Source organism: Sphaerodactylus townsendi, linkage group LG03 (genome assembly GCF_021028975.2).
Source record: "Sphaerodactylus townsendi isolate TG3544 linkage group LG03, MPM_Stown_v2.3, whole genome shotgun sequence".
NCBI classification, from domain to species: Eukaryota; Metazoa; Chordata; class Lepidosauria; order Squamata; family Sphaerodactylidae; genus Sphaerodactylus; species Sphaerodactylus townsendi.
Window position 1 is genome coordinate 58,493,271 of NC_059427.1, and position 144,179 is coordinate 58,637,449.

The 144,179-nt window shown below is 42.0% G+C and overlaps 2 protein-coding genes across 2 annotated transcripts; one reads left to right on the top strand and one right to left on the bottom strand.

Moving 5' to 3' along the window:
- Positions 1-15,129: 15,129 nt before the first annotated feature.
- FBXW12 (F-box and WD repeat domain containing 12) lies at positions 15,130-30,073 on the bottom strand. Its single transcript, XM_048487976.1, has 10 exons — positions 29,926-30,073; positions 28,399-28,436; positions 25,870-26,030; positions 24,526-24,647; positions 22,713-22,922; positions 19,920-20,081; positions 18,411-18,618; positions 17,519-17,703; positions 17,308-17,435; positions 15,130-15,434 (listed from the first exon to the last, which is right to left on the bottom strand). Exons 1-10 carry the CDS (start codon positions 30,016-30,018, stop codon positions 15,335-15,337), a joined length of 1,407 nt encoding a protein of 468 aa, XP_048343933.1. The 5' UTR covers positions 30,019-30,073; the 3' UTR covers positions 15,130-15,334.
- Positions 30,074-45,993: 15,920 nt separating this feature from the next.
- On the top strand, positions 45,994-96,148 carry WNT7A (Wnt family member 7A). Its single transcript, XM_048491362.1, has 4 exons — positions 45,994-47,120; positions 49,074-49,300; positions 73,433-73,704; positions 94,079-96,148. Exons 1-4 carry the CDS (start codon positions 47,050-47,052, stop codon positions 94,556-94,558), a joined length of 1,050 nt encoding a protein of 349 aa, XP_048347319.1. The 5' UTR covers positions 45,994-47,049; the 3' UTR covers positions 94,559-96,148.
- Positions 96,149-144,179: the final 48,031 nt, after the last annotated feature.

Below are 144,179 nucleotides of genomic sequence, written 5' to 3' on the forward strand. Positions count from 1 at the left end.
CCTAACTAAGGAGAACAAAGTCTAATGAGAAGAGAATGGGAAAGGAGTGGGAAGAGTAATGTACCTCCTTATCTCTAGGAATCTACTGATTGTAGGGCAAATTGGTTTATCTGCTTCAGACTAATACCTAGCCATTCTATATTGTTATGTTGGAAGTCCTTACACATCTTCTAGACATGTATATTGAGTGAAATCCAAAGCTAAATGGAACCCTAAAACAATCCATCTCTGCTGTAGCTGCTACTTCTTTGGAATACCTCCAAATCACTCTGTCAATAGCCCCTTATTGGCTAAAGAGGTTCTGGTTTACCACACTGTTCTGAATCTTTTAAGGGAATTTCAGGGCCCTTCCAGAAGAGGACAGCCTCCTCATGATACTGTGTTTCCCCGAAAATAAGACAGTGTCTTATATTAATTTTTGCCCCCAAAGAAAAAGAAGAAGAAGAGTTTGGATTTATATCCCCCCTTTCTCTCCTGCAGGAGACTCAAAGGGGCTTACAATCTCCTTGCCCTTCCCCCCTCACAACAAACACCCTGTGAGGTAGGTGGGGCTGGAGAGAGTTCTCGGAGAAGTTGTAGACCCTCAGCCCAAGGCCACCCAGCTGGCATGTGTGGGAGTGTACAGGCTAATCTGAATTCCCCAGATAAGCCTCCACAGCTCAGGCGGCAGAGCTGGGAATCAAACCCGGTTCCTCCAGATTAGATACACGAGCTCTTAACCTCCTACGCCACTGCTGCTTATTTTCAGGGGATGACTTATTTTTCCTGGTGTTCTGTTCGCCGGGCATGCTTCCAAACAAAAACTTTGCTATGTCTTACTTTCAGGGGAGGCCTTATATTTAGCACTTCAGCAAAACCTCTACTGTGTCTTATTTTCAGGGTATGTCTTATTTTCAGGGAAACAGGGTAGGGACTGTTCACCATTATGTCTCTTCCATGCATCTGGGGGCTTAGCTAATCCTGCCCAAATGCTACATTTAGGTAGGGTTGGGGATGTATTACTAGCATCATGCAAACTCTCCTCACAAAGGTTTTTTTAACTCCAAGTGAATGTTTTGTGTCCATTGGGCACAATCCCAAGCTCTATGCCCTGATACCTGTTCATTATCTGACATTTTCCAGTATTTGTTGTACTTTAAAAATACTGGTTTAGCCACTTCTTCTATCAAGGTCCACCTTACTACAATGTCTGTGTTCCACATTATTGTCAGCCCTTACTTTGTATTCTCAGCACCTGACTCCAAGAGATTTTTGAGAGGCCAAATTCATCTTTTCTTTGTGTTTAAATTGCTCCTACTTTAGAGTTTGTCTTTGATGTTATCACAGATTATTCATAATCGTTTGAGCCACTGGCAACATATGACCTGTCATTTTTGTCTATAAGGTTGCCTTTTTGTTCACTGTCACCTTGATCAGTAGAGTGCGAGACTTGCCAGCTCTCCAGGTTGACGCCATATGTCTACTTTATCAGGAGGGAAGAGCACTGAAGATCCTGCCTCCTTCAATTTTACTATGTTCATAGCCATTATGATTTAGTTTTACTTCTAATTGTAAGGTTGTTGTGTCCATCATGTTTGTTACCTTGATTTTTTCTGTTTGAAGCCATTTCACATTTGTTGCCAAGCCACAAGGTTGCTGTCATTTATTTGTTTGAATGCCCTCCACCATTATAATCTCCAGTGTAGCCAAGGTTCTGCTGGGTTATGCATGCATGCTTGCCCTGAGCTGCTTAAAAGAACAACATGATTACACCAAGGCTGTAATCCAAACAATACTTTCCTGAGACAAAGCTTCCTTGAATAAAATGGGACTTACATCTGAATAGACCTATGTCTGTTTCTTAACTAAATATTTTTTCTTGTAGATATTACTGTGAATTCCTTTCCTTGAAGGGCAAGACATGTAGTCTGATGATAGTTACCAATACCCAAAGCTGGAATAGACCAAATAATCATTATACATGTCTTTGGTACATAAACTCTTCTTTGCATGCACCCACGCATGCACTCACAACAAACACATTTCTGTAATATGGGATTCATGCTCCCTCTTGTGACAGAAAACAGAGTTGAAGTTGCAGCCTTTTGTCTGCCAATAAATGTTCTAAGCACTCTTATTATGCCGATACAACATGTAGGATCACATGGGTGGTCCTGACTGTGCCATAACTGAATGGTTTATCCGTTTGTATCAGAGTGTCTGTCTGTGTCCAGTCCCTGCACTGGCTGACATCATTACTCACCATGAGTATGCCTACATCAACTATGCGTAGCCCCAGCTCAGTTGTAGCACAGGCCAAAGTGTTTTTGTTATATTTCCTCAAAGAATGATGAAATGAAGATTATGTAGATCAAGAAAGGTCAGGAATGACAAAACAACAGTTTACAGTAAACAGTCTGACCTATTTGGAGCTCATGAATGTTTGGGCACTCAAACATTTTCCCTTGGTTTACTGGAGTAGAATGTTACTTTACTGCTTAATTTCTGCTTGACACTATCCATACAAGTTTCTTTGCAGTAATTTACAAAACAAGGACAGAACAATGCAAGAACAGAGTATAGGAGCATAAACTAGAGACCAATGAATTAAAAAATCTAGCGGTTAAAAATTATTAAAATAGCATCAGGTTAAAAAGTTATCTTAGAGAAAAACCTCCTTAATTTTATTTATTTACTTTTATATCACCTTTTCTGACTAAAGCTGGGCTTATGGTGGCTATCAGTATAAATTTTTTGCTGTTAAAACCATAAATAACATAATTAAAACATTAAATTATTAATAAACAATAATGGCACCCTGATCATAGGTCCCAGATGATGTTATGATTTCTGATGTGCACCCACTATGGGGAGCCACAAGGTGTTAATGGTTGAGAAAAGAGTAAAGAGGGGGAAGGGATGGAGAGGGGAGGAGACAGGAAGGAAGTGGGGAGGGGAGGCCAACTAAAAGAACAAACTGTGCTCAACTGTAAACCTGGCAGAACATTTCTGTCTTGCAGAAACTGTGCTAGGTCCCTCAGACCATGTTTAATTATAATTTCTACATTATTAAAGATTTCAGTGTTTTCAGTGTTTCAGAGCCCTGATCTCATTTGATAGAGACTACACCCTGAAAAAGCCCAAACCCTGGTCAAGAATAGCTGGATAAGTTTTGGGCCAGGGACCTCCAGGAGACTATTATTTGTGGAACAAAGTGTTCTTTGGAGGGCATAATGGGAGAGGTGGCCCCAGAGATACAATGGTACCGAACCATTTAGGGCTTTAAAGGTCAATACCAACATCTTGAACCTGATCCGGTGCTTGACCCAGAGCCAGTTCAGCTGGTAAAGAACAGGTGTTATGTCAGTGGTGGGACTGAAATAATTTAACAACCGATTCTGGTGGTGGGATTCAAATAATTTAACAACTGGTTGTTTACAAGCACCATTTTAACAACTGGTTCTGCCGAAGTGGTGCGAACCTGCTGAATCCCACCACTGTGTTATGTGTGCCTTCCATACAGTCTCCATAAGGACTAGGCCAGCCACATTTTGTATCAGCTCGAGTTTCCAGATCAGGTTCAAGGGCAGCCCTACATAAAGTGAGTTACAGTAATCCAGCCTGGAATTGATCATTGCATGGATAACTATGGCGAGGTTGGTATGAGACAGGTAGGGAGCCAGTTGGCAGAGATTGTAAAATGCTGCAAAAACAGCATAAAAACAAGGCCATTTGATTTTTAAAGGAAAATAAAAGCTTGGACAAATTTTTTAAAAGTTGCCTGGCACTGAAAAGATTGGGAATTTGTTTCTGACAAGCTTCTGTGGAGAGCTCTACAATCTAAGTACCACCTTAGAGAAGGTTCTAGAAATGTGAAGGCTTGGGGTGAGGAATGGAAAAAATTGGTTTAGAAATGGTAGTATGTTTAATTATAATTTCTACATTATTAAAGATTTCAGTGTTTTCAGTGTTATCAAGTTTTATCATAATACCCAACATGCTGGTAATCCCACCTAGTGTGACTCTATGGGAGTTTCTGTTCAAATAATATACTTTCTTTTGTTTACCACATAAGTTGTTTGTGACAAAACATGATAAAGATACATGTGATATGGCACTTAGGTGAAACAATTTACTGCACTTTCTCATGTATTCAGTATATGATATTTTTCTTGTAGAAAATGAAGATGTTTATACTTTTCAATCCATATGTCAATTAGTATTTTATTCCTTTTATGCTAAGTTATAAATGATAAATTCTATGTTGTTAAATTAGCAAGTTTGATTGGAAAATAATTATTGCATGTATTTTAATTTACACTCACAACTTCTACCATCATTACCCAAATTTTATATTTTATTTATTTATGATATTTATACCCTGCCTCATGCTAGCATCTCTAGAAAGCTTACAAAGGTTAAAAAAACCCCAATAAAACAGCAATAAGAGAAGAGTTTGGATTTATACCCCACCTTTCTCTCCTGTAAGGAAACTCAAGGTGGCTTACAAGCTCCTTTCCCCTCCTCTTCCCCACAACAGACACCTTGTGTGGTAGGAGGGCTGAGAGAGTTCTGAAGAACTGTGACTAGCCCAAGGTCACCCCTGCAGGAACATAGGAGTGGGGAAACAAGGAGGGCAGCAACAAGCGGCTTGTGCAGCCACACAGAGGTCGTCCCGGGCCACGCCCCCAGCCTCGTCGGAGGCCTAAAGAGCCCCCTGCTGAGGGGGTTTCCCCTTTGCCCTCCGGGGAGGGCAGCAACAAGCGGTTTATGATTGCTGGTAAGTGGTGGCTCGCGTATAGTATAAGCCAAGGGGGGATTTTTCAACCTTAAAACAGGGCTGGAAAACTCGGCTTATACGCGAGTATATACGGTATATTGACATATTATACGACCTTGGTCCTAGAAAGCCTATTCATCACTAATCTTCACAACGCTCTTTTTTGTTCCCAGATACCAACTGGAGACAGGCGGCCTCACATCCAAGCATTAACTCCTTACCAGTATCATCCTTTGTAACTCTTTATCACAGGTGGAAGGAAAATGGCCTGGAAGAGCTTAAAGATGGTTAGAGCAAAGGCGCAGGAAATCTCAGGACAAAGGCATAGGCTGTAGCTCATTTGAAAGCCTGTTCTGTGGCGGTGATGGTTGTACAGTTCATCCTCACATATATTCTGGGTGGTCAGAGGCCTAATGGGTTCTTTCCCAAGTGAGAAGGCGGACTAATCTGCAGACCACTGCGATTACTTTGCTAAGCACTTTGCAGATAAACTCTCACATCTGTTCCCGCTTAGACTCTACATTATCACCATGATCAGAGGGTCCCAGGGTGCCAATTTGCCCAGTTGTGTGGGATACCTTTCAGCTTGTGCAGTCTGAGGATGTGAACTAGATTCTTGGAAGTCTGAGCCCTACCACTTGTTTGTATGATGTTTGCCCTTCGTGACTACTTACATTTGCTGGGTGGAGGGCTGGCAGACTGGGATTCGGAGACAGTAAATGACTCCCTGAGGGATGGGGTAATTGTTCTTGCCTTGAAGCAGACAATGGTTCCTCCATTCGTAAAGAAACCTAAACTGGACCCAGGATAGTTGAATAACTACTGCCCAATCTCCAGCATACCATTCTTGAGGAAGGTGATTGAACGAGTGGAGGTTAGTCAACTTCAGAGATGCCTAAAGGAAGCAGTCTGGTTTCAGGCCTGGGTATGGGACTGCGGGGAGAGTCTACAAGTTTTGTTGCCATGGCAGAGAACGGTCCATTGGCACTTACCGTGAAGAGCCTTTCTCCTGGTAGGCTGGAGGACATCTCGAATGGGATGTTCTTTTCTTCTGTATTTAGGAGGCAGGAACTAGAATTTCGTTGTTTCCCCTTTCAGCACACACTCCCCCTTTCAGCCAGTATCGAACTGACCACGTAGTCACACACTCATACACTTAAGGTAGAACATAACAACCTGGACAACCTACCCAGGGTTACTAACTAGGTTAAAGATAAGGTATAATTATGCAATTTCAAACCTGAACCATAACAACAGTGCTAACAGATTTTTTCCCTTTTAAACCATCAAGGTACCACATGCCAATAGTCCATGCTGGCAGGGTTTGACAGGATTTGTAGTCCATGAACATCTGGAGAGCCGCAAATTGCAGACCCCTAGATTAGTCTGTTTTCCTTTACCATTGTCTTTTCCTTTAGAATTGTCTTTCACCAGCAAGTGTTTTTTGTTTGTTTCATCTAGTATACCCCCAATAACAGTTATTGGCCCTCCTTCTAATGTTATTTATGTGTTTTAATTGAATGTTACAATTTTAACTGTATTAACTGATCAAATGTTTAAATGTTCGCCATCTTGTGAACCTGGATTGGACAGAAAGGCAGCTTGAAACTTGTATAAATAAATAAATGTAAGAATTCTGCCTTTTGAAAAAGATGATTTGATAAGAAAATGCCAGGAAGAAATAGAAGTTTTGGCCTAACTGAAATGAAATAACTTAATGGATCTTATAGAGAGCCAGAACAAAGGGATGAAGCAGAAATCTAGTCATTTTAAGATTGTTCTATTTACTTAATTATCTGGTATAGAAAATTAAACTTTAGACATGGGTAGAAAAAAACACTACATTTATTTTATTTTTTCCTTCATTATGTTTTCAGAATAGTTTCTGTTCAAGTATAGCTTTTCCTTTTTGCTACTAATTACTTTGACTACAAGTACACTTATTTTTTCTTGTTATTTTTTTTACTGCCATATAAGCATGGCCTATGCACAGGAAAACATAAAAAGATAATGGGAAGGTTTATGCTTCGATTTGAATTATTACAAGTGAGTTGTTTGAGGACTCCCAGATTAATTTGAGGCAGGTGGCTGGGAAAGCCTAAGAGTCTACAATTCAAAAACATCTTTAAAGAGACAGCAAAAAGATGGCTTTGTTCCAGACAGTTTTTACCTACAAATTTGTGATTGTCATAGTGAGAAAATAATCTTTTTTCTGTTGGGCTGAGTGGAAAGTTGGGAAAATGAACTTCTCAATTAGGTCTAGTTGTTTGGTATATGTGCCAGTTGGTTAAATTCCACATCCTCCTCTAGCAAAACAAGAGTGCATGCATGGCCTATTCTGCCACTCCTTGATGCCAGCCCCTGCATAGTAAAAAGGCATTTCTGAAGAGGCAAGCTTCATACTCAACTGATGTGCATCAAAAGTTCCTTATCATAATTCTGCCCTTTTATTCAATATCTAAACTGCACTTGGAACTATACTTCATGGATAATTTAAATGTCTCCACATTATGCCTTCTGAAATTTGTCTACTGAGTCAATCCTTGAGAGTTCTACCTGAGAAGTGTGTGCCAAGAGGCCTTATCATAGTGTCATATCCTTAGTCCAAATCCATTTCTGGATTGTGGATTTTGATATTTATCCAAAATCTGCTTTCGAGGCCTACTTTTGGGGTCCTGTCCAATCCTGAATGGTTCTGCAGCAGTGATGCCATTAACTCTGAATTAAACCCTACAGAAGTATTAGCAAGATCAACAATGTCCTTGATTGGTCTTCCAAGGGAAATTATCATCCATGAGTACACTCACCGTATCAGTCATCATGTAAAAAAAGCCAAACTAATAATGACACTTTTATCCGGAATGAAAGTCACAATGCAGGTGGAGGAGGGAGAGAAAGAATGTGAAGGTAAGAAATGCCTTTTACAAGCAAGTAGAATAGGGAAGGGGAAAAACTACATTTCTCGTGGAGTTTGGATTCTCCCTTGTGAACTTCTGCTTCCTCCCTAAAAAGCCCTGGGATTGCCTAAGTTAAAAAGGCAACAGCCACGGACAGCAGCCTCATGTCACATTAGGCCTCAAACTATGTAAAACAGAATGGTTCAGCTGGGCATTTCTATAAAGGTAGGGGTCACACGATAGCAAAATGGTTCAATAAAGCACTTTATAAACGGAATGTGACTATAGACTACGCCCATTCTGTGTAGGAGTTAGCAGTATACATTACCCTGTTGTCACTGCATTATTTTTCACTTATGTAAACCCATTTTATTTTGGTGTATCTGCCCTCCATATCACATCTAATATGCTTTGTTCATCTTTCTGTAATCCTAGTTCTACAACATTGCTTATTAGATGTCTCAAATTGATTAATCAATTTACAATGTGTAACTCACTGTGAGTCTCAGTGAGAAAAGCAGACTATATAGTAAATAAATAAGTTTTTTTAAAAAGACCATCATTTTGGCATAATCACCACCTCTGAACAGATCTCGAACAGTCAATATTTATTTGCTTATGATATTTCTATGCCACCTATACACACATACCTCCTGCCTGTACATGTAATATCAATGTGGTGCTGGGTAGCTTTTGGAGATCTGCTGCACATTGAAGAAGAGTTTGGATTTATATCCCCCCCTTTCTCTCCTGCAAGGAGACTCAAAGGGGCTTACAATCTCCTTTCCCTGCCCCCCCCCCCCAACAAACACCCTGTGAGGTGAGTGTGAGGCTGAGAGAGCTCTGAAGAACTGTGACTAGCCCAAGGTCACACAGCTGGCATGTGTTGGAGTGCACAAGCTAATCTAGTTACCCAGATAAGCCTCCACAGCTCAAATGGCAGAGCAGGGAATCAAACCCTGTTCTTCAGATTAGAGTGCACCTGCTCTTAATCACTACACCACACTGGTTGCACACACTTCAAAACATAATGCACTAAAGGAGAAGCGTCCTCATAGAATTACTCACTTCCACCCTGTCTGGTGGAGTGGTTAACAGCAGTTTCCTGAACTTCCTCTTCTCACAGACTGAACACCCACAGTAACCTCTAAGAACCCTTTTCCTCCCCATACACAGCCCTGTGACCCTCGCCTTTCTCTGATTGTGTATACTTTCAGGCCTGCTGTGGCAGCTTCCTCTCCCCTTCTTCAAACTTCTGGCCATTTTCCTGCGAGGCAGACACTAATGTCTTTCCCTGAATTTCGCTTCTTCGGCATGTTTCCTCCAACATAACTTTACAGGGGCCTCACGTTTAACCCAATTTTTTCCTCAGATTCCAGGATTATTCTGCGGTGAAGAACAACAGTCTGGTTACATCTCAAAAACTGACTGTGGTATAAATTTCTGAAAGGTGATGCCACGATAAACCTGTTAAATGTTTTTCAAAAGATGCTCAAGGTTTCGTTATTCTTCGACGAAAACGTTTTTGTGAAATTTTCAAAAGCTCGGACAGATTTAGGGCAGCGTAGGATATAAATCCTTGAAATACGTACAAACTCGTCCTAGCCTTGAGCTCGAGAATGAGACTCGCTGGCCGGCAGAATTAACTTTGGAGCGAGTCCAACCGAAAGGATAACGGCAGTTTGGCGACGCAGCAGCCACTCGAGTGGTTGAGGGCGGGGTGAAAACATTTTCCCGCCTAGAAGGGGGGGAGGGGGAGTAGAGGCGGTCGAACGCCTCTTTCAACCGGCTAAGAAGCAGCAGAGAGACCCGGGAAGGCTCTTTCAGCACTTGACCAATTAGGCAAAAGGATGCAGCACTGGGGTGTAGCCCCTCGTCTCTAGGCCAATAGTTGTGAGGAACCATGGATGATGGACAGGTCACATTGTTCCCTCTCCCGCTTAGCCTACCAGATGTCTAAGGCGGAGCTTTCCCTTGTCTTTTTTCCCAATGAGATTGGGAAGCGTCATCCGTTTTTCCCGTGATCCAGTGCGGCGAAAGGCGGTAGCGGTGCTGCAGGAGGAGCAGCCGCAAAGACTTCATCCGGGTCCTGGATGGTGGTGGTGCTGTTGCTTGGAACGGCTGGGTGACCCTTCGGCAGGTAACGGACCTTAAACTTTGGAAGGGCTGGTCAGGACAGGTAGGGGGAGGGAAGAGAGGAAGGCGGTTTCTTTCATTGTGCGACGGAAAAGTGCTGCTATAGGAATGCTGATGGTCTTCCCCTTGTCGCTTAGGCGACTTACAGCCGGGACGGAAAGTCACGTGCTCCTGATTTTCCCGCCCCCTCCCTGGTGATCCTCCTCTCGCTCCCTGGTCCTCCCCTGCACCTCTCGCTTCTGCCTTCCTTTCTCTGACCCTCCGAGAAAGGCCGCCCGCTAACCTGCTTCTCATTGGTTGTCCTGGTGGCACACTCTGTTGTGATTGGGTAAGGCTGCTGCCTGTACAAATGGCGTCAGTTCCCGTAGCAAGTTTGTGCTGGGCGAGGGACAGACCTTGCCGAGTGAGAGAAGGATTGAGGGGCGGGCGTTCCAAAGCGTGATACGATCTTAGCCACGCGCGAACCGCCCGCTGCCGGAAGCGAACCGGCGCTGCTTCCTGTTGGAGTTCATCCTCTCTCCCCCTCCCACAATCTCCCCGCCAGTGTCCTGGGCGTGGGGCCTGAAGACCCCCGGCGGGGTGAAGGGCCTACTGCCACTCATGTCCTGGGATGCCCCGTGGCCTGAGCATTGACGGGCGGACGGAGAATGAGAAGAGAGAGGGTGGGCTTTCCTTGGCAGGATACGCTGTTAACCACGAGGAGCACCGCCTCTCCTTCCCGCGCCTTCTCTCCTGTAGTCTGAGATCGCAAGCCACGAAGGAGATCTGGAGGGGTGCGGGCGTTTGCATTGAAGAAGCGGCGGCACTCGCTGTTTGAGCGCGAAAATCAAGCTGTGACTTGTAGGCTTAGAGCAACCTTGTGAATCTTATCACGCCCAACTTATTCCAGCCACCTCTTCCTTTGTCTCTGCCCCCCCCCCCAAAGCCTGTGCCATTCTAGTCCCCGCATCCACTTTCGAACTAAGTCTCCTTCAGATGTTTTTCTAATGATGTGTAGCCCCTCCCCAAATCTCAATAGCTCACTGTTTCTGAGCTGTGCTTTTTGTTGTAACCCATTATATTCTTGGTGGCAGATGTAAGACTTCCAAAGTAATTAGCAGGCTAGGGATGGGGACAGGCATGCGCTGACACAAGGTAGGAAAATATGACTTCCTTGAAGACTGACAGGTTGTCTTTTTTCATTATAGCATCTGGAAAAGGAGAAACCAGGCCCTTAGATGTGATAGTCAGACAGCACTGAAAAAGGACAGCACAGATGAAGGAAAGTAGTTGGAAATTCTTTTTACATTGTTGCTTATGTTGGCTTTTGAGAGCGGGAATTTTGTTAAGAAGCTTGTTAAATCTTCTGAACTATTTCTGTTTCAAGGAAAGTGGGATCTCAGTTTGGAGTGGTATGGTTGCAAGAAAAGTAGAATCTTTCTGGAAAGTGAAAAGGAAATACAGGAAAGTAGTTTAATCTTGCACAGTGTCAGGTCTGTCAAAAGCAGCTGACATCTGAATCTGGTGAACATTTATCTGCTAAAGTGATCTAATTAGTATCAATTTCATTTAGGCCACTTCTACCTAAACATTTTCCCAGGTTATCTTTTGTAGATGACCAGTATGATCAAAGGGCATTTATGTATAGTTTTAGTTTAAAAACAGGAATTGCTGCTGGATTTTTTAATGTAGCAATTATATATTTTGATACTTCTGCACATTGCTGGAAAACATTAGTTGTTCACAAAAATATTGATCTATATACAGTTATACAAAAGATGGCATCTGAAGCTTTTTGACCAACTTGACAGATAAGCTCACATAGCAATATGAAATTTCCAAAAAAGAATATCTTGTATATAAACAATTTGTAATGATTTCAATGCAAGAGTCACAGCTAGTATTTTAGATACAATTGTGTTAGCCAAAACAGGCTCTTTTCCTTTCCTATCTGAAAATGCATATGCAGTTTCTTCATTCAGCATAATCAGGTAGAAGTGATTTGCTTCTAATGGTATGACTAAGCATGTATTTCTTTGATGTAAAGGAATTTTTGCTAAAATAATTGCATAGTTCTGCTCATTACTTCAGTCTAGCAATCACTGCACAAATATGAAAGCAAGCTTCCTTGTACAGCTATTTTCATGATGCATGGATCCAACTGCTGCTGAGGTCAGAAAAACTTGAATATGGGGAAACACAACAAACACAACAGTCCATGATTAAACTTAACTTGTAAACTTGTATTACTTTAGTTGTTGCTATAGAATTTACTTCCTCTCTCATTCCTGCAGATAAAGTTAGTTCTTGTGACTAGATATTTCTTTTCATGTTAAATCAGTGGATTGGAACCAGTTACTTCTAAACTGTTCAGCATTAGCTTCCTCAACTTCTGTTTTGTTGCTTCTTTATAGATTGTTTTTAATTAATCCATATTCTTCCTTTCAGCAATGAACATGAAAAAGTAAGTAGGATACTATGGTGTTTTCCTGAGCATTTGCTATCAACTGAATTTTGCCATCAGGAGAAGTGTGGAAAGTTTTACAAGTATTGAGGAAGCTAACATTTCTCCATTTTCATATGATCTCCATCTCTCAAGAGAAGATGTCTGCACTGTGGGTTGAGGTAGTAGGTTGTATAGTTTTAGGGTCATACCCACCACTGGGAGATAACTATACAGTCTACTGTCTTTCCTAAAGAGGCAGAGAATCACCAGTGACAACTTAATTATGGTTCCACTACTGTGTTTTGAGTCTGAATCTGAATTTGCTTGTTCTTGAATATAGCCATACGTTGCCAAACACTATTGATCTTCATGAATAAAATGTAATTTTGACATAGTAAGGAAGCACTCGTTATAGCCTGTCCTGTTGGTTTCATATGCAAAAATTCCAAATTAATTAGAAAGACCTTACTGTCTTAAATTTCTCTTGTCAGGTTGAGGTAGTAGATTGTATAGTTGTAGGGCAGTTATTTTGCCCTCTTCAGGAGATAACTATACAATCTATTGCCTTCCCTGAGGAGTAACATTTCTGCTGTACTGTTTTTTTGTTTTTTTACTGTTTCAGTTGACCTGGACTAGGTGTCTTTTCTCCAACACTTTTTTTTACAGACGTATTAACTGAAAAGTGCTAATTTTTCAGCAAGAGTTCATGTCCTCTTAAGTACTTCTAGACGGGTAACTACAATTTGTGGGTGAAATCTCTAGTCTTTGGGTAGCTCCAGAGCAGTGGACTTATTATACTAGGTTCTGTGGAACACAGGTAATGCTGCTGCAATTGTCTTGTGGGCTTCCTTCGTTGGCCACTATGTGAACAGATTGCTGGACTTGATGGGTCTTGTTCTGATCCAGCATGGCTTTTCTTATGACTTCTGCCTGTGATGCAAAACAACCAGACTGACACAGGAATATAGAGCTGAGAGATGGCCCCTGAAATCCTCTTCCTGAGGGAAAAGGAATAGAATATCGGGGGGGGGGGGGGTAACCTGGAAAAGTGTTGCTGTACTAGGTCTAACCCCTGCCTTCAATAAGATACCCACTTTGAGAAGAAATTTTAGTTTTATGCAAAAAAATTCCGTACTGATGTAATCTGTTAATCCTGTGGTTGTGTGAGATTATAAATAAGGGTGCGTTTGAGAATATTACGGTAGTATATCAACTTCATTTTAATGTTTCACATCCCCAAGAATTGAGTTAGTGTGACAGACCGGTATATGTGCCTTATGGTATTCCTAGCTGTCTGTATGTTGAACATTTTTGCCACTTAGATTGAGCTTTAAAAAGACATTATTGATTTGTTGCTAGCTTGAATGGAGAATTAGAGTTGGTGAGCTGGATTCAGACCAAATTTTCTGTGAATCGAAGGAATTTTTCAGCAAAACCTTATTCCATTGTGGCTTACTGATCTCCCCACAGTGCTGTTCCTGGGGGAAAGGGCACACTCAGGGACAGTCAAAAGGTCATGCTTAATGGAAGATTTAATTGGTATCCAACCAGTTGTATACGGTGATAACAATTTAACATTTTGTGTTCACCAAAATGGTGTCTGTAACATTGCCTTTGTACTTAAGTAATCTCTAGGAGTGCAACACCTGCTATCCATAATAAACATGTACATTTCTGATCATTGTTTTTTCCTGCATAAAGTTGATCTTTTACTGCAGCTGTTTTTGAAGAATTGCAGAAGAAATGGTGGGTTCCTAGGAAGAGGTAGTAGGTTGCATAGTTTTAGGGCAGTGGTTTTGCCCACAAGGAGTTAACTATACAATCTGCTGCCTTTCTTAGGGCTTTAAAATTACAACCGGATCATATTAGCTCAATCTAACCCTTCACTGGGGTATGGTATGCAGAACTTAATACTACTGTGTCCACGGTTCTGAGTAAGCCAGATAAGTTATTTCTATATTAACTCTCTTATGAGCTTCACAAGGTATACCCACAGTGCATTCCTAAGAACATTTTTCTGGGAGTAAGCCTCATTGAATAGACCCAGTAAGATCTTCCGCAGTAGATCTATTTAGGATTGCGCTCTTTAATGAGCAAAGAGAGTCTTTTAAATTGTGTTGAACTGTGCCTCTACTGAGTAGAAAAGGGAGCTGCTAATTGATTTAAAATGTGCTTCAAGGGAAAACAGCATATAAAAGGAAAAATACTGAATTTTTCTATGTTGGTCCCATGTGGTTTCCTGAGGGGGAGTTTTTGAAAATGTGAGCTGTTATGAGATGATCGCAACCAATTCCTCTGTACAGTGCTATTTCAAAAAGAAACGCAGACAAATACACAAGTAACAACAATTAAAATGAACAGTTATTGCAGTTGGTAGGAATCCTTGCCTTTTCATTGTACCTATAAGAGGCTGGAGAGAAGACTGCAGACATACATGATTCTCATGCTTTTTTCGGAATAAAGTAGGATACAGTGCAGACCTAAACACATTTTTCCAAGCCCACCAACGTCAGTGCAGTAAGAAGGAGGAAACTCCTCTTAGGATGGAACTGATAGTAATGTAGTTGCTGTGCAGTGGCTCCATTTGCATCTCATGCAGTACTCTTTGTATTCAAGGTCAAAATTTCCACCATATGTAGTTGTGGACTTTGTTGTGACTCTTTTAATCTACTATCTCATCCTGCCCCCAGATGTGGAAATTTGTAAGTATGCGTTGTCAACTCTGATGAGTGTTACTTTGCCCCCCCAAAAAAGTGTGTCATAATTTGGCCTGGTTTTCCAAACCTTGGAAAAAAATAGTTTTTTCTCATACATGGTAGTAATAAAAACAAAAACTGTATTTCGAGAGAAGGTTTTTTTCTGACACCGAAGGTAAAAAATTGGGAACTCAGGAATTCAAAGAATACACAAAATACAAGCAGATGACCAAGTGATTTATTTCTGGTATAAATAAATATTAATCTTTGTCTCATCCTATGCTAGTTAAATTGCGTAAATTTTTCTGTATAGTACTTAGTGACTTTTTAAAGCTAGTTGTGTCTCCTCTGCACACAATTATATACTTGTGAGACTGATTTATGTGAAGTCTCTTAGATGAATGTTAAATGGAATTAAATCTTACAAATCAAAGCAGTATACCCTTAAAATGTCTTTCTGATCCACTTGAGCCACTACACCAACAATGGTCACATCATCACAGGCCACGTTTGTAAAGCCTCTGGTGAAAAGGGAGAAACATAAAATGATCAGCAAGAGTTAGTATTTACAAGTAAATAATTCATATCACAACTCACCATTCACACTATTGCAAATCAAATTACATTGTTTCTTGTCTGCAAGAAACTTGGAACCCCAGTCCTAGTTTTAACGATTCTTGTTAATTCACAACTTAATACCCAGCTTAAACTATAATGGTGACTTCAGTGCAATCTAGAATGCAGCATGGACAAGGACTTAATGCGTTGTAAGAGAAATAGACAACCATTTTTCTACATTCATAGAATCAGTTTCTTGCATCTTCAGATCCGAGCAGAAATCTTACTGTAGAGTTGGAGATTAAATTTTTAGCATCTGTATGTGTATTACTTGCTTATGTGCTTATTTTAAAATTAATTGTTCTTAAATCACTCAACTTGTGTTGTTGTCAGATATTTTGACTGTACCAGCGATAAGCTGAAATGATAGCTATTCTGGTCTAATTGCATTTTCATGCAATTTACTCATGCAATTTACTGTATATACTTGTGTATAAGTCAAGTTTTTCAGCACATTTTTTGTGCTGAAAAAGCCCCCCTCGACTTATACACAAGTCAGCTGTATTTTAAAAATATTTTAGGGTTTTTATTTTGTTGGCTGCCAGGGGGCGCAGTTTTTAGGCTAGGGGCACCAAAATTTCAGGGTATCATCAGGTGACACTCCTAATGATACCAGCCAAATTTGGTAAAGTTTGGTTCAGGGGGTCCAAAGTTATGGACCCCTAAAGGGGGTGCCCCATCCCCCATTGTTTCCAATGGGAGCTAATAGTAGATGTGGCTACATTTTGAGGGTCCATAACTTTGGACCCCTTGAACCAAACTTCAGTAAACTTGGGTGGTATCATCAGGAGGGTCTCCTAAAGATACTCTGAAATGTTGGTACTACTAACATAAACATTCCTCCCCTGACAGGTTGTGTGAATGTCCCTTCTAAAATGACACCTGCCATGTACAATTTTTAAAATATGTACGCTAAAAATAATGAACTATTCTTTTAAAAAGCAGGGTAGTTTTGAGTCACAGTGAACAGGCATGTTCATTCCAGTTTTTATTGTAAGATCCATTGTTTAAACCCCTTCCTTACAAAAACGCTAAGGTTTTTGTACTTTTAAAGTTATTGTTGATGCCATATTGTTCTTGTTGACCTTCTTTTCCACTTACAGAGCCAGTTTACTGTTTATCTTTGAAATAAATATTCAAAATATATTCAAAAATATTTAACCTACTGATGCTTCAATTAATGTAATTTTATTGGTACCTATTTTTATTTTTGAAATTTACTAGTAGCTGCTGCATTTCCTACCCTCGACTTATACGCAAAACATGATCACCCAAAAGCCCTCTATAGGGCTGCATGGGATTATGCTCTAAAGGCTGGGTAGAAGCTGACTAGTCAACTGCACTCTCAGGAATACCTCTGGCCTGCCCCCACTGTGTCCCAGAGTGGCACAGCATCCATTCACTGGCGTTTTTGTTCCTGTACTGGGTAAGTGCCTGGGGAGGGCAAATCCACTAGCATGGGCCCACATCACATCCAGCAGTCCATCGCATTACCCCCCCCCCCCCCCCCCCGGGGTTAGGCCACTAATTTCATAGAATTCTCCTAAGTAGTAAAAGTAATCAGTAAGCTATGAATGAATGATTGCTATTTAGATTTGCAATCTGATAAACTAAAGTGGCAGCATTTATTGGTAGTTTCAGAGTAGGCCAGCAGACATGTATTAGTTATGCTGCTATTTGAAAAAGTTTTAGTGTTTTTTTCCCCATTAGAAGTATTCAAAACTAGAGATTGTAAAGCAGGTAACTAAAAACTAGGTTTAAAAAGGTAAAGTTTACCTTGACCATCTATGAGATCCTCCTATTAAATGATAGCGACTAATGAGGGAAGGCATTTTGTTTTCATTTTTCCAGGTGTACACACAGAGTGAGAGATCTAAGGATGATGTGACAACACGAAAAGGATCCTGCAAAAAGACCCACAACTTTTAATTAGGTATTCTTTATAGTACAGTACAAGCTGGGAAATAGTAGTAGTAACTGTATGTACCACCCATATTGATGTAATCGTCTTCTTGTGATCTTGGAAAGTGCATAATTCAGTCCCATTCAGAGAGTATAATTTCAACTCCATATCCAATGCTATAACAAGAGTTTGTTTCCCAAATCCTGCAATGGTCCTGTGATGAATAGATGTATGTTTCTTTGGTAATCTGAAGGTTGCAACCTGTTGAGCTTTTATTGAAAGGAACAATTAGATGTTTTAAAGAGTTTTAGCTCTAAAGCTGCATTTATAGCCTTTTTCAGGAGTTGATAGTCTGCTACTCTGCAACCCCTAAATGGTTCTACAACACTGCTCTACAACACATATCCTGACTTGTCTCATGATTTGGATGTTCATGGTGGTTCAAGTGTAGTGATACTTTGGAAAAATAGTGGCAGCAGAGAAAGAACATCCCATCTACATAGTGTATTGTTTAAGGGCTTCAGAAAAATCTGCTTGATCAAAGGGATTACCTTCATAAGATCAAAATACATTATCTATTTTGCATTCAGCACAATAGTGTATTAAGAAATCCAGAAAATAAAAGAGAATAGTCCTTGTGTTCATTCCACAAGATAAAGTCTCTGAAAACATGCTGTTCTTAAGATGGATAAGTCAACATATACAAGAAAGGCAGTACTTTATACTACTAAAACTATTACTTTGATTTGCCCAGTCAATTTTGTGAGTAGTTTGGGGAAAGACTCAGTGACGCTGAATAGGTAACACTTGAGTAGATTTTCCCTCCTGAGTGTTATCTGGAACTGGAAGTAATGCATGTTACTTGGGAACTTTTAGAAAAAGTGTATTCATTTGAATGGTAAAGTTATGCCTTCTACATCTTTTGGACTGCTAATAAATAAAATAAGTAAAACTCTACTGCTTTAAAGAAACTTACCGACAATATTCATTTTATACTTTGATTTCTGTACGGTTATATCAAAGGTTGTGATGTTATAGGGTTGATCTGCATCATGCATTAAGGCTATCCTTGCTGGTTCTGCTGGTAACCAGCAGGTGACAAAAACACATGTATTGATTGGCAGAGGACTAGAGAACATCAGTCGATCGTCTTCTGGATTAGTTGCATAATGTGTATAAAGTACCTGGTATACAAAAATGAGACCTATATACATATTTGCTTTACTTCTGCAAACTATTTTATTTGTATCCAAGGGTTGGGCCATACCCAGTGAGACTTTTGTTTCTGTAAATAGCAGAACTCTGTACCGTATCATAAATGCATCTTGGAACTTCAGTTTTCAAAGGCATTTGCACGTCATTTGGGGCAGCTGTCATTACAGAAACACAGTATAGTTGTGCAACATTCTTCGCTTCAAAGTCATTACTGGTATCTACAAAAGTTCCCAGCTATATATCAGCCTAGTTAAACTTTTCTGTTAAGTCACAGTTGATTTGGGGTAACCCTGTAGGGATTTCAAGGCAACAAACATTCAGAGGTGATTTGCCACTGCTTGGCTTTGAGTCATCCATAGCTATTCCTTGCTGGTATCTCATCCAAATGCTAACCAGGATCAACCTTGCGTAGCTTCCAAGATCTGACAAGATCCAGATAGCCCGAGCTATCCTATTCAGAGGAAAGGTCTACAGCTGTTACTAAAAGGTATCTCAACTACAGGGAAGCTTCAGACCCAGAAGCCTGTCACAGGCATGGATACTAGGAATTTTGTTTGGAAAACAGTATGTGCCTCAATCTTCCCTAAATACTGCCTTGGCTACAAAGTAATTCCTCTGATCACAGCAGATGAAATAACTACTGCTTAGACGACACACATTCATTGCATGTTTTTCAAACTAATATGGGAATACCCATGAAAAAAGATTGCAAACCAACTCTTGAATTACTACTACAATATAATCAAAGAACTCACGAATTTTCATTAAACATCTTTAAGAGATCCATGCAATATATTTCAGACCCTCTTGGTTCTTAAATGTGGTTATAGTAGAAATCTTGATTCCTGACACACTTGTTGCCTTCCTGCTACTTTTTAGTTCTTTACTCTTTTAAAAGCAATTTGGCATGTCCACTTAGAAAATTAAGTAAACATGAAAACTGCTGAATATAAGAAATTTTGGTTGTTTAAAACACTGTATTAATCCTGGAATTGCTCACCAGATTCTCAAGCTGCTTGAAATTATGGGAAATTTCAAATTCAGTTTATGATAATAGCATGGATGTCCTCTTGGTAAATTGGGAAGGTTTGAACCCAAAACCTTGAGTATGGCTGAAATAATACATTGGAGGAACTCCTTATTGAGATGATCAGTTAAGGTGAACAAGCCTTCTGAAACATAGCTGCAAGTACTATGTGTTTACTTCAACTGTTCTTAATACAGGAGTACCCAGAAATATGTAGAAAAGGGAGCAATAGCATAACAATACCTTTGGAGCGTCGTTGCCATCTAGAGGAAGGACAACTATTGATTGCCCATCTGGTGAACACTGAGACAGATTTACACCACAATTTGGGAATGGTCTTATACAAGAAATCTGACTTAGAGTAGGAGCTGCCAACGTATAGATTTTTTCACTTGAAGAGGCTATCTAAATCAAAGGAGAAATATGGTTAACTTTAAGGGCGAGCCAAAACAGCACTACAGTTTCGCTGTGCTATTCATGGGTTTAAAAAGGGAGGGCCTATTTTTAGCAGTTTGTTGAGAGAATTTGAAAACTGGCTGAAATGTTTTCTTCCCCTTTGGTTGCATGACACCACAATGAGACACAAACAGACATTTGCTATGGTTTGGGTCTATGGCTAGTGAGTCAAACTGAGGACAGAACATCCATGTCCTTACTCTACTGCAGTTATGGAGGGGTGGGGGAATCATGCCAAGCCATTTCCACCAGGCCTATAGTCAGGGAGTGAATAAAATGGGTGGGGGGAGGCTTTCAAGATACTTTTCATTAGACTTCAGCATTCTTTTTATGCTCCCAAAATTTTGAGAAGAAAGTTATGGCACTGAAAAATGCATGTATTTAATTTAATTTTCTATCTCACCCCATCTGTAGGCTAATGTATGTAACTACTTCAAAAGTATATAATGAAAAAGAATTATTTTGATAAACTGGCAGAACATTATGTACCCGTAGTACAATCTTGAACTGAATCCTACCCTTCTCAGCTCAATAACTGCAGTGGATGTAGAAGGGTGTACATCTGTTTATAATGAACTTGCTAGTCATACAAATAGGAGGTTATAACATACACCTAATTTTAAGTGGGGCGGGGGATCTAAAATCAATGTAAATATTGAATATAATTACAAGTACAGTAAAAATTTTCTTAACCAGCATGTATTCAACTGGCATACTGAATGAGTGACTTAGCAGCAGGCTGGGTAAAAATTTTGTCAACTAGCAAACCCCTGACAGGTAAACTAGCCACTCAGTTGTATTGACAGCTGGGCCTGCAGGAGTGCTGGGCAATTTAAATAAATATAGAGTAGGTGTCATCATATTGACAACAGTCTACTCCAAATCCATTATTCTCCTCAGGACTTCATATAGAAACTGAATACCTTGAAACATGATTGAATGCCGAGGAATTCCACAACACAACAACCCTAATGTTTGTCTCCAATTGCAACCTATGGGGAATCCAATCTAAGGCAGAACCTCCCTGCTTCTACTTCTAGATAATCCCTGCTTCTACTTCTAGATAACTTAGAACAATGGCATGGTCCACAATGTCAAATGCTGATGTATGTAGACTAGTTTTAATTACAGAGCATGCATATGCTTGGGGGGTGGGGGCTCTTCCTTTGTTCTTGGACTAAAAATAGGTTACATGGTCTGAACCCTAGCAATTTTGCCTCAAAATAAGTTTACAAGAAAAGAGATGTCTACGTTCAACTACAATTGCAAGCCAATGAAAATTCGTTGTTGCTTAATGTATCACAAGTGTTTTTATTCTTCAGCCAGCCAACTGAAGAACAGTCCTTTCAAGATTATCTCAAGGTAAAAATAAGCCACCTCCATTCCATAAATCCTAGAACAGCCCCCACCCCGTGCCCTCTTCCCTTACATTTTTCACGAGTTTAACTTTTCTCCTTAGGTTTTTGTGTATGGAGAACCAAGGTTAGGTTTTTGTGTATGGAGAACCAAGGTAGTTTTTTAAAAGATTACAAGCCAAGTAACATGAATGTACGTCGCATCTATAAAAGACCAAATCCAAGTGAGTTAACGCTGTTTCCAGAAAGTTTCTGGGTTTTGGCAAATTCCTGAGGGAACAAGGTTTATAGATGTCATAGAAATGTGTTTATTGCTATTCAAACTTGGGCTACAGATGACAAGAAGGTGCTTTTAACTGATCTTTGAAATTCCATTGGTAAACATGAGGCTTCTAGTGTGTCTAGGGAGGCAAGGTATCTTAATAATTTGTCTGAATCCCTACCTGAGAGATCATTAATCTCGGCACAATCTGAAATGAGATAGTTCCAGCAGATTTTGGGATACAAATAGGCATCTCTGAAAACCTCCAATAAAAATTTTCATGGTTTGCATTACAGTAATCTTAATCCATTACTTCTAGTAATGATTAAAACAGCGAGTATGCAACACAAATATTTCCTGTTAGCATGTTTGAAATCCCCCTTGCCTCCTCCTTGTTATATTTAAAAAAAATGCTTTCCTGCTCCTGGACTCCTATCAATCCACTCATTACATATAACTAGTAACCATCTCATATTTATAAAACTAGATACTGTAGCAGAACTCCAATACAAAATAAATTTTGTTTTAAAAAAGTATGAAGCCATAGATAATAAAAAAGCATATGCTTCATTCTGAAATTTAAAAACATCTTCAAGAGCTACTCTACTGTAGCAGGACAGGATTAACCAACTGAAAGGAAATTTGATTTCTAAGATGGGCATGATCTCCAAAGCCAGGATAGGGAAGCAGAAAAAATGATCCAGAATCAAGACATGGAAACTGTGGACACATGTATAATTTATACACTGAAATTCAACTCTTTGCAGTACAATGTTTGAGTTGAGTGGACCTCTGGTAGACCACTTGACACCAATTGGTTTGGGCTCCTCCAGATGACTGGACAAGATTGACCTTAGTCTGATCCAGTTCATATGATTTCTGTTTCTCAGATTTTAAAATGCACTATCCCACATTCTTAACAAACATTGATCAAGGTAATGGAGCTTATTAGACTGTACTCACCGATAGAAATAGCTTATTGTTTATTGTGTAGGCAACTGCAGGGCAGAATGTGGAGTCTGCTGAAAAAGCTCCAAGCTCTTCCCCTGTGTCCCCATGCCAAAGTTTGATTGTCCCAGACAAATCTCCTGTGACAACCAGATTATGCTGAGGGAGTGTGATAACTTGTACTAGTTTTGTTTCCTGTTTGGGACTCGACCAAATCTGTGTACCCTGATCAAAACAATAGAAAATGCCAGCTGATGAGCACACTTTAAAAATACGACCTTGTTGTTAGTGCAGCCAGTATTATACGCTTGACTACTACACATTTTTAAAGTATTACATATTTCCATGACAATATATCTCTTATCACTTATATTGTTATTTGTATGCTATTGCTGTATAGGAGGTCACTTGCTCATTTTTTCTTTCTGTATTTTCCTGCCACTTCGTTGGAACTTGTTTTCTTAATTCTATTGCTCTGTTGGATCACTGTGATGATTCAGCCTTATTCATTGTGTTTCCGAGTCTTGATCTGCAGCCAAGAGGCTTTTTACAAAATTTACATAATTTCAAATAAAATGTGATCCAAAGGAAGCTCAATCTTCTTTGTCCCCAAGTCACATCCAAACTCTGAACAGAAATAGGGAGACTGGAAAATTCCTTTCTCATGCAATCTGCCTTAAAACCTTCAACTTCCATTGATTTTTCCCCTCACTTGCATCTTTACCAGCAAGGAAAAATTCAGATAGATTTGCACCCCTCCCCCCCTCATTCCACATCCCTGATGACATGTAATAAAGTTTGCAGGATAGTAGCATGTGCTTGACATCTGACTATATACCTTTTTCAACATAAAGAGCCAAGTGCAGTTGTGTGTTCTGTGACAAATGTTAGAGCAGCCCCCCCCCGCACAACTGTAGAAAAAAGAAAGTCTTGCTGATAGCCATCTGAGACAATCTTTTATCAAAGTTCTTTGTTTAACAATGCAGAAAATGATGGTTGACAAAGGCAGAGCGTAAATAAAATTCTTAAATACTAAAAGAATTGGAAGAGAGTGGGAACAGAACCAGGCAGGCACTAGGACCCTGGCAGAGAATTCCACCAAAAGAAGGTCCAGGAAGATGTGGCAGATTAATTCACACATCTCCTGAAATCTTTCTGTGGACAAAGGTATAGATCAGGCCTAGTTTGAATAGGGGTATTTGTTTGGATGTATATGGTGTAATGCAGCAGACTCCTTCCCTACTGTTCTTCAGTAGCAGTACAAGATGGCTAGCTTACTTCCTGTTCAAACTCACCAGAGCTGAAAAAACTAACCTTCCATAAGAGCATTTCATGAAGATCAGCAGATTGCAGGGGGAGGAAAGTTCTCTACACTAGAAATACAAAAAAAACACAAACGGAGCGGAGCTTCGTAATGAGGGGGTTGAACCCGGGGGAACCCCCCCCCCCCCTTACCTACGTCCTTGCTCAGTTTTCAATTTAGTCAGACGGTGTTTGTGTGTGTGTTTGTGCAAAGGCAAGAAAGGCTATTATTGGGGTCTAACCATGTTTGCATACAGTGTTTGGTTAGTTTTTCTCTCACTGTTTGTACAATCTCAAGCCAACTGCATTGTTTTGTCTTAGGAGGAATCTTTGCTGTTAGATTCAAGTGTTGTTATATTTTGTAATCTGTTCACTGGTTAACGGAAAGCTTTTATCTTAATGTTCCTTGGGTCCCAGTGAGAAAGGTGGACTATAAATAATAATTTGTTAATGTAATGGGTATGTGGAGGGTGCAGTCAGAAGAGAAGAAAGGTTTCCCCTTTTCCCATTTTGAAGTCCAACTTACCTCTTGGGCATCCCATGCCTTGACAGTGCCATCACTAGATACAGTGCACACCTTCGATTTCACCTCTCTCGTGGCAAATGTGTGCTCCTTAGGGGACAGGTAAGCCATATCTTCTATCTCTCCTAGAACATAGCAAGGGATTTCATTTGGAAATAAAATCTGTTGTTTTGAGGTTCATTAAAAGAATAAGCATTGATTCAAAATAAAACCTGAGCAACAACTCAAATGGGCATTTGTTTGCTAGTATCAGGGTTGCCTTGTTCATCATCTCATATGCTTACAATTAAACATTCAGAATAACTGAATAGATTTGGCTATGTCAATGTTTTGAGTCAGGCTGAGCCAAAAAGGACTTAATCACACTTTGTACACAGGCTGCAAAGAGAGGCCCTCCATTTTAGAAAGGAGGGCTATAAGAAGGCAGGGGAAGGTTCTGCCTACTTTAGTCAACAGGAGAAGTACCCTGAATTATCTGGGTGGTGGGACAGCTGCTGAGGTGGCAGTAATGACTACAAAATTCTGGCTACCATTTCTCTTAAATGGTCTGTGGGTGGACAGGCAGTGAAGTCACATTCCCTTTCCTGCCCTTTCCTTCCCATCCAGAATGAGTCACTGCAATACACAGATCATTTTGCTTTGCCTTCAATAATAGCATAAAACCAAATCCAACTGGCTCTATGGGATTCTGATATCACTTCCATAACACAATCTCTTCTCAGGATCAGTGAGAGGTGGGAGTAGGCCCAGTGGTTAAAGCTATATACCGCCAAACAGCTTGCCAGCAGTAGTAGCAAACAAGTGGAGAAAGGATGGCACAGAAAAACACTTAGGCCCTTTCCGCACACGCAAAATAATGTGTTTTCCAACCACTTTCACAACTGTTTGCAAGTGGCTTTTGCCATTCCGCACAGCTTCAAAGAGCACTGAAAGTTTGAAAGTGCATTATTCTGCATGCACGGAATGAGCCAGAGTATATCTTCTGCTTTTCCTCAGAAGCAGCTCCACAATAAGCCTCTGAAGTATAAGCTTAAAAATATTCCTCAGCTGAAAAAAACCTAAATAACAGGATATTTGCGCCAAACTCACTTCCAGACTTGCAGTAGTCATACCAAACAACTCGTTAGACAATCAGTTTAAAATTACACTTCAGAAAGGTGCATGCTTCTTGGGAAATGCTTAAGATGGCTCACACAATTATGTGCACACGTTTGTAACAAAGCAAATTTTGCACCTGGAATCTTATAAGCACAACGTAATGCATAAAGAGTGTTGTATACAGTAGGTTTTTGTTGCTATTCTTTAATTCTCTGTTCTAGGAGATAGCGGATGTTTCACACCTCATACCTTCATGTCCTCTCATGGCTTTACATGTGTAGTCAACCGAAGGCCGTCCTGACATCATTTTATGCTCAATATTAGAACGCTGGAGATAGTATTTTTTCCACGTCTGCATTCCTGGGATCACTGAGATATTGCAGAATGCCCACTGATTTAGGCACATATTTCTGTAAACATAAACTATGACAGCATTACCTTGAAAGGTGTCTTGCTTCCTGAACAACTGTTTCATTGAATTACGAGTTGGCACTAGAGGCTGGTAAGTAATTTTTCACAACTTTCATATACTCTAGATGCATTTTGGGAGGGGGAAATTATTCCTTATTTCCCAGCACTGCTGCTCCAATTAAATCTGGACCTATCCACCTCTGCTCTGAAGAATTATTAGGAATATCAGGAACCTCTTCTGCAGTTTTTCCTGTAGAGCATATGTCTTGGCAAGTAACAAATATGCCACCTCTGTGGTATTATTGAGCCAAATCTGACAATTGGTTGATGTTGAAACAATTGCATAGAAGGGAGTCCAAACAGCATGGACTTGCAGATAGCAGTAAAAAAAAAACTACATGAGGACATAGCTGATTTTTCCAGCTTATGGTCCTCTTGCTAAATGTGTTTTGAAATTGGTTGTGGGCTTTCCGGGCAGTGTGTCCATGGTCTGGTAGATCTACCAGACCTTGGCCACATAGCCCAGAAAGCCCACAACAACCAGCTGCATTACACATTGTTTTGAAATTGTTTACTGCAACCCATGTCAACCAAGCTAAAGTAAGTATTCGAGATGTGTCACTGTACTAACATCCTGAACTTCCAATGCCTACAGTCTCTTAGTGCCTCTAAAGCAGGGGTAGGGAACCTGCGGCTCTCCAGATGTTCAGGAACTACAATTCCCATCAGCCTCTGTCAGCATGGCCAATTGGCCATGCTGGTAGGGGCTGATGGGAATTGTAGTTCCTGAACATCTGGAGAGCCGCAGGTTCCCTACCCCTGCTCTAAAGAATCTGATTCAATGGAAATGGCCTGTTGGAATATGTCAAAACAGTACAACACAGCCAATTTCAAACAATGACTAGTGACCAAGAAGAGCCCATGTTTTCTAAAAGCTGGCAGAGGGAAAAGAGAGCTGTGGAAAATGAATTCTCTGTTTAGTACAGGTCTTAAGATATTTCTGCACTTGACACCTTCTGTTGTCCTGCCTTTCCTTCTCCCTCATATGCCTTCTATGGGGCAATAATGACTGACTGACACAGGCTATAGTACTGTGTTTCACATAAAGATAATCAGTTGAGATGCATCAGCTGAGAAAATTGTATACTTCCGCATTAAAATACAGTCCTGAATGAATATGAGAACTATCATTTGTCAAAACCATTATTTTGTGTATTATTGAACATCATACTTGTGCTACAAGAGCATTTACAGTTCATTGAATGAAATACTGTGCTTTCCAAACAGATGCGGGCTTGGTGGGGAGCAGAGCTAGGTAAACACTAGGACCTAGGCAGAACATTCTACTACAAAGAAGGTCTGGCATGTTTTGTTCTGTGGCAGAGGAATATACTATCTACTAACATTTCTGTGTGGAACAGAGTATAGACTGCACTACCTGCTTTTTGCAACTGCGTGACATGTATGTGAGAACTAATTTCAAGATTAATTAGATCAGGAGTCCCCAACATGATAACAACCAACACCTTACCTGACATCTGCCAAAGTCCAGCAGGGCTTCAAACTGGCCTTTAGAGATATGATTGGCTGTGCAGGTTTTAAAAAATATTGCTTCAGCAGCCATTGCTACCAAACCACAAAGATCTTCGCTGTGTAACTGAAGGTAAGCTATGAGTATGCATTTTAAAATATGTGTATGTGTTCATTTTAAAAAGCACCCATAGAGTTTATTGATTTTTTTAAATGTAAATTATTTATTGTCAGCCTTTCTCACTTGGACTCAAGGTGAATCTCAGTCTTACATTTTGTGGTTGGTGTCACCTCTTTTGGCAACCATTTTGTGACTGTTCACCATCCTTTCCACAGGTTCAAAAAAAATGGAAATCTCTGAACTGTTCAGGGACAGACACTGAACGCCATACAATAAAATCTGAATTTTTAAAAAACAGTTGTTTTTTTAACTATGTGTACTACTTTGAAAATTCAGGGGGTGGCAGCAAGTAGCTCATTTCTTTTGGGGGATGGGGGGGAGAAATATTAACTCCTGAGCATGAGATATCAGTCATACTTCTTCTTTTGGACACATTTGAATTGCTTATCATATAACCAGGCTCCTGCTAGTCAATGGCGAGCAAGCAGTGAGCCCAGCTGATGGATGTTCAAGCACAACTCAAAAACCACATCTGGTTTCTCCAGCCTGGAACTCTGTTATCTTTCCTGTTGTTGGCTTTATGTTTAGATTTCACTTATTATATAAACATACACGTTGAGTAAAAAAAACACCCCTAAAAACACTATGATTATCATATATATTAATTGAATTCTCCAGATGCCATTCTAAGTTAACAATTACAAAAATGTACTCGCCTCCAAAGAGAAGTAGTCTCTGTTGCTTCGAGCCATGTCTAATAAGAGAAATAATCATAGATGTTAAGAAGTAGCACCTCAGGATGGCATAACACACACACACATACCTGAGGACATCTAATGCTTGATAAAGGTGGAGGAAATTCCTTAGAGGTCTAAGCATAGTTCTAGAAACCCCTCCCTTGTGCAAACACTGAAGTACTATTCCATTATTTGTTGCTACAAAGTACTTCATCCTTCAGCATTTGCACAAAAGGGAGAGGTTCGGGCCATGCGTGCATCTGTGCCAATAAGTAGCATGATTTAGCAGAAATTCAGAAGGGTTTTTTTTCTTGGCACTTGGCTAGCATACTGAGAAAAATAGTTCTAGTTGAATTATTGTTGGTCATAGTTGTAAAACACGCGAGGATTTTCCCAGGAAAAAAGTCACAATCTTACAAACCTCCCTCCCATTCCTCCAGCTTCAGCACAGGCAGGGTATGCCATGGTCCTCTGTTTGCAAGGCCTGAGCAAAGGCTGTTAAGGATGATAGGACACTTTGGAGGATGTTGCATCATAGGGTCATTGTAAGTCAAAAGAAACTTGATGACATTTAACATGCACATACATTTTGTCTTTGGTTTTAGTCAATATGTTATAACCACTAACTGAAACTTTGAGCCAAGAGGATAGCTGGAATATAAACGTTTGAATAATTAAAATAAACAAGCATAAGCAGTGATATAAACAATGTTACACAAGCCGCTCATGCACCAGATACTTTGCCCCAATGCAGAAGCTTCCAAGGTTGGACCAGAATAAAAACAGCCATTATGATGTAATTCCAAATCTTTGGGAAACTACTAAAATACACTCAGGGAGTAACCCTGATCCAGTCTGTTCAGAAGCAAATCCTATTTTATTTACTGGACTTTATCGCCAGGAAAGAGTTTTTCTAATTGCAGTCATTCTTGCTTCCTTTCTCACAGACCTCTTAGATTTGGATCGAATACCTAAATTGCCAAGACAGGTAACCTAGGAAATCCTTCACTACGGAATCCTGACAACTGGTGTTCTGATGTCAGTGTCATGATGGCCCACCGGCCCGTGTAGGAATAAATGCCCGTGTAGGAACAAATGCCTCCGGGATCAAAGATTTAGGGCTGGTTTTACTGTAATGCGATGTCACTGTATGTCCAGAGACGAACTTCTTAAGACAAACATCTTTTTTCGATTTTATGTTAGACAGTGTTTAACCCTATGAAAATTTCTTCTTCATCTCCCCTTACAAATACCAGGATCAACAGTTATAAAAGGTAATAAAGGAACTTAATTTTATAAATCTACTCAGCAACTAAAGACCAATATGAACGTTAACCTGAAGATCCGGACAGTAGCCTCTGCAGAGTTCTGCAGCTGCCATTTCCGTATTTGACTAAAGGGTGACAGGACACCACGAGAAGGCTTATTTTCTAGTTTCCCTGCCCAGCAGCCACGACACTCAGTCCGTTGGAGCGGATTTGTTGCCAGACCACAGGCCCCAGTTACCTTATTCACTTGGGCTATTCTGAGTAAATCCGGAGCTTCCAGGTACGAGAAAATATGGACCAGGCAATCTAATGTAAGCGACTCGCCACTCATCTTCCCTCCAAGATCGCCCCACCCGAAATCTTAGAGCACGTGGCTCCATTTCCTATCCCCCACCCTCCCCTGTTTTGTTAGAGCCTCTTCCAGACTCGCTTTCCGACAAGGACAAATATTTCCGGCATTGCTGAGCACCCCGGGAACTGTAGTTTTTCCTACGCTGAGCCCAGCATGCTATTCGCCCAGCTGTCTGCGGTTCACACATGATGCATGTTGCTGCGGGAAGTAAAGAACTCTGGCTTCCCAAGTGACGGTTCTGTGCCTAGAGATGCGATTGATACAGCAGAGATAGTACTATCTGGCGGTGATTAGTAGGTGATTAGTAGTTGGTTTTGGCTACAACGCCATGGGAGGGTCGAAAAACAACAGTGCAGCACATGCCCGCCTTGAGTAGACTGCAGCTTGCAATGTTCCGGCACATCTCCCCCCCCCCCCCCCCCCCCCCCCCCCCCCGCAGGTGGAAAGTAAGCTGCGGGAAAAAGGTCCCCTCCCTCTGCCTTTCGTTTGCTGTGCTGGTGGCTGCTTGCAGGGAGTTTTTAAACATAGCATGGTAGTCCAAAGTGTGATTTTTTCCACCTGCAGTTTGAAGTGGTGCCACATATTTCTTTTGTTTGTTTACAAAATGCATATTCTGCATTTTGCCCTCATAAGGACCCCCAAGGTGGCTAACAATTTAAATCATACATGATCAAATGAAAACGACTAAATTAGACCCCTCTTTCAAATACAGGTAATTAAGACAACTTTAAAAAGAGCATTAATATGTACAAAACATAAAATTTTCCCCTGCCGCTTTACTGTTGTACAACCACTGTTGTAAAATACATAGAACATGAAAACAGGTTTGACCCAGTTAAGTAGTTTTCAGGGTGAGCTGCTAATGAGTTTGTTTTAAATGTTGTTCTTGACAATGACCAAGGAGCCTCTTAGAAACAAAGGGCAGTTTAACTGCAAATGTAACCTCTGCAACTGCATACACACAATCCTAATTTCAACTGGACACATCTGTCACTTCCAATTGTTTGCTGTCATTTTCTCTGGCAGTCTGCAACCTCAGCCTTCAAATTGTTCAGATCATGAGGGGTGTTTTCAATTCAGTCTAAACTGTAGACAAGGCAGCTGGAATATATGTGTGATCCGCATAACAGGAAATTATGCAAGAATCTCTAATTCTGGTATACTTTTGGGCTGTTTCCACGGTTCCACCACTCTCAAATTGGGGATGGGGGGCTCAGAGCATTCACATAATGTCATCTTCCATCTGTGCTCCTTCTCTTGCCTTCTGCAGTGTCCCCTGCTTTGCTTCAATTTTCTAGAGCCTGCACTTCTCCAGTCTTTCCAGAAATATCAATCAACATCTTTTTTATTCTGAGAGCTTTGCTTGACATCTCATTATTGAGAACCAACATGGTGTAGTGGTTATTACTGGATTTGTATCTGGGAGACCCAGGACCGAACCCCCACTTTGCCATGGAACCTAAGGCCAATCACACACTTTTCAGCATAATTTACACATCAGGGTTATTGTGAGGATAACATGGAATAGGGGAGGAATGTTGTAAGCCACTGTGAGTCCCCATTGGGAAGAAAATTGGGCATAAACAAAGTAAATAAATAAAAATTATTTTTCCACTGTTTGTTCAGAAAAGAGGAGATTTCTGAACTGCTCTGCTCACATCTCAGTACCCTTTCCCATCAGAATTCATTTTGTCTTTGCAAAAAAAAATCAGTACTATAGGTTTTTAGAAAGCCGTTCTGGTGTTTGTGGGGGTGGAGCGGGAGGGGACAGACAGGAGGCATAAAGAATAGGGAGGAAGGAACTGAAAGTTTTCCACTGTGGCTTTTCCGCTGCCACTGTGAATTGCTGCACATTTGTGGAATCAAAGTCCTAACCTCTTTCTGCTCTCTCCCATACTTGATCAAGAGAAGAAGAGTTGGGATTTATATCCCCCCTTTCTTTCCTGTAGGAAACTCAAAGGGGCTTACAATAAGGTGACCAGATGGTCACCTTTGTGAACTGGGACGGGTGGCCATGCGCATGCGCACACAGCCGCAGGAGCGCACTGCCTTGCACCCCAGAAGGCAGTGTGGCAGCCTTCCAAAGATCAGGGCACTTGAAAAAACCCGCGGGACGTGGGACAAATTGTTTTAAGGCAGGACTGTCCCGCCAAAAGTGGGACGTCTGATCAGCCTAGTTTACAATCTCCTTGCCCTTCCCCCTCACAACAAACACCCTGTGAGGCAGGTGGGGCTGAGAGAGCTCTGAAAAGCTGTGACTAGCCCAAGGCCACTGAGCTGGCATGTGTGGGAGAGCAGAGACTAATCTGAATTCCCCAGATAAGCCTCCACAGCTCAGGCGGCAGAGTGGGGAATCAAACCCAGTTCCTCCAGATTAGAATGCACCTACTCTTAACCACTACGCCACTGCTGCTCCAAATGTTGATGACCCTCAAAGAGTCACACTACCTGTTTGGCTTCTAAATACGCTACCACAGATATTTAGGGTTGCACAAACATTTTGGTTAACCAAAAGTTCAGGGGAGTTGACATCATCCAGCTACCTTATAAGGAAACTTATCACTGTTAGCCCATATAGTCCATATAACTATAGGTTCGTCCCTAACTAACTATAAGAGAGGCAATTTTAAATATGTTCGTAGGTTATGCATACTTTCCTGGGAACAAGCTCCACTGAACACAGTATGGCTTAATTCTGAGTAGAAATCTATAGAATCATGCTGTCAAATTTTTATTTTGGTTTTCAGCACCATTTAATATATTATAGTTAAAACATTAAAGCTTTTGTTATTTTCCTCTTTTATAGGGACCTGTGATGGAAACAGGAATGTTCCAGTCCACTTTTTTTAACTGCATTCAGTTATTATTCTGCATTGGTCATTCTTTTACTCAGCTCTCAGGCTTGCTTGAACTATATATTTCATAGTCCTGAATATGTCTCAGACTGAGAGAAAAAATCCTGAAAGTTCTTGGCATCTGTGAATTATGTTTCCTTCAAGAACTGCATCTCTATGTAAGTGCTTATTGTGCATTTCTAAGCGAGTGCTAGACAATAATAAATGAGGCAAATTACAGGCCAGGATGTGTTAGTGATAACTGTTTTCCACTAGAGACAGAACGGTGAAAGTTTCCAGCACAACAGCAGGGCAATTTCCCCCTTGCTCAGTGAGACAACCATCAACTCTGACTCACCCAGACAATCTGCTGTACCCCAGAAAAAATATTCAGTGGTCTGATAACATCCTATTGGTAGCACTTGAAATGATCTAGTAGTTGAAGTGTGGTAGGCTGACCTATGCAGGTCTAACCTTTAACTTGATCTTTTCTTGTCTCCATGTTCAAAAGGAAATCACATGTATGGCATCAGCCTGACCCAGAAATTATTGCAGGGTGTAGGATATTTTGTGCAAATAAGGAAGGGCAGAGCCTGTAAGATGAATCACCAAAACAGCCATTATCCTGAGGAAAAACCTTGGTGGGTGGACTAACAGTGATAAGTTTCCTTATAAAATAGCTGGATGATGTCAACTCCCCTGAACTTTTGGTTAACCAAAATGTTTGTGCAGCCCTAACTATCTGTGGTAGAGTATTTAAAAGCCAGACAGGTAGGGTAACTCTTTGAGAGTCTTCAACATTTATTGTAAAGTTTGAAGATTATATAGCTTAATGCTACACTGTATGCTGATAACAAGTGAAAATGCTCCTATTTTTAGTACCCTGCACAGCATGGAAATAAATAGAGAAGCAGTTGCTATAACGGCAGGAAGTAAGCTATTACAACTATTTAATTTTTGGCAAAGGCAGGCAGTTGAGAATTCCTGGATGTTCACGATGGTCTTAGATAAGATGAAAATCCCAAGAATGATTACTTTCCCTCCTGCCCCCGCTGATGGCATGTGTAGGGTAGTCCAAGTAGTGAAGTAATTTAACAGCTAATACTTGGGTTTGTTTCAGTGTCCTTTCAACTACACCAGGGTTCCTAACCTGATATTATTCAAGAATCATGCAAAACAATCAGCAGCATTTACAGCGTATTTACCTTTGACACTTTTTTAAAGCAAGGTATGCTTTTAAAAATGGGCTGGGCAACCTACTTTAGCCTCTCTAGTACAACTAGTTTGCAGCCCTACAGTCATGGTAGTATGTTATGACAAGACAAGCACTTCTTAAAATCCCTTTTCCTTAAAACACAAAATGTTCGGGAGGCCATATTTTTTATTTTATTAAATGTAATACCCCGCCTTTTCCCAGCCAAAGCCAGACTCAGGGTGGCTTACAAACATAACTTAATCACATCAATTTATCATATATTAAAACTTTAAAACACAATACAAATTTCTATCCTTGATGGTGAATAATGGGTATCCATAATGGACCCTGGTACAGCCTAAAATTCTATCCCTCCCCATCCCATCATAAATCCATTTGCTGTTCGGGCAGGAGAGGAGGGGGGACAAGACATAGATGCATGCCTGGTTTTTAGTTCCTTAATTCGTCCCCAAATTGCTAGGAGGATACGTTACTCTGTGCTGCAGGAAAACTGGTAGTGTAATCCCCATGCTCAGAATGGCTTGACCCAGAAAGGGGTGGAGACTCAAAGCAGCAAGAGGCTGCAGAGCTCCTGTAGTTTGGAGGAGACAAGGCTACCAGACTCGGACCATGATTGGTATAAGCCCTTAACACCTTGTTAAGCGTTTTTAAATGTTTGTAATGGGTGAGAGTTCTCCTGGAAACCTTCATCATGTTGAATCTTGTTCATCAAGCCCTTGGAGTCTTCAGGAGCCAACCCACTTGCAAAGAAGAATTGGACTTGGCAGTATCAGTGGACTGTAAATATAAGGACTTGAAAATGCAACCTGAACAGGACCTTGAAGTGTGATGTTAAATGTTGATGTTGTATGTTAAGAAAGTAAACCATTTTGTTTTTAAAAATTGTTGTTGCAAACTCATTCCAAGTTCTGCCCCACAGAACCCACAGATAGAGGTTACAGTAGCATGTCATGAGAAATATGCCTCCACACGCACCCGCCCGCACATGCGTGCACACACACACACACAAGTTACATTCAGACGACTCTTGGTTGAAACTTGGAGCTTATTTGCATGTGTCTCATAAAGTGAACACCTCCTAGCAGGGCTCGTTCCAAGTGTTAGGGGATCTTGGGAACTCGCTGCCTCCTTCCCTCCCACCCACTCTCATGCAGCTCACCTGTCTGTGTGTCTTTTTTCTGCCTGCTTGCAAGACTTCCCACTGTCATGCTCACAGCTGCCTGAACTGTCTGGGAGTGGCTCCAACCTGGATTTTGCAAAAGGATTGCTGGTGTAGCAATTTTCAAAAATCCCAGATTGAGGGAAATAAAACAGGGCAGACTTGCTTGGGGAACGGGACCTGTGTTAAGTCCTGTCCCCCATGGGTTGTATTGTGCCCTACACGTGTTATATTTGCTCCATGCGGAATCCACCATTGTGAAGGATAGTGGGTTGGACAAAGCTAGCACTTCAATATGATTCTCTAGCTCTAAAAGAGAATCAGGACTTCTTTAAAATGTGGATGCATGCTCATTCGGCTTCTGCCAAAGAACGCACAGCCACTCTTGTCTTTTTTTACCTGAGCAATAGATGAGAGTAGAATATTCAAAAACAAGCAACTTGTGTGGTCACCCTGAGCAGCAGAATGAAGTATGTGATAGTCTTTAACAGAACTTGAGAGCAACACAAAATAATTTTAATGGATACGTGTATACAGTTTGAGAAGGTGCTTTCCACCTTTTGGTTTATGAGGTATCAATGTAAAGACAATTCTGATTAAAAGTGAAGAGTTTTACTCCAATTTCATGATGAATAAAAGCTACCACTGTTTCCTTTGCTGTTCTTTCCCACATCTTTCCTATCCTTTCTTTCTAACATTCCATTTTCCCTCTGATTTTTCTTGAACATGCTATAACTCCTGTGACTGTGAATTGGTATGTGTATAAATTAGTTACAAGCTGTTGTGTGTGGGTAGCAGAGGACTGGCATGAACATTCTTGAATTCTTTTTTTAAAAAGCAAAACAAATCTTGATGCTATGCTCACTGGTTAATGTTCTGTCATTATTACAGTTAATAAACAAATATTTTTAAATTCTGTGTACCTCCTGTCTTCTGTTCATGGGATTGATCGAGAAAAATAACAACATAGAGATGAACAATTCTAACATAATGTTTAAATTTTAGTTAATTTTTTTATTGAAATTGAAAATTAAAAAAAATCTAATGTAATGTTTTCAGTTACATTTCCACAGGAATTGTTGCCATGGAAGAAAATGTTATATATAAGAAACTCTCCATTACTAAAACCAGAAGATTTTGCTATTTAGCACTCTTGGTCAAAAAATGTCATCTCTGAACTCTGTCATCTGGTTTACCTTCATTCATTTCCCCAGACCTGACATTTCTCTGAACTACAGTAGGAACATGTTAGTACTTGATCTTTTTTTCTAAATATGGCATTAAGTTGACAGTGCTCACAATGATAGGTGTGAGACGTTCCTTTCATTTACTCCTAAATTATTGTTTGGAAAAATGCTTGCAAACTGATGCAAACAGTGTCTAACAGAAGTAAAACTTGGCATAAACAAAAATTAGCTTCATGGTTTTAGTCCAGAATTTTCAAGACATGTATGCTTTCATGACTCAGCAAGCCTTGCCGTCATGTAAACAAGGGCCTCATTTATTTTGCCTCATTGCACAGTTGTTCAATTATACAAACATACCACATACCTTCTTAGAACAGACATGTGATGTACACTTTACTCCTGTCTGATGGATGGTTATATGTAGACCCACTGGATCAGAGCTTTGTGAACATGTCCCTATACCATCCATATGCCTAAATATTTTGCAGATGTGTTTCCAGAAAGCTGTTTGTTTGACTTTGCATGGACAATTTTTGACAGATGAATATCAGCATAGTGTGAAAACAGACCTTGAGTAAATCTTCAATTATTGGGGCTGTAAGTAGGTTGAGGTGTTCTTAACTTTGTATTTTGCCCACAAAAATTTTGCTTGTATGTTAAATGCATAACTTCTCCCCTCTTTCTAGGGGCATATGGAAACTCAGTTTCTATTTCTATCAATCACATTTTTTCTTTCCCAAATAGCTTGGGGTGGCGATTATGGATTTCCCTCCAATTTTTCCTTTCAGTAACCCTGTGAAACAGAGCAGGCTGAGAAAGAGACTTACTGGCCCAAGATGAAGTTTTGGTTGAGGATTAGAACAGGGGTTATCCAGGCTTTATCTGATGTTTTCACTACCACACCACACCAACCCTTTTTATATCTCCTATTGGTAGGCCACTGGAGATAAATTTTGAACCCAACGAAGGGCAATGATATAGGCTCCTTTTCTCAGGTCCTGGCCTTCATCTAAACTTCAGCTTGACCAAGGCTTGACCAACAATCTCCTTTCCATTTTCTGACCCTTCTTACATGTGTTGCATGTTACAATGCCACATTATAGAGGTGTGGTTATTCTTACCCTTGTCCTGGCGAACAGCCTTAACTAGGCCATCTTCTTAGTAAATCTCAAGAATTGCATCCTTCTCAGCCCAATGATTTCAGTGAACTCTACTTAGAATCAAAGTGTTGGTCCTGGAAAGATTTTCTCATTTCCCAGACCTCTCAAGGCTGTGATCATCATGCGCTCCTGTGCTTCTTATGCTCTATATGCCTTCCTTCTATTGCCTGTTCTGCTTTTATATCCCATTCCTGTTTCAACCTTCCCATTCAGATAAGCCTCTCTGTTCTTTTTGAACCTTGGTTAACTGGTTGCTCTTCCATGGCAAGAGCATTTTTTAAAAATCATAATTTATTATTTTTTAACAGAACAACTATGTAGCAACAGAGAGTAGAAAAAAAGAACACAAGAAAGAACATACTAATATACCAGCATAGAAGATGGGTCTGCATTAATTATCAAAAATACTGAAGGAATGAAAAAAAAAGATTTAGGATAAGAAGTAATGTTTTGATATTAAAAGTTGATTTTTTTCTACAATTTCATTATAGCTTGCTTAAGAATTGCTTCTCAATATTAGTAACGGTTAAAAATATTCCTTCATTTATACACGTATATATTGAAATCATACCAGCTGCACTTGGAATTAATTAACACTTTACATTTTATAATACTTAGAATAAAATTCCCATTTTTATTTAAATTCATGTATAGGTATTCTCTTTACAAAATTGGTTAATTTTGCCATACAGCAATACTCCCTTGTTTTGTCTTCCCAATTTTTTTGGGAGGGGATATTTTCCATTTTCCAGGTAGACGCATAAGTAATTCTTGCTACTGTCATTAAGTACAAGAATAGTTCTTAATGCTTTTTTTTTTGCTTTTTTTGGTATTTTGGTAATTTTTTTGAAATTTAATCTTTAGTGGGTTTTTTTTGCATTTCTGGGTGAATTAATATTCAGAATTTTTGTCTTGTTGCAAATCCACCACATATAAAAAAAGAACCAGATTTTTTTTGGCATTTCCAGCATGTACCCTTATTTTTTTTGTCTGTTTTAAAAATATCTCCTGGAGTTATATACCATCTGTAAAACATTTTATACCAATTTTCTCTCAGTTGTTGACTAGTAGTAAATTTAATATTTTTTCTCCACCACTGTTGAAAGTCAATCTCCTCTTGAAGATTTTGCATCCATTTTATCATGCAATTCCTTATTTGTTCAGTTTCTGGGTCATACATAAGTAATAATTTATAGGTTCTCCCTGTTAAAAATTGTTTTGTTGATCAATTTATCTTTCAAATTCTGACAATTGTCTTAGGACACCTTCTGTTGTTTTTAAATTTCTCCTTAATCTTGAAGCAGTTTGGAAGTATCTGTTGAATATTTTTCCCTTTTTTAACTTGCCATGATTTGATTTTCCCTTGGTTGTTAATCATAACTTTGTATAATATAAGATCCTTGTTCTTTTAGATATTCACATCATAATAGGCCTCTACAGGAGATACTGAAGGTGAAGTTGGCATGCTGAGATGTTTGTGTGTCTTTATCTATATTCCAAATAAACCTTTCCCAGCAAGAGATTTTGTGATTCACACTTCCAGCAAAGCATATCATACCTAGCTCAAGCATTCTTACCCACACTTGTTTTGAACACTAAAGAAGAAAGCAATATTTTCTTTTTAAATATCCAAAAAGGTGTATGCCAACATCTGGTCTCAGATTGAGGGCAGAAAATTTTTCTTTTGATTTTCATGCTTTCCTTGGACTACAGGTTTTTCAGGATTAGAACCATGGTTGAAAACTGGAATGACATTTCAACTGAATTACACTTGTAGATACATTTAAAGAAATAGAAATGACAAAACTGAGGTCTCAACAGCAGGGTAACCAGATTGTCAGACTGGAAATACAAGCACTACCTTCCAGGATTAATTAAAACAACACAGACTTGGGTAGTGTCTAAGGATGCATTCCTTTAAGACAGGTTTGTGAGAAACCTTAAAAGTGAAAGCCGGCGCTGGTATCCAGACTTCCTCCCTTGGCTCTTGGTCAGCATAACTTCCTGTCTCTCTCTCCTGGAGTAACCTAATTTCTCCAAGTCTCAGAGCCAGCAGTAGTCTGAGCAGTACATACCTTGGAGCTCAAAGTACCTACCTGAGATGACTCTGGCAAGGAACTGTTTCGGGATCTACAGGCCGATGTCTTTCTATGGGCCTTTCCTCCTGGTCTTTGGATGAGTACAAGCAGATCTACTGAGTTTGAACCAATGAGGAATGGAAGTATCACAGAAGTACTGTCACTGCAGATCTTGAGATTCTGGACAGATGCATAATAAAAGGTTGGTAAGATTTGTTCATCTACTTTTAATCACAACATTAGACAAGGATTCTTTGAAAAGTTTGCACACCTCGTAGCAACCCCGTGAAACAGTTTCTCTCACCTTGGTTGTTATTGTTTTGTAAAATAATATTTTTGATTTTATGGGTCCTAGCATGGAAAAGAACAGTGTTTATGGTTGGTGTTTATTTGTTGTATTTAGGTTAGAAAAGAGGACAGTTCAAACATTCTGCAACTTTTGTGATTTTGTCCTGTCCTACCATTGGAAAGATTTTCCAGGCTGGCTGTTGAGGGGGTGTTTTGACAACAAACCAGAACAGTTTGATAAAAAGGTAGGACTGTAGAGGCATGTGTGTTTAGGGTCTAGCTACCAAATTGGCTTTTAACAACATTATCTCTTGAATTCAAACAGAGAGAGGCCAAGTTTGGGGGAGGGGGTTGGTTGATGGTGTTGCTATTGCTTGAGCAACTCTTTATACATATGAAAAATGAGACATTAATAACCCTGACCAAAGCCAATCATTGTGTATGGTCATTGTGCAAGCTTCCTTGCTTAGCGCAGTCAGTGGATTTGAATCTTGACACTGAAAAGCAAAATTGTATCTATGCAAAAAGCAGAGTGATGTTCAGTTCCAAGATGGAGTTTACTGAGACTCAGAAGGCCTCCTTTTGTGTCTCTTGAAAGAATTCATCTTTGAATTCTAAGCATTGGATGCTGTCCTGAAAGTGTATTAAACTGTTGCACAGTCTCACCCCCAAGGCAACCCGGACAGACAATTAACAATAGGAATACAAATGTGGAAACACATGATGAATGGTTTTTGGGTGGAGCTTTGACCTGCTATCTTTGTTCAGGGGAAGGTTGCTGCTGCTAAATAAAGAGGTGGAAAGGCAGCCTCCTGGTAAGCATCTGGCAAACAAGAATATATCATATTGGAAAGAAACCACTTTTGTCCATGTAGCACATCTGCTTTTGCAGCATTGTAAATACCTTATGGGACAAAAGATGAAATGCTTTGGTGTTTAATTACCCTGGCTGTTCAGATTAGTTCTTTCTGATACTGCATATCCTCTTTATCAACCAGTACCTCAAAGCCAACCAATGTTTGACTTCATTAAATGAGCTCTAGCTATTTTAAATCCCATTTTTAAGGCAAGTTAAGCATTTCTCCCTCTTGTAGGGTTTTAAAAACAATTTACTTTGTCTGATCACCCAGGTTATGATTTGCATCAGTATAACAGTTACAAGACTGCGAATCTTCTTCAACATCTATTTGTCCTTGTTTGTGATACAATTTATGGTATCAGGGTACCAGATTTGGATTTCTCCTGTACCAACATCCTTAAAGTTTAAGGGAATCTTGAGCAATTTAATTTGGATTTTCTGTTTCCAGCACCTCACTGTCTTCCTAACTTCCCTCCAAATTTTTCTCAACTTCTTGGAGTGTGGTACCCAAAAATGAGAAAGCAGAGCTTCAGGTGGCCAATTCATTAGCCTTTTGGGCTGCAACATGGTAGGGTGACAGTTCAATTTATCTTTCTCAAGGGCGATGCTGCCTATACCTTTTTCAACAAAAAGAACTAAGAGGAAGTGTAACTTCATCCACCTCATGCTGGACAGACTTTGTTTTAGAATGCTTCCCTTGGGTCCTAGTGCCTACCTAGTTCTGTTAGGTAGGCATTAGGACCCAAATGGGGCATTCCAAAACAAAGAAGGTCCAGCAGGTGGCAGATGAAGTTACAATTCTACTAAGTTATTTTTTGTTGAAAAGGGTATAGCTAGTGGTCTCCATCTTATAACAATATATTTTATCCTTGGCAATTTCCCTGCATTTTCTGCTTTTTGTGGGATGGCCTGTTTCCTCTTAAATTATTCCATTCTGGCTGTTTTTGCACTTTCTAAATGCTCCGTGGCTTAGCCAGGGAGCGTACCTGCTGCGGGGCTTCTCACCCTGCTTGTATTTCCCCTTCTGCTCGACTCTGTCCTTCACTCGTGTCAGGACCAGTGAGGGAAGCCCCGAATGGTTTCCCACAAGCTCGGGGCTTTCCCATAAGCACCGCTTAAGCACAGTGAGCTCTTCCGCAGCCTCTTTCACGCATGTGCAGGCAGCCTCCATTTCCTGCTTTTAGATATGCTGAAGCTGGCCCCATTCCCCTCACTCACTTTCACTATTTTAGTGAAATAAAAGTATTCCCCTTTTAAATCCTTGTGTGTGTGATGGGATTGCTGTCCTCCACCCCCTCCATCTAAAATGTAAATCTAAAATCCTTGCATGTGCAAGTGAATCGCCGCCCTCCCATTTGTGGCGCCGGCCGATGCCACTTTTCTGTCCAAGGTTTCTCCCTCCTTTATAAAAACCTGCTTATGCCACGGAGAAGTTTTCAACTCCTGTGGAAGCCTCCAGAGCAACAAAGGGGTATTTCAAAAGGACCCCAACCTTTGCAGTTCAGGAAATTCACGGGGCAAAGCCATTGCTGTGGGACGGCACTGGGACAGAAATATGGCAGTCATGCTGCAGCACAGAGGGCTGTGGGGAACTCCCAATTGTATCGGGGCATTCCCTGTGTCAACAGAAAGACAATTTCAGCTTGCAAAAACAGCCTTTACATTCTCCATTGGGGGAGAGAGAGACATCTATTACTCAAATTCTGGGGGAAACTGATTGTTTATACTTGTATCATTACAAGCTAGTATACTTGTATTATTACAAGCTGATCTGTTACAACTGCCCCTCCACCAGAGGCATAGCTACCAAGGGGACATCCGGGGACAAATGTCCCGGGCTCCCACCATTGGGGCACAGAAAAAATTTGAGCTCATTTCTGATTTTTTTTGTATTTTTAGTTTTTTAAGTTGTCAGCCAGCAGGGGGCGCAGTTTTTAGGTTAGTGGTACCAAAATTTCAGGCTATTGTCAGGTGACAATCCTTATGATACCAGCCAGGTTTGGTGAAGTTTGGTTCAGTGGTTCCATAGTTATGGACCCCCAAAGGGGGTGCCCCCATTCCCCCATAGTTTCGAATGGGAAACTTTTGAGGGTCCATAACTTTGGACCACCTGAACCAAACTTCACCAAACCTGGGTGATATCAACAGGAGAGTCTCCTGAAGATAGCCTAAAATTTTGATACTGTTAGCTTAAACATTGCTCCCTGACAGGCACCCTCAAATTTTCCTCAGGTTCTGTCTTTAAATCCTCCCCCTTTGGAGTGGATTTAAAGGGAGAATCTGGGCTCCCTAGATTAAAAAAAACATTGAAAGTATTGTTGAAGGCTTTCATGACCAGATTCAACTGGTTGTTGTGGATTTTACAGACTGTGTAGCCCTGGTCTGGTAGATCTTGTTCCTAACATTTCACCTGCATCTGCATCACAGAGAGAAGCCTGTTATAAGAGAAGTCTGGACACAGTGTATAACAGGCTTTTCTCTGTGATACACCTCTGAAGATGCCAGCCACAGAGGCAGGCGAAACATTAGGAACAAGATCTACCAGACCAGGGCCATGCAGTCTGGAAAACCCACAACAACCAACTTTGAAAGTGATGCTGTTTGCGTGGGAGGGGGAGATCTACCCTGAAACAGCATCACTTTCAATGTTGTTTAAACTAGGGAACCCAGATTCTCCCTTTAAGATGGATTTAAAAGGAGAATCTGCGCTTTCTTGGAGAATCTGGGCTCTCTAGTCTAAACAACATTGAAATGTTTTGGGGTGGATTCTCACTTTAAGGGGGATTTAAAAGGAGAATCTGGGCTCTCTAGTCTAAACAGCATTGAAAGTGATGCTGTTTCAGGGTGGATTCCCCCACCTCACCCCAAAACAGAATCACTTTCAATGTTGTTTAAACTAGGGAGCCCAGAGTCTCCCTTTAAGGAGAATCTGGGCTCCCTAGTTTAAATAATATTGAAAGTGATGCTGTTTTGGGGTAGATTTCCCCTTTAAGGAGAATGTAAAAGGAGAATCTTGGCTCCCTAGTTTAAACAACATTGAAAAGTATACTGCTCCAGGGTGGATTCTCCCCTCCTTTCAAAAAATAGCATCACTTTCAATGTTGTTTAAACTAGGGAACCCTGGATGTGTTCAGATTTGTGTGTTGGGGCATGTTCTATAATGTGATGGTGACTTTGAGATTACCTGGTGCAAAAAACCCTTTGTTTGGTTGTGGTGGGGGAGGGTGGCTGCCCATATGGGAGGAGGGCGCAAAACTCAGATTTTGCCGCAGGCTCCATTTTCCCTAGCTACGCCTACGCCTCTGCCCTCCACCCAATCACCTACCTACACACAACCTTCTGAGTTAGAAAAATAAAATAATATATAAAGAGACATTATCACAATTGACTTGCAGCTGGGGCTTTCCCCAACCTCCATTCCCGGCAAAACCCTAATCCCCCTCCCCAGTACCTGACATTGCTTAAAGTAGTGTAAAATGACCTTTCGATGAAAGCATTTTACTTGAACGGTCACTTTATTAGCAATTGCTCAATTCCTGCTGAGCCTCTTTAATTCCACTAGATGGCGCGTTTACAAAGAAAACTAATGCCTTTCTGAGTCCAGGGGGGGAAAAAACTTCAGGTGATCTACTCTTGTTCTTTTACTTACCTGGAGCGATGGGGGGGGGGGTATTCCATGTTAGCTGGGTGCAGGAACGCTGTTCTATGCAATGCAAAATATGATGTTTAGTTATATATATAACAGCTGCCGCCTGGAATAGGCTTGTGCCGGCTCAAAAACGGAGGGGTGGGGTATGGGGGGGGGGACCAGTAAATCAATAAACCTCCCTGGCATCATTCCGTCCAAATGACTATTTCCTGACATAAGCGGCTTCCCCCTCCCCGTCGGCCGCTTTGACTGGCGAAGACAGAAGGGCCCTTCGTGTTTGGAATGTGGATCTCTGCTGTGGTAAATAGCTCCCATTGCCCTCGAGGGATGCAGATCCTTGCTCTGGCGTTTTGTCAGATCAGTGGAATTAAAACTATTTGCAAATTGCTCGTCTACTCATAACTCTGTCAAACGTGCTAAGTTATATTCTGGATCACCTGTTTCTGTGGGGACATATCAGACAACAGTACATTTTTTAAAAAAACAAGGCCAAATTTGCGCAGTTTCCAACAATACCACACCCCTGTTATCACTGTAGGAATCCTCCCTTTGTATATGTGATAAGGGGATATTAATACACTCATAGCCATCACAGCCTGCAAAAGTCCCGCTAGCCACACAAAAGCCCTCCGGTCTGTGGAGTGGGGTGGGGGTGGGGATAAGTGGTGTAAACATTTGCCTTTTGAAAATAACCTCGGGAGGCAGGTGATCGAGCAGGTCACTACGGTGTGCGGGACCATAGATCAAGCAGGGTGGGGCCAACCCGAGTAGAACGTGGAGAACCAACGCGTGTCTAGAGGCGCTCTCGCGGGAAAGCCTTTTTCTTTGAAATCCTCGCTGGGCACTTTCTCCCGGCTGGGACGAGAAGAAGAGGCGGGAGGTAGGTGGGTGGTTTGGAAAAAAAAATCCTCCGTGATACCCGATCCATCGCAGTCCCCTGAGCCCTGCCACAAAGAAGCTCCTCGCAGGACACCTGACTGCGAACTGGAAGAGCGGCAAGATCTCCCCCCTCCCTTCCCGACCCATCGCATCCTCTTTTGTCCTGAAATAAATCAATCACAAGAAGTGGAAAAAAAGGCAAGCCGAGCACAGAGGCAAAAGTGGCGAGGCAACAATGGGCTTTTTCTTCGGGGGCTGCTGTCTGAGAGTCTGGCCTCGCCGCCAATAGCCGCCGATAGGATCTAAATGGTCCTGAGCTCGAGGCTTTTCGCCAGTGGGGCTGAACAAAACAGAGACCTGATTCCTCAGCAGCTCCCCCAGCCGCGGCGGCCGAGGCTGCTCTTGGTCGCCCCGGTGGGTGCCTTTGCACTCTTCGGCCGGCTGAGGCGGGGCTGCTCTCGAGCAGGTGCTAAAACAGGGGGGGGGGGACCCCAAATGGACAAGAAATCGCACACGCACACGCAGGATAATAATGATGAGGGGGGAGGGAAGAGGGGCGCTTGGGCAATCCCGTGAAGTCAAACACACACACACACACACACACACACACACACACACACACACACACGTGCACGTGCACGTGTGGATGGCACCGGGATAACACATACTAGCGCACGCTCTCTCACACACCCCCTCCGAAAGTTCAGTTCCTTTCCCTCCCTGGCAGGGCGCGAAACAATCGATCAGCTTGTGGGACAGTTTGAAAAAAAACAAAACACAACCCGGCGAGAAAAGGCGCGCCATCCTGAACGGGGAGAGAGGAAAAACAGGATAAAGGGAAGCGGACGGTCAGGATTAGGAGATTAAGCAGAGCATCGCCCAGAGACCAGCAGGAGGGCCAGGAATGCCCGGGCGGCTCTCTGCGCATCTCTCCTTCCGAGCCCGCCAAGTGGGCATTGATCAGACACTGGTCGTGGGCCTGGGACTGCCGTTCACACAGCTGGAGTTCGCCTGCCGCAAATCCTCCTTTTCATCAGATCCGTAGAGCCAAAACCCACTTCCCGCTGCTGCTCCCAGAGGACTTGTGTTGTTGTTGTGTGGGTTTTTTTTTGCCCAAGCAGGTGATCCTTTACTGCGCTTCCACCGTCGTCCCCCATCTCTCACTTTTTTCCCTTCCCACCCCCACCCCACCCTGACTGGACGACTCCCTCCCTTGGAGAACACGCCCAAGTAAGCCGAAGAAGAAAGGAAAAGATAGTAACATTGAACCTGAGGGGAAATCCTCCCGAGCTGGCTGCGTGCTGCTGCGAGAGGCAGAGATTATTAAAGCCCATCGCATTCCCCAGCGCGCTTCCGAGGGTTACGTGTGACAGGCATACAAATCCGGAATAGCGAGGGCGAGAGGGAGTGAAGAGAGAGAGAGAGAGAGAGAGAGAGAGACCCGGGGAAGGGCTATGGTGATCGTCTCTTGGGATTTACAAACTCGCACCGCTCGCGTCGGGTGGCTCCGATCGCAGGAGGGCTGGTCTGTTTTGTCTGCACCGCTTTGACCCGGCGTTGCACTGTCTGAGAAATTAACCAGCGCGCAAAGAGTGCGAAGGAGGGGAGGGGGGGAAACCTACTGTTAAAAAAAGGTATATATATATATATATATATATAATTTTGCATGTTGGTCTGAAAGCCAAGAGCAACAAGAGGAATATGAACAGAAAAACCAGGCGCTGGATATTCCACATCGTTCTGAGTCTAGGGATTGTCTATATCAAAATTGGGTAAGTCGCCTCCTCTCTCTCTCTCTCCTCTCTCTCTCCTCCCTCCACTCTCCAAACGCAAACATACTGTGCCTACCTAACCTGTCCAGACCTGTTAGTATTCAACTTGAGGAAAGTCTGGAAGAGGTTTTCTTTTTAAAGCTCGGGCAACAATATTATTTTCTTTGCTGTTGTTCTCAGTGAGGGTCTAAGTGTGCGGCTCCGGGGGAAAGCCACAGGGAAGCTCTCGTGCGAGGCATGCCTAGAATGGCAAATGTGGCCACTGACGGCTGGGAAAAAAAATCCTCCGAGCTCTACTGGCCAGTGCCCCGCACCGAGTCCTTGAATGGGTCAAGCGAGACAGGTTGGGATGTCCTCTTGGGGAAACTGGCCTTCTCCGCGCAGGTGATGTCTGCTAACAAAAGCACTCTGCATGTGTCCCAGAGACATCACGTCTTCACCAGTTCTGCCTTCGCGTTCCGCCTGCTCGGCGAATTCCAGGGCTGAACTGGTGAACTGCGAGGCGTTTTGACGAGGCGCAACCCAAACTTCTCGGGGGTTGAGCCGTTCGCACGGCACCTGCGCCCGCTCACATGGCAGCCACCCACTGGTTAATGTAGAACTCCTCTCGCATCCCCAAGTGACTTGTGGATCGCAGCTCAAGCCCCAACGCCGCCTGTGGCTGCGCCTCTGTCCCCACCGGCAGGACAAAGTGGGCGCTGCAACAAACTCGATCCCATACACGCGCGTCCAGAGGACCGCGTAGACAGCGGTAGGGGACGCGCCATCCTCAGCGTGTCCATCCTAAGTAAGTCCCATTGATTCTATGGGAACTCGTCTCCAGGTGCGCTCAGGATATCTATTTCTGAGACTGTTTATGCGAGCTTTGTGCCTAAGGTGTCCTAAAAGCACCGGGGGATTAAGCCCCAGATCTGCCTTTTTGAAACTGTAGACAGTCCTCCGGTCCTTGGATTCTCAGGTAGACGTGGTGCTCTTTGAAATTGATCCGGCCTTGTGTGAAACTGCTGTCTTTGTAACTCTCTGAGTGCACTCACCCAGGTACAAAACACAGGCTCCCTTGCATCCCCCTGACACGGCAAACCCAGTGACTTGGTGATAGAGTGCAGCAAAGAAGAAGGCGACAGTCCACATTTTTTTTTGAAGAGAGACTATTTTAATTCCTATCAGCCAGGAGTTTCAAACGCGCGCCCCCCTCTTTTGTGTGGGAGGGAGCTTTTTGTTCCAGGCGTCAATACTGCGCGTTTTAATTTATGTATCGGGAAGCTGGGCCACGCTTTGGCAAAAGCCCCTGTGCCCCCTTATCACGCTTTTAATTATAGACCAACAAAACTATGTATAAAGAGCCTGAGGGGAGGGGCGGGATAAACCGAGGCTCTGATAGCCATTAAATCGACCTCCTGGTTCCTTCCATTATCCTTTGGCTGATCGTCACCCTCCGGGCGGGCGGGCGAGCAGACAGGCGGAGCAGAGCCGGGCTTGTCTTGACCACCACGGGCTGGCTGAGGAAACGGCTGCTTTTGGTCCGGCTCGAGTATGTGCCGCAACCTGCCAGTTGACAGTAGCAAAAAGCACCCGGGAGGGATGTTGCAAGTGCTTCAGAGGGGAAGCTGCAGGCAGGCACCCTCTCCCTGGTTCAGCACCCCTTGCTCCGGGACTGCTGGGGGAAGGTCACCAGAGTAACATTTGCAAACCTTTTTGCCTTGCTGAAAGCTTCTGCTGTCCGTAATGATAAGCTACCGTCACGTCTCGACGGGCAGATCAGAGGGTTAACGGGACTTAAAAGGCACAGGGATTCACTTTGAAGCGCAAAGCCTGGTACTTCCCGCCTTTTCCGAAGGGCTCTTAAGTAAGAACCTTCCGGGATAATCGATTGACCCCAAAGTGGCGGGGGCGTTTCCAATGATGATCCTCACCGCTCCAATCAATCTCTCCCCACCCTCCTACTCCTTCCAGGGGTTTTTCCTCCGTGGTGGCTCTGGGGGCCAGCATCATCTGTAACAAGATCCCCGGCTTAGCTCCAAGACAGAGGGAGATCTGTCAGAGCAGACCCGATGCCATCATCGTGATCGGAGAAGGCTCCCAAATGGGAATCAACGAGTGTCAATTTCAGTTCCGCAACGGACGGTGGAATTGCTCCGCCTTGGGAGAGAGGACGGTCTTTGGAAAAGAGCTGAAAGTGGGTATGTTATCTCTTTACCGCAGAGCTGTTGCCAGGTGGAACCTGAAGTCCCCCGAAAAGTTGCCAAAAGAAGAGAGAATGATAGGCTAAGAGTATAATTTCATCAGCTTGACAGGGGTTAGGAGACAGTGCCTCAGTGGAAGTTCATGACCTTTCCTGGTTTGCCTTGCCTGTGAGAGAATTGGAAGTAACAGAGGCCTGGGCACTGTAGGTGTATAGCTGTTATCTCCACTGATATCCTTACTATCGAGTATATCTATGTCTTCATATTTCTTATTCTAGGCACCAACATTTCTTTTCAGTAAAAACACTTCCTAAGTGGGAAGAATCCTCATTGAAATCAGTGGGGCTTCTGAGCTAACAGGTACTGAACTGCAAGACTGCAATTGTAAATGGACTGGCCAGGGAGAAACTCAATAGGGTTCAGTTCTGAGCAAACAGGCTTGTTATTTTGACATTTCACCCCTCACTGAAAATGCTTGTGAGCCCTTTTTACATCACTATGTTGTATGAACATGATGGATGCTCAGTTTTTTTTAAAAAAATTTATACATACACCTGAGTAGAGATTCTGGCCAGTGTCATTTTTCCAATTTCATTATACACCAGTTGGGGGGCAAGAGGTAGGGTGTGCAATCCTAAACACCCTTCTAATTCCACTTAGCTCAATGGACTATGTTTACAGTTACACTGTTAAAATTCACAGTGTGAAATCATCGTAACAGCATATTAAAGTAGTAAAAGAATGTCCCCTTCCCCCCCAAACACTTCAGAATAAGTTTATGGGTACAGTGGGGGAATCTGATCCTACAGTTGATTTTGAGGGTGATAATGGGGCAGTTTTCTTGGTTAGTACTTGGATGGGAGACCACCAAGGAATACCAGAGTTGCTAGGCAGAGGAGAGCAATGACAGACCACCTCTGTTCCTTATTTGCCTTGAAAACCCTCCTGGATCACCATATTTTGGCTGTGACTTGATGGCACTTTTCACCACCAAGGGGTCAGTTTTAATTCTGGATTAATCAGCATACTGTACCATGGTGTAATCGTCAATGCATGATTCAAGAAATAATTACATTTCTGACAAGTTCTCATTGGCTGCAATATTAAGGTCACTTTCCTGGGACTAAGCTTCATTGAGCTACATAGGACTTAGGTCTGAGTAGACCCACCTTCCCTTAGCTTAATTGTTTCACAGTTATGAGATTAGAAATGCATTTTTCATTCATCCAAACAGGGCACTGTTTATTCAACTGAGATGTCTTTGAAGTTGTCATCTGATGCACTGGGTGTAAGGCACTTCCAGTTCCATTGCAGTGATATCTAAACCATGAGTCAGCATGCAAGGCTGACTAATGGATTATGGGATATTTGTGGTGTGAGAAGGATATAGTGTGCGTTTCCAAGGTGCAAGAAGTACAACTGAAGATCAATGCTGCACAAGATGTTAAGGAAACTTCACTTTTGTGGGTTAAAATAAAGAGAAACATCCCAAAATTGACATACAATCTCAATTACCATCTTTGATTCTGTGAAGTAAATGTCAGTATTAGTTATATTTTCCCAAAATGATGGTCATTTTATTTAGTGCTCTTAGCTAGGGATTATGCTGATGCTTACATATATTTATATTTGGATTTAATCAATGCTTAAGAAAATTCCATGTTGAACTTCCAAATGTGACTTATGTCTGTTTAATTTTTTTTATTGATCATATAAATGAAAGTTTTGAAGATATTTCCTGTAAAGTTGATGGCTCCAATCCAACAATTCATTGTTCTAAAGACGGTTACTAGTACTGGGTGTAAACATGACTATTATTGGATGTAGTAATGGATGCTGGACTGTTGCCAATTTTGGTATACATTTGAATGCAACTGCTTTATTTATACCTAATTAGTTTACACAAAGAAAATATCAGTAAGTTATCAATTATAAGTCTAGGATACTTTCTTGGAGGCACTATGCTTAGAGCAATGTGGGATCAACGTGCAATGATGAAATAATACAGATCTGGCATCTTTCATAGCCCTTACATTATAACTGATTTTAAAAAGTTAACATTATTAATATTGTATCCTTTTTTGTGCTTGTATAACAAAGCTCCCTTGGGAGTACATCTGAGGTAAGGTGCCACTTGTCAATAGCCATGTTTTTCCCCAGAGGGACAATGTGCTAATTTTGCTTTCCCTGGTTTCAGTCATCTTTTCCACATATCAAAATAACAGACGGCATGTCCAATGTACTGGTTGGGAACCTGTGTAACATTCATGACACGTGGATCTTTTATTTCCATACAGAGTAACTTGGCCATCTTTCACATAACTTTTAATTTGAGGCAAAATGGTGATTTCACCTGGCTGTTCTTCCTTTACATGATTTGTAGAACACTCCCCCCCCCCCCGCCATCCCCGATCATCCTTTGCTCTGACAATATTTGAACACAACGAGACATGTCAAGGGCAGAGTTCCAGGCATGTGATCATATGGTATTTTTAATCCACAGTCAAAATTGTTATATGTGTAATGGCATGAATTCCACTTTCAGAGGTGGAATGCATGCGTCTATGACTCCAGACCTGAGGATTGTTGGAAGGGAGCCAGTCAAAGTTCAAAGAATCTTTGGAAGAAGGAGCACTCATAGATTCTTGTGGTAGCCTTAAGGGCATGCAGAGGGAGAAGCCAGCTCAAAGAGGCAGCAGCACCTGAGGCACTTCTGGGCAGGGCTCTTTGATAGGCTAGGAGTGGTTATCCAGGCCCATTTAGACTTAATCCACCAATGCTTAGTTTTGCATCAAAGTCAGCAAAGGGTCTAAATTATGGATTGAATGTAGCAAAGAGCAGCCGTGAAAAGAGAAGTAATGCTAGAATCTTGATGCTTCTGATTGTTTGTGAGTCTGTATTAAGGAGATAGTTTGGGATAAATATGCAGTCCTAAATAGGCTCGCATTCTTCTAAATCAATTAAGAGTCAATGGGCTTAGAAAGGTATAATTTAGGATTGTAGTGTAAATTAATTTTGCTCATGCTACAGGAAAGATAATTTCTCAAGCATTTTCCCTTCTAATGTATCCAAGACAGAATAATGTATCTCATTGTCACCACTGTTTCTGTGGTGTTAGTCCAGAATATTGAAGGCATGATTATTGTCCCTCTGTATTTCAAGCCATATGTGTTTGTTCCTCAGGAGTACCTCTGGGTTAGCTTACTGGGTCTAAACACAGATTTATGGTTGAAAACACGAAAGTTAGTGCTACATAAGTCAGTCAAAGGCACAGATTTCTTCAAAGTGGTTTTCCTAAAGTAAAAGGCTAGCCTAATCTCATAGGAAACCTATAGATGTGGTGTACAAAAACAATAAGCACAACAAATGATCTTCATGTGCATTGTTTTTTTCCAACCTGGAATATGAGCACAGCTAAGCCGTTGGATCTTGTTGAACATTGGCTCCCCAATCTCTCTCTCCTCCCTGAAATCTAAAAGAGTGAACTGGTTGGATGGGTTGCTTTGTGATATTATTTTGTCCAAGCAAGCAGATTGGTGTAAATGGGCATACCATAGCATATTGTGTCATACCTTTCATGTTGCTTTTAAATTAGGCCATAGGTGCTGCTTATAGTGCAATCCTGAGGGAGGGATAGTTGCACTGAGGCCAGGGACACAGCAATGGTGCCTCTAAAAAGGCTTGCTGCACCACATCCAGCAAACTGACAGGAATGCCCCCCGCCAACCACTGTGGAACTGCTCTATGCAACACCATGGGCTGCGCCTGCCTTTTTGTCAGTGTAAGGGAAAGTGTGGTGTGGTAGTTCAGAGTAGATGGACTTTAATCTGGAGAACTGGGTTTGATTCCCCACTCATCCTCATGAGCGGTGGACTCTAATTTGGTGAACCAGGTTTGTTCTCTCACTCATCCGCATGAGACCTGCTGGGTGATTTTGGGCTAGTTTCAGTTCTCTCAGAACTCTCTCCGCCTCACCTACCTAACAAGGTGTCTGTGAGGGGAAGGGAAGGAGTTTGTAAGTCACTTTTTGAGATGCCTTACTGTTGAGAAAAGTGGGCTATAAATCCAAACTCTTGTTAAGCTGGCAAATGGAGGCATTACCCGGCTGAAATGGCTCAGGAAGCTGACTGAAATTGGCTGCACTCAGGAAAGCTCTGTTTAGTGCCAGTGCTGTGGCAGCACTGGAGCCCAAGTGTTGCACTGCCATGTACATATGGCTTCCCAGCACTGCCGTAAGGGCCCTGTGCCAGGGTAAATGCCCCTAATGCAGTGCAGGTGACCAGCGCAGGGGCATGCCTCCTCCTGAGGGGTTCCCTCCCCCTTAGGATTGTGCTGTGAATTAGCTTTCTCATTTTGACCTTTCCTCTGTCTTATTATCTCAGTAATTTTATTTAAGGGCTCCTAGAAGAGGTAAAGAGTAAACAGGCTTTCATTGATCTCTGAGAATGAGCCTTATTGACTGCTGTCTATATCAGCATTCATGGTCCAATGAAATGACTTTTATACCAGCAAACATGAGTATCTCCATTTCTAGGTATTTCTAATTGCTCCCCTTTAAGTTGTTTTATGTGCTGAAGTATAACACACTTTTAAAATCCAGATGAATTTCCAAAGTGAATTTAGAATTAAGAAAAGTAGGGGGTGGGGAATCAGGCCAGCATGTTGGGGATATCAGCCTCCAGGTGGAATCTTGGCATCCTCTAAAATTTTGGCTCATTTCCCTCTTGTAGAGATCAGTTTCCCTTGAGAAAATGTCTGCTTTGGAGAGTGGAGACTATGGGATTGTACCCCATGAGGTCCCTGTCCTTTCCAGGCCCCATTCCCAACCCCTTAGGAGCTTCCCAACCTAGATCTGGCAACCTTACCCCTCCCCCCATCCCCTGCCAGTGGCCAAGGGAGATCTGGCAACCCAACTGTACTGTAATCTGGTGATAGGGGTTTGATTGCCCATTCCTCCACACAAAGCCTGCTGGGTGATCTTGGACCAATCAAAATTCTGTCAAAACTCTCTCAGCTCCACCTACTGTACAAGGTGTCTGTTGTGGGGAAGGAAAGGGAAAGGGGCATCACTATTGGGGATGTCAACACGTCTAATACACCATATTTGAGCAGGTTAAGCAGATTTAGCAGCTCGCAGAGACAGCTGGGCGTTGTACTTGTTTTCCAGAGGCAAAAGTGGGTAGCACACCAACAAACAGAGTTCTCTCTTTCAAACCACATTTAACTACTTGGGAAAAACCCTCTATAATCTATCTCCAGTATTGTGAAATGGAGCAGTGTAAAACTATATAACAGTATATTGTCGAAGGCTTTCGCGGCCGGATTCAACGGGTTGTGGTGGATTTTCTGGGCTGTGTGGCCATGGTCTGGTGGATTCCCCAGACCACAGCCACACAGCCTGGAAAACCCACCACCACCAGTATATAACAGTGATTTCTGTGAACATTTCTGTAACAGTGATTTCTGTATACATTGATTTACACTGATCAAAGTCAAATCAATAGTGACTTATGGCCACATCCAAGGGGGCCGCATGTGGCCACTCTGGTGGATTTGCCTTCCCTGGGGTATTTACCTTAGCAGAAGGGTGATTTTGCCGGCATGCAGTCGCCTTGGCCCTCCCCAGCGCTGGGACACAGAGCTAGCATCCCAATTCCCCTGCCACCACTGCCACTGTAGTGGTGGTGGGCCAGGGTCATAGCTGCGGGAGGGATTGACTAGTCAGCTTCGCTGCCTTATGCTGATGACCAGTAAGTTAGTCTTAAGCCACCAAAAAGTTGCGTAAGTCTATTGAGGCCCATAGGGACTTCTCAGCAGCAGGAAGGCTTTTTCACTTCACCTCCCTGTACCACTCTCTACAGGAGCCGCGCAGTGTGGTAGCTGGCTGCCTAACAGGGGCTGCCCATCTTTGAAAGTTCAGTACATATTAATATCTGCATTCCAGTTCAATTTCCCAGTAAAGATTTAGTGCAATGAGAAGACTTCTATGAAACAAATTACTAGGAGAGGAAATAGGAACACACTGAGAATATCCAAAGTTATATCCACTGGGAACTTCTCTTGAAGAACTCTTTTGAAATGAATGAGAGTTGAACATGAACATGGAAGAACATGGTTGTTGTGAAGGCCCCAGAGGTGGAGCTACCAGGGGACCGGGGTGTGTGCATTGCACTAGGCGCGTGCCTGGGACGGATGGCTGGAAAATCACCCCCCATGGTGCCCCCACACACTTACCTTAGTGAAACAGTGCAGGATGGAGAAGTGGCCTTTCCCCTTCAGGCTGAAAATAGCCTGCTGGGAACTATACTTTCCAGGAGACCTTGCGAGCCTCAAGGTCTCATGGGAAGTGGATTACAGACCAGCCCATTTAAAGCCTGAAGGGAACAGGCTGGAAACCTCCAGCCTACACTATTTCACTAAAATGAATATTAGTAATAGTGCAACAGCTGGGGTAGGGGTGCTGCTTGTGTGAGGGGTGGGGAGAAAACACCAGGCGCAGTATGGCCCAGCTATGCCTCTGGAAGGCCCTATTCATTTCAGAGAGGCTTGTAGAAGAGAACCTCCCTGTGGAGAAATGTTAATTAATATAAATAACAGGGGGCTAATTTATATTGAGATATAAAATAAAACATTTTGTGATTGCCATTTTCCCTTTTGTTATTCCTTAATTTCTCTTTTTTGACCTTATGATTGGTACAGAATGACATAGATAACCAAAATAGGGGAAAGCTATGAACATTACAGAATGTGGGTAGATCAATTTTTTTAAAGGCTTGCTGTCTCACAAGACAACAGGAAACAAGTGGTCTATCACTCCAATTTGCACTAAAACCATTAGGCCACAAATCAGAGAAGCACACTGTTCAACTACTTCAGTGTGACTCTACAGTGTTTGTGATAATTACCGGAATGCTAAAATCAGGATTTAATATCAAACGACCTTACTGCAATGGATCCTTCTAATATTATTATGTCGCTACATGACCACATAGTTAGATGATAGGTGCATGTTTTTTTCTAGCCTTGGTCTGTGATCATAAGTGTATGTTTTGCTCTAAGTGTGTGAAAATTCACCTGCATATTTTATGTGTTGGTGGGAGTTATGTGTGAATATGCTCAAGGTTGGCATGTCTTGAATTATGTTGTTTTTGGAAACATTTTTCTTTGAAAGCAAGTCCCATTGTTTTCAATGAAATCTTCTTTATAAAATGGTCTTAAACACAGTGGAAAGGTGAAAGAAGGGAGATAAAAGAAGAAAGAGATATATGCCCCCTTTCTGATTTTTTAATTGCTGGTAGCCAAGTTTTGTTAATTCTCAGAGTCTCTTCCTTTTTGTTGAAGTTTTCTTGGTGTTTATGGATTTCAGTGGCCTCCCTATGTAGTCTGTTATAGTAACCTTCTGAATAGCCAGAATCTCAGTATTTTCAAATAAAATGTAATGTCCAGTTTTGTGTAGAGCATGTTCTGCAACTGCAGATTTTTCAGGATGGTTAAGCCGACAGTGTATTTTGTGCTCCTTAATATGAGTCTGAATGCTGTGTTCCAGTGTAGTTCCAATGTAGACAGTTCCACAGCTCAGAGTATGTGATAGACCCCACAGAAGTGAGGAGGTCTCTCTTGTCCTTTTCTGATTGTAGCATCTGCTGTATTTTTCTGGTAGGTTTGAAGATTTTTTGTAGGTTATGTTTTTTCATCAGTTTCCTGATTTGATCTTATTAGATCTGTGATTCCCTTGAGGTATGGTAGAAATATTTTTTCGGGGGGGGGGGGGCTGTTTCTCCTCAGTCCTCTGGGTTTCTCTTGGTCTTAAAGCTCTTCTGATTTCTGTTGTGGAGTAGCCATTAGCCTACAGATGACTGATTTCATCAGGGAGGAGGTGAGGTTCACAAATTCATTTTGAATGATCTGTCAAAGTTTTGATTATACCCCTTTTTTGTTGTGGGTGGTGGTTGGAGTTATTATGTAGATACTGGTCTGTGTGTGTAGGTTTTCTGTATACTGTGTGGCCCAATTGATGGTTGGGTTTGTGAAAGACAAAGACATCTAAAAAAGGCAGTTTTCCTTATTTTTCAGTTTCCATAGCAAATTGGATGTTTGGGTAAATGATATTAAGGTGGTCCAGAAAATTCAGTAGTTCTTCCTCGCCATGGCTCCAGATTGTAAAAGTGTCACCCACAAATTGGAACCAAATTGTGGGTTTTCTGCATTCTGTTTCGAAGGCTTGTTTTTCAAAACGTTCCATGTAAAAATTGGCTATTACTGGGCTGAGGGGACTTCCCATGGCTATCCCATCTGTCTGCTCATAGTAATCATTGTTCCATTTAAAGTAGCTGGTTGTTAGGCAGTGTTGAAATAAAGCTGTGATGTCATTTGGAAAAATCCATCCGATAAGTGCGAGTGTGGAACTTTGGTGAACAACGAGACAACATCAAAGCTGATAAGTCTGTCATTAGGGTTGAGATGGAGATTGCTAATTTTTTCGATGAAGTGGGCTGAGTCTTTAACATAATGTGTTGTGTGTCTGATTTGGCTTTGTAACTGGGAAGTCAGTCACACAACACATTATGTTAAGTCAGATACTTGCTCAAGGGAGCTATTTATAATTTTCAACAGGTGGCTCCGAAGCTCCTCCCTGCCAGATTTTACCAGAAAGGGCTCAGGTCAAAAGGACAAGTGGTAGATCATACAGCTGCCAGTGTCCTGTCCACATCTGTCAGGTCGAGCAGGCTGAAGTGGTCCAAACAAGGGCCTGAAGACAGCCAAGGGGCTTCTAGTTCACGTATTGTATCAAATATTGCAGGCAGGGTTTGGCGGAGGGTCAGGACTTTGTCTGTGAAATAGCTCACAGCTTAACACCAATTCCCTCAATTTAGGACCCATAGCAGGGGTCGTTAGTAAATGAATTATACTGAACAATTGTGCCAGGCGTGAGCTAGCTGCCGCGATAGAGGAAGCAAAAGACGATCTCTTTGCAGCCTTCACATCTCCCTCATAGGATCTCATAAATGGCCAATATGAGTGTCTTGACCCCTCATCAAGGGCCCGCCGCCACACTCACTCTAGCTGTCTCAGCTCTTGCTTCATCAGTTGCAGCACCATCAAGGCCATCAACACTTGGGCCATTCCTGTCATCAGGTACACTGCGGGAATCATCAACTGGACACAGGCTGAGTTGGATGCATTGGATAGAAAAACTCGGAAGCTTATGACAACGCACCATGCGTTACACCCATGCAGTGATACTGATGGATTATATAGAGATCTGGTGGCAGAGGCTTACTGCAAATACAGCAAACAGTGGAAGAGGAGAAGCATATACTGACCGTTTATGTGAATAAAAGTCAAGAACAGGTATTGATTGAGGTGAAGAACAGAAATTTGCTGAAGACCCAGAAAACCAAACAAGAATACAGAAAAAAATGATTAAAATGAGGACCAAAAGCTGGCACAACAAAGCTCTGCACAGCCATTTTCTGGAGAAGATCAAGGACAAGATGGACAAAGAAAAGACCTGGCTGTGGTTAACAACTGGAAGCCTGAAAAAGGAAACTGATTCCCTGATTTTAGCCACTTAAGAGCAAGCCATTAGAACAAATTTGATCAAGGCCAGAATTGAAAAATCCTTGAATGATGCAAAGTGCAGATTGTGCACAGAAGCTGATGAAACTGTAGATCATGTCCTCAGCTGCTGCAAAAAGATTGCCCAGACTGAGTACAAATAGAGGCACAACTCAGTGGCCAAGATGATCCACTGGAATTTATGCAAGAATTACAACATGAGAACATTGTCCAGAGAAAGTAATGGAAAATGAGAAGGTCAAGATCCCGTGGGACTTTCAAATCCAAACAGACAAAGTGTTGAAACACAATACACCAGACTTCACCGTGATCGAGGACAAGAAGGTGATCATCATTGACATAACAGTCCTTGGTGACAGCAGGGTCATTGAAAAAGAACATGAGAAGGTCACTAGATACCACGATTTGAAAATCGAGCTTCAGCTTCTATGGCACAAACCAGCTGAGGTCGTCCCAGTGGTAATCGGCATGCTGGGCGCTATCCCAAAAACACTAGGGCAGCACTTGAAACATCTTCGAATTGACAAAATTAACATTGGTAAAATTCAGAAGGCAGCCCTGCTGGGATCCGCACGAATACTACACCGATACATTACAACTTCCTAGACCTCTGGGTGAGGCTCGAATTGTAATGAAGGCCAGCAACCAGCTAAAGATCTGGCAGCTGTGAAATCTACAATAAAAAATAATAAACCAGACATTATTGTTCTTGACGATGGTAATGTCTGGTGTGTTGTACTAGCACACAACACACCAGAACAATAAAGTGTGGATTATTGACATTGCAATACCCAATGACATCCGGGTCGAAGAAAAACAACTAGAAAAAATTACAAAATATCAAGATTTAAAAATTGAACTGCAGCATCTATGGCACAAACCAGCAGCAGTGATCCCAGTGGTGATGGGCGCACTGGGTGCTGTCCCAAAATCCCTGGGACAGTACTTGCAACAACTTAACATCAATAAAATCACTGTCTGCCAAAGCTGCTCTACTCAGCTCTGCAAACATTTTATGCCGATACATCACGTCTTCCTAAGTTCCAGGGTGGAACTCGAAGCGGATAGAAGGCCAACCCCAACCAGTAATCTGGTGGTTGTGATACAATGTGTTTGTTGTTTTTGTCAACAACAACAACAACAACAACAACAACAACAACAACAACAACAACAACAACAACTGTGTGTGCTCTTGGTTTCCTATTCTGTCCTCCAATTGTCCTACAATGAGTAAGGCTCTGCTTTATCTGTCTGAAGAAGTGGGCTGTGACTCATGAAACCTCATATCAAAATTAACAATTAACATGTCACTAGATTAATAAGGCTACCCTTTTGTAATAATCACAGAAGTCCCTGTTTTAGGGCTTTTGTTATATTTGACTGTTGCTTTGCAGTGAACGTTCAGGTGTGACTGGGTCACAAATGGTTTGCTGACTATTTATCAGCCCTACCATCATTTCTCTGAGGAAGACAAACAATTAATATTACTAGCTATAGAAAGGCAAAGGAAGGCAGAAAATATAGGAAGGCAGAAAATATCTTGGAATCATGACAAGATTGAGATTCATCTAGATTCTAACCACTGACTGTAAGGTGACCACAGAATGTCACCTCATGAGTAAGAAACTGAGTGAATGATTCTTCTCCAGTGGGGCAGTTTGTACCATTAGTATTGTATATTCCAGACAGATGAGTCAGAGACAATAGGGAAAAAGGGCAATTGTGACTTCTTGGTTCATGAAAGAGAAAGGGCAACCCTTGTCTGAATAGACACATTTGATGTTATTCTGATCATGCAAGTAGATCACTCATGTGAGCAATAATTCACAAGAGTTCATTAATGTCTACACTCGCTCTGAGTCATTGAAGGTCTAAGTCCTTGAGAAACAAATGAGGACTTTGCTGTTTTCAGCTGGATCAATGCACACTTGTAAATAATTTGTGTTTGTGACATTCCATAACTATAAAAACAGAAGCAACGCAATGGTTTTATTTGTTTTTATTTCTGCAGCCAAAAAGTGTTCTTGCAAAAACAGGAGCCAGGTTGGAAATCTGGCACCAAAAATCTAAAAACCAGCATGATGCTTTATGCCAAAGAGTCAATCTTTCTAGGCAGTGACTGTCATGGTAAGATAAAAACATTGCCCCAAGGTCACTTATGCAGGAATTCGCATCACGAGGCTTTCATACCTGCCTTCAAATGTATCTTGTGAGTACATGTTTTAGAGAAACGAAAAGATTACATTACAGTACGTTGGAGTAGAACAGCTAATGCCTACTGAAAGTTAACTGTATGGGTTTCTCGAAAAGAAAATTAAATCACATAAAACATATCTGACAGTGCCATAGACAAGATAAATGATATAAAAAGGAAGCCATGTTCTTGAAAGTGATAAATATGTATGATAATGAAAATTAAAAAAATATATATTTGGGCCACAATCCAGTGAGCATACAAGACTTTCAGCCTGATCTTATGCATTAAGTAAACCCTATGGGTTTATTCTGAACAAATAAACCTCATTCTATTTCATAGGGCTTATTATTCCCAGGTACGCATGTACAGGACTGCAGCCTTAAGCTCAATGAAAGGAGTGGACTGAAGTGTATATTTGCCAAATTGTCGCTGTTACCTTGGAAATTGCCTTGAATTTCTTTCAGATTTTCTTTGTTCCTGAGACACAACAAAATGGGCAAAATTAACTCAGACATCCATAAAGCTAAGAAGTGTTGCATTGCTCACATTTTTAAAAGGCAGCATTTTTTTTGCGTGTGGAGTTATTTGAACAACAGTTATTCAGCTTGATTCCACAAGCTGCAGAATAGCTTTCTCTGCCTCTGATGACATCAGTGAAATGTGGTGGGTACTCTGCTGCACCTAACAGGTTCAGAGTGTTTATCTGAACAATTGACATGTTCCGTAACTCCCAAGGCCTCCATTTTTCATTGCTTAGGCCTTGTTTTATGATTACATCTGTACTAGACGATGGAATAGAAGCAGGCAAATCCAGATAATCAGGGAGGAGATAGGTTCTTTTCTCCAATTTGCTGTCTATGAATTATGGCTGCTATAGAGATGTGAAGTAATGTAGCCTATGGCACATAATTGGCAAGCTCTGCTGCATTTTCCATCTTTATATTTTCAGAGTCAACATATTATTCAGCAGATGCCTCTTCAGATAACTCTCCCCCTGACCTCTTGGCTTTAAATAACAGAAAATACAACATATGTTTTCCAGCAAGATAGATACAAATTTGTCTATTTTATTTTCCCAAATAACCAATTTATGATACTGCTGGTAGGTCAAAATATTTTTTAAATGTCCACCCTGATAGGACATTTAATACACTCTTACCACCTGCCCCCCGCAATTTGTCTTTGTTTTTGAGTAGGATTAACAATGGTTCCAATGACTGAATTCTAAAATACATTTACCTCCAAATATGCAACATCTCACTGAAATCACTGGGTTTGATTTCCAAGAAAAGATGCATAGGATTGGACTGAAAGTCTCTAGTCCATCCTGGCACCAAACATGTTTATTGCAGTACTTAGAAATCTCCTCTAAATAGTTTAACCTTCATTTATTAACAATAATGAGCCAGTTGAACACAGTGAATGTTAGAACAATAAGAGCCCTGCTGGATCATCTTAGTAGCAGGTATGTATCTACTAAAATAGTTCTTAGGACAGGGACTGCCCAGCATTGAACTGTATGCTCTGCCCCCAAAACTCTACATGAATTTCACATGGAGTTTGGGTTTGGGGCATGCAGTGCATGACTGGGCTTGGCTGGGCCCAATTTTAAACTGTGGGCTTTGTTATGTAGACTTCAGAGGCTGAGTTGGCAATATAAAGCTGGACCCAGCCAGCCAACCAACCAACCTTGCACTTCAAAGTTGGCCTCTGCCTGGCTGAGTCCAGGTTTAAACTGGGGCTTCAAGACAGAGAATAAAGCTGGACTGAGCCAAGCCCATCATTGAACTGTGTGCTCCGCCCGCAAACTCTACATGGAGTTTGGAAGTGGGGTGCACAGTTGAACTCTGGATCCAGCCAGGCCAGCCTCGAACAGCGCACTCCATCCCCAAACTCCGCATGGAATTTAGGGGCAGGTGTGCAGTTCAGTAGTGGACCCTTTTCTCCCTCTCTGTCTCTCACACCCAACCTGCCATCTTTGTTCTGCCTTTCATCCTCAGAGGCTGCAGGGTGAGGGCAGACACCTCCTTCAAGGGGCAGTGCCTTGGACACATGCCCTGTCTGCCCACCCTAGATACACCTCTGCCCAGTAGTTCATCCACTTCTCCGCACACTTTTTTACACAGAGGAACCAGTTACCCTGGAGGAACAACAAGCAAAACAGAGGGGCCAAAAACTTCCCCTGATGCTGCTTCCTAGGCCCGTTACGCACATGTAGAATAATGCACTTTCAATCCACTTTCAAGGCACTTTGCATGATTTTATTGTGTGGAATCGCAAAAGCCACTTGCAAACAATTGTGAAAGTGGATTGGAAGTGCATTATTCTGCATGTGTGGAAAGGGCCCTAGCACTGATATTCAGAAGTTTACAACCTCTGAACATAGTGGTTCCCTCAGCTCACCATGACTAGTAGCCATTGTTGGACCTATCCTGCATGAACCTTCTAATTTCCTCTTAAAGCCGTTCATGCTTGCATCCAGTGGCAGTGAATTCCACAATTTAATTACTTATAAGGTAAAGAAACAGTTCTCCTTGTTGATTGAGGACATATTGTCTATCTTCATTTGATGTTTCTGATGTTTCTGAGGGAGAAGAAGCTCTGTACGTTCACTTGATCCAGTGTTTGTCCTCCCCCTCTAAGTTTTTAGGCTGTTTCTGTAATCACTTCTAGCAAAATTGGGCATAAAGTATTTCAGCAATAGAATCAGAAAAAAAATCCCATACGGTACATAGCTCCCAACCAGAATAAACGCTGTTACTTTTCTTAATTCTATCAGTGACAGCCAAACTTGTATAAAGGATTTCCCTATTTTCTTTTACATACAAGTAGATCTTTATAGAAATCTCTTTTGATTTGTCTGAAACAACTTTGCTCATCTAACATGTCATGAAATTTTAGCTGTCTATAAAAGGGACATAGGAAGCAGCTGCCTTTGCATTAGCCATTTGTGGCACTACCTTTCCTACATTATTTTTCTTTTTCTCCTCTTCCTCTCCTCCTCCTCAATGTCTCTTAGTATTTGTTCATTTTTATCCCACCTTTCCCCCAAGGAACATAGGGTGAAATACATGGATTTGTCAAGGGGCATGGGAAAAAATTTCCTGAACCTTTAATAATGGCTTGATGTGTAGAAACAGGCAGCTGAATTTTTCATGGCAGCCAAGTAAATAATATACACTGGTAATTTTTTTTCTTCAGGCAGCTGGCAACCCTAAGTATTCTAAATCTCTATTTCATCCTCACAACAATTCTGGCTGAGATAGTGACTGAATCAAGGTCCCTTAGCAAACTTCATGGGTGATTGTGGAAATGATGTTGGTTCTGTTAAGCCCTTGTGTGATTACCATACCACACCAGGTCTTACAAATCTGTTAGTTTGCCTGTCCTAACCTAGTCTTAGTTCACCTGGTTTCTACATCAACTTTTCAGTCTCCTATGGTGGTTTGGAATTGTGAAACATAAGTACAAGGACACCCACGATAAAGTTCTTTCCTGCCTTTCCTCATTCCCCAGTAGTTCCCTGAGACCTCCGAAGCACTGATGCTGAAGTTTGTGCGACATACGGGGTGGCTTACAAACAAATTAAAACATTAGATAGTACATCAAAACTTTACAATAAAACATAGACAAAAGACCACATAGCCTAAAGAGCTGCACTGAGGAGGAAGAACAAGGCAAAATTACCTACCCACTCCTTTTCTATCAGCAATACTTCCATTGGTTTCTTCTGCTTCACCTTTGTTCAGTCAGGTGCTGTGTTCTTTAGTTGAAATTTTCCTTGTTGATATAATGATTTATGTTTGTGCACAGAGACCTAAATAGACAAGAGGTGAGAGATCTGTGATCAGGTCTCCCAATGATTTTAGGGCTAAAGATGGGCAGGGAATAACTATTTCCCTTTGTGCTGTTTTCAAGATATAGCCCCCACTCCATCCAGGAGCATTTTTCCCAGAAGGGAAAAATACAAGCCAGTTCCAGGGGAATGTCAGGTCATTTCAGATTTCCCTTCCAAATAGCTATGTTGACAGCTTTAATGTTGAGCTCATTTCTGAAATTTCTTGCTGATTTATTTTATTCAGTGGTTTGTGAAGGTTGGCAGAGACTGATTATGGGGGAAATTCCTGTGAAGGAACAGAGTTGCAAGCCAGCCATGTTCCTTAAAGTTGGTCCCTAGGAGGTCAAAAGGCATTGCTGTCATCCCAAGTCTGCCCGGTGACACTTTCTCTTCCCCTTACTCCTCAGCGGACAGTGACTCTGAGAGAATCTCCTGCTAACTGGAGTTGCTCATCTAGAATTCTGTACCTGCATTGCCAGGGGACATCTCTGAGTGGCTCTGGGAGTCACTGTTCTTCAGTGGTCCTTTCTCTGGGGCAGGCTCCAGAGAGTGGCATAGGAGGGTTCATGCTCTCAGTCCTGGTAGCTTCATTGTGGTGTGCCTCAGGCCTCAGTTCTATTCCCCCTGCTATTTAATATCTATATAAAACTGCTGGGTGAGGTCATCAGGGGGCTTGTAGTTTGGTGCCAACAGTATGTTGATGACACCTAGCTTCATTTCTCTATTCAATTTGAGTCCCCCTTCAGGTGCTGGACTCTTGCTTGGAAAGGGTACTCAATACTGGATGGAGAGATGTTGCTCCTGAAGGACCAAATGTGAGATCTGGGGGTGCTCTTGGACTCAGCCCTGTCCTTGGAATCATAGGTGGCAGCGGTGGCTAAGAGCGCCTACCAGTAGCTCCGACTGGTTTATCTGCTTTGCCTGTTTTTTGACAGAGTGGGCCTGACCACAGTGCTTCATGCTCTGGTAATCTCCCACCAGGGCTTCTGCAGTACCCTCGAAATGGGGCTCTCCTTAAAGATGGTCCAGAAGCTGGAGCTGGTACAGAATGCAGCAGCCAGACTGCTGATGGATCAACCTGGCTGAGCACACAACCTGGTTTTGAAAAATCTGCACAGGCTCCCTATTCTCTACCAGGCCCAACTCAGGGTCTTGACATTGATGTTTAAAGCCCATATGGCCTGGGTCCCACCTTTCTGAAGGAGCTCCTGCACCCATATGAACCTTCTTGAGCACTGAAGTCAAGCAGGGGGTTCTAGGAGGAGGCCTTTCTCCATGGCTAACATCAGACTATGGAACAGTTTCTCCAAGGAAATTCACCAGGCACAAACCCTTTATGGGTTTTGGCATCTGGCGAAGACCCAGGCCTTCAGCCTTTGGCCCTCTCAGTGGTCCCTCTGGAGGCTGCTGGTCTGGATAGGGGAGAGTATATAGTTAATACTATGGTTTTTTGTGATTGTTTTATATGAGGATGTTTTAATTGTTGTTTTTAATTTTGTAAACCATCCTGAGACTTCCATATAGGATGGGAAATATATTCAATAAATAAATAAAATAAATGTAGAGGCACCACCTAGTTCCCATGCATTTTGCTTTGCTCCTACAATCAAGTGCTGGAGTGATCTACAGGACCACTATAATTTTGAACTATTACGTTGCAGGTAGGGCAGGCTTCCCTGTTTCCCTCCTGGTTGCCGCGCTTCATATAACAAGACTGGATAGCTATGATGCATTTCCAGAGATCAGGCACACAGCATTCAAAATTCAAGAAAGTTTAATGAATGAATAAAAAATATGCAAAGACATTCTGACTGACGTCTTTTCCCTATACTTGGTACTTTTCCTAAATTATGTTTATATAAGAAAGACTAGTTTTAGTTGAAGTTGCAATAGCTAAAATTCAGCATTACCTAACTTCTCATGGTTGGGACTTCTCCCCATTGTTCCATGCAATGTAAAAAAAGATGCAGCCCACTCCCTATGTAAATGTCTGAGTTACATACTTCCCTGGTCAAAAGACATAAAATAAGAGAGCTTCTTCTCAGTAATTTGAGCCCTTCCGGATTCACCAGGAAGGGTTAACTAGCCATTTGGCTTCTAGTAGACTTTTCCCTTTGGGTGTGACAATGTAGCAGAGTATGAGATAGTAGACCAGTGGTTCTCAACCTGGGGGTCGCAACCCCTTTGCGGGTCGAATGACCTTTTCACAGGGGTTGCCTAAGACTCTCTGCATCAGTGTTCTCCATCTGTAAAATGGATAAATGTTAGGGTTGGGGGTCACCACAACATGAGGAACTGTATTAAAGGGTTGCGGCATTAGGAAGGTTGAGAACCACTGTGGTAGACCATGCCCTACTTTGACAAGAACCATTAACATATGAAAGCCCTAAAGTACTCTGTGCTTGGAGGATGAAGGATCATCCCCTGGCCTCCTCCTTCCCGCCAGCTACTAGTTCACAGCCGGATTTCAACACATGTGCAACAACATTCACAATTACTGAAATATGTTGTGCATTTCTCCACAGTCTTAAATGGAGATTTGTGGCAGTATCTTTTATTTCCTATTGTATAAAAATGTTCTCTGGAATAGATCACAGCTATATGTTCGGGGGGGGGGGAGGGTGTTGCTTGTTTGTTTTCGTTGTACTTCTGTGACAGCTTTATGATTTGTAACTGTCTCATCTGTAAGCTGCCAAACACAGGAATAAAGTGAAACACAACCCTTGTAATAGTCGGGAGAGTCCAGCAACCTTGGGCCAAACTGACTCAACTATCCAATTAAAAAAACAGACAATAGAGAAATTGTCTTTGTTACGCAATAGAACCGGACATTTCAGAATGCTAATCTTTATGAATAGTTTCCTTTGTTATGATTTTATACTTATACTTATTTAAGTAAACAAACACTTCAGTGAGTACAAAGATGTCTGTAACTTTCTTAAGAAATACAAATAAAATTAATTGCTGAGATTCTCAAACTGTCATAAATCATTTTGATATGAAGAAAAAAATAAACCATTTAGCAGGGCTAAGGACATTTAAGCTCCACTTTCTTTACTGGGAAATAATTAAGAATGCACTTAACTCTCCCTCATAGAAATCAATGGGACATTGATCAACATGCTTGATCTTTTAGTGGAGTGTGTATCTACAGACAGTTTGTGCATTGGGACTTGTGATCTTGATTTCCTCCAGGGGAGTTATAGAACATTTTGAGGCATGGCTACACTGGGAATGAAACTTTTGGTCATAACTTTTACAAAAACTCAATAGTTTGGGGTGTACATGCCTTAATAACACTGTCTTTCCTTATGAACTATTGAGATCTTTGTTATTGTTCAGAGATAGTCTGTTAATAATGTCATGTGCAAGCAGGACACAGAGAGCTTCCAGGTGGCTGCTTCTCTTGGGAAGCAGTGCTCTGTGGAGGCTGACCAAAGCAAGAACATTTTATGGAATCATTTGGTAGTGACGAGTAAGCGGGAATTGGTTTAGAATCATTTTAAAATATGCTTCCAAATAAAACTTAATATATTCAAATGCTCTAAGGCTGATTCAGTTTGGCAGTTTTACTCCAGCTTGGTGTCTATACTTAAGTGTTTTTTCCAGAGTACCCACCTGATGTCAAAATCTAACCATCTACTTTCTATGCCCCCCCCCCCCCCCGCCCCAGCGATCTTTTCCAATTCTAGTTTGGTATGAACTTTTCGAGAAAATCACAGTCAGTGTTTATACGCCATGTGGATGGGGAGGTGCACATTTTTGCAGTTCCCACCCAGCTTGACATAATTTTCCTTGTCTCAGCCCCACTCTACACTGCCACAATTGTCTCCCACAATGGGAGGGGTTTTTTTCCAGAAAATTGGCAATTGGCATACCACTGTTGTGTTTTAAAATGAAAACGATCTATCTACTTGTTCTTCTAAACCCTCAGCTTTCATTTTAAAGAACAAATACGTCTCTGGGCTCTTTTTATTCTGTGGGGGGAAACTGCACCAATCACATCTCCAGAACAAAATGGGCTGGGGACCAACTTTTTAAAAAGTGGAATCTGGAAATTCATAGATATACCAATTTCTGATTTTTAAAAATAAAAAAACCTTATGCTATCAAGAGGTGTAAGGCGAGGAATGGCAGCCACAGGGGCCTGAGGCGAGGAATGTTTGGCGTATACTGCCATGTGCAGGGTCCATTGTCATTTCAAATGCCTTTGCAGCTACAAACCAAACTATATGCAGAATTGTCACCATATGGAATGGAACAACATTATAGTAGCACTAAAATTGCAAATAACCTGGCAATTTATAAATTCCCTTGCTGTTGTCCCAGGAATTATCCCTCTACTTGTATTATCTTCTTTTCCCTTTAGTTCTTGTCTACCATATGCACATGCACTGAGCTCAGGATCTCAGTTACTTCAGGGCAAAACAAATACTCAATGATAAAATTAATCTTCTGGATAAAACAGACTTAAAATAACACAATAAGAAAGCTGAATTACAAGTACCAATGCCAGACTATTTTCTACTTCATTTGCATTCTAAAGAACAATCGGGTGCTCTGGATCATGAGTCATCGGTGAAACCACAGTGTGTATAAATTAAATGAAGCAAGAATGTGATATTTCATCAATATGGGACTCAAGCTTTTTATAACTCTAGGGTGGTAAATTGCTTTGGATTCTTGTCTTTTTGCTGTCCTTCTCTCTGTCCTTCAGTACTTTAGAGATGAAAAGCAGTTTTCACTGAGGAAAAAGAAAGGAGCCTTTTATGTGCATTACAGTGTATCGTTTAATGCAATCTGATCTAATTCTGACATCAAGGAGAGACATTGGGTATATGTCACAAAGGGATCCCTAGAGTTCTTTGGATCTTTGATTCTAGTTGTATAGTTTTTAAAACATATGTCTGTTTCTGGCTGCATTCAGCTTACTGCCATCCATAAGTCAAGTCATTCTTCTATGTTTATTTATTAAGGATTTTTTAATGCAACTTCTCCAGAGTTCTGTATCAAAGTATTGTTAAAAGGAGGAACTTCAAGGAACTGTCCAGGTTCTTAGTAATTTTGCAAACCAAATAATGTAATATGTAAAGGCAGCCCCAATTGCTGGCAAAGTCAATAATCTACAGGATTATAGCATAGGAAGTGCTGTTTGACCTTGAGGGCCAAAGAAGCAGTTTGATTTTTTAAAAATCTTTGGTTTCTCTTAAAATGTAGTTCAGTATGCATTGGTGCCAGGCTAAAGAATGTGAAGGCCCTAAACTGAATCATAGTTCAAGGCATCACTCCATGACATAGTTCAAGGCATCTGACATGCCTGTCGGGACAACCTTTTTCCTGTGCTGCATCTCCACATGATGGAACATTGGGAAAAAATGGACAAGGGGAGTAATGTCATGGACTCTATGGATCTCTAGGAATAGAGATTGGAGGAATTCCTAGGCATGACAAACACTATGATGTTATGTGGTTTCCGGGCTGTATGGCCGTGTTCTAGCAGCATTCTCTCCTGAAGTTTCGCCTGCATCTGTGGCTGGCATCTTCAGAGGATCCTCTGAAGATGCCAGCCACAGATGCAGGCGAAACGTCAGGAGAGAATGCTGCTAGAACACAGCCATACAGCCCGGAAACCACACAGCACCCAAGTGATTCCGGCTGTGAAAGCCTTCGACAATACTATGATGTTACTTGCTGATGTTCACCTACAAGCGACATCATGGCATCAGTGCTGCTCTTCCCCTGTTCTCAGTGCTCCCATACACAGAGGTAGGTGGGTTTTCATTTTCACGCTAATTTAAGCTGAATAGCAGATATATTAATAAGGTACTGCCACTGAATTTGCAGGATATTTGGTTCAAATACTGCTGTTGTGAGTTTTCCAGGCTGTATGGCCTTGCTCTGGTACTTTTGCTCCTGAAGTTTCACCTGCATCTATGGCTGGCATCTTCAGGGGCATGTAACAGTGACATGTTGATTGGCTTCCACCTCAGATTTGTAAGAAAACGCATGGCGGCCCAGGCCTTGGATTTAAGCCACCCTTTGGGGTGGCGTAAGTCCATTAGGCCCTATGGAGGGTTTCCAGAGGCAGGGAGGATTTTTTGGATTTTCCTCCCTCCCTGTGCCACTGGAAAGCCCTCTGGAGGAGCTGCAGCAGCACGGTCCCTGGTCACTTGAGACTCTGGATTGGTCTATAAGATTCAGGTTAGGAGAATTTGCTAGGAAAGTCAGGATTATGATTATTCTGCATATATCTAAGATACCAATTCAAAGATCTCTCACTAGATGTCTTCATTCTGTAAGGTCTGAAGGTGGTAAACAAACTGTACAAGTATTGTCGAAGGCTTTCACGGCCAGAATCACTTGGGTGCTGTGTGGTTTCCGGGCTGTATGGCCGTGTTTGGGTGCTGTGTGGTTTGTACAGTTTGGGTGCTGTGTGGTTTCCGGGCTGTATGGCCGTGTTCTAGCAGCATTCTCTCCTGACGTTTCGCCTGCGTCTGTGGCTGGCATCTTCAGAAGATCCTCTGAAGATGCCAGCCACAGACGCAGGCGAAACGTCAGGAGAGAATGCTGCTAGAACACGGCCATACAGCCCGGAAACCACACAGCACCCAAACTGTACAAGGCTAAGCAGAGTTACAGCTATCTAAGTCCAATGGATTTAGAAGGGTATAATTTTGTTTAGGACTGCAGTATTGGTAAGCTCAGTAAGAGTGTAGTGCTTTTGTGGGGAGAAGTTAGCTGAGAAACTAACATGCTCGCAGTTCATGTATGTACTATATTTTCACCTTCTACTTAATCAAAATTGAACAACTTTGTGAGACATTCTTTGGAGACTAATTAATTATACCAGTGCAGCAATTCATGCGGCAGGAAAGCAGCAAAGTATAGCCTGATCTTGTCAGTTCTCTGAAGTTAGTGGGTCAGTACTTGGAAGAGGCAGGTCCAGGGAACACTCTGAAGTGGAAGGCAGTGGCAAATCACCTTTGCTTCATCATTTGCCTTGAAAGCCCTTTGCTGGGGTTGCTATAACACACACACACACACACACACCCCACACACACACCCCCACACCCCCACACCACTTTATAAATGTGTATAAATTTCCTTCAGTTTGCATAACAATAAGTTAGATTATGCTTATGACAAAGGAGCTCTTTAGAAAGTTTAGTGTTTTCAGGATATTTATAAATGTTGAAAGTACAAGATTCTTATATTTATGTACAGTTATATAAACAGTAACAACTGAAACCTAAAAAGGATAGTATAGACTTTTATCAATACATATCCTGTAGCTAAGTGGCCATGAAAATGCCTATTAACTGATTTTGTTGATGTCATCTTTTTGTCCATTATGCTATTAGCTATTTGTGGCATATGGTAAGGAAGTAAGTATTTTCTGTAAAAGAACCACTAAGAGGCAGGCATTAATATATAGATCACTTGCGAAGAGTGATACTGTGGAGAATAGAAGTGCCTTGCTGTGTTATCCTGAGTAGACTTACATCCTTCTAAGTCCATTTACTTTTAGAAAAAGGTGTAACTTTGCCAAGGACTGCACGTAGGATACTTTCTTCTCTGATTTTCCTATAGACACACACATCAGACATATGCTCCAGAATCATAACTTTCAACTACCAATGTTTGGAACAAAATTATGAAATGACTGCAAACTTGCGTGGGACTTATCTAGTGTCCGAATCTGGAAAGAATGTTTATTGAGTTAAACAAGGCAGAAATTCTTCCATACAGAATTAAGTTACAATCAAAATCAGTACATGGTCAACTGACTGTCATACCTTCCTCCCTGTAAAGAGAACTTGGAACTTCAAAACCTTCTTAGTATCTTGGGAAAGAGGAAGGAAGTGACCTGCCAGTGACCAGGTGTCTTCTAAACTTTCATTTACTTTCTGAGAGAAAATATGTTTCATGGTGGAATGAATGAACAAGAAGGGGGAGAAGTGTGTGTGTGTGTGTGTGTGTGGGCTACATAAGTTGTATTTTGTTTGTATTATTCTCAGTAAATTCCTGCCCAAACGGCATATAGGAAATACTCATTCTAGATTTCTGTTGGGATGAATGTTATCAATATGTATCCATCATGCTGTTACCTGACCAGAACGACATTGACATGTACAGCCAAGGGCTAACTTGGTCTGAAGCTACCTTGTATTTTTCAAAATCCTGCTGAAGTCCTCTTAAGGTTTCCATTTGATATCTCAGTCTTGCCTAAACCATTGAGCCTGACTACATTAATGATCTAGTATGGTAACCCTGCATTTATGAACATGGCAAAATGCACTGCCTTCACTACAGCATGTATATTGGTTCTTTTTGGAGTGCCTGAACATCAACAAAAGATCAGACCCTTGAACTGTCAAGAAATGCTTATGCCTGCATATTTATAGCATGTCTAATAATAACCTTGCAGCATTTTCACTGCATGGACTTGCACGTTTTTCTCCTTTCTTTTCTCCAAATGTTGTGTCCTTTACTGAGCCGTGTGTCCTAATTTCAGGTAGTAGAGAAGCAGCCTTCACCTATGCCATCATTGCTGCGGGAGTAGCACATGCAATCACTGCCGCCTGTACCCAGGGGAACTTGAGCAACTGTGGCTGTGACAAGGAAAAACAGGGACAGTACCACAAAGATGAAGGATGGAAATGGGGAGGCTGCTCTGCAGACATCCGCTATGGACTAGGATTCGCCAAAGTGTTTGTGGATGCCAGGGAGATTAAACAGAATGCAAGGACGCTCATGAACTTGCACAACAACGAGGCGGGGCGAAAGGTAGGCACCTTTGCTCACCTCTCAATGTGGCCATCCCATGTCTACAGTAACATCTAGGTGCACTGAACCTTGTAACCAATGTCACTTAGCAGTTTGTATATATGCAGACTTGCACACCATAGAGATATTCTTCTGGGCAAATATTTATCCCACAGGGTTTTTTTTTTTTTTGCAGCAATAAAACAGCGAGTGAAAACAAAACTGTAATAGTCTGTGTTTTAAGATTATGATGTTTCCACTAGTTAGTTCATACCTTGAAAATCAGTTTTTCTTCTGGTTAAAATGTTAACTTTTCATTATTCATTTTAAAAAGAGGGGATTTCTGTTCAAAAATTAATCCCTGCTTTTTGAAATGGCTATTTTGCTGGGAACATTAAGAAGCATATGCTCCTTACGGCTGCTTTACACGGCTGTGCCTTTCTATGGTAACCTCTTAGATCCAGTCTTTACATTACACGTGAGAAATGGCTGCTGGATATTTTAATGACCTGGGGAAGGGGCATTGGACATTGCTATAGGAACTTATGGTACTTTTGGCTTCCATATGATATCCTCTATCTACTTGAGTGACATGAATTTTTGTTATCAAGTTGGAATTCAAATTGCTACAAAATGTCCAGACTTTCTTTGTCCCAAGAACTTCTGATAGCTTTTGCTAACCATTTGAAAGTAAAATTGGTTGTAAAATTGGTTTTTGCCATAATAAGTAAGTTAATAATAAGGCTCGAGGGAAGGTGGCATGGTATAGCTGGATCTTGTCAGATCTAGGAAGTTAAGCAGGGTCAGTACATGGAAGAGAGACCACGAAGGAAGACTCTGCAGAGGAAGGCAATAGCAAACCATGTCTGCTTCTCACTTGTCTAGAAAGCCCCTTGCTAGAGTTGCAATTTGTTGACTGTGACTTGATGGAACTGTACACACACAATGATAAGGCTACTTTAGTACAATGGGACTGAAAGTTCAAGATTATTATCAGAACTGATAATATTCCTCAAGAATTGAAAAATATAGAATAACTTGAAATTCAGCCCATATAATTTTTCAGAAGGCCTTCACTTGTCCTGTGGTATCTAGGTAGAAATACCTATATTTGTGGCCACAAGGTTTCCAGCATGTATTTGGCATACAAGGCATATATTTTGTATTCTACTTGGTACTAGGTATCAGGAGACAGTTGTATTGATGATAGATATTGCTGCCTTCAGAAAAATTTTTGAATGCAGAGATTTAATATATCTGAGAAAACAAAATATCTTTTCACAACAACCTGTATCTTATTTGCCTCTTTGTAACCCATGTTATGGTATTTTGTGGTGGTTTTTTTTCTAGCATTGTCTTGGAGTGTTTCAGAATTGAATGGAGGAGTTTGGCAAGTGGCTTTCGCACACTTATATCTCCAGAGTACTAACAAAATTAGCGTCCTCCAAGCATCTGAGCCTCAGAAAAGCAACTTTCAATCTTAAACAATAGCAACATTAATGGTAGTAAAATGTACTGATAAAGAAGTATTCAGACTTTATTTTTGTAGCTTAAATACTTTGGTTTTGTTCCAGATCTCTCTGGTTCCAAAATAAAGTATTAATGTCCTTCTAGCATCTTTTGTGGTTTGGTTTAAATGTACTTTTAGTAAGTGCAACTTTGTTCCTGTGCATTGAATCAGAAACATTACTTTAGGCTCCTGTAATTGCATCTTGTCCTTCAGTCTGATTAATTAAAGTAATTTAGGAGAGTAATTAGCTTATAATATATGATACTCCATCTATTTTTAATACCTGGGTTAAGAGGCTGATTTTCATTTAGCAGGAAAAAAATGCTTTAAAAAGTATCTGTGCCAAAATGTACATTGGCTCAAAAGATAAGTGAGTAAAGCATTACTACCACAGAGCTAAAAGATGTACGGATGGCACTTTAGATTTTGGATATAATAGTACTTGTCCCATATGATTTCTGAAATATGTTGGAAAATTTCATGACTAGTTTGATTGCATCCATGGTTTTACATATATTATTTATTTACAAGATCTTTACCCAACTTCTGCCCTATTGGACCACCAAGGCAGCTAAAAAATCATAACATGAAAATTAAAATTAAACTATCATCTTAAAAGCCATTCTCTGTTGGTTGAGGTCTTTTGTCTTTTTGGCACCTTCCCATGCTACCTGGATGCCCTTTGGAGGCAAAAGGGCTCAGTACCAGCACCATCCCCAGCTGTCTAGAGCTTTGGATTGGGCTCTGAGGGAGTGCCAAGCAAAACCAAAAAGTTTTTACCTGCTGGTGGAAGACAGAAACAAAAGGGGACAGACAAATCTCCCTCAGGAGACAGTTCCAGAGTTTGGTGTGTCTACTGAGATGGCCTTCTCCCAGGTTGCCATCCACCCAGTCTCAGAAGGCAGGGACACCTGGAGCAGACCCACTGAAGTTGGCTACAGTGGTCAGGTGGGTTCATAAGGCAATAGACAGTCCTTCAAGTATGCTGGTCCCAAACCATATAGAGCTTTAAATATAATGACCAGCAATTTGGGTTGTGCTTTGAAACAAATTGGGAGCTAGTGTAGACAGAATGAAATCAGAGTGATATGGTTCTTATGACCCACTTCAGTCAACATCCTGGCAGCAGCATTTTTCACCAATTGATGTTTCTAGATTCTCTTCAAGGGCAGGCCCAGGTAGACTGCATTGCAATATCCTAATCTAGATGTAACCAGGGCAAGTATTACAGTGGTCAGATCTTTCCTGCCCAGGAAAGGCCACAGCTGGCTAACCAGTTAAAGTAAAAGCCACTCTCGACCACAGCTGCCATCTGCTTATCCAGAAGTAGACCTGTGTCCAAGAACACCCCCAGACTACAAACTTGGACCTTCATGAGGAGTGCAACCCAATCCAGAACAGATTACACCTAAAATCCTGGATCAGACCTTCTCATCACTAGTAGCACTTCCATCTTGTTAGGATTAAGCTTCAGTTAATTAGTCCACATCCACACCAAAACTACCTTCAAGCACTGGTTCAGGGTTTCTTCACATTCACATTTTCATGCCTTGCAGCAGCAGTAGTATTGGTGAATGCAAATCCTGAGTTTGGGTGGAGTCCATTGTTCATGAATGGACATGAATAAGCTTCCCCTTAGGGTTTGCTTTTGGTGTTTTTAAGTGAAATTCACAAACACCAAGACATTTTCAACAGGAAAGAAGAGACTTTGAAAATTAGCAAAGCTTGGATACCAATCCAAGCTTTGCTAATTTTCAAAGTCTCTTCTTTCCTGTTGAAAATGTCTTGGTGTTTGTGAATTTCAATGGTCTCAATGTGCAGTCTGATATAGTAACCTTCTGAATTGTCCAGAATTTCAGTGTTTTCAAATAAAATGTTATGTCCAGTTTTGTTTAAGACATGTTCTGAAACTGCAGATTTTTCAGGATGGTTAAGCCGACAGTGTCTTTCATGCGCCTTAAAATGAGTTTGAATGCTGCGTTTTGTGGTTCCTATGTAGACCTTTCCACAGCTGCAGGGGGGGCTCTCTTGCCTTTGCTGAGTGTAGCATCTGTTGTATTTTTCTGTTAGGTTTGAAAATGGTTTGTAGGTTATGTTTCTTCATCAGTTTCCCTATTTGATCAGTGATTCCCTTGATGTATGGTAGAAATATTTTCCTGTGGTGGGCTGTTTCTCCTCAGTCCTCTGGGTTTCTCTTGTTCTTAAAGCTTTTCTGAACACCAAAAGCAAACCCCAAGGGCATGCTAAGTTAATGAACAATGGACTCCACCCAAACACAGGATTTGCATTCACCAATACTACTGCTGCTGCAGGGCATGAAAATGTGAATCACTCCCTGGACTGATAAGCCCCACCCGCAATACAATACTATCAACCACATCTTTGCATAACAAGTTCCACCCAAACACTTACTGATTGGTTCCCCACCCTGAGACATGTGCAATATATACCCCAAATATTTCCTTCTCTCTGGACACAGTGTGTAACAGACTTCCCTCTGTGATACACCTCTGAAGATGCCAGCCACAGATGCAGGCAAAACGTTAGGGACAAGATCCTCCAGACCACGGCCACACAGCCTGGAAAACCCACCAGAACCAGTTGAATCCGGCCGTGAAAGCCTCCGACAAGCCATATCAGAGTTCACATATGAGAGTTTTCATGTACAAAGGCAGTATTATGTGTTTAAGAGAGAAACTTCATATGACTTCATAGAAAGAAATGAGGACGTTGTGTACATGAATTAGTTCTAGATGCAGGTGTAGTATTCTAAATATAGCCTGGCTCATGGAATTATTCCTATGGATGTTGATATGTTTGAGACATGGCTGTCCTTTAAATATGCTAAAAGATGATTCCCTGAACTGGATTTTTAGGAATTCAAGATTAATCTCCTGATACTATCTTAAATATCATGCATGCCAGCCTATTATAATGAAAAGTGTTCACACTTAAGTTGGCACCATTTCTGAATCCTCCGAGAGCAGAAAAAATACTGTAACAAAACCGACTCATAGGTACTCATTAGTTGGGTTGCCAACCTCCACATGTGAGATCGCTCAGAAATATGGCAGATCTCCAGACTATATAGATCAGTTCCCTTGGAGAAAATGGCTGGTTTGCAGGGTGAAATCCATGGCATTATAACTGTTGATGTTCATCTCCTCCCCAATTCCCACCCTCCCTAGGCTCCACATCTAAAATCTTCAGGAATTTCCCATCCCCAGAATTGACAATCCTACTCAATAAAAATCTAGCACTAATAATCTGATTATGTTAATTTCGCCTCTATTGGTGGCATTATCTTGTGCTACTTTTAGTCATTTGCCAGTTCCTCAGCAGGCTGATAAGCTGTTTTGATATGGAAATATTTACATGTCTGTCCATTGCAAAAATGCTGCATTGCTTTCAAGGGTGTTGCCAAATTATTGATGTTATAGCAACACAGAGGAACAGCTGATATTACTGAACAACTACAAATAATCAAAGGACCCCTAATGAAAATGTGTGATATGGTGCTTATTTTTGCTGTATAAATATATTAAGAACATATGAAGGATGTTTTATTGTCAATTTCTTATAAGTATAATTTCTTATACTTGTAAAGAAATTATCAGTATAATTTCTTATATTGACATCTAAATTTTTAACTCCTGTACAGTCCTCTGTTTGACCCAGGATATACAGAAAATTGGCTTTCCCCTTGGCATAAGTCAACAGTAACATTAATATGGCAGTTCTTTATCACAATGACTCTAATATCATGAGGTTTCACTAGATAGAATAACAGGAACAATAATACTTAGCATCGATAGGGTGCTTTCATTGTTCAAAGTGCTTCATATTCATTACCATGTTGTCATCCTTACTACATCCCAGTAAGGCAACCAGTGTTATTCTCTACATATTGAGGATGTAGGTAAGGGGGTTTTTCCCGGGTTCAACCCCCCCATTACATGTCCGAAGCTCCGCCCCCCCCGTTTGTGGCTTTTAAATATTTTTTTAGTGTTTTTTCAGTTTTTGGCATGCAGGTGGCATAGTTTTTAGGCTAGCAACACTGAAATTTCAGGGGTTTGTTTGGAGATTCTCCTGATTATACCACCCAGGTTTGGTGAGGTTTGGTTCAGGGGGTTCAAAGTTATAGACATCCAATGGGAACTGATAGGAGATGGGGGCTACACTTTTGAGGGTCCATAACTTTGGACCCCCTGAACCAAACTTCACTAAACCAAGGTGATATTATCAGAAGAGTCTCCTTCTGATACTACCCAGGTTTAGGGGTCCAAAGTTATGGACTCCCAAAGGCGGTGCCCTCATCCCCTATTGTTTCCAATGGGAGCTAATAGGAGATGGGGCTACACCTTTGAGGGCCCTTAACTTTGGACCCCCTGAACCAAACTTCACAAAACCTGGCTGGTATCATCAGGAGAGTCTCCTAAAGATCTCCTGAAATTTTGGCGCTGCTAGCTTAACAATTGCACCCCTGACAGCAGGCACACCCAAAATTTCCCCAGATCCTTCTTTTAAATCCACCCCCTTCGGCATGGATTTAAAGGGAGAATCTGAGGTCCCCAGTTTAAACATTGAAAGTGATGCTGTTTTAGGGTGGGGGATAATCCACTGCAAAACATCATCACTTTCAATGTTGTTTTAACTGGGGACCCCAGCTTCTCCCTTTGAGGTGGATTTAAAAGAAGAATCTGGGCTCCCTAGTTTAAACACCATTGAAAGTGATGCTGTTTAGGGATGGATTCCAGCATCACAGTGGCCGCCCATGGCCCCCCCCCCCAAACTCATATTTTGCACCGAGCTCTGTTTTCCCTAGCTATGCCTCTGCCTGGAGGGGAGGGCAGAAGGGACTGCAGGCAGAAGGGACTGCCATTGCTCACTTTCAATGGATGTTGAAGTATTAGGTGTCACTGCTGAAAACAAAACAATACTGAATTTGTAAGAGGTGTGTCAGAAAACTGGGGAGAGGCTTCATAAATGGTAGGTTATGGGCTTTGTTCTTCGGTGGCAGCAGTAGAAATTCATCATATGGGATAACTGTATCATGAGCCACATAGGTGACCTATGTGGCTCATGAAAAGTTATCCCATATGATGAATGTCTCTTTAGCCATCAAAAGATAATGTCTGTACAATTCCACATCAGATCCTTTTTTGTGTGGATTACCACTTGTGCTTTGCCAGTAGCCGCTAGGAATCAAGACAGATGACAAACTGGCCCCAATGCAGACCGCTGCCTCAAGGCGGCTACTGCGAAGTCACTTTGTGCTTGAGAAAGTATCTACGAGTAGACTCTTAGCAAGTTTAACATTCTTTGTAGCAACTTTAACATCTTTTGTACACAGGTCCTATGATCACCATAGAGAAAACTTACCGTTTATTATCTTAAAGTAAACAGAAATCCATTTCAGTCAGTCTTACTGAATAATAAGGAGTGTATAAGAGAAAGCCTAAACCTTTCAAGGAACATTTTGATTGTGTGAAAAGCAAACTACTGAACTATGTTCCTTCTTGCTCCTGATCTCTCTTTGTGACAATGAAATTCACTGAATGGCATTTTGCATCAGCATTACATCATATTAAATATAACGCCACATTATGAGTCATTGTTATAAATCATGACACAAACTGCATTAGTAGGCTCTGGAAACCAAGGGCACATCAAGGTGGATTTTTATTTGATGTTTCTCTACACAGAGGGACATAGGTGTGCTGACTTAGTAATCATATCATGTCCTACGTTTCATACGTTTTACCTTCAGCACTTGAACTGAAATTTGCTTTTGTAGTTCAAAGCAACTCAGAAAAAATATAACAAAATCTCCTGTGTCTATTGGAGATGAGGTCATTGCTTACAAAAGGAATACATTGAAATAATTACTTATTCTGAAGGGGATGTAACATATAAGATCAATGGAAGTATCTGGATTCCCAAAGTACTGTGTGATTATGAGAATTAAGGAAGTCTGTGCCAGAGTCCTTGCTGGCTTCCCCTTTGCTCCCCCCCTCACCTGAATCTCAGAAACAGGATTTTGTTGATATATAGTTACTGCTAGGAATAGCTCTCCTTTCACCACATTCATTCAAGTTACTAATTATCTTCATACATTTGACTAAGACCTTCAGCTTGCATTTGAGCATGCTTTGTGGATATTTAGACATGACAGGTTACACTACTGTAGCCCATATGCATTCAGGCAGGGTCTCTAAAAAGACACCCTATGCTGCACTAATCAATAGTAATCAGTTGGAATGGATCAAATCAGTAAGGAGAAAAAAAGAATAATAGAAGAAGATAAACTGAAATGGATCAGTAAGCAGTCAAAGGCCGTTTCCGCACGGCGTCGATGGGGGTTGGGTCTGCGCAGTCCACGCCGACCCAACCCCCCGGGACCGTTCGCATGAATGGTCCCAGAAACAGCCAGGATGACGGTGCCGCGGAGCGCTGTCGCCCGGCCGACCTGGCGTGTCTCTGGCCGTCCGGCACGTCGCCAAGGCCTGGAGACACGCCCCTCGGCCCTGCGCGACTGCTCCACTGTTGCAGGGCAGGGGGCGTGTCCCCAGGCCTCGGTGATGCACCGGACGGCCGGAGACAAGGTAAGTGAAGGGTAGGGAGGGGGGAAGGGTGCCTTGGAGCTGCTGCTGTTTGCACGGCAGCGGCTCCAAGCCGCCGTTTTCTGAAAACCTCGCTTCCCAAGTGAGGTTGGAGAGAAACATAGCGACCCCGCGCCAGTTAGTGGCGAAGCGCTATAAATGACTCAACTCGAGTGCGGCGTTTTTTGCCGTCCCCAGAGGCATATATAACCGCATCCCGTCGCTAGGAAAGGGCCAAAGTTTTAAAGAATTTCCAAATAGGTCTACAAATCAGAAGTTGATAAAAAGTCCTGTCCTGAAACTTAAAATGTGTTGGTTTCAAGTGCAATAGGAATGCCTCTACATTTGGCCATTACTGCAATTCCTGGTTTCTTTTCTCTACTTGTGTATAGGCTCATTCCGCACATGCAGAATAATGCACTTTCAAACTGCTTTCAGTGCTATTTGAAGGTGTGCGGAATAGCAAAATCCACTTGCAAACAGTTGAAAACGCATTATTTTGCGTGTGTGGAAGGGGCCTATGTGACTGCTTCACAATCATGGTACATTTGCCATCCTACCTTCCCTTCTTTAATTCATGTTTTGAATTTCCAGGAGGAACTGTCTAGGATTGGGGCATTTACCATTTTCCAGTGGTAAATCATTATTTTCTAAGAAACAATTTTTTAAAGAGAGATGCCAACAAGCAGTGTCCTCTATACCAGGGGTAGGGAACCTGCAGTTCTCCAGATGTTCAGGAACTACAATTCACATCAGCCTCTGTCAGCATGGCCAATTGACCATGCTGGTAGGGGCTGATGGGAATTGTAGTTCCTGAACATCTGGAGAGCCGCAGGTTCCCTACCCCTGCTCTATACTGATGTGAGATATATCTGTGCAGATGACTCCATAAAAAGAAATGTCTTTCTCTACATGAGCTGGCTTCAGCGTGGCCTTTAAGTCAGGGAGCTGTGAACAAAGAGGGGAAAAATTCTCTTGAACATGTAAGGTAACCAAAAATATTTGCCATGGCACCCAACTATCTTAAGTCATGCCAGCAAAAAAGCTTTAAATGCCCTCACGTGTCTGGAACTTTTGAAAATAACCATAGTCTCCAGGGAGTCTAGAAGAACATCCTACTTTGAATAATTAAAAACTGGCTGAGGCTGCTCTAATTCCTTTGGAATCAAGGGATATTATGGTATCAGTAGCAAAGCTACCTAGGCCTTGAAGCTCAAGTGTTAATCATGCAATTTTAAATGTTTTCTGACTTCAGTGTTATTTGATTAACATTGCTGATCTTTGCTTTCCAAGCCTTCCAGTTTTTGGCCACAGTCTGATGAAGCAATATGAGTGTGTGTGGGAGAACTGCTTGAAGTCTCACCTGCAGCTCTTAAATTGCTGTAAAGACAAAATTATTGTCAAGGATGTTCCTGGATATAGGTCCAGACACACATACAGCTTTGTGACCTTCCCTCTTTTTAAGGATGTTACATCATTTAAAAAGATCCTTTAAAAACAAAATAAAAATGCCCTGACCTGGATGGCCCAGGCTATCCAGATGTCATCAGTTCTTGAATGCTAAGTAGAGTTGGACCTGGTTAGCATTTGGGTAGGAGACCACGAAGGAAGCCCATGGTTGCTATGTAGGAGCAGGAAAGGGCAGAACCACCTTTTCTCTTGAAAACCTTATGGAGTTGCTATAAGTTGGTTGCAATTTGGCAGTACTTTCTACCACCACCACCGCCACATTGGAAAAAAAATGGAATCACTTACTATAGGAGCAGCAGTGGCATAGGAGGTTAAGAGCTCGTGTATCTAAACTGGAGGAACGGGGTTTGATTCTCTGCTCTGCCGCCTGAGCTGTGGAGGCTTATCTGGGGAATTCAGATTAGCCTGTACACTCCAACACATGCCAGCTGGGTGACCTTGGGCTAGTCACAGCTTCTCAGAGCTCTCTCAGCCCCACCTACCTCACAGGGTGTTTGTTGTGAAGGGGGAAGGGAAAAGAGATTGTAAGCCCCTTTGAGTCTCCTACAGGAGAGAAAGGGGGGATATAAATCCAAACTCTTCTTCTTCTATATCCATTTTGTTGAACTGTATGGAATTTAATTAGAGAAACCGTTCTTGTTTTCTGAGCAGACATTGTTTAATTCTGTGTATTACACCTTCCTTTTTTATAGGTGTTTATGAATTGTTTTCAAGTAGGTAAGACTGAAGACTTACCAGATGTCCTCCTTGCAGATCTCTTCACTGGGAGCAGTTGAGTTACTGATGACACAAACAATGCAATCTTAAGAACTCTCCCACAGAAGAGACCTGAGTAGGATTCTGAGTAGACCTGGTTAAAATGATACTTAATACTGTCATTTCACCTGCATTGTAGTCAATATGCTTAGAAGGACATAAACTGGTTTAGAATTGCCCCATAATTATAGAATTTGAAGGCTTGAAGGGATTTAGAGTGTTGTCATCGTCGTCATCATCATCATCATCATCATCCATCATCACCATGCACTTCATCATATCTTTAAACTGATCAGATGCACCCACACAATGCCAGATAAATCACACACAAGACCTGAGCCCAAAGAGTAGTTAGCTGATAGCTCACCTGGGTAACTTCATGCTAATTCCTCCTAATAGCTGGGAAAGTATCACAGCTCCAGAGTCAGTGCAGCCATGGTAGCCATTACTACTTCAAAAATATTTACACATCAAAATTGTACTTAAATTTTCAAAATCTGGAAGAATAGTAGGCTGCCTTTTCATAGCTTTGTCAACTCCAAGAAATATTTAGAGTAGGGTCACTGGAAAAAAAAACAAACCTATAAAAATGTGCTTTCAGAAATTTGTTTGAACACGTTAAGAAAAAAGAATGTATATCAGAACCCCCTTGAGCAAACATGAAAATCTTTTCCCGACAAAGTATCTTATGACAACTAATCTAAATCATATTCTATTATATGGTTTTTCAAATGTGGCCAGAGCGGCTGCATGGAACCACAAGTGTTTTTTGATGTGGCTAGTAAAGCACCATTGACTGCCATTGGACTACAGCGGTTGCAACTACCAGACATATTCTGTGAATATTTGTGGCTACAACTAAAGATCAGCGCTGAGAACCTTATTCTAACTATTTTGCAAATTTCAGTATTGGGTGCGGGGAGAGGCGAATGAGTATTGAAAAGGTTAAAAGTAGATTTTTAGAAACTGTTTTGTAACACTATCTCATTAAACTTCTATTAATCATTTTAGCAGTTATGTTTTACCAGTTACCTCTACCCAGGACACATAGGCCCTATTTAGTACATTTGTTAATGACAGAAACCACATATGTCAGGGAGAGGGAGGGAAGCAAGGCAGTCAGACAATAAGCCTTGTTTGTGCCTGTCATGAAAAACAGGTTTGTTGTGACATCAGAATGCAGCTATACATTTATTAGCTGAGATATTAAACAGCTTTCAGCACTGGATGGAAACAAAGTTAACACATTCCCAAGAACTCCCTGACAAATCTAGTAGAATTGAGTATTTTCACAGTCACTTGACAGTGGTAAGGAAGTGCAAACATCCCAAGTGTTAAAAGGGAAACTCCTGGAATATCTCACAATGCTTAATTTGCATGTGAAGGAAACAGGTATCTATGTAATGCCTGCCCTACTGTTTTTAGAAGTGAAATAAGCTTAAACTTGACAAGAAATCTCTTCAAAAACCCAGCATAAAAATAACCGGGGAAAATACATTAACTACAAAATGGAGTGGAGTGGGGGGCTGAATAGAGTTTTGGAAGTGACACAGCATTGGCCCACTCCACCAACATGAGAAGCGAATACACCAGGAGAGGGATTATTATGCTGACAGCTTTACAATTGTGTGGCACCCAAACCCAGTAGCTGTTGGTGCCCCTCTGCTGCAGGAACCTGCTCTGGCATGGGTAGGAGTGTTCTGAAGGCATCTCTAGAAGAGTTGGATTTATATCCCCCTTTTCTCTCCTATAGGAGACTCAAAGGGGCAGTTTTGGCCTGGGAATGCTCCCTTCAGTGGCATAGACTTATGCCAACCAAAGGGGTGGCGTAAGTCATATGCTATGGGCTTTCATATGAGAGAAAGGAGTTTCTTCTTCTCCCACAGCACCCACACCACTAATTGAGCCACAGTGGCATTCCCAGCCACCACTCTACCCCTCCTCCCTTGGCCTGGGCTGCCCATGATAAGAGAACAAAACTACATACTAATAGTAATCCACAAGTTTTCAGTCCACCTGTCCTCTACTTTCAAATTCCATGAAGCTGTGGTACCTTATCCTACTTCTTTTTGTGCTTTCAGCTCCTTCATGTTGTCAGAGATTGAGGTTTTACAGAGAGATTAGGGCATCATGACACATACTTATCCTCAACTATAGGCCTTCAGGATTCCAAACCAGCTCAGCTTGACACCAACAGGCATGAAGGGCAAGAGCTGTATCTACATGTGGTGGACTACAGACTTCTAAACTGCTTGTCCACTTTTAGGTCTCACCAACTGAAATTTATCTGCAATTAAAACCAGACTTGGCATCTAAGTTGCAGAGCATGTGAGCAATTTTGTATGCAAAAATGCACTGCAAGGAGTCACGGCAGGACCAGTATGTTTTCTGGATTAACACTCTAGGGAGCATAAGAGGTCCTTTTCCATCTGAAAAAGCAGTGCTGGATGACACTATGCAGATGCGGCAGATAAATGAATTCTCTTCGCTGCCATTGCCACCATGGAATAGGCATTATAACACATTCTTAACTGTGTTCTGTTCATTCACTTCAAGCTTTCTTCTACTTCTGCTTTAACCATCTGTGCAACCATTTTATCACTCCAAGCTCCTCAGTAAACCAAGGAACATTCCAGGCTCTGCAGGAGGGAAGAGGGTGCACAGCCATCACCCAAATTATCTCTGCATTCCACAGGTCAAACTGCACTGTGATAAGCTGTTCCAATTCCCTAGAGTCTCTGGCATGCTGGCCTTTCTTTTCGAATCAGCTGGAAGATAAAATCTACCTCCCATTCGACAATACCTCCCATTCGTTTTGTAGCCTTCATTTCCAAAGCCCCTCAGTGATCCTTTCTCATTCTACAATTGCATACTCCCTTTCTGTCCCAATGACTAAGTGAGGTTTATTCACACTCCTTCCTGCTTTATACCCACTTTTTTGTGCATTGTTTTCTTTCAGCCCACTGTGTCCTAGCCCTTAGCTTCAGCCCTCATTCATCTTCCCAGTCCTCAAATCCCTTCTCTACCCAGCATTGCTTCCCTGGCTGCCTATTCAGGGGAGTGGCCATGACATGTTTAGAGCATATGAATAAAAGAAGATCTCTGTTGGATCAGACTAGTGGGCCACCAAATCCAACACCCTGTTTTGCACAGCAGCCAAAGCAGTTGCCCTGGAGGGCCCATCAACACAGCATAAATGCCCATAAGGCCAGGGTCTTCCCCTGATCCTGCACTGGTATTCAGAGGTTTGCTGCCTCTCTTTATGGGGGCTAGTAGCCATTGATGGATCTCTTTTCCAAGAATGAGACTAATTCCCTCATAAAGCCATCTTTACCTGTGGCTGTCATGGCTCAGGGATAGAGCATTTATTTTGATGCTAGAAGCTCCCAAGTTTAATCCCTGGCATCTCCAGTTAAGAGATTAAGGTAGTAGGTGATAACACTGACCTTGATAGAACCATGGTCTGACTCCATGTAAGACTTGTATATTCTTGCCAACTACAGCATGCAACCTTTCCTGGTCTTGTACTTTATGTGAGGTTTTTACCCACTCCTGCTTTTCTCATGGTTCCTTCTTTTCTCAACTTGCTATATTATTTATCTCCAAAGGATCTAGTTTCACCTGATCTTCTCTCATAGTCCTGTTCCTCAGCACACCACCCACCTTCCCCATCCTTCATGTACCCTGCAATAAGTCTCCTAGTCTCATGAAAATGTGAAGTTGCCTTTCATGGACCTCAGCTGACCACTCTGCCTGGTAGTGGACTCCAGGATCATATACTGGGGTCTTTTCTTAATCCTCTTATGTCTTCTACTAATCTATGGACCCTGTATCTATGCATACTTCTTTTTAGCTTTGTTATTTAATTCTACCTCTTCCCAGTCAACCACTCAGTGCTCAGCCTGCCTGCTTTCCCCATGATAAGGTTCTTCCCATCCTTACACTTTCATCCTTAAAGAGGGGCTTTGGCCTCACTGATCTTGCAGATTCATGTACATTCTTTTGTGAATATTTTCCTTCTAGGCATTCCAGGAAGCCAATTACAGTTGTTTATGGGTCTATTGAAAGAAGGGTTAGAGGAACTAATGTTGGGTAACCTCTAATGTTCATCTATTATTCATTTTGAATCTGAGATTTTGTTAGGCCTGGTTTTCCCTACACACTTTCCCACAAATACATGGTTGAAGAATGTAAAACTTCAAATTTTAAAAAGCAACACACCTGTGTTTCTAATGGTGGTATGAAGATTACATACTACAGTATATAAAGTCAGAAGATTATTGGGATAATCCCATAAAAATCACCTAGAATTAAACAGTTGGCAGAGTTTTATTTAATCAGCCCAACTGACTGTGCTTGTTCTGGAATTCTAATGTCTTTAGAAAAGGCCTCAAGATTCATAATAAATTTAAATATTTGTCCCTTTGATTAAGCAATCACCATAACCAACTCACAAATTTAAATTTAGGTAAAGACTTGATATACTTACTAGATTTTCAAAACACATAGGTATGCACGGAAATATCAAGCAACCTGCCAACTTCATTCTAAAATATTATAATCCAGAAAAGATACATATACTTTCTATGAATATGTAGATGACTTAACAGCTATGTCCTAAGGTCATTACACTATCTGCTGTTTTGTTTTCAGTCTCCTTAATAATTCATAGCATGAGTTTGGCTTCATCCCCTCTACTGCAAACTGGGTTAACATTTTCATTGAACTTTTCACTACAGCACCAACATCTCATTCACTCTCAGTGTCAGTCAGTCCAGACCCCATCTGTTTATTCTTAAAATCAGGATTTTTGTTCCAGTATGCATCACTGTATATTTACCCATTCTGAATTTCATTTGTCATGTTGTTGTCCACACATCCAATTTAGAGAGACCCTCCCATAGTTCTTTGTAATCTGTCTTGGTTTTCACCATCCTGAGTAATTTGGGGTCGTCTGCAAACTTGGCTATTATACTGCTCACCCCAAATTCCAAATCACTAATAGCACCAGTGGGACCCCTTCACTGCAAGAACATTTGCTATTATCCAGTCATCCCTCATTAAGACCATATCTGCTATATATACTTGTTAGTGGATTAACAGTGTCATATTTTAGCTTTTAAAGAATCCTTAGGTATATGTCACCTTATTAGTTTTCAGTCACCAAGTAGACCTAGAACAGTGGTGGCGAACCTATGGCACTCCAGATGTTCATAGACTACAATTCCCATCAGCCCCTGCCAGCATGGCCAATTGGAGTGCCATAGGTTCGCCACCACGGGCCTAGAACTTCATCTTTCATCACTTCAATTTCACTCAGTTCTTCAGACACTCTTCCTAAAAAAAGCAGCTTTGTCATCTTCCTGATCTTCTTTAAACAGTTCTTACCCTTTTTTCATCCAAAGGCCTAATTATCACCCTAGCCAATCACCTGCTTTTGATATTATTTATCTTAATGTTCTTGGTCATCTAGTTCCTCAGAATCTCTTTCTGTTAGCCTTATAGTCAATTTTTATATTGCCAGAACCTGTGCTCCTTTCTGTTCACCTCAAAGGGGAAACCTTCCACTTTTCTGGACAGTTTGACAGTTCAAGGGCCTAAATCAGGGTCTAAATCGGAATATTATTCAAATGTGTGAATGCTGTTTTGTATCATTTGTTTTGTATCATTTTCAACAGAATTCACCTATCCCATGTGGATAATATTTTGATGCAGATCTGAGTGCATATTGCACTGAAATCAATTTACTCTGTCTCCATGTAAACTTTGAAAGAACTTCCCATTCAAATCCAGCTATGAGGGGGATCCTTTGTGATGGAGACATTGGGCTTAGAGAAGATATTCCTGATAGTATGTTGTCACCAATTGCTTCTTAGGGACAGTTGTGGTCTATATTCCAACCTGTTGTGCCTGAATTACTTTGAAGCTTGAAACTCCAAATCTTCTTGGATTTGCTCTGTGCAAATCCTGTAGGACAAATCATTAATCTCTGTGCAAATCCTGTAGGACAAATCATTAATAATTTTGGGGTTAGTTGTTATCAATATGCTGATGGTACTCAGTTTTTTATATTTTTGGCCAAATCTAGTGAAGTGGTAGAGATCCTGAAACACTGCCCAGTCACAGTGGTTAGTTGACTGAACAAGCAACTCAATTATGAAAAGGCAGAGAGGTAATGCTGGTTGGGAAGGAAGAGGTCTTGGAGAAGATTGTTATCCCCACTTTTGATTGAGTTGAATTGACCCTTATTGAGTTGGGTTCATATTAGATCCAGCTTTAGTAGTGGAAAATCAAGTTAATACATGTTCAAAAAGACTTCCTGCCAACCTAAGTCCATAAGATGATCCCTTACATAGATACATCAGACCTGGCCACCTAGATCCACACTACAGTAACATTGAGCCTAGACTGCTGTAATGCTGTGTACATTGGTCTCCCCTCAAAATCAACTTGGAAACTCCAACTGGTCCAGAATACTGAGGCTCACCTATTAATAGGAGCTACAGGCAGCATGCATATTACTCCCATTCAGTAGACACTTCATTGGCTGCCCATTTTCTACTGGTTTCTACAAGGTAAGTTATTAGCTATCACATAGAAAGTCCTTCATAGCCTTGGCCTCTTTTGTGGGACTACCACTCTCACTATGCTTTGCAGCAGCAACTTCTTTCATGTCAGAAGGGGCTTCTATATTCATCCTGCAACTGGCCAAAATCAGCAACTTCTCATACATGTGCTTTCTCTGTTGCGTGTGTGTAAAGTGCCAGCAAGTTGCAACCCTAATGGAAACCCCATAGGATTTTCAAGGCAGGTGATTAAGCAGAGATGGTTTGTCACTGCCTTCCTCTTCAAAGTCTTCCTTGGTGGTCTCCCATCCAATACCAACCCTGCTTAGCTTCCCAGACCTGACAAGATCAGGCTATATGATATCATTTCACACCACCAAAATACATACAGAATGTAAAAAGCAGCAATTAAAACATTGGTTAGGATCACCAAGGGAATGTTAAACAAAACAAAAAAATCTTCAGGCACTGGCGGAAGATGGCAACAGAAGGGGAAAAGTTCCAGAGCTTCAGTGTACTATAGTTCACAGCTTTTGTGAATCAGAGCATGCTTTGTCAAATATATGAAATATTACTCCCAGTTCATACACACATACACGCACAAGGACACCAACAAAGAAAACAAAGAGAGGGCAGAAAACACAGCATTCTAAGGCTGAGATATGCCATGTTATATTTCAGGTGACAATAAGATCCATGCAACATAGTAAATGGTCCAGTTAATATGAGTTGCTTACTCCATCCTGCAAAAAGATGAATAATATCCATCTTTTTGTAAAGAGGAAGCTAGCCATTGCCAGACCTTTCTGATTCTCAGGGTGATAAGAGTATATTGTCAAATTTGGATCATAGGTATTTTTATGATACAATGTGTAGGTTAATCATTGGCATTTGATAGATCATAAGATACTTGTACATTATGGAACATGAAAATTGAAATCCTGTATACATATTTAAAACATGAAATTCATGAGAAATTGACCATTAGGAACAATGAGTGCAATTTCAACCCTGCTCAAGACCAGGCAAGAGATGACAGGGGAAGGTTTCCAGTGTATTGATTTCACATGTCTACCCATTCACAGCATGCAGTGAGGATCTTTCTTTTAAAAAGAAAGAAAGAATCAGTGTACCTAGTTGGATGTTTTCTCCTACCCCCACTTATGCCCAGCCTTGATTTGGACAAGAAAAGTCCCTAAACTGGTTCCAGCTGGCATCAAGAAAGACACATCATTGAGAACAGCAAGCTCAACACATGTCATGAGTCCTTTCATATGTTGATCCATTGCAGCAGCTTACTCAGCTCTTTCCAATGGAGTTGTTTATTCCCTCTGTGGTCACTGTCTGTACATGAACTGAACTGGAACTTGAGCATTTTAAAGAATAGATTGCTCTGAACAAAGTCATAAGGATAGTTGCAATCTAAAGCATGGTGTACATTTGTGTTTACATTTCATTTTAATTTATACCCTCTTCAAAGGAATGTACGTCCAGTTGGTCTCTGTTTTCACTGGTTGAGCAAATGATATAGTAAACAGACTTTGGAAAAAGACATCTCTGAGAATCTGAATAAGGTGTAAATTAATAATGCCAAACTGAGTACTGAGACAATGAAGCAAAACACCAAACAATTCTGATAAAAATCATTTCCACAGTAGATACGTAAATGCACGTTAGTGTAACATTAGCACCAAAAATATTTTTCCCGATATAGAATAAGAGATCAAATCCTTACTATTTTTTACCAAAATGGTAACGTTCATTATGCCTAGATGGGCAAGGCTAGCCTCATCTTGTCACATTTCAGAAGGCAGATAGGGTCAATTCTGGTTAGTACATTGATGGGAGACTACCAAGGAATACCAGGGTTGCTATACAGAGAAAGGCAATAGCAAATTACCTCTGTTAGTCTCTAACCTTGAAAACCCTACTGGGATTTCATAGGCTGAGGCTTGATGGCACATTAATAGGGTTGCAATGACCCCCCCCCCCCCACAGCCACTAGTGAGGGATGCAGGTTGCCAGATCCAGGTTGAGAAACTCTTGGAGACTTGGAGAGTGCAGTCTGGGCAGGACAGGGGTCTCAGTGGAGTACAATGTCATTTTCTTTAAGGGAACTGTAGTCTGGGGATGTAATTTGGGGGGATCCCCAGGTCTCACTTGGAGGCTATAATCCCTACACTTTACATACACAACTGTTATCTATTCAGTCATTTGTTTTGTTAAAAAAGAGGTATTTATACAATATGCTGTTTTCCATATATCCTGAGGAGCAAGACAGGACTGAAATTGTGTCATTGATGGATGCCCCACCCTTCCTTAGATTTCAGTGATTAACCATGCAGGGCTATAATGTTGAAAAGGGGCACATGTGCATAGGTTGTGTATAGGCTAATCTTGAGTGGTTGATTTCCTTGAGTTTTGGATAATTGATCAGACTGGTTTGATCCAGATTAGTTAGCATGTAGATAGGCCCCTACCCAATAATTAGGTCCACCAACTTCCAGGTGGGGTTTGGAGATCAGAAGCACAGAGCACAGAAATTAGCAATCTTGGAGAAAATGACTGCTTTGGAGGGTAGACTCTATGGCAGTGGTTCTCAACCTTCCTAATGCCGCAACCCTTTAATACAGTTCTTCATGTTGTGGTGACCCCCAACCCTAACATTTATCCATTTTATAGTTGGAGAACATTGATGCAGAGAGTCTTAGGTGACCCCTGTGAAAGGGTTGTTCGACCCCCAAAGGGGTCATGACCCACAGGTTGAGAACTGCTGCTCTTTGGCATTCTACTGCACTGAGGTCCCCCCCCCCCTTCTTCAAATCTCCAAGTATCTTCTAACCCAGAGATGACAACCCTACCCATCAGGGCCAGATGGTTGGCTAGTTTATTAGATGGAGAGCTGTTTCTGTCTATATAGGATAAAAAAGCAGGTGAAATTGCCAGATAACTACTTAGAACATATTTCACTGAGTTAAAAAAATGAGATAGGTTTCTCATGAAATATTGTTTAGATCAACCATCACTTTGTTTTTAGCTGAACTACAAATAGCATCATGTTAGCAATGTTGACAAAGAACCTTCCACCGTGTTGTCCTTAACTTCACATGCAAGACAGCAGTTTTGTCCATTCACCTGCTAGACTGCCATAATATGGGCTGCACTAATATATCCATTTACAAGTAGTTTTTAAGTCACACCAATGCCCATCAATTTGACTTGTTGTGGGAAAATATTCCTATTATCAGCAAAAGGATCACTGATTTATTTTCAGAACATAGGACTGTATATGTCACAAACTGGAGTTCTGCCATTCAGGGTTTTGTGTGTGTGTGTGTATTTTTAACAGTCACAAACAATACAGTTACATACAGTATTTGAGCTAGAATGACCACACCAGATCACCAGTTCTTGATACAATGTAAGAGCAATATACTGCCTTCCATAATTTCATGTTTGATCTGTAACATTCTCTCTTTTTTTCAATCTAGATCCTTGAAGAGAACATGAAATTGGAATGCAAGTGCCATGGCGTGTCAGGATCATGTACTACTAAAACCTGCTGGACAACTCTACCTAAATTCAGGGAGTTGGGCTACATCCTTAAAGACAAATACAATGAAGCTGTTCAGGTTGAACCAGTAAGGGCAAGTCGTAATAAGCGCCCAACTTTCCTGAAGATAAAGAAGCCACTCTCATACCGTAAACCCATGGATACAGATCTAGTGTATATAGAGAAATCACCAAACTACTGTGAAGAGGACCCTATAACTGGTAGTGTGGGAACACAAGGCAGAATGTGCAACAAAACAGCCCAGCAGACCGATGGCTGTGATCTGATGTGCTGCGGACGAGGTTATAATACTCACCAGTATTCAAGAGTGTGGCAGTGCAACTGTAAATTTCATTGGTGCTGTTATGTTAAATGTAATACGTGCAGTGAACGAACAGAAGTGTATACCTGTAAATGAAAGTGTGGCTTGGGAGAGGGAATCTATGACTCTGGAGTAAACACCTTTTTTTGCACATAAGCTCAGTGTACCTATACAAGACTGTAGCAAAGACCTATGATTCCAAAAGAAAAGCTAGCAAGCAGATCCTGTCTTTCCCTCTGATATGTCAGGACTTCATGGATACTCTTCAAAAACATAGAGAAATAAGCCAGAATCAACAGCAACTTCTCAAAAAGGAAGCAGAAACAAACAAGATACCTGATACAAAAAAATAAGCAGGAAAAAATGGTCTCAAATGATCTACGCCTTCAAAACATAATTTATTGACTGCCTTAAAGGGGGAAAAAATACTTGTGAGACCTTGGCGATGTGTCCCCTGGGACTGAATGAGAGGGATCTTGAAATACACTAGCCACTGCTGTGCAGAAAGGGAGGGCCGGAGGAACAAAACTTTGCTTTAACATGGTCTTTGCACAGGATGGGGTCACAAAGCGCCAGTGTGAATTTCGCTTAAGAGTGTGGATTATGCAGATTTAGGGATTTCTACACGAGAAAAGCTTCTGCTGGTTGTTCCTGTCTTTTCATTTTTTTTCAGGCAGTGTGGTACAGCAAGTAGAATTGTTGATGTTTTCCATACCGACACTGGTTTATCTGCCTTTTGTTGTGCTGCAGATTTTAGCACAGGGATTTGGGACATCTGGGCATAATAATAATAGCAATATTTAACAATTTATCCAGATAAAACTAATATTAATTTATTTAATTATAAAAGAACTCTGCCAACGTTTTGGGAACCATTCTGCAATTAAAGTAGATAGCCTGCTTTTTGTGGAATAATTTTGTAGATATGGCAAGGGAACAAACCCTCCCCTTGAGCTGTATATATTATTCTTTACTCAGATATTTCTACTAGTTCAATTGTGGAATATTTTTTCTGCAATCATAGATATTAAGTACAAAAGCAGGCATATTTTATAATTTTTTTTTGGCTGTTTGCTGCTAGTTGTCTGGAATCTGAAACTGATAGTCATTTTCACTTAGTTACCAGTACCTAACCTTTTTCCAGTTAAAAAAACCCACAACAAAGGAGCATTTCAAACATCCAGTTGGAACAATGCATCACATATAAATGCAAAAGTCCAGACAAGTTTCCATCATTGGAAAATGAACCATAGGATAAGAGAGTATATTTTGTAAGAGACTATTTTTATATGAATATTTTATTTATACTATGTCTGCTTGTATAATTCTATAACCTGTACTTTTTCTCAAAACAGGCACACAATTTGTAATTCTTAGACTATTTAACAAATAACGTCTGATTACTTTGCTGACACGAAACTAGCACTCTCAGTGCATTCACCCACCACTGGTGAATGTACAAAATACAGAACAAATTTTTCTCTCCGGATGTATGTACAAAGTGGCTCTTTACTGCAGTTCAATTTGCAGAATGTGCAGAACAAGAACAGGGTATGTTGCGTCAGTTTTGTCACATGGCTTGAATTCATGGTTGGTATTAACTGGATGCTCCTTTATCCCATTCAGAAAAAAAATCTGAATTAGCTTCCCAGATGCACCAGTCATTAAACTGTGGCGTTATGACTAGCAAATGTGCTGTGTGTGCTGTCAGTTAAACCTCTATATTGTGCTACTGTCAAATTTGATTCTATCAGTGGAAGACTGGAGACTATGACTATAAAAACTAGCATGACACGCATAGTCTGATTCTCATAGATAAGACATGAAGCTTACGGGTTTTGTCCAACTGGTTTTTGGCATTTGCCTTACTGTTTGCCTCCCCAAAAGTTCTTAGCTAAAAAGATCCTGTTGCATTTAGATTAGCTTTCAATTATCCATTTTTTTCTCCAACATAATTTTGTGCCAATTGGTTTCTATGCTTTGGCATTTCCTTTTTTATCCCTAAGATTTTTCTCCTGCAATTATGTTCAATTAAATAGTTTGCTTCTTCAGCATTATTTTGATATCCTGCCAGGGTCATTAAGGATTTGATGTCCACAAGTATTTCTGTTTATCTTGTAACCTGATACTTAGCCAAAATCAATAGGGTGAATTCCTTCATCAAAACTTTGCACAAAATCAGTCTGCACCCAGTGAACCTGTTCTACCTGCATCAGCTGTTTCTCGCAGCTAAATGAATGCTGCACAAGTGCCCCTGAAAGACCATTTACATGGAAAAACATCCTGGATATGCAGTCCTCTGAGGAATGGCTGGGATGCGCATTTTCTCATTACTCATTTCCCTCTCTGCTCACCTTTGCAGTTACCTGGGCAATGGGGGATTTCCAAGAAATTTCCTGCCAGTGTAGACGATCTGGTATTCATAGCACCATGACTTACATTGCTACCTGGGTTAATTACACAACCTCCCTCCCAAAGTAAGGGCTAGTTTTGATCAAGAAAGGAACTGAGTGAAAGAGTTAAACCTGCCCAGTGCCACAGTTCACTTCTAAGCAAGCTCCACTGTTTTCACTTTCTAGGGTCTGAAAACTCATTGGTGAGATCCATCAGGAAGAAATAGGCCCTTTCTGCACAACCAAAATACGATGTCCTGGGGATGTCTTATAAAACCCATTTCCTCATTTTTTGTCCAAACAGGACAAAAAAATTAAAGCTTCTGAGGAGAGAGTGGCTTATTTCTCCCGCCCATTCAAAACAGCTCTCACTTTCATTTTCTCCTGCTTGCCATTTTCTGCTGCTTGAAACCTCTGTTGTGCTCAAAGATACAAACATACGATATGACAATCAGTCGTGATTCTCATAATGTGTGTTTGTGTCTTCAAAGGCAGCTCATAAAAAAAATTTAAATGGAAAAATATTGCCAGAATATTGCCAGAATTGGCAGGAAGAGGTGAGTTGAACCATGTACTTTTTGAGGTAAAAAAAGTGGGCACAATGCTTGCAAAAGAAATGTCCTGGGCAACGTTAGTGAATGACAAGTGCAACAGAGGTTTCAAGCAGCAGAAAACAGTCAGTGGGAGAAAACGAAAGGGAGAGTTTTTTAAGATTGTGCAGGAGAAATAAGTTGTCTCCAGAGTTCTGCACAGCAAGCAGGAGAAGGCTTTAACCTGACTTTGCAAATTTTTTTTGCTCATTTAGCATTTTCAAAAAACCCTGCATTGAGCTGAAATAAAACATCCTGAAGATGGAGAAAAAGCTGTTCTGACTTCCTCCCCAAAATGCTTCCCCACCCGCCATCCTCAGGATGTAGGGCAGTGGTGGCGAACCTCTGGCACAGGTGCCAGAGGTGGCACTCAGAGCCCTCTCTGTGGGCACGTGCAAACAGAGTGCCCCCCCTCCCAACACTGGCCTGGGCCGCTGGGCTCGATTATTAGCATTAAACCTAAGACCTAGTTTTGGGGGAACAGTGTAGGTAACCCTGTTAAGCGCTGTTAAACCCCACTGATTTTCATGAGAAGAACTAAAGTGCAATCCTTTACCTGGGAGTAAGCTCGGTTGCTGGCAATGGGGCTTGCTTCTGAGTAAACCCTCCTAGGGTTGTGATTCACCCGTTCTAAGCATTGCACAGTTGCTTCAAAGCAAAGTCACCAACTACCACCAAGCTTACTCCTGAGTAATGCACGCCTCAGAGCCAACTGTTTTTTCTAAACTAAAGCCTCAATATTCAGGTTAAAGTGCTGTGTCGGCAATTTGCAATAAATAAGTGGGTTTTGGGTTGCAGTTTGGGCACTCGGTCTCAAAAAGGTTCACCATCAGTGATGTAGGGGATAGGGACAGAAAGTAGGGGCTATAGGCAGGTGTTGCAATGGTCCCAAACAGAGAGCACTTGAGGAGACTGAACCGCCTCAAGTTCAGGTTCTCATATTATTACTGTCATAGCCACAAGAAAAGTGAATGATGAAGTACCTCAGCTGCGTAAGGGCAGAAGGAAACATGGTCATAATCACTGTGGGGCACTAAAGTTTGTGCAGAAATTCCACAGTTGTCACTTTCTCTTTACAGAGATGATAGGCTGGATTGGGTCGACAGCATTGCTTTACAACACCTACCATTTATTTCCTTTGTTGTCTATAGTTTTCAAAGTGTAGTCCATAAAGCACTGGGATGGAGAAGTTACAGAAGGACCATGTCGGTAGACTGCATATTTAGGTAGCTGCTTACAAAATACCAGATGAATTAACACCAAGTTTTCACTGACAAACTATAATCTGAGGAATGCATAACTCTGTGACTCTGTGGCTTTTGAACTTGGTATGTTGATCATGATGCTCAAATTTGAGTGCATAGTAGATGAATTCCACAAACCCCAAAAACTGTGCAATGGCTAACTTGATTTCATGACACAGATGTATTATTATAAGAGGGTTGATTATTGCATACAGTGGACTTCTCAAACATCTCATTTGGAAATCTGATGTTTATTGATTACAGGCTGTTACAACCAAGTGTTATGTTTGCAGCACGTTTTTATTCTTGGATAACAATCTGTAAAATTGCTGCTCTCTGTATATTTCAGTATGTTGATGATACCCAGTGTATCACTAGCACAATAATTCCTAAAGGTTTCTTTCAATAGTTTTATTTACAATAATAAAGAAGTGGATGTACAAAAAAAGCAGTTTTAAAGAACCTTGTAGTGAGCAAAGGAAGACTGAATAGGTTGCTATTGAAATTTAGTGTTTTTGACTTGAACTTTTAAAAATCAACTGGATCTTATAATGTGCACTTATGATATTTCTGGCCATCTCCTTTCTTGCTTAGAAGCCAAATTTCAAGCCATGCATACTCTTTGAAACCAGCTGGCTTATAAATGAAGCAGTGAGGAAAAGGTGTTCAGGCTACATCTCACATGAAGACATGTCTGACCCATCAGCTAGCAGATGGTAAAGAATGGGTTCTAAATGTGTCTGCATAGCATGAAAAGTAAACAGCAGAAAAAGAAACTACGAGGGTTCTGTGGAGGGCAGACTGGTTGTTCTTTGTTTCTGTGGGCTTCCTTATGTAGGATCAGCACAAGTTGAAAGGCATACCTTTGCAGTAGGAAAATAGGAAATATATTTTTTCCAACATTTTGGCAGCTGAATGCATCGCTGAATGAGTAACTGCTCTGATATTCTGAAAACAAACACCCACAAAAACTAACAACTTGGGGGAAGGAAATATGAAAGAGATAAGCCAGCTTATTCTTAAAATACCCATGGCTACAGTGGCACATGAAGTAGCTTATACCATTCTAGTATGAAGATAATTGGGGTATTTCAAAGCCCTTGATCCAGAATGCCCTGTATGCTCCAATGCCCCATATGCTCTTGGACATCTCATATGGAGAAGATTGTTGAGGACACCTGATAGGGCTGCTTAAGTTACATGTATGTAAGTGAGTCAAGGTTAGTCCCACTCTACTCTGTTTCCATCTGTTAAGAAGTCAAAAATATGGAACAGTGGGTCTGGCTGTGACATCTGTCACTTCATTGATTGCCAGGGTTGATTTGGCTGATCTGGCTGGCTAGGCAGGTGTCCCCTACCTTCCTCACTGCTCTATGTGCATCTCTCCTGAAGCTGCATGCTCAGTGAAAGCAGATGACCATCCTAGATACCATCCTTTGGTGAAGGATTTTTCCCCCTATCCACCCTACAGGTGATCAGTGTTACCTAAGTCAGCAGTGCCCATCAGGACTCAGATAATACTAATATGGTACATGGAGTCTGTATGCATTGGATCAGAGGATATTTTTGCCTGTTCTACAGTCTTTTGATCTTATCTGCATGTGCAAACAAATGGATTGATCTCACAGGATCATGGCTTTCAAAAGAGAAAGCTGTACAAGAAACTGAATCATTCATTTGGGCATCTAGAATATTAAGGGGTGCTGGTGAAGCCATGTGCAACCCAAGGGTTGCTTTCAGGATCCATACAATGTTTTCAAAGAACATTACTCAATTCTTGGATTGATCAAAACCTCTTTCTGTTATTTTGAGTACTAAAAAACATTCAAACGATGAAACATGAACATATTGGTAATGATTATGTCAACAAAAATTAAAGAGACCCTGTAGGATATACTTTAGCTCTTAGGTATACAATTTGAAGAAATCTTCCTGCAAGAGGACTAGGACATTAGTCAATCACAAATATGGATTTAGTTTTGGAAGATATACTGAACTGAAACAAGGTTCAAACTACAATCTTTCAGAATTTTTTTGCCATGTTTGCACAACACTAACAGAGACATGTCTTTCAACACTGACAGCACAAATTCTTGCCAACTGCATTCTAAATTGGCTCATCTGGTATGCTACGCTTGAGTCTTAAAGCAAAAAACAAAATATATTAGTATTGTAAAATGTACTGAGATATTTGGAGAACTGTATAACCCCTGTGGCTAAATTCAGCTCAAAGATTTTTATCTGTTTTATTGAGTTTAGAAATAGATCACTGCCATTGGGTTACCTGTATTTGGAGTGAAATTCACCATATGTTAGAGAACATTTTTATTGTTTTAATAAACTGGGATAATGCTGCTGGATTGGGGATTCTTCAAACTGTTGGAAAATGCTGCTAAACACCTGATTTTGCCTTGATGCTCATATTCCAGCAGATTGTTTCTATTGGCAACCATGCAATTGTAGAACCATTGGACTATCGTGTTGCAATGAAAGGTAACTTGTCCTCTCTCACTTTTGGTCACCAGTCTCTAAGGGCCAAACAAGATGTGTGTCCTTGTGTCTGCCACAGAGATCCTGCTGCCACTTTTAAGGGAGTCAAAAAAAATGCTGTGAGGCCCCAATCCTGATTATGCCCAAAGCATGACAGCTGGAAGCATTCTTGTATCCTCCTTGCACATTTTGGCACTTGGAAAGCATGTTGGATTTGTGACAGAGTGCCTCAATGTGCTGTGCTGCATTTACAATGGGCCCTTGTGGCATATATGAATCATTTTAAAATGATGGCAGTGTACCTATGGCAGACACAAGGATGCTGCCTTGTCTAGTTTGGCCTAACAGACTGTTCCAAAAAATGCCACAAAAAATAAACAACTGTATTGGAATTTCGCTTGAATTATTTTGTCAATTTTTATCCTACTCACTCTCCAAGAATTCAGGGCAGCTTATGTGCTTCACAAATCAACACAAAATTCAATCAGTTAGGTGATTGGGGGTGGGGGGTGGGGTGGATTTTTTGATAAACATATGAAGGAATTTCCTAAGCTCAACAATGAAACCAATTACTCAGGAGATGAAGATGAGTTCTGCTTCACTGAAATTCTTCAAGAATATCCTGGGATGTCATCCTGTTGAGAATGCTCCAGCTTTGTATTTCCTATACTAAGAAGGAAATTGTTATAGATAATTTACAGTCCAGCTTCCAACACAGTGACTCTATGGTCGATTCCACACAGCAAATGCATAACGGGACAGCTGTAATAAAGGAACCAATTTTCCTGTTTTCCCATTCACATGTGTTCCATGCAGGCAGCGATTAGAGCCCATGGAAACAATCTGGATTGCTTTTGCACCTACACACAGAGACGCTTCTCTCGTTTTTTAAAAATTTCTGGCAAAATGTGCGTATCTAGGTAGGCATGCAGAGATGGACCTCCACAGCCATGTCAATCATCCCATAGTATGATCAGCTGCACCTGTGTAGCTACGCAGATGCAAGCCACAATTTTTTTAAAAAGGAAATGGGCCTCCCTGCAACGACCTGGCAATGGCAGGTGGATTTTCCCTGACCATGGGCGGTGTGGTGAAAGGGAAGGAAATAAAGTGCCTTCTGCCTGGCTGTTTGCGGGGAGCATTAGTTTAGCGATTTTCAAAAAACCAAGGTTGGGGGAAATAAAACTCGGCAGGCTCATTTTGGGGGCAGGACCTATGCAAAGCCCCCCCCCAACAGATTATATAGCGTCCTGCACCTGTTATACTTGTCCTGTGAGGAATCATTCTATGATTAACACTTGATCCTCAGTGTTCATTAGATTTTATTAGATCTTGCAAGCTAAGCAGGGTTGGCTCTAGTAAGTTTTTACATGGGAGACCAACAAGAAATACCAGGGCTGCTACACAGACCCAAACAAACCACCTCAGAATGCTACCTGCCTTGAAACTCCTATGGTTTTCATCTGTAAGTAAGCTGTGATCTGACAATACTTTCCGCCACTAGTCAGCCGTGAGACTCAACAAAGTACCCTTCCCACTCCAGCCTGGTGCTGCTTTGCTTACTGGTATTGTAAACTGAACTGTATTTTGGAAATCTGGCCACTGACAGAGAATTAGCCATCTCTGGAGCAGCAGTGGCGTAGGAGGTCAAGAGCTCGTGTATCTAATCTGGAGGAACCGGGTTTGATTCCCAGCTCTGCCGCCTGAGCTGTGGAGGCTTATCTGGGGAATTCAGATTAGCCTGTACACTCCCACACACACCAGCTGGGTGACCTTGGGCTAGTCACAGCTTCTCGGAACTCTCTCAGCCCCACCTACCTCACAGGGTATTTGTTGTGAGGGGGGAAGGGCAAGGATATTGTCAGCCCCTTTGAGTCTCCTGCAGGAGAGAAAGGGGGGATATAAATCCAAACTCTTCTTCTTCTTCTTAATATGAGTGATAGTAACTGAAAAGGAAGCAAGAGGATGAACAAACTCTGTACTTGCAAGGAATCTTTCAAGTAATTTCAACCTTTCAGGATACCAGATTTTATTTGGGCCCGGCTCTGCAGATGCCTTACAATATCATTATTAATAGCCAGAAAATTAAAACTTCACAATAAAACTAATACAGCTACAAAAGAAAACCACTAAAAGCAATGAAAGACAAGAGTCCGGGTAATGCCACTCATCTCCAAAGATGATGCTGGAATAGATCACTATAGTGAAAGTCCTGTGGATTCATTTAAATCTTAGTTTAGCCTATTTTTAGTTTAGTTATTGTTTCTAATCACTTTAGTAAGTATGTCTAGGTTGTTTATAATAATTTTAAGCGATTTGGATGCCAGGACCTAGGTTATACTACCATTGCAAAGGTAGGAACCTTGGGGGACCACAGGCAGGGGATCTGATTGGATAATTACAATTTTTTTACTCACTGCCTTGCTGTTACTGGGGCTTGGGGTACGGCCTTGAAATGGCTGACCTTGTTTCTCCAGGACCACGGACAGTGGGTGGTGTTTGAGGAGTGGTGCCCTTTGCTTTGTGGAGTGCTGCAGGGGCAATATTCTCTCCAATGTTATTTAACATTTATATGTAACCACTGGCACAGCTGGTTGAGAACTTTGGGCTGGGCTGTCATCAGCATACTGATGGCATCTAGCTTTTTCTGTTGACAGAAGGCCAGCCAGCCACTGCCCCTGATATTTTGGTTAAGCATCTGGAGGCTGGGGTAGGATGGTTAAGAAACAACAGGCTGAAACTCAATTCATCAAAGATGGAGGTTCTGTGGCTGGGATGGGGGCAGGCTGAAGGGTGTGTGTGTGTGTGTGTGATTTCAACTGCCAGAATTGGATAGAGTAGTTTTAACACCTGCCTCTTCTGGCCAAAGCATGGGTGTGATCTTGGAGTCCTCTCTTTGGAAATCCAGATCACACATATAGCCAAAGCAGCCTTTCCCCATCTCTGCCAGGCTAGGCTGTTGGCCCCCTACCTGTCCCATTCAGACTTTGCCACAATAATCCATACAATGGTCACCTCCAGGCTGGATTACTGTAACTTGCTCTACACTGGCGTGCCCTTGAGACTGCTCTGGAAATTACAACTGGTTCAGGCAAGAGCACACATTTGACCTGTGCTCTGCCAGCTGCACTAGTTACCATTTGAATTCTGGATCATGTTCAAGACTTTGGCGTTAACCTTTAAGGCCTTGATCGATCTGGGACCTTTGTATATTTGGGCCCACATCTGTTTTAATATTTATTACCATCATTATGATTGTGATTTTATTATTATGATTGTTGATTGTATTGAATCTGATATTAATTGTTATGCTTAACTATGTGTGCAAGCTGCCTAGAGCCTAGTCTCAGGCTGGGAAAGGGTGGGATTGGAAATGTAATAAAATAAATAAATATATTGAATGTGTAACTTTGCTGTATAAGGCCAAGGAATGGTCTAAAGCACCTGATGCAGGAATGGGCTGAAGATAAGCAATTTTGGTTTCATACCTAGCTGAGAGATTTCCTAGAAATTTTGTGTATAATACCTTGAACTCTTTAATGGACAAAAGGAAGGTGAAGTGTCATGGCTAAGTATCAGAGCACCTGCCTTGCATTCAGAAGGTTCCAGGTTCATCTCCAGTTAAAAAGACCAGGTAGTAGGTGATGTGAAAGACATCCACCTGAGATGCCAGAAGGCTGCTACCACACTGACCTTGATAGACCAGTGACCTGATTCAGTATAAAGCAGTTTCGTGTGTACATGTATAAGGCACATTATAAGTGTTATAATCAACACTGAACTGTTTTTAAAATGCCATTTTAGAAATGAAGCTACCAAAGTGTATCCATCATGATGTCAAGATGTCTACGAATATTCATTCAACAGTATTTCAAAACCCAGTTCTGTTAAGAAAACAGTTGATTAGAAAAATGCATGCACAATACAAAAGCCAGATTTTACACTGTACTTGTTTTTCAGGCCAGAGGTTTACCAGGGAGCATTTATATGCACCACATGCCAACACGTAGCTCACAGTATTTAACCCAGTGCTTGGGTTTTCCCAAACATTATGACCTTCTTGGCAAAGAGTCTGTCTAAAAGATTTTCCCTTTCTTTGGAGCAATTTTCACAATAGAGAGATTCCTAATTGGCTATTAAGGAATGTTTTTCTTTTTAAGTCCAACTTTTTTAAGGCCAAGTATAGGATTCCTTTTCTTTAAATGAATATAATATTAAAGCTGAAAAAGCTGAACATTCAGGAAACAAAGGTTAATGGTTTGCAGCAAATTAGCCTCAGTGTAAGGGGGGGGGGCTGTGTTTTCTAGCAAAGTTGCCAAAGCTACATAGCCTGCCAGTTCTTACTCACCCTTATCATTCTCCAGAGCCAGTTCTTGTATACCAGAAAGTTTATGGTGCTGATGCAACTTGCAGCTTTGGGAAAACAGAAGTTTCTGTACTCCTAGATGTCATCTAAGGTACAAAAAATGTTTGCAAAATGTTTTATTTCTGCTGTGCAGAAAGAACCACTATACCATGCCTAATTGGCCAGAAATGACAGACAGATTCATACTGATTCATACAATCCATAGCGTAAACCAGCTAACCAGTCAACCAGATAGTAGAACAGATTATTCGATTCTTACAAACAGAACATCTAAAAGGTGAATTTACCTTAGTTTGGAACAACCAGAGTTTTCTGTCTGTGGAGTAATTAAAGCACCCACATTTAAGGTAGGTCCTGGAGTTTTCTTGAAATTACACCTGATCGCCAGATAGTGTTACCAACTCTGAACTGGGACATTTCTAGAGATTTGCAGGTAGAATCTGTGGACAATGGGGTTTGAGAATGGAAGGACCTCAGTAGGATACAAAGCCAAAGCATACATCTTCCAAAGAAGGAATTTTATCCAGGGTAATGGATGTTTGTAGTCTGGAAATCAGTTTTAATTCTGGGAAATCTCCAGGTGCTGCCTGGGGATTAGCAATCTTATCTTCAGACTCCAGAGATTAATTCCCCAGGAAGAAATGGCAAGACTCTATGGCATCTCTACTGAGTTCCCTCCCCTCCCCCTCTGTCATTTTCAGGCTGCCCCCTAATCTTCAGGCACCTCCACTGCCAGAGTTGGCTACTCTACCTGGTACCTGTTTTATTGGCTTTTAAACCCTGGAATAAAACATTTTTTGTCATCCAGACTTTCAACTATATTTCATTCAGTTTTAATGTTATTTTACTGACTGTCCTGGTTTGCCCACTGCTTATGTGGTTATGACCTGTTTTTATGTCAGAATTATTTTGAACAGTGGTTTACACTGTTGATTTTATTGACTTGTAATTTATTACTGGGGATTATTTTACTGTTGACTGATTAGATTCTATTGAATTATTTAAACAAATGTGTTAAAGTATTTGCTGTTTTATTTCCTTATGCTGGCAGCCTCAAGCAGATCCTAAAATCTCTAAATAAACAAATAAAAATACATACATATTAACAAGGAAAGAACCTTATGATTGAAATATACAGATACAGCATTATTGTCAATACTTAGGTACAACTAAAAAGGATATAACTAATGAAAGCAGCATTTAAAAGGAATCTTCAAGCAGATTGTTGAAATGTTTTACAAATTATAATAATAAACATTAAAATAATAGACATTAAAACTTAAGTACATTCACTGATGCTAGATTACTTAGTATAATTGTTTATTATCCATGATGGTTATACTTATAACCATGTGGCTGCTTCACAGTAATGAAGCACAGTGTTCAGACATATTTACCAGCACCTCCAAAGTGCTCTGAGAACATTTCAAGAGTTTATTTAAATTTATTTATGCTGCCTTTCTCACTGACTATGGTGATTCAAGGCAGTTTGCAAATGCTTGACTGATAGGCAACACATAATGAAAGCTAAACAATCAAGTAACAATTACCCCTTATGTCATCACCAACATAAGAACATAAGAACGAGCCTGCTGGATCAGACCAGAGTCTATCTAGTCCAGCACACTGCTACTTTCCATGGCCCACCAGGTGCCCTTGGGAGCTCACATGCAGGATGTGAAAGCAATGGCCTGCTGCTGCTGATGTTGCTGCTCCCGAGCACCTGGTCTGCTAAGGCATTTGCAATCTCAGATCAAGGAGGATCAAGATTATATTATATTAAAACCTATATTAAGACCTATTATATTAAAACAATAAAATAGTAAAAGCAATTACCATAATAAAAGGAGAACTATATAGCAGCAGATTGTCTGCTTTGGCACTTGAGAAGCTGATGGTGAGGAACCTGCTTTGGGCCAAATTAATATTAGACCCTTATGGCATTTTCAAATAATTTTAAATAGATGGTGGCATGAGGACTCATTCCTGACTAGTTTGGCCCTTTAGCCATTATATAATTAGCAAATTGATGAGGTTCTTTTACATGAGGGACATAAAGGAAAGAAGGCCTTGGCCTGGACTTAAAATTAAGATATTTCAACTTGACACAAAAGGTGGAGCCCTCTGGCATGAGCCGTAACCCAATGCCTAGAAGTAGTCTTCATGTCCATGTGGGGAGCCAGTGGGGATGGAGCAGATACATTTAGGTGGACAGTGCACAATTCATAAGGAGTGGAAGGAAGCTAAGAAATTATGGTTGTTGATGGAAGGAGAGAGAAAGGAAAGAAGCAGTGGAGGACAGCAAAGAATGTCAAGGGTGTAGATGGAAAAGAAAGCACAAAGGACAGGAGTGACAAAGGAGAGGGCAGAGAAGTAGATAGAGACAGGCAAGGTTGGAAGATGAGGAAGGAAGAAAAAGTCAGAGACAGAAGGGAGAGGAGCAGAGTAGAGGGGATTGCAATGGAAGATGTAGCAGCAGTTCAATACTTCAATGGTGGACACTGACTCTTTTGAACTGGCTGCTGGTGCTGCCTATGACCAAGGAACGACAGTGAACCTTTGCACTGTCTGTGATTTCCAACAGTCCAGTCATCAAGGACTACACAGTGGTGGTTGGTGGAGGGAACCCCTGGCAGAATGGTTATGGGAGGGGAGACTAATCTTTTTTCAATCTGGGCTTGTGCACAATTATCCCTTATTTTACTGTTACTTAAATTGTAGTTTAACTGTTTGGTCCATACTAGCTTAGTTAGCTTTTCTTATATATTATATCTTGTTAAGGAGGGTAGGTTGAATGGTAGTATTATTAGATTGGCTCTTGCAGCAGTTATGGTAAAGCGTGGAGTAGTTTTTAGTCTTACTGATGTAGTGTTAATGTATTAATATATTGTTAAACATACTGTTTTAAATGTATTAATTTACTGTAAATGTATTGACTGTCCATGTATTGCTATTATTAACATGATACTATATTGTTATTGTTATTGTATTATTGTTAATACACTGGTTTGTTGATGTATTGATATAGGATATATTGCTTTAGGATGGATTTCATATTAATATGTACTAAGATGTTGTAATAGAGCTGCTGTTGTGATTATCTTCGATCTGTTAGATTTAATATGTCTAAGTTGCCATCTGTAATTTTGATCCTTATTTTTAATTTAATGTATCTCCTTGTTGTTTCATTGCTGCTTATTCTATTATAATTGTATACAGTTTTACCATGTTATTACCCACCCCGAGCCCTTTGGGGAGACAAATTAAAATTGAAATGTATTGTCGAAGGCTTTCACGGCCGGAATCACTTGAGAGAATGCTGCTAGAACACGGCCATACAGCCCGGAAACCACACAGCACCCAAATAAAATTGAAATGAGATGAAATGTCTGAACTGGAAAGATGGCCAAAAGAGCTATTGGAGAGCTATTGGAGAGCTACTGGAAACCTTTTACCAGGAAAATACTGCACAGATGAAAAACAAATCCTCTCACACATATCTCCTGTCTGGATATTATCCTCTGTCATGTTCTCATGTCATCTAAGGCTGCAACACCAACATACAATATCATCCAATAAAGGCAGAGCTTAATGACAGTTGAAGCTTATGACAAAATGGTTGTATGCAAAAGTGACCTATGGGATAATTCAGGCACACTGAAGACAGATGAAAGACTCAGGGTCCATGCTGAACGAGAAGAGTGAGTCACTGCTGGGGCATCTATCTCAAAAGTGCCAGATTGCTTTCAGTGCCCTCCCCTTTTGCTTGAAGAAGTACTTACAGATGAATGTGTTACTTATACACAAAGAAGACGTAGAGCATTGAAGAAGAATTTCTTGTCGAAAACGCTTTTCAGTGTGCAGGCGTTTTGCTGTTTGGAATTTACAGTCTTCTTGGTTTCAGCATGTTCGCACCTTCTTTAAGGTTTACAAGCTGGTTGATATTGCGGACTTTTTGTGAGTACTGTCAGCCATCCCTTGCTGGTTACCACTTCTAATATTTAAGACCTTTTGAAAGAAGAATTGTGGTTGAAACTTTCATCGTTCACACCTGCCGGACTTTTGGGTTCTTTGTAGAATATGGCTGCGCATTCATGACTTGCACTTGTACTCCGCTATGTACTAGTTCAGTCACCATTTTTGGTTTATTTGCACACTATAATATATGTTTAGAAGAAAATTGTTGATGTGCACAGTGTTTGTCAATCAAAGTGTTTACATATCTATTTTTTCTGTCCTTGCTGGACGTCGCGTAATATAGCTTTGGCCAGGCTTTTCTTTCCCCTGAGCTACCTTTAAGAACTGAACAGAGTTTCAGCTATCAGGAAAAAAAATGTATCAGTAACCTCTTGAGGTAGCCATAGTCAACAATCCAAGGCACATGGGCTATATTTCATTTTCTATATATGCAAAATGGAAATCCTACCTTTTTCTACCCTCACAGATAAGTCATGATTTTTCATCAGTGAAAACTTGTGACAGTTTTAAAATCTCCATGCAGATGTGTTTGGGGAAATACATTTCCATATTGCTCTCTACTGTATATGAATAAAAAACCCTTAAGATAGAAAAACAGGATACATTCTGTCAGGTTAACTTGCCATGTCCACTTTAAGGGCAATAGGTGACTCTCTCAGAACAAAAGAATACCTAGATGGGGCTCTTGTTCAACCCTTTCACCGCTTTGCACTAACCGTGGGCAGTAGTTAGAATATTTCAGTGCTTGCCATCTCTAATTTAGATTTAACTGTGGAAGGAAAAGGGGGGAAAACTCCTGAGAATATATATTGTGTTTATTTAGGCCAGGCCCATTTGGATGGAAGTACAAAATCAATCAAAGCCTTAAAAAGACCTGGCAAAGATTCCATGCCTTAGCCTCCTTCATGAGAAAACCACTGATGGTGGGCTGATGCATTCTTCACATTAGTAGCATAACACCAATTTATTTCATAACTGGAAGAGTAAAGGTGATGCACAGACCCTAATTGATGGCTGTGGCACCAAAGTTGTCTTTTTGATGACTTGTTTGGGCAGGAGGAGTGGCAGTATCTGGGTGATAGATTGTTCTCTCTTTATCCGGCCACAATGACATCTGCTTTATTCACAGATCAGCCACCAGTTGCTACAACAACGGGAGTGTGCTTTAGAAAATGTTGTTGAGTTGCTGAGAGAATCTTGGCTTCCCATTAGCAAAATGTTAACTATGCATAACCAAAGAGCATTTGGTTTTGTTGTCAAAAAGGACTCAATGCTGGGCAATAAGTAAGAATGTCAAAAAAGAATTTACATTCAAAAAGCAAAAGAGAAGGGGGTGTGTGTTAACCCATGATATCACCATGATTCAAAAATACCCCTCCCCCCAAGAATTCATTAGTAAGGTCAGGAAAGAAGAGAAAAGATATAAGAAGATTAAAACAGAGAGAACAAACAATGCTTTTAGTGAGCAGCTTGTTGTCTGCAGCATGAGGCCATGTACATTGCCTCTATTTGTCTTAGAGTCCTTTGATAGCAAACCTTTTTAACAATTTTAGATTTGGTAACTTGACAAAGGCTATGTGGGAAACATTATGTTTAATGTTGTAGAACGCTGGTTGCTCTATTCTAATAAGAAGGACAGACATTTCCCACAGAACACCATTGCTTTCAAACAGTGAACTATATAAGAACATTTGGAAGCTTCCTTGTAGCAAGTCAGATTACACATCCCTACTAGTTCAGCACTGCATACTCTGTCTAGCTGTTCCATGATTACTTCACCAGCTCCAGAAGTCTGCAATGGACCAAATATCACCTTTTCTAAGCTGTTTTTATTCATGGTAACTGTTCATGTGTGTGTCATGAATTTCTTTTTTTTATCCATTCCTGATCCACAGCAGGAAGAGTGCACATGGGATAAGAAATATGACTGTCTAATATATGACTGTGACAGAGTTCATGGGCTAGGTCCTGGATCCCTGGGATATCATACCCTGTGGACTCTGTCTTTGTTTTACAAAATTTATATCCGTCCTTTCTGCCCTCCCAAGGGCCTTGTGGAAATGAACCCATTAATCCAAGTAAAGATATGTAGTATTCCATGCATGCACCTTGACATTAGCATCCAATTTCTGTTGTACCCCTCATCTCCATGAACATCACTGAGGAGAATAGAGGTGTGGTTCTGCAGAACAGTGTATTGTGGCTTGTGGGGTGAAAGTGAAGCAATGAAAACTGGAACCGCTGAGGGGGCATTTGAGATTCAGGCCACATATTTTATGTATGGTGTGTTTTCAGCAAAAAAACCCTACAATACTTGCACCTGTCAAATGGAAAAATTCAGCTAGCACAGTGGACATTGACTTTAGTTGAATTCAGTGGTTCCCAAAGTGAGTGGTGCCTGGGGATTGCAGCCTTCAGGTGGGACCTGGGGATCCCCTGGAATTACAGCTAATTTTCAGATTACAGAGATCAGTTCCCCTGCAGAAAATGGCTGCTTTGGAGAGTGGACAGTATGGCATTGTATCCCACTGAGATTGCTGTCATGCCCAGGCTTCCTTCTCAACCTCTAGCAGTTTCCAAACCTGGATCTGGCAATTCTACACTCTTACTCCCTACTGGTGGCTATGGGGACCTAGCAACCCTAGTGATGTCACTCCCTAGTGGGTGGACTTACTTAGGGGGGCACTAAAAGGCAAGGAGGCAGCAGGGGGGTATTGGAATTGGAGCCCTCTGACTGGATTGTTCACTTATTTATGATTGACCAGGCTAAAGACCAGAAGCTGGCAAATGGCAGCCCATGGTTTTGCCTCTGCATAGTGTGGAAATCTAGGGAAACTATGGCATTTTCTGGATGGACATAATATCCCATGGGAAAACCAGGATCATACATACCGGGATGTTTGTATTGTGGTTTCTCCCTCCGCTCAGCAGCCCATCAGCGCATTCAGGCCGGGAGGAAGAACTCCAGGTGATTATGCATGGCCCTGGTTTAGTTTCATTTTCCTCGCTAACGTTACTGCACATGTATTAACTGTCCTGTTTTTGCAACGTTCTGATTGGCTGCAGGTGGTGAGGCGGGAAAAATACACCAGTCTGTCTCCTGCGGTGTTTGCATAAGAACATAAGAACATAAGAACAAGCCAGCTGGATCAGACCAAAGTCCATCTAGTCCAGCTCTCTGCTACTCGCAGTGGCCCACCAGGTGCCTTTGGGAGCTCACATGGGAGTGGGATCACCGTGGTTGTTTTTTTTAAAAAAAGAACCTCCAATTTATTGTTTTTTTAAAGCTGCGAGTAAGATAAATCTCGTGGGACAGGCCTGAGTTAGACCTGGAAGCCATGCGGAAGTCATGGCTGAACCGGGATGTTTCACTTCCTTATCCCAGGATATGTGGTCCGTGTGGAAAATGCCTATCAGAACTTTTAGTAAATACTCTACAAGAGTTCTAGGCAGACCAGTATACCACATTTTAAAAAATTGTCGTCACCACAACAAACAGCATGTGTTTTCATCTCTTCATCATTTTTCAAGTTTTTCTTGGTAAGTCATTAACATAATAGTATTTTTATAATATTTTTTATTAATGCTTATTCATATATAAACACACACCAAAATAGGAAATTATAGAAATAACATCAAACAATATATCAAACAAAATAACAATAAAATGGTTCTTAATGCTCAGTAAAGTATAGGCGTGATACACATTTGAGAAAGAACCTTCCATCTTATTTCATCTAACATACTGCTGTTAAATTTGACATAATAGTATTGAGTGTGTTATTTATTTTCTTCTGTTCTCGATTACTGAACCTGTTAATTATGAAGTGCACTTTTTGGCTATAGAAGTGTTATTTTTGTTGCAGGCTGACCAAGGCCAATTATACACTGCTGCTCTGTCACGCAGCAAGGGAATGTTTCTTTCATGGTAGAAATTTCTGTAAAAATGCTCTTACACTTATGGTGTTGCTGATCTCGGAAGCCCCACAGTTAGCAAGAGTGGAGAAACTCTGATATTTCCTCTTGCTTTGGGGTGTTTCTCCATCTTGGTCGTTCCCCTGTCCAAGCCAAGAATGAAAATTGCTGGGGGGGGGGGGGGGCGTGATATTCCTTATATTGATATTGCTCAGGCCGCTACCATTCTTTTTGTTTTTTAGGGAAATGCCAGCTGTCAATCCCTGTGCAGAGTGGGGAATCCCTCATTCTTTGCAGGGATCAATGGCTAGCATTTCCCTAAACTCCCCCAAAGAATGGTACCAGCCTGCACAATATCAATATAAGGAATATTGATATTACATTTAAACAGCTAACAAAAAACCCATAATAAAACGGCAATCTTCATTCTTGGCTTGGAGGGAGGGAGGGAGCTGAAAGTGGGGTCAGGCAAGCTGCGCAAGCCATGCAGCAAACAGTGGGGCACCTCCTCAAGTGTAAACAAAGAAACACAAGGAGACCCCACTGCAAATGCACTGTGGGACAAGGACCACTGTGGGAAGCATAATGGGCCCAAGACTGATATTTCTAGGTTATATACATGTAACCTGTGGGTTTGGCCTGCAGTTGGAGGGTTTTTTTGAGGGAGGGAAAGATATTTGGCCCTGAGTGTGTCATAGGAAAATCTTAAGGGAAAAAATCCAAAAGGGAAAAGGGGAGTTCTGAGGAGAAAAACAGAGACAGAAACCATCTGGAGATCTGCAGCAACACAAAAAGCCTCAACAGAGAGCCATCTAAGCCACAGCAGACAGAGAGTGAAAGATCTGCAGTAAAAGACTCTGATCACCTAAGAGAAAAAAAGTATGGTAAATAAATATAAATACTAGGGGAAATTTTGGATATATTTTTAGCAAAAGATTTTTTAAAATTAGACAAATCTTTATAAAGAAAATATAACACATCTTTATTCAAAACTGTAGTAACAAAATGAAAGGAAAAACAATAGAAATTAGGAGGCAAGATTAAAATAATATTTATTCCTTTAAGTTCAAGCCATTGTTTTTCTTAATTCCTTAAATCAATTTTCCAGGATCTTTTACTTTTCTTAAAGTAATAATATCAGCCCTTGGTAACATATACTTGACCCTTTATCAAAATTTTCCAACTGCATATTGCATCATAAAAGTTTCAAAAAGGCAATCTTAAAACAAGTATATATTTTCTGTACTATATCTTTGATTTTAAACCTACAAAGGTATCCAAACCTATTAACACTTCACCTTTTCAGTGTCTTTTATTTTAAGTAAAGACAATAAAGACAAATAATTGCTATAAATTGAATTAAAATCTGACAAATTTCTGAACATTGTATAAAGTTTTGTTTAGAGTATTGTAAATATCTTATTTTCTGTCACTGGCATTTAACATATCTACAGAATGTTTTAAATATTGTATCAAATTTGTAACTTCCCATGAGCCATATTTTTCTTTTAAATCCCTGTTGAATATTTCCAAACAATTATTTGGTGATGGTGAAAAGGCAGTATAATCCTCATATCAATTACAACTTTTACCGGGGGCTGTTTCTACACAGCCAGAGCAGTGGGGCTGCATCAGCATGGTTCATGCCAATGGTTCATGCCAGTGAAAGCCCTGGGGCCATTCGCATAAACGGCCCCGCTGGCTGCACAGCTGGCGGAGCAGACTCCGCACTGCCGCACTGCCCCACTGCCCCACAAATGGCTCCTTACCTCCTCCTGGCTTCCGTTGCTCTTTGGAGGCCAGGGGACATGTCCCCATGGCCAGAGCGATGACTGCAGGGACAGAGGACAGGAGGCGTGTCCCCTGGCCTCCACAGAGAGGCGGAAGTAAGGAGGAGGTAAGGAGCTGTAGGGGGTTGGCACGAGGAAAATGCTGCCTTCCACCTGCTGCCATTCGCATAGCAGCAGGTGGAAGATGCCACTTTTGAGAAACCTCGCTCCCCAAGCAAGTTTCAAAAGTGGTGGTTTTGTGCTACTTGGGTGGCATAAGCATGTGCAAACAGTGCCCCAGGGATGGTGTTTTTACCATCCCTAGTGTGCTGTTATTGGGCTGTGAGGACACAGCCTAAGTAATTATTCTTAATCAACTCAAATACGTCACAAAAATTTTCAACATTCTCCTATTTAACTATCAGTTTATTGTATAGCAATTCAAATAGCTCTTAAGTAGTTGGTAGCTGTATACATTTTATATCTTCACAAAAAAGATGTCCTCCAGATTTAATTGTCTTGATTTTAGTGTAAATATTTTTTTTATTTTTAAATGATGATGCTAATTATGCATATGCCCTTTAACCTTATTTCATTGAGTTTTAAACAATAAATTCTTTTTCTTAGAATAGAAATAGGCAGAAAAATCGAAGAAATGTAGACATTATTATTATTATTATTATTATTATTATTATTATTAATTAGATTTTTATTCCGCCCCATCCCCGAAGGGCTCTGGGCGGTGTACAACATTTAAAATACAATATAGTAAAATAAACATTTAAAAGCAGCGATAAAATTTCCCAATGCGTTTATCAAATATATAACTCAAGGCTTAAATTTAAATTCAAGATATAAGGTGGCGTCCAGTGTTCCGATAATATAAAATCCCTCCCTCCTCACGGTAAAGGGAGGCATGGCGAGTCTCATTAGGTGATTAGCGGCCCAGATGTTAAGGGCCAAGGAAGGGGCACCATTAGCGGCTGGTTCCTCCAAAGGCCTGGCGGAACAGCTCCGTCTTACAGGCCCTGCGGAACTCTCCAAGGTCCCACAGGGCCCGGACAGCTGGAGGAAGAGCGTTCCACCAGGTCGGGGCCAAGGCCGTAAAGGTCCTGGCCCGTGTGGAGGCCAGCCGCTTCACCGCGGGGCCAGGGACCACCAGTAAATTGGCCTCCGCCGATCGGAGAGGCCGCATAGGGACGTGTGGGGTGATGCGGTCCTGAGAGGTCACGATGGCCCCCAGGCAGCGAGAATGGCGCAAGGTCCTTTCCAGCACCTTGAAGATGATCCGGGAACTCTACTGGGAAGCCAGTGCAGCTGCCGCTTGGCACAGAATGAGATGTATTCCCAAAAGGTGCTACCCGTAAGCAGGCGTTAACGCTGCATGGTGAACCAGTTTTAATGCGGCGGATCAAATGCAAGGGAAGGCCCACGTAGAGCGAGAGTTACAATAGTCTAGTCTGGAGATGACCGTTGCATGGATCACTGAGGCTAGATCCGTTCTGGAGAGTTGTCGCGGCGAGACCGGGCCTGACGAAGGTGGAAAAAGGCAGCCCGGGTTGTATGGGCCACCTGGGTCTCCATTGAAAGAGACAAATCCAGGTGGACCCCCAGGCTGCGGACGGAGGGGGTCGGCGCCAATGTGACCCCCTCCCACACTGGCGGCTGGAATGTCCCTCCCCCCCTCACGGCCGAGCCAGAGGATCTCCGTCTTCGATGGATTCAGTTTTAACCTGCTCTGTCACAACCAACCAGCGACCGCCTCCAAACAGTGCTGTAGAGCCGCAGGGACAGCGGCTGCTCCCCCCTCCATCAACAGAATGAGCTGTGTGTCATCAGCGTACTGATGGCAAATCAGCCCAAAACTCCGTACCAGCTGAGCAAGGGGTCACATGTAGATGTTAAATAACAGCGGGGACAGTAATGCCCCCTGGGGTACACCGCATTGAAGCGGGTACTTCTGGGAGGCCTGGTCCCCGCACCACACTTGCTGATTCTGGCCCTGGAGAAACAAGGTTATCCACTGAAGGACAGTGCCCCGCACTCTGGAGGCGGCCAGGCTGTGGGCCAAAAGGTTGTGGTCGACCACATCAATCGCTGCAGTGAGATCTAACAACACCAGCAGCGCCGATCCGCCTTGGTCAAGCTGAATACGGAGTGTGTCTGTGACAGCGACGAGAACAGTCTCTGTCCCATGCCCAGCACGGAAGCCGGACTGGAAGGGGTCAAAAGCCGATACATCATCCAGAAAGCCTTGAAGCTGCTCCAGCACCACTCTCTCAATTACCTTCCCCAGAAACGAAAGATTCGAGACGGGGCGGTAATTGGCCAGATCACCCGGATCTAACGATGGTCTTTTTAAGAGTGGGTGGACCACTGCCTCCTTCAACCTATCCGGGAAGGTTCCTTGCTCAAGGGAACCATTGATGATACTCAACAGATGGGGTCGTAGCTCCGCCCGGCAAGTTTTCACAAGTTTTCACAGTATGGATTGGAATATCTAAAGTATGGATTTATACCACCACCAACGAACCAGCAACTACCAATTTGCCTATGTGATAAAGTTTTTTCCAATGAAGCAATGAAGTCTTCCAGACTAATTGAACTTTTGAAGAAGGCATATCCTAGGGGGATTCAAACCTCCAAGTGGTACCTGGGGATGCCCCAAATTACAGCTCATCTCCAAACTACAGATCTCAGATTCCACTGGAGAAAAAGGCTGCTTTGGAGGGTGGACTGTATGGCATTGACCCCGTTGAAGTCATCCCCAGGCTTCAACTCCAAATATCCAGGAGTTTCCTATCCTGGCTTTGGCACTTACTTCTTCCCCTGCTGATGTCCAGCGGTGATCTGGCAACCCTAGCACAACCTGACACTTTTTGACAAATTTCAAAAGTAACCTGCACTTTCAAGCATGTTTTGCAGTGGCTTACAACAGGACATTGGTGGTTTGCATACACCATACAACATTTTATTGCTGACTGCTAAGTCTGAAAAGTGGCATGCAACTGGTGAAGATCTTATCACTCAGCAGTTAGTGAGGTTCTGAGTATTGTTTTGCATGAATCCCATTATATAATTAAGACGATCCCTCTAAGCAACAATTCAGTGCAAAGATGCATAGATGAAATGACTGAAAATATGGAAGAAATATTATGCAGCATATTAAGGACAACAGAATTTTCATTACAGCTGAATAAGTCATCTTTGCCAGGCAAGGAATCTTTGTTCTCATTCAAGTACACTTTATCAAAGATGAAAGTTTGGCTTAAGAATTGTTATTTGCAAGGCAACTGGTATCACTTCATCAAGCCCAGAGGTAAATGTGGTACAAAAGCTTCATGCTAAATACTATCAGACTCTGAACAGCTGGCATCACTGTATCAACTTCATAAATTTTGTTGAATTAAATTACATATGTTAAACTAAAATTTTTTAATTGGATTTTGAAGTAACTGAATTATTTTTACTTTCCTTAGTTACTCTTGTGAATAATGTTTTTTATAGGGTAGGGAGTGCTAGGGATGAGTTTATGGAACCAAGGCGGTGATGACCTGAAAAAGTTTGGGAACCACTGGTTTGACTTAATGACTGTAGGGATGCACTGCTGACCCAGCAGCACCGTAAGTAGAGCGCTGGCACACAGGTATCTCCTGACGCTTCTGAGTCGCGCCGGCTCCCCACCCCTCATCCCCCGATGAGTCACGGGTCATGAACTACCTGGCTCACAACCACCGGGTGTCCCGGACAAAGGGACACTGGTCTTGCCCCCAGGTGAGGATTAGGCCCAGACGCTGATGCTCCTCTCCGCACGTAGCAGCCAGGTGAGATCATGCATCACATGATGATCTCCCAGTCTCCCTCACGTTCCCCGTTCCGTCCTTCTACGCGCCCGTTAGAATCATAATAAAAGGTGCCAGGAACCAGCCGCAGCGGCAGAGTAAGCTAGGAACACGGACACCAGCGCAGCTCCGCTGCTGGCACTCTCCACCAGATGTTATCACCGCGTCTGCGTCTACGTTCTTGCGCTGACCTCGTGATGGCGACTACAAGCTGGTGCGAAACCGGGGAGATCCTCGAACCTCCACCCTGCTTACCGTCGCCTGGGAAAGGGCAGCGGTACCCGGCGTCCGCTGGATGCGGCACATCCAGGGACCCACCTTCCGGTATCGCCTCGGGTCGGCGGCTGGATCGGCACTCCATCCAGGGGACCTGAAGTCCTAGGACACTCTCTCGTCCGGACGGGAACACCCGGTAAGTATGGGAGCTCTGCAAAAGCAGGGCTTATGACAAGCTGCGTTAACGAAGCTAAAAGCTGTTAAGCAGCAACGCGGCAGGAGTCCCCACGTGAAAGAGAGGGAGCTGCGCCAAATTAGTTGAGGAGATTGAAGCTCAATGTCCATGGTACCCGGAGGGGGGACATTGAATCTTAAGGATTGGGGAAAACATCGGGCGCACTCTTACGCACAGAGCCTCGCGCGCTGGTGTCACTGCTACTGGCGGATGGAGATAATGCTATGTCGCCATCAGCTCTGCAGACCTATGGCTCCCTTGCTGTAGAGCCGCCCTCCTTTTCAGATCTTTCAACTTCAGTTTCACCCCCCGGAATTTTTTCTCTATCCTCCTAAATTGGACGCCCTGTCCTCCCCTTCTGCCCCCCCCTTGCTCCCCTGCCTCCTTCAAATTCTCCAGCGGCTCGCTGCCGCCTCACCCCTGCTCCGCCTTCATTTTCTGGAAGCCATAGCACCTCCGGTCAGCGCCACCGTAATGGCGCGGGTTTCGAAGAACCCTCGCAGAACGGTATTAGCCACCTAACCTCGCTTGAAAAAAGGAAACTCTGACGGAAGACGATGCCCGATATCCTCGCTCTATGCCCCATTCACTTCCACACGGATACCGAGGGGGAGGATGCCAAGCGTTATTCGGCGGGTTAGTCGAGTACCGCCCTTTAGAGCTATAACATCCCTCACCGAAGCTCCGCATAGCAGCGATGCGGGACGTAGGGAGTCACCAGCCCCTATGTGAGAGGCATGCTGGAAGCGAGTCGCCAAGGGGAGATCACCTAATGGTTCTGGATGACTGGAAGACCACCTTTCGCATGCTTTTTTGAGCCCCTGCACAATATGTGATCTGGGAAAGCGAAGTTCCGCCAGCAATGTCATCGCTAGGGGAGCCGCCTCGGTGCAGCGCCCTACACCGCTACAAGCATGGCTTTAACGGCTTCGATTGCCTTCGCCAACTCCCAGCGATCAGATTGTCCTGCCAGGGGAAGCCACCGCTTCACGGTTACCTGCCTTCTGGAGTGCGCCTACCAAGTATGCAGTTTATCCAAAGGAGTTCCCCAATGCCCAGCCAGCCAACCTTGCAAAGTTTCTCCAGCCATCCGACAGAAACCCCCCAAGAGCCCCTACGCTTGAATTTTGTGGAACAGGCTCCAGGGAGGGCTCTCAAAGAGGCAGGTAGATAGCGAGGAGGCTCCAAAGCAGGCTCCCTACATCGCCGGCCAAGGAGAAGCGCCTCCACTGAGTGCGCCAGAGCAATCACGAGGGCCTAGGGCAAGGGAGTTCCTGGAACTGGCCGACATGCTTAAGGCTTGCCAGGACATCGGATTCCTCCTCAGCCCACCAAGCTTAGCCCTCTCCCTGCGCCATGCAGCACTCTCCACCGCCAGGGGACAGCCCCAGGATGATTGCTTTTAATTGCGGCAGGTCAGGACACTTCCGGAGGGAGTGTAGGCAGCCCGGCGGGGGGGCTACAATCCCGATGGGAGGAGGGTCTTCCCCAAAGAGACGAAGCGCCCCCGAGGCCGCCAAAACCCGATGCCCCCGGTGCCAGAAAGGCTTCCGCACTGGAGAAGGCTGACTGCCCATGCCGGGAAACTCAAGCTGGCCTGGGCATCTCTCCCAGCCCAAGACCAAGGAGGAGGAGTACTAGAGCGAATTTGGCCCAAAACACCAAGACCTACACCCAAACCACCCCCCTCTGCCGGTGGCATCTCACTCCACGTGCACCCAGCCCATCTCCTTCAAGCTTCCCCCCCCCACGAGGTCCTCGTCACCCCAACCCAATATGAAGCGACCCCATCCCTACGGGGACCATTGGGCTGGTAAGCTGCCAAAGGCCTCCGCCACTGAACGAGGGATTGTTCCATCGTCCCGGAGTAATTGACTCCCGCGCACCAGGGACCCATCCATCTCCAAGTCTGGACGAATATCATCCCGGGCAGGAGTTGCCCAGCCTGGAACCAGCTGCTTTAGCCACAGCTGATCCCTTCCTGCCCTACATGCGCTGCCACGCCATCAGCATGCAATAAAGGCCACGAGCCCCAGCAGCCATCAGAGGCGCAGCCAGTACTACCATCGCGCGGTGGAGACACTCCATCGGGAAGCTCCCCGCACCGTATCTGCGAGCTCACTGTGGAGGGGTGTCTGTTCAAGGGCCTGGTGGACACCGGCGCTGATGGTAGACCAAATCATCAGAGCAGCCGGGAAAGTGGCCTGGACCAGTGGCCAACCTGAGACCTGTCACGCACATCTGGGGGGTGGGGGAGAAAACAAACCATGAAGGACGGGAGCATCCGTAGCCTCACGGGTCCATAGCCCAGGCCTCGAGCGGCAGCTCACAGTCCGCCCATGGACAGGTTCTGGGACATCCATGATGTCAATCTCTGGGGAAGGGATCTCATGAGCCAGGGTCAAAGCGACTCCTAATGGTCTGATGGATGGATAAACCCACGTCACACAGATTATTGATCCTAATTGTGCCTTCTGGAAGACTCTCATTTTTCGAACTTCCGCAAGGGGAAACTATCCCCCCCCTTTTTTTCCCTTTTCTCTTCCTCTATTTTTTTCAACCAGCAAAGGCGGGAGGGCCAGTTGGCTGACTGGTCTCCTCCCTCTGGATTTAAAATCTGGGCCCGTCCTGGTACCGCAGCTTTTCCTTGCAGGACAGGGCCCCAGTTTAAAAAGGAGGGCTGCCGCCCATCCTATGCCCCTCTAACAAACCTGTTTGGCAGCTTGTAGGGATACCATCGCCATGTAGGCGGCTTAGCCGAAACTGCCTCCTTAAGGAATGGTTTCAAGGTGACCCAGGGCAGGCCTCTAGTCAAGGGGATGCTGGGTGTCCACACCAAATTCACACATAACCTGTGTGGGTTGTGGTTGCACCAGCCTGGCGGCTGTATGAACACAGTGTGCAAGGCCAGGCGGCCGAAGCGAGCTTTGTACGTACTAAGGGAAGGCGGTTTCGGCGGGTGGCAATTCCCCAAGATACTTCGATTACAAATTCAGCGCCATTTCCAGCTTCTCGGCGTTAACCACCGAGTCACGGTAAGTATAATTTTTCCTGCAAAAGAAATAACCCCCTCCCACTTTGTGTGTGAAATTCACCCCTAATACCCTGAATTAAGCTTTGTCTCCTAGATGCATCCATCACCCAAAAGCTGCATCCAAGCCCCCTCTCTTTGTGTTGCAAATTTAGCATGCATACCCAATTACCCCCCAGGGTCCGGGCTTGCCTCCTCACTCCCCCGGGGCTCGGACCCTCGCTTTGACGCACCCTCTGATGACGGCTCTGAAGCCAGCCTCCACTCTCAGGATCAGCCTCTCTACCCCTCTGCCCCTTCCTGTCAAACAATTTAGAAAGAAAGAGGAGTGGGCGGCCCCAATGAAGGCTGCATTAAAAGCAAACCCCACGCAGGCTGCAAGATAAGCCATCGTATATAGTCGCCTTATATCAAAACCACTAATCCAACAAGACTTGATTTTGACCTCCCCGCCATCGGCTCTCCAAGCCTGGCAGAACCTCGGCCCCCTCCTATAACCTGGGAGAGGTGTGTTTCGAGTCCTTCTTCCTACAAGATCTCCTGTGGATCCCGACTCGCCAAGTGACGGGCCAGCCCATGGAATGGCGCCGGGAGGAAAAAACAACCCCCATCCCGGAGATGGGAACGCATCTTCTCTGGAGGATCCCGTCCAGCGGCCTCAACGGGAATACCGCCACCGACGCCTGTATCTGACGGTCCAAAGGATCCAGGAATGACCTGGGGGAATGTCAAAGCAACCGCCAGCCAAGCTTCAAGAGCTGCTGCGCCAGCAAGAGCCACCCCCCGAGATGCTCCGAAGGAACCTCTGTGTCAGCCCTCTTTGCAATCATCACTGCCAACTCCGGGCGGCCACCATCCTTTGCCTGCTCTTGCTGCCTCCTGCCAGTGGCAATCAGCCACCCCCTGACGAAGCTTTGACCAAACCAACATCTGGAAGCAGTTTGCTGCCGCTGCCAACGTTTGGCCCTTCTGCTCTGGGGCCAGTACTCTGTGGGAGTCAGGAGCCTGCTAAGCTCCTGCCTGCTGCCCCGTTTCAGTAAAGCCCCCCCCCTGGAGACTTCCTAAGCGGAGTCTGGTTTAAGCCCCTTTATGAATGCTTCATCCATCAAATTACTCTATGAGCTGACTGGGGACCCGTCTGTCCAAAACCCTCCTCCTGCCGGGCGCCCTCTCCCTTGTCACCAAGACTGTGCGCCAATCCACAAGTCCAATACTTCGCGCCACTGCATTGTCGGGCGCTGACAAGACGAGAGACTGAACCCGGGCCCATTCACTGGCTCGGCCAATTGGAACTGCACTGCAGCATGGGAGGACATTCCCCCCGTGTATGGAAATATCTTGCTCCCCTGTAAGGGGTTGGTTCTGGACTTGCGGGGAGAGAACTTTCAACTATATCCTGCTCGAAGCTTTCTGCTGGGACTCTCTGTTGCCTTAGCCCGTCTCACCATCGCCTCCTGCCTCAGGCTCCACCCCGGGAGCCCGGACGCCTGTCGCCCGCCATCCACTCTGCCCCTCGACCCCTCTTGTCGGAGCTTAATGCTGGGTTGCTCTCTCCAAAGCGGAGTTCGTCTCCCTCAGCGACTTCCCTAGTGGGGAGTCCCCGGACTCGCTTCTTACAACGCTTAAGACCATTGGCCGGGCTGGCTCTGTGCCCTTGCTAAGTCCATCAACTCCCACCTCCATTTAACTCTGGATGCTCTGGCCCTCCGAAAGCAGCAGGAACTTCGCCGTCAAAGCGACTTTAGATAATCGTGCCAAGCCATTGATTATTTGTTGTTATTGCATCACCAAGGTTGTGAAAATGTACATGATATGTGTTGTTTTAATCTCTTCTCTGATAATTCCCATTTGATTCATAAGTGAAAGTGCGTGAACTGCAAGATGTTGTATCTAATCCTGAAGTATGACGTTTTACCCCACTGGTGGTCAGCCACTCTGGAGCTGGCTACCGGGGATGGTTAATCGCTATTGTACAGCTCTTGCATTGGCTTGATTGTGTCCCTCATCGTCGGATCTTTGTTTCATTCAATGTATATCTAATATTGCTTGTAACATGTGTAAGAAACCTCGACTTTCCGCCACGCCGCAAACCAGAGTTCTAATAAGTTGCACAAGCAGCTCGGCCGAAAGCTTGGCCAAACGGCGGAGGAGACGAAGCGTCCCCATAAATCGCCCCCTAACATTTCTCAGCCTCCCTTCTAAAATGTAAAAAAAGGGGAGGAGATGTAGGGATGCACTGCTGACCCAGCAGCACCGTAAGTAGAGCGGCTGGCACACCGGGCGCTCCTCACGGCATGCTTCTGGTCGTGCCGCTTCCCCCACCCCTGCACCCCCCGATGAGTCAACGGGTCAATGAACTACCTGGCTTCACAACCACCGGGTGTCCCCCGGACAAAGGGACAATGGTCTTGCCCCCAGGTGAGGATTAGGCTCAGACGCTGATGCTCCTCTCCGCACGTAGCAGCCAGGTGAGATCATGCATCACATGATGATCTCCCAGTCTCCCGCTCTCTCGGAATTCCCCCCGTTCCGTCCTTCTACACGCCCCCGTTAGAATCATAATAAAAGGTGCCAGGAACCAGCACGCGGCAGAGTCGCTAGGAACACGGACACCCGCGCTCCCGCTGCTGGCACTCTCCACCAGATGTTATCACCGCGTCTCGTCTCGTTCTTGCGCTGACCTCGCGGTCACGACTACAAATGACACTATTCTCATTTGTCCAAATTATGCATTTACACGTATACCTATGCAACACCTAGTTCCCACTTTGTTACTGTAGTTAGGCTGCTTTATATCTGTGTGACAGCAAAACTAGACATGTTAAAGAAAACAGGGGTTCAGGTTGCTCACTAAATGGTGAAACTATTTTCAAAGTCAAAAGGGTTCTCCATATTAGGAGAGGCTGATATTTATTAGATTTGCTGCCATGACAACAAATTTAAATCTGTTTTCTAAGAATAAAGTGGTAGGAGTTTCAACAACATCTAAAAGGCTGTTGACACAAAGTCAAGGGTAGAAGGGCAAGTGGTGGCTGATAGAAACTCCTCGTGCCTTTATGGCGCAGGACTCCTGCCAACAACATCCATTCTTTCTCTATGTGCCTGACCTCCAGAAGTACTGAAGTCTTCTATTATTTGGATGAATGGAAGATGTCAATTATGGTGAATACAGCATTCTGTAACTTTGTCATTTAAAACTAATTATATACTTGGTGCATTATTTCCTGAAAATATGTGTATTCCCTTACCAACCAGGCATGGGTAACATCTTAATCTGCCAGTAACAGGATTAGTTTTGACAGAGTTATATTTACAAACATAAATTTTGTCACCTATTTCTTCCAGAACCTATGTACACCTGGAATGAGACAGTAGTTAATGATTTATGTTGGACATAGATGATGGCTGTTTTTGTTGGAATTATGCCATAAGTTAGTGTCTGCTACTATGCCCTGTTGGGTCAAGACAACCCATCAGTCAAGTGAACCTCTTAAATACATTACTTAACACTTAAACTTACTATTTCCACATAATATGTAATTACTTCCTTGAGTCAACATTCCATTACATCACTGATTGTGATGTTTCTTGAAGAATTCTTTTCATGAAGAATTAATACTTGCTGGAGTCTAGTGGGAGCTGCATTGTATTATTTGTTTCAGATTCTAAGACACAGGGTGTGTCAAAAGCTGGCCCACTCTTTTTGCACTCAGTTCTCTGCTTATCAGCCATTATAGTCAATAATCCTGGAAACCAAAAAACTAGATTTTGCCCACTGAATCTCAATTCAGCATTAATCTCCTATGTATTTCGCTATATCTCTTATGAAGAGCAAAGGCCTTGTCCCAACATGTGACAGTTTAAGCACAAAGACAAGGCAGTATAATATTTCTCATACCCAGCAACTTTTAGCAGAAAGATGCCTAGGATTTTAAAGCAACTATTCAGAATATATTGCAAAATCCCATGATGAAATATCTACCAATATCTTTCTAACACAAAATAATTGAATTAATGTGACTAAACATATCTGGTATATCTTTTTATTCATATTAAATTGACAGATTTTGTGCAACTGCCACATAAAGACACTTTGGTCCTACAGATTTCATAACTGGAAATTTGAAGTTGAAACCTGTGGAAGGCAGGTTTCATGGAGGCGAGAGACCTCAGCAGGATATAATATCATACAGTCCATCCTCCAAAGCAGCCATTTTCTCCATTGGGTTTGGTCTCTGTAATCCGGAGGTCAGCTGTAATTCCAGGAGATTTCCATGTCCCCCCTGAAACTGACAACCCAAGCTGATTCTGACTACACAGCTAACATGCTTAATGTATCTAATTTGAACTTCTGTTGAAGTTGTGCATTTTTGAAACGGAGGTGGATGCTGACGATAAAATCATATAATTACATCAAGTGTTTCATGGCCACTGTGATGAGATTCTGCATTTTTTTTGTAGAAACAATGCTTTATTAATTCTCTGCCTAGATTTTCAGCCACAGATGCAGGCGAAATGTCAGGAGAAAATGCTACTAGAACATGACCATACAGTCCACACAAAACCCCTCTGCCTAGATTTTCTGTAGCTCCATTTAATCAATGCTTTGTAGATTTAAAAACATACAGAGAAAGAGAGAGAAATGTCAAAAATAAAGAGGTGAGAGGGAAAGGAGAAAGATGAGAGACATTAAAAATGGTGTGAGGCCCCCCCCCCAAATTACCCCCCATGGCACATTTTTCCTCCCTGAAATTAATAGGCTTAAAGGAGGGTCACATTTTTATGTGGCCTTGTGCAACAAATTATAAGTGCTGCCCCCCTTTGCCTTCACAGTGCAAAACTCATCCCAGCACCACAAGATCACCTGTCAAACTTTCTGGGTTAAACCATTCCACAAGGGAAAAGTTGAATTGTTGTTAAGTAGTCAAATAGGAAGTACTGGTCTAGTTGACATGGCAATATGATGCATTTTTCTGTGATGAGAAGGAAGAGGCCTTTGTGGTGGGTTGAAAGGTGGTGTCTTAGTTGCTGTAAGGTAAGGATACACTTTTGTGCTCTTGCAAAGAGAGCCAGAAACAGTGGCTGCAACACAGCCAAAGGTAAAATCTCAGCTTGCTTGCCAAGCTAACAGGGCCACATTCCCATGGCAGCTAAAAGCTGTGCAATATCCAAGCTGGAGAAAGGGAGCAAGCATAGGAAAGAGAAAGCGTGGGAAGGAAAATAGGGCAAAATTCACCTTAGTGCATCCATTTTTTAGTGTTTTAATTCCTTTAGATGCCTGTGCACATCAACTGCTGATGTTGGGCCTGGCTTTAAACTACTGTTATGTCATCATACAACTAAATCTGATTGGGTACATGTACTATGGTATCATGGTTCCTGATTGGCTAGGAGCACACTGCAAGCAACAAGTAACTTCTGGGAGTAGTACAGGGGAGAATGCAGTATTTGTGACCCTTTGAATCTATTCAAATTCTTATTTTTTTATACTATGCCCCCTTTTTTGCTCAAAAACTTCACTGGAGAAAATCTGGCACAGCTTTAGTCATAATAGAGACAACAATGCATTTTATTGACAAAATTGTGCCCTGATTGTTAACAATATCTTAATTAGACAAACGTCATACTATTTATTGTCCCAAGATTGGGTAACCACTTTCAATGACACTGACCATCACCAAAACCTTAAGACACAGACTATGACGTCCTAAAGATTTAATTGCCAAACAGGAGGTGAGCGTTTGCTGGCAGGGGTAAATGTTGCAGGGTGAATCACTGCAGCTGATGACATGGCAGCTGATGAGTGATCTTTTGGAGATTCAAATATTTACCAATACAAATTTTAAAGGATACTTGGCAAAGTAACAGATGTGAATGTTAAATGCCTGCTAAATGTAATTTGAATGGGAAGATAAATTCATAGCAATTAGATGAGCTGTTTTTAGCCTTTTAGGCCTTGCTGCTGTGCCTTTTAAACTGAGGCGTCACCAAGAAATCATCATTCTTCCCTCAATTGCTTCTCAGACACCAATTCCAAACCTTATTGAACCATCCCACCATGGATGGTCTTTCTCTGCCAATGGAAAATTAATTCAATCCAAAGGAAACATAAACTACTTTATTTGTTGCTTTCAGTACCCTGTCACTGCTGTTTTATTTGGTTTATGTGCTTTATTTATGGCTTATGAAGTAATTATTGGTTCTGAGGACTGCTTGGATCCATTTTTTAATTTGCTTTACAAGTTGTATTCCTGACATATTATAAACCATTTTGGGTGCATATTTGAACAGACAACATAATATTTTCAATAAACATATTATATATTACATTCTAGGAGTGTGCTAGTACCTTTTACTTTGGAGGTATTTCTTTAAGGGAAGGGAACTCAAGTCAATTCCCAAACACAGGATTTTTCTTGATCTACATAAAACTGTGCTCTTTCCACTTTGGCTGCTAGCCTCTTACTTTCAACTTATTACTGTCAACTTCCAACTGTCAGTTTTTGTCCCTCTCCTGCTGTCATTTCCAACTGCCTCTCTCAACTTTCAAACACAGAATTCTATTTGAACCCCTGTCAATCAAAGGTTTCAAGACTGGGACAACACATCAGTATTCAGCTGTCCATCATATAAGGCATAAACATTTAAATAAATAATCAAATAAATGCATAGGCCTTGCTTTCTACTGCAAAGTGAACATAAGTCAACACTTTCTTACAAGCATATACATGCATGTACAAGCAAAATGTAAGTGCATTCACTGTAAAATGTGGACAGGGCTAGTGTCAAACTAAAATCTTGGACACCCTGCCACAGAACCCCACTCTGTCATGGAAACTCACCAGGAGACCTTGGGCCAATTACACACTCTTAGCTTAGCTGACCTCACAGGGTTATCATGAGAGTAAAATGGAGGAAGGGAGAATAAAATGGAGGAAGGGAGGTATGCTGCCTTGAGCTTCTTAGCGGAAGGACAAGATAAAATTGCACTGGATAGATAAGTTGTAAACTCTGTTTTTCATCAATCAGGGCAAGCACAAAGATTCCCACTCCCGTTATCTTTGTTGTGACAGGCTTTTGGTTTAACTGATGTTTCTTGGAAATGGTTAAGTTATATATTTGCTGATAGTACTGTAATAATGTTGTCTGTTTTTTGGTGTTAAACTTTTCTTGTCAATATTGTGGTTGTGTTGGTTTTAATAAGTATTTTTTATTTCTTGGGTTTTACAGCCCAATCCAGATGTGAGGGAGCTTCACAGCAGCTGGGTGTTACCCAGCTTTCACAGGTTGTGAACTTATTTTTAAGGAATCTCCACCAGCTGCTAAGAGTGTAACAGCACACAAATATTTTAAGTAGCAATGGGGAAAATAACTTGGCTTAGCAATGCGAGAGGCAGACTGGGTAGAGATCTTTTAAAGACTATGTATACCAGAAAATGGCTTGAAACGTATCTGCAGAGAATTCACAAAAGACCAAATTGCAGTTTAAATATTTTTATATAAATTTTGGTTGCAAACAATCACACAGTAAGAAGTCAAGGCACATACACACAGTTCCTAGGATATAAACAGGTTTGAAAAGTAGGTGGGAGGATAGAGAGGGAATTTGGGAAGCAGGGACTATACGTTACCTAAATCCAGTTGAAGAAGGTCTTGTAGAAGGCAGGGAGCCAGCATGGAGAGTGGGGGCCAGCAGCAGCTGGAGCCAGCTGCAGCTGAAGCCAGCCTGGAGGGCTTGAGCCAGCATTGAGAGCCAGCATTGAGAACTTGAACCAGCAGCAGAAGCTGGCTAGCTAGCCAGCTAGTGCTAGAGTAAAGAACCAGCATTAATAAGAACGTGGAACTTTGGGTGCACTGTATTTTTATACCCCTGTGAGCAGTTTGGGGCGGGAGCTAGTAAGTTTCTATTCCTGTATTTTCTGGGTTACCATGCTGGGATTGCTGGGCTGAGCTAATTAGCATCTCTTCTATTGTTCTAAACCCCGGGACAATGGGAGTCAACTGCTCTTAGATTAAATCAGTGATACCATTAATGGTTTATGCAGAGATACTTCTTACAGTCTCTGCCTTCAGTATTCAGATTTGAATGAGGGTTGATTGATTCAGGATGGGATCTTGTTGTTAAGGAGATCATATCTAGAGGTTGGGGAAATGCAAGGAAGCAACCATCTGTTGCTAATGTGGCTTTCCATATTCTTTGTCTTAACAGTATCTTTGCAAGGTGTGGTAATCAAGATCATGCCCACAAACAAAATGAGACCTCCAGGTTATGCAGGAGTAACTCATCCATTGATTTAATCTTGCAAACAGACCTTTTGCCTGGGGCCTGCTTTCAGCTTGGACACTCTGCTAACCACATAAAAATATGAGAGGTGGCTTCTGCCTATGTAGTTTAACAGGAAAATACTATGAAATAATATATATTGGGGTGTCAAGGGCAAGGCTAACATGGGGATGGTTCAGTGAAGGAAGCACTGTGCCCCCTCCAAATACGCTTTGCCCCTGCCAAATAGGCAGCATGAAAGGAGGGGAATTTCAAAACCCTCTGCTGCCTAAATACCCTCATAGGCTAAACAGGCTTATACCACACTTTTTGGTGGTGCTGGCTTGCTCTTGGACACTGGTGCAGCTCCCAGGCAGTGGATACTTCTGGGTGCAGCCACCACGGAGCTGTGCCGAACATGCACACTGGCGTGTTTGCTCTCCCTGCCAGCATAGGTGGCCCTTGTATCAGTGGGGCGGGCAAATGTGCCAGCGCCACTCCTGCCACTCCCATGGGCCAATTTACCCTCTCCATCTGGATTGAGCTGTAGGACTAAGAAGCAAATAAATGCATGTAAAGAAAAATAAAACAAATTTATGAATTATGAATAACAATTGAAATAAGCTGCCTTGAATTTTTCCCTATCCTGTGGCAAAAGAAGGTAAACTCTGGAATCGGTTGAGTATTTTCCTGCTACTCTTCAAGTCTTGAATATCATCAGTCCAGCTCCCTTGCATCTCTGCTTTGTAAAGCTCACTGCAGAAGTCGAGTGAGGAAACTGGACATGTAGTTCATAGTGCAAGTGGGGGGGGGGTTACTCTCCCTTTGGAGTGGGATGAATATCTCATGCTCTCCATTATATTATAAGTGGATCTCCTGTTGGCCAGTTTCTCCATCCTCCTCTATTTTCTCCTCTCTGTTTTCTAATACAGTATGTGAAATAACTGTGCCTAGAATTGCATTCTTGAAGGTATCTTAGAAGGTCTCTAGCTGGTAATCCACCTCAAGCTTATCTTGTACAAGAAAAACTAATGGTACAAACAGATGAGAACTGTGAGAGAGCACACATGTAAATCTCTGACAGCCCAATCCAAGGTAGGGGGGAAGGGACTTGTGGAATTGGCAGGGGCTTGTGTCAAGGCAGGTGTACCCCCACACCAGCACAAGTGGCAAATGCTCCAGCAGTGGGGGCAAACATGGAAGAAGGTTTGAATCCAACCCGGAAAAACCTGGTGCATGAAGAGATGTACTGGACTAAAATTTGATGCCGGCATGGCTGGGGGCAAACAAGGGACATTCCTGGGGGTGGAGGTGACTTTAGTTGGCTTCTACCAGGCTTTCAAGTTGGAATTAGCAAGAGCAGACTCTTGGCTTAGCAAAAGGTCAGGCAAGCTTGATATCTTTGTTGCCTATATATACCAAGGTCAGTAGTTGCAAGAAATCTGCAGGAGAGCAAAATAAAGTTTAACAAATCTATTAAGGGATAAGGGGTCCATATGTGTGCATAAATCAAAGCAACAGAACACACAAGAAGTCCTAGGATATAAGCAGTATTGAGCAGATCGGTTTAGAATAGAAGGCGGCAGTGGTGGGATTCAAATAATTTAACAACCGGTTCCGGTGGTGAGATTCAAATAATTTAACAACTGGTTGTTTACAAGCACCATTTTAACAACTGGTTCTGCCCAAGTGGTGTGAACCTTCTGAATCCCACCACTGGATGAAGGGAATTTTGGGACTAAGGGTTATAGTCACCTGATCTTGAAGCAGAAAGGTGAGCGACCAGGGCTAGCTCTGGCAGAAGAAAGACAAGTTGGCGACAAGTTCAATAGACAGAGAGGTGTCCAGAGATATTGAACACTGCCTACTGGGATAGAGGGCTTCTTATATAGAAAAAGGGACCCTCGGGTTTATGCAGAGTAACCCTTAATCTCCCAAGACAAAAAGAAGTCCTTCATTTCCAGGGAAAGGCAAGAGACAGACATCAACTTAAGTGCTCAGTTGTTAAGCTAATGGTTTGAGTGGTTAGCCTGATGGGCTAAGCTGGGAATGCCTGGAGGTGGGAAGAGTGCTGACTCAATCATAACTATAAAATAGTGGCAATATAAATAAAATGATTGTTGAAGAGAGATTAGTCATAGGAAGAAGTTTTGGGTTAATACAATACTGGCAGGAACACTTGGGGCAAAAACATTAACAAGTCCTTTGTCTTCACAGGATGGATAGTATAGGGATGGAGATGGGAAAACTTTCCAGTGCAGGGTGTGAGGAAGATATTTTACGTGGCAGATATGGGCGAGGGCAAGTCCAGAAAAGTTTTTACTGTGTGCCTGTAGGCTCCACATTTTGGCATGCACTGCCAGGCACCCCAAGGGCTGGCAGATGGGTAGAGGCACTGTTGTCTTAAAACAGAGCTCCTCCCCATCACCATGGGTCACTGGTCACAATGCAGTGTTGATGGCAAGTGATTTTGCAACTGACTACTTTTGCTTCCCTTCTCCAATTTTGCAAATTTTTGTTGAATGTAAATTTGATGGGGTTTTTGAGCTTTCTACCCAATACCCAATATCTACCTCTGAGAATCTGAGAAATTCTCTATTTTCATTCTAGGTTCAGTGTGTGAACAAAATGGGTAAGAATGCACTTCTAACTCAAGTGTTTAGAGTAAACAGCATCTTCCCTCCTATTCTTATGTACTTGTTTGTCCCTCTTGTTCAGAAACTGAGTGCAGCCCAGTTGAATTTGTTATTCTTTCTCAGTAAAGTGCTGCTGCCAATTCTTGAGAATTTACATAGAGGCAGTGAGTGTAGAGTGCTGGGTGACACTGGCAGAGCCACTTGGCTCTCAGCACTTCTATACAAATCATAATGAATGAATGAAATATTTTCAAAAAGGAGAGGAGCAACGCATGGAAGCTAAGAGACATTTTTAAGCTTCCCTTCATGAGCTTTACCCAATGTTGTTTTAACCTTTTATAATATGTAAAAAATGCTTTCATCCTAAGATGATAAACTAATTATTTTATAGCTAAGGAAAATTTGATCTAGCGGTTAGTTTGTTGAACAGTTATGTTTTTGTATGTTTATTTTGGGTTCCATAATTAATTGGCCTATTCAACTAAATCATCAGGATGTGCAACTGGATATTGCTAATGAAGATCTAACCCAAACAACATCTGTACATAAATGCAGCATGTGCTGAATCTGAACAGGATTATTTCTGATCTGACCATTTATTCTGGTGCCTCATTGGTCAGTTTCATTTTCTCAGGCAGGAGGTAGTGGGTGGGGCTTGGGCCAGTGAAAGGGAAAAAACAGCTCATCATGACCATGTTGTCCAATGGAAGAGTTTGGGCCAATTCAGATTGCCACATTTGTGCTCAGAATTTACTTGAACTATCTCAGTGGTTTGAAAATGTACAGCTGGAGTGGCAGTGTGATTTCCCTTGACCCTATTACTGGAATTATTTGTTTACACTTGTTTGTATTGATTTAATAAGGGTTCTGGAAAGGAGCTTGCTTTGCCTACTTTTGGCTACTATAGCATATGATCCAGGACAATATGATTGTTCCAAAGATCTTCTTATGCGGTGTGGCTAAGAGTGCTGCATTTTTGGCATTGCTAATTATGTAGCATAAAAAGAACTTCACTTTATTTTGGACTTTTATCCCTCCCTACCCAGCCAGAGGCCAGGCTTAGGGTGGCTCACAACAGCTCAACATAATACAATAAAATCAGCCCAGTACAATTTTAAATCCACATCTCACCCAATATAAGCTACGACATCATTTAAAACTCTCCAATGCAGAAATGGACAAAGGAGTCCGAATAGAGAATTTACTAATTACTTAACAGAATCACCCCTCCCATACCTTTAATCAGTCCAGTAAAAAAGGAGAGGGGAAGAAGAGGGAAAGGGAAGGGAAAAGAGAGGGAAGGGAGGCCAGACAGATGGAATGACACCATAGTTGCCTCACTCATAGGCCAAGTGGTACAACTCTGTCTTAAAGGCCCTGCAGAACTGTACTACATCTGCAGGACCCTGGGATCAGATGACAGAGCGTTCCATCAGGCCCAGGCCAGGACTGAAAAAGTCCTGGCTCTGGTTGAGGCCAATTGGATATTCTTTGGGGCAGGGACATCTAGGAGGTTACTTCCAGAAGAACATAAAATCCTCTGGGGGTGACATTGGAAGATATGGTCCTGCAGATTCAAAGTTCCCAGACCACTAAAGGCTTTAAAGGTTAATAACAAAACCTAACTCTGTAATTTATAATGCCAATAAAGGCTTTGGAATTGAATAACAAAACCTTAAACTTGATCCAGAATTCAATGGGAACCAGTGCAGCTGGCAGAGCACAGGACAGATGTACAATCTTAAAGATGTCCATGTAAAGATCCTCGTTGCTATGTTTTGCACCAGTTACAGTTTTTGGAGCAACTTTTTTTTCTTTTACCACGAAAATTTATAAAAAAGGAAACAAGATTGAATGAATAAAAGGTAAGTAAATATAGACAAACGTAACATTAATACATTTATAAAAGAAAATAAAGTAAAAAAATTGTAAAAATAGAAAAGGAAAAAAAGATATTTTTAAAAGAGTGAATGGGAGGAGAAGGCTACTGTGAAAACTCATGACTCATAGGCTGATTCCGCATGGGCCAAAAACAGCGGTGTGAAAATGGTGTGAAAATGGGGTAAAAAGGTTTAAAACGATGTAAAAGGGTTTATGCTGTTTTCACACTGTTTTCGCACCGCTGTTTTTGGCCCATGCGGAATCAGCCATACAGACTTGATGATCCTAGATTTTCTCAGAACTGATGAGTCTGTGGTCCATTACGCACAAAGGAATTAAAATGTCTTGCAGACATTTTAAAAAGAACCATTTTAGCTTTTTTTCTTTCGCACAGCACAGGATAAATAAAGCACTGCTAGCCAAAATTGTTCTTTTTCACCCTCCCTGCCCTCTACTAGCTGACTGAAGCTTGTCAGTTTCATTTTGTTGCACCCACCTTTTTCTGCTTGCAGGGGATTCTCCGTCCCTGTGTCTGTTTGCTGAAGGTTCCCCAAAGAGGTTTCCTCTACTAGCAGCTCATCTGTGTGCAATTTCACTGTAAAAAGTGCGTGAATGAAGTTTATTTTGCCTGGCAATCCCATGCATGTGTTATTTTTTGGGTTTTATTTTGAGAGAAGTGTCTGCATAGCTACATCATGGTAAGAAAATCACAGCCACTCAGAGGACTGACATACCTCCCATTAAGAAACAATGGGTAGACCAGGCATACCCATTCCTTTCAATTGTGGGTAGACCTGCTCTCCAAGGGCTGGTCTACCCACAATTGAAAGTAATGGGTAAGGCCAGATCTTTTATTGCTTCTTAATGGGAGGTAGACCAGCCCTCTGAATAGCTGCTATTCTCATATTGTATCATCATACCTATGAAGTCTGCTCCCTTAAAACAAAAAGAAAAAAGAAAAAACAACACATGCACAGGATCACCAGGCAAAACAAATGTTACTCATGGACTTTTAAAATGGAAATAGTAAGTGGATGAGCTGCTAGTGTAACCCCCATGCCCAGAATGGGTTGGCCCAGTAAGGGGGTGGAGACTCAGGAGCAGTAGAAAGGCTGCAAGAGAACTCTTTGGAGAAGACAAGGCTACCAGACTCGGACCTTGGTTCTATAAGCCCTTAACACCTTGTTAAGGTAAACTGCAATATTATTGGGAACTACTGGGAAGGTAGTTGTTTGTTTTGCTATGTTGTAAATGTTGGAGTTTATTGTTTCAGGGTTTCTTTTGTGGTTGTAATGGGTGAGAGTTCTCCTGGAGACCTTCATCATGTTGCAACCTGTTCATCAAGCCCTTGGAGTCTTCAGGAGCCAACCAACTTGCAAAGAAGAATTTGGACTTGGCAATATCAGTAGACTGTAAATAGAAGGACTTGAAATGCAACCTGAACAGGACCTTGAATTGTAACGTTAAATGTTGATGTTTTAAAAGTGTTAATTGTAAAGAAAAGTAAACCATTTTGTTGTTTAAAATTGTTGTTGCAACTCATTCCAAATACTGCCCCACAGAACCCACAAGCTGAGGTTACACTAGCAGAGCAAGCCTCCATGGGAAATCTTGAGCAAATAAGTCAGGCATAGAGACTCTCTGCAGCAGCAGAAAATGGTGGGCGCAAGCATGGAGAAAACAAAAGTCGAAGCTGCTATGTTGGGTGGGGAAATTCAAATGTCCCCTGCTTTCTGCACATCAAACAGGGAACATTTTGAAAATTACTTGGGGGAAAAAAAGACACACTATTTAATGTTTTCAAAATAAAATGCTTTGAGGGATTTTTTTACAAAAAGGTTTCCCAAATGTTAGCTGTGCAGAATTCTTGCAGAAAATGTTTTATACATCATCCTCAAAATGTTTTATTTCTGTTGTGTGGAAAAGTTCTGGTTCACCTATCAAATTTAAGGTCCCCAGTACCAGAGGAGGTGAAAGCTGAGGAAAAACCTGCTCTACAAGTCAGATTTGCTCCTTTCAGCAAGAATGGTCAGGACCACTCAAAGGCTCAACTGAAGTGAAGTGCCGTTTCCCCGGAAGAAGTTGCTTTTGAGCAACTTCAAGGGAAGCCCAGTGTAGAGAAAATTGCAGTAATCCAGTCTGGAGGTGACCATTGCATGGATAACTGTGGCTAGGTCTGTGAATATAATAGGAGGCTCATCTGGCTATCTGTGTCACCTGGTTCTCCATGGTTAAGGAGATATCCAAGATCGCACCCAGGCTGCAGACTATGTCACTCCACCCAGCTCTGGTAGCCTACACCCACCCCTGCCTGCCCACTCCTTGAACCAGCCACAAGACTTTGATGGATTTCATTGTGGTTGGCTCTGACAAAACTGTTTCATGACATTCTCCAGATACCTGGCCGGATGTTCTGGGGTGGCATTTGACCGGTCCCCCATCAATAGATGGAGTTGGGTGTCATCAGCCCAAAACTCTAAATTAACTGGGCAGAGGGTCACATGAAGATGTCAAATAACATTGGAGAAAGGATTGCCCCTTGTGGCACCCCACAATCCACAGGGTACCCCTCACCCAAATGCCACCCTTTGTCCTCAATCCCAAAGGAATGAAGCTGCAGCTTTCTGTACAAATGGAAGTTTCTGAATACTTCTTAAGGGCAGTCCCATGTGGAGTGCATTGCAGTAATCTACATGTAACCAAGGCATGCACCAGAGTGGCCAGATCTTTTCTGTCCAGGGAAGGCTGCAGCTGGCTAACAAGTCAAAACTAGTGAAATATATTCCTGGCCACAGTTGCCCCATGCTTATCTAGTGGAAGAACACACACAAATGATGGACCTGTTTCTGTAAGGAAAGTTCAGACCCATCCAGAATGATTGACACCTTAAATCAGGTCAGAACTTCTGTCTACCAGCAGCACTTACATCCTCTCAGGATTAAGCTTCAATTTATTAGTCTGCATCTGTTCCAAAACTTCCTTCATGTTTTTTGTGTCCTCCCTGAGATCAGCTAGAAGTTTGGGATACAGCTAAATGTCATCCACAGGTCTTGCTTTATCTTTTGGCCTCTTAACTCTCCTCTTCAGTAACTTTACATTGTTTGAATGCTTGGAAAATATGGTTCTTGATTTGAGCTTTAAGAACAAATGACGAGTCCTGATGAATCAGACCAGTGATCCATCTAGTCTAGTACAGAGTTTCACACAGCATCCAAACCAGAGGTGTAGCAAGGCCAGAGTGCACCCGGTGCACACTCTGGCTTTTTCACCCCCCCCCCCCCGCAGCCCCCACGACACCCCACCCCACTTACTTATAGGAAAGGAGCAGGCTGAAGAGCACCTGGGAAATGTAGTTCCCACCAGGTCCAGGCAACACAGGCAGGCTTCTTCTCTGGGATGTTCCATTCCTAAAAGTGTGTGTGGGGGGTTGCGTCATGGGGGGCACCACAGGAGGGCCGGGGGTACCACGGAAGGGGGCGCGGGGGGTGCCATGGGGGGCCGTGGGGGATTTTCCCGTCCCCCACGTGACCAGAATCGGTGCGCTGGGTGCGTTGCGCACCCCCTCCCCCTGGTGGCTTTGTCACTGATCCAAACAGTTTCACTGGAGAGTGCTGGTGGTCAGTAGTTTGCTGTCTCTGCCTGTGGAGGTTTCCTTACCTCAACACAACTAGTAGCCATTGGTGGACCTTTCATCCATGAAACTCTCCAACTCCCCTTTTTGGTCAGTACCTTTTTGGTGTAATGATTAGAATGCTGGACTAGGATCAAAGAGACTCCAGGTATGAATACCCACTCTGTCATGGAAGCTGTCTGGGTGAACTTGGACCAGTAAAACACTCTCAGTCTTTCATTCCTCATAGGGTTGTTGTGTGGCTAAATGGGGAAGAGGAGAATAATGCAAGCCACATGTCCTCATTGTGGAGAAAGGTGGGGTATGTAAGTGAAGTAAATATTAAATTGTAATGTTGATATTTATGCTTACTATTAATAAATAATAATGTTTATCAGGTCTACCTACATGCCTCACTCTTTATATGGAACATATCAAGGGAAACTGGACTAATTTAGATGAAGGTGGAGTGAATACTGGTGGAAGGGACATTAACAATTTAAGATATGTGGGTGCCTCCACATTACAGGCAGAAAATAGTGACCTGAAATGACTAGTGATGAAGGTTAAAGTAGAAAGTACCAAAGCAGGATTATAGCTGAATATCAAGAAGATAAAAGGAGTGATTACTGAGGAATAACACAGCTTTATATTGATGCTGAAGAAACTTATATTGTTAAAGATGTTCTATTTCTTGGCTCCATCATCAACCAAAAAGGAAACTGCAACCAAGGAATCAGTGACACTGGGAAGGGTCACGAAAGGGGTAGAAATGAGCCTTAAATATTAATGGTAACTAAGATCAGAATAATTCATAGTATACTATTCTCCATTATAATGTATGAGTGTTGGACAATGAAGAAAGCAGAAAGGAAGAAAGTAGATTTATTTGAAATGTGGTGCTGGATGAGAGTTTTGCAGATACCATGGACTGGCAAAGAAACCCCAAGATCAGATCAAGCTGGAAGTCTCCCAATGATGCTAAAATGACCCAACTGAGGCTGTTGTACTTTGGTCACATGATGAAAAGATACGACAACAAGAGTCCATAGAAAAGACAATAATGCTAGGAAAAGCTGAAGACAGCAAGGGCCAACTTGAGCTGGACTGACTGACTGACTGACCGACTGACTGGCTCAAGGAAACCACTACCTTCTGTTTGCAAGACCTGAACAAGGCTGTTAATTATAAGACTTTTTAAGATAATTAATTCATAGGGTCACTGTAAGCTAAAAGTGACTTGAAAGCTTCTGCTTTTCCATACATTAAGCCTGTAGGCATTTTTCTCCAGGTCCATTGGCAATCCTGTACCTCAGGATCTGCTTTTCAATGCAACATCTTGTCCTTTCTCCTATGCAGGTATACTGCTGTGCTTACCTATCAGAGAGAGGAAGGCTATTGTGTGGCCATCTTCTGCCTTTATTCTCCCCTACTTGCCTACCATTGTCTAGAAGCAAACATTTGCCCTTAAAAACAAGTCCCTTCCTTTAGTCAAAAATACTTCCTCAAGCCATTTTGTGCAATGATTGCTGGGAAGTAGAAATGCTGTCAAATCTGAATGATCCAGTTTGAAGGGTATCATTGGCAAACTATTCTGGTTGGATAGGCACATAACTGCTCAATCATTCTCACTCTTGTTGCTTGGCAAACTGAACACACATAGCAAAGCTATCTGTTATGTTGGAGAGTTTCCAACTGTTTCAGAATATTGGTAATACTCTAGTCAGATTTAGAGTCTTTACAGTGTTGAGAAGTAGGCATGATTCAAGCTGGATATTAAATCATAAAGTTCTGACTTTACATCCTACTGGAATTTTAATTTACAACAGGTCATGGCAAAAGGAGACCATGGGCAACCATGATGTATTCTGGAACACTAACCTGGGCAACCATAATGTATTCTGGAACACAATTGTAATTTATGATTGATCCATTAATCATTCAGTTGAATAATTAATTTCAGCATTTGGTCTGTGTGGGACTGTCTTTTAAAATGGGTCGGAAGCTTCAAGTATCTCAGAACAGGGCAAACTGGGATGTTTCCAGGATCTTGCTACAGCAATCACATTACTCCCACCTCATACCAACTGCCCATTTCTGGGTTCAGTCCAAAGTACCTGGCACACCACTTCTGCCAGGACATAGCAGCTTGGGCTCTCTGGTTAACCAAAGGAAGCTTATTGCAGAAGCTTCCTGCTGGAGAAATCCAATCAGCGAGAACCCACAGGAAGACTTTCTTAGCAACTGTCCCAAGCTCTTTGAAATTGCTCCCTGCATTACACATGATTTGGAGGTTTTTGGCATCAGCTGAAAACTTTGTTTTGAGAGAGGGGAGATTTTAGTTAAAATTGCCCTTGGTCCTTATAAGTAAGATTTCAAATGGAAGTTGTCTAATTCTAAAAGTTTGGTATAGATTTCATAAGCTACAACAGTTTATTTTAAATGCAATGGAATGTGCATGGGAGGGGTCAAAATATTCAAACAAAAAAAACCTACATAACCATGAATCCATCTTTTAAAAAATATTTTTTAAAACTGTGTTTTACCTAGGCAATTCTGCAGCAATCGGAAAAAATATTTACAGTTAGAAGTAACAAAAATATTGTTTCTGGCAGATAAATATTCTTTAGACTTTACCTCCTTGCCTTCAAAACTTTGTGAATCAACAGATGTATTGAATAAAAATGGCCACTGGAATAATTTATTGCCAGATGTGGACAAGAGGATGTGTTAATATATGCAACAGGATTTGAAGAAAAATAAAAAGGGAAAGAAAATCACTCAGACAAATATCTTGAGTGCATCCTGTCCTAGTGTCTCCTTGCACCTGGCAAAGCTGCAAACTAAAGCAAACAAATGTGGGATCTAAGTTCATTTTTTGAGAGTACAAGAAAAATAAGGCAATTTCCCTCACCTTCCATTCTAAGTTTGCACTATTATACTTTCCCAGGGATATTCCATGTTAGTTGTTACTATCCTTACCATCCATTGTTTAGACAGCTTGTAGATTAATGCTATTTATGCATTCAAAACTGTGGTATAAAAATGCATCTTGTGTCTATTAGTTTTTTGGTATACAAAATAGACTGTAATGAACCACAGTCCATAGAAGGAACATGCAGTCTTACACGTTCACCACAGTTATATCTTGTAAATGTATTTCAGCAATAAGTGACTTTACTATTTAATAAATTGCATACTGGAATTACAAAGGGACATGATAGGATTCGAATATCATGTTTTTTTGAAATAATTTCATAAAATCATAGGACCTAATTTTATTTAAACATATTTAAGATTAGGAATATAAATGTAATGTCACCGTAGTGAGCTCAGGTATTACAAAGAAGGTACATTTTCCAATTCTTTCATATAATAAATATATTATTCTAAATTATGGCCACTATTGACATAATTATTTGTAATGTAGCTATACACTATGAGTTTTGGGTACACATTATACTAGTATATTAGCAGAAACTTGTCTTCCCATCACTATCCAAACGGAGTATGAGATTTCTTCTGTTGCTCAATGGCCACTGCAGCCAAAAAGTACTGTCTGAGAAAGAAAAGTGGAACCTGATCTTTCTCTCCTGAGAACTGATCATAAAACTGCCAGTGTAGCTAGATGTGGGCCAAGCATATCTTCCACTTCCTTTCTGGCCATTTCAGAACAGCACCACAGGGCTGTGGATGAAGCTTGGTACACACTATCTGAATAGATCGTTGTGGGGAAAAGGTTGATCCTACTGAGAGGCAAAGGAACAATTCAGGAGGGAGGACATTTTTCATTCAAAGTTTTTGGAAAAAAATTGCAACCAATTCCCCCATCAGCAATTGAAGGATGTTATTCTGCAAGTTTTATTTTGGCCAAATGATTACCATCTTCTGAATAAAAGTTTCTGGATTTGCTCTGAAATATATTATTATTTTACTTCTGCTAAACTGCAGGAAAACATTAGAGGGTTAAGAATAATGTTTTTCTTTATTTCATTTGTACTCTTCCTTTCAGCTGAAATTGTTATCCTCACCTTCATTTTTATCCTAACACCAACCCTGTGAGATGGGCTCACAATGTGTGATCGATCCAAGGCTAGTGGTCAGTGACGAATGTTACAGGAGAATAGCAATATAGTTCTAAACAGAGTTACACCTTTCAATATCCATTACAGAAGTGCTATGTAAGAATGCAAGGTATCAGTATAATAGACCAGCCTTATAGTTTCCTTCACTCTAAGAAACTCTCTTAGCAAAAGCATATCTGTGTGTTTGTAACAACCTATCCAATTAATTGAATTGCCCCACAACAACGTACCAATGTTATTTAAATTATATTTAATACATACATGCATGATAATTTACCAAGTGATGATTTCTTTTTGCTTGAGTCATTTGAAGAAGTCTGTAAGGCGGTGACACTCAGTGGCACGGGAGTCACCTGTGACTCTTCTTAGCACTGTTCTCCAATGTGGCACCTGCCCCATGTTCAGGAAAGCAGGCAGGCCCATGATGCTTGTGCTTATCAGATGTTTCTGGCCTTGAAACAGATTTTGAAACAGTTTGGGTTGAATTCTATTGTCACTTTAAACTTGCCATTAAATTTGTCTAACATCAGGACTCCTCCATTGGAGCCTAACTAAATTAAGGTCCATAGTAGCCCTCCCCAACTTTGCAGTGGTTCTTCTCTAAAACCATCTTCCAGACTCATGAGTTGGTATGTCTTTCTTTTCCCCATCTTACTCTCCATCTCAAATTAAACCTTCCATATCTTCCTACCTGTAGCCTGTCCTTAGTCCCATCATCTGTTTGTGGTTGGTCTGTCCCAAGTCCTTCCCTGCAGGATCACTTTTTGATAAGGGACTCCTTTCTACCCAAAATTCCTCCCCCTTTATTCTACTACATTTTCACTACACATTCTGGGCAGCCCCTCACATGTCTCCTTCTTCTGGGTTGGTTTGCTCTGGACTAGCCACATGGGAAAAAATCAGCTCAGAACTTGAAGCAGTTATCTAGCTTGAAGTGATACAACCAAACAGTAGGACTCAGCAAACGTGAGTGGTTTATGGGAATGCCATATTTAAATTGCTGTGGTAATATTGCAATTACCCTTTGTCTTGTATCTTTCTCTTGATTGCCCCACTTTTTACTCTCTATCTTGCTGATTGAGTAATCTCACTTTGATCTTTCTCTTCTCAAGGATCTATTGTACAGAAACTGGGACCCAAGGGTAAACCAGAAAGATCTTCTTTTGCCTCAGA

What these genes read in the sequence shown, in the direction of transcription:
- FBXW12 (XM_048487976.1), bottom strand. Translation starts at nt 30,018, where the DNA reads ATGAGTGGCGAGTCGCTTACATTAGATTGCCTGGTCCATATTTTCTCG. An exon ending in GAATAGCCCAAGTGAATAAG is followed by an intron (nt 28,437 to 29,925) that starts GTAACTGGGGCC and finishes TTCTCTTATTAG; the next exon opens with ACATGGCTCGAAGCAACAGA. An exon ending in CGATTACATCAATATGGGTG is followed by an intron (nt 17,436 to 17,518) that starts GTACATACAGTT and finishes GTCTTTTTGCAG; the next exon opens with GATCCTTTTCGTGTTGTCAC.
- WNT7A (XM_048491362.1), top strand. Translation starts at nt 47,050, where the DNA reads ATGAACAGAAAAACCAGGCGCTGGATATTCCACATCGTTCTGAGTCTA. An exon ending in ATTGTCTATATCAAAATTGG is followed by an intron (nt 47,121 to 49,073) that starts GTAAGTCGCCTC and finishes TACTCCTTCCAG; the next exon opens with GGGTTTTTCCTCCGTGGTGG. An exon ending in TGGAAAAGAGCTGAAAGTGG is followed by an intron (nt 49,301 to 73,432) that starts GTATGTTATCTC and finishes TCCTAATTTCAG; the next exon opens with GTAGTAGAGAAGCAGCCTTC.